The 134164-nt window shown below is 46.2% G+C and overlaps 2 protein-coding genes and 1 long non-coding RNA gene across 4 annotated transcripts; 2 read left to right on the plus strand and 1 right to left on the minus strand.

The window, feature by feature from the left end:
- Positions 1–57166: 57166 nt before the first annotated feature.
- On the plus strand, positions 57167–96735 carry lrrc75bb (leucine rich repeat containing 75Bb). The gene is made up of 4 exons (XM_048556465.2): positions 57167–57662; positions 77132–77260; positions 81952–82064; positions 92417–96735. The coding sequence occupies exons 1-4, from the start codon at positions 57363–57365 to the stop codon at positions 92955–92957; spliced, it is 1083 nt and encodes a 360-aa protein (XP_048412422.1). The 5' UTR covers positions 57167–57362; the 3' UTR covers positions 92958–96735.
- On the minus strand, positions 81795–104370 carry LOC125464230 (uncharacterized). The gene is made up of 5 exons (XR_009447289.1): positions 104312–104370; positions 92447–93211; positions 90393–90586; positions 86284–86479; positions 81795–84048 (listed from the first exon to the last, which is right to left on the minus strand). It is a non-coding gene; the product is annotated as an uncharacterized LOC125464230 (long non-coding RNA).
- Positions 104371–104554: 184 nt separating this feature from the next.
- On the plus strand, positions 104555–117215 carry smpd4 (sphingomyelin phosphodiesterase 4). Of its 2 annotated transcripts, XM_059654849.1 has the most exons (5): positions 104555–104734; positions 105736–105822; positions 108181–108323; positions 112880–112955; positions 117073–117215. In XM_059654849.1, exons 1-5 carry the CDS (start codon positions 104561–104563, stop codon positions 117190–117192), a joined length of 600 nt encoding a protein of 199 aa, XP_059510832.1. In that variant the 5' UTR covers positions 104555–104560; the 3' UTR covers positions 117193–117215. The 2 variants fall into 2 exon arrangements, with proteins under 2 accessions (XP_059510832.1, XP_059510833.1); XM_059654850.1 differs by lacking the exon at positions 112880–112955 and having other exon boundaries at positions 117073–117172.
- Positions 117216–134164: the final 16949 nt, after the last annotated feature.

The raw sequence follows: 134164 nt of genomic DNA on the forward strand, positions 1-134164 counted from the left end.
ATAGGGGGACCAGAACTGGACACAATATTCCAAGGGTGGTCTCACCAGGGCTTTGTAGAGCTGCAGCATAACCTCGCGGCTCTTAAACTCGATCCCCCTGATAATGAAAGCCAAAACACCATATGCTTTCTTAACAACCTTGTCCACTTGGGTGGCAACTTTGAGGGAGCTATGCACTTGAACACCAAGATCCCGCAGTTCCTCCACACTGCCGAGAATCCTGCCTTTAATCCTAAAATTTAGTTATAAAACTGGCTAGAAGGTAGGAGACAGATGCTGGTGGTGGAGGGATGCATTTCAGATTGGAGGCCTGTGACCAGCAGTGTCCCGCAAAGAATCGGTGCTGAGTCTACTGCTTTTAGTCATTTATATCAATGATTTAGGTGTGAACATAGGAGGTATTGTTAGTAAATTTGCAAATTACACCAAAATTGCTCGTGTAGGGTACAGCAAGGAAGGTTACCTCAGAGTAAAATGGGACCTTGATTAGATGTGCCAGTGGGCTGAGGATTGGCAGATGGAGTTTATTCTGGATAAATGTGAGGTGCTGCATTTTAGAAAGGCAAATCAGAGCAGGATTTATACACTTAATGGTAAGGTGCTGGGGAGTGCTGCTGAACAGACAGACCTTGGGGTGCAGGTTCATAGTTCCTTGAAAGTGAAATCACAGGTAGACAGGACAGTGAAGAAGGCATTTGGTACGCTTGCCTTGATCGGCCTGGTGCATTGACGATTGGAGTTGGGAGGTGTGTTGCAGCTGTACAGGACATTGGTTAGGCCACTTTTGGAATACTATGTTCAGTTCTGGTCTCTTTGCTGTAGGAAAGATGTCGTTAAACTTGAAAAGAGTTCAGAAAATACTTCCCTCCCCTCACTGTCCACTTCCCAAAGGGACCATTTTGTCTGGAACACCCTAATCTACTCTTCCTTCTTTCCCAATGACCCCGACAGCCCCATGGCACATTCCCTTGGAACTGGCGAATATGCAATATCTGCCCATTTATATCGTCCCTCCTCAGTTTTTAAGGGCTCCTTTTATCTGTTCAACTGCCCTTCTCTTTCTCTCTGTCTATCCCAACATATCTTTTACTCCTTATCCCCTATCTTCTGCATATAAACTGACATTTTCCTAGCCACTGTTAGTTCTGAGGAAGGGTCACCGGACCCGAAACGTTAACTCTCACTTCTGTTCACAGATGCCGGCAGACCTGCTGAGCTTTTCCAGTAACTTCTGTTTTTGTTCAGAAAAGATTTACAAGGATGTTGCCAGGGTTGGAGGGTTTGAGCTACAGGGAGAGGCTGAATAGTCTGGGGCTATTTTCCCTGGAGCAACAAAGGCTGAGAGGTGACCTTATAGAGGTTTATAAAATCATGAGGGACATGGGTAAGGTGAATAGTCAAGGTTTTTTTCTCCAGGGTAGGGGAGTCCAAAATTAGAGGGGCATAGGTTCAAGGTAAAGGGCAAAGATATAAGAGAGACCTGGAAGCAACTTTTTCACACAGAAGGTGGTGCATGTTTGGAATGTACTGTCAGAGGAAATGGTGGGGGCTGGTGCAATGACAACATTTAAAAGGTATCTGGATAGGTAAATGAATAGGAAGGGTTTGGAGGTGTGTGGGCCAAATGCTGGCAAATGGGATGGAGCTAGATTAACTTAGGATATCTGGTCAGCATGGATAAATTGGACCGAAGGGTCTGTTTCCATGAAGTACATCTCTATGGTTCTATAGAAGCATGCCCAAATGGACTTAGCAGTGAAGTTTAGTTTTCCAAACGGCCTGAACAAACTGGAACTGACTAATAAGTGTATCAAAAAATATCCTTTATCCGAAAACCATTTGACACAGGTACAAACACTAACAGGACTAAGAGAGACACTCTCTTAATATGGGCATGAAGTGCCAGGAAATGAACTTAATTCATTCAAATTGCCAATGATTTAAATAAGTCAGCAATTCTAGTCTAATGTGATTTTTTTCTTGGGAACCCTCAATTACATAAGAACATAAGAACTAGGAGCAGGAGTAGGCTGTTCGGCCCTTCAAGCCTGCTCCACCATTCAATAAGATCATGGCTGATCTTTTTGTGGACTCAGATCCACTTACCCGCGCTCTCACTGTATCCCTTAATTCCTTTATTGTTCAAAAAAAATCTACCTTAGCTTTAAAAACGTTTACAGAAGTAGCATCAACTACTTCACTGGGTAAGGAATTCCATAGATTAACAACCCTCTGGGTGAAGAAGTTCCTTCTCAATTCAGTCCTAAATCTGCTCCCTCTAATCTTGAGGCTATGCCCTCTTGTCCTGGTTTCATCTACCAATGGAAACATCCTCTCTACTTCTATATTATCTATTCCCTTAATAATTTTATGTGTTTCTATAAAATCCCCCCTCAATCTTCTGAATTCCAATGAATATAATCCCAATCTACTCAGTCTCTCCTCATAAACCAACCCCTTCAACTCTGGAATCAACTAGTGAACCTCCTCTGCACCCCCTCCAGTGCCAGTACATCCTTTCTCAAGTAAGGAGACCAAAACTGCACACAATACTCCAGGATAATAAAATGTGAGGCTGGATGAACAAAGCAGGCCAAGCAGCATCTCAGGAGCACAAAAGCTGACGTTTCGGGCCTAGACCCTTCATCAGAGAGGGGGATGGGATGAGGCTTCTGGAATAAATAGGGAGAGAGGGGGAGGCGGACCGAAGATGGAGAGAAAAGAAGAAAGATGGAGAGAGTATAGGTGGGGAGGTAGGGAGGGGATAGGTCAGTCCAGGGAAGACGGACAGGTCAAGGAGGTGGGATGAGGTTAGTAGGTAGATGGGGGTGCGGCTTGGGGTGGGAGGAAGGGATGGGTGAGAGGAAGAACAGGTTAGGGAGGCAGGGACAGGTTGGACTGGTTTTGGGATGCAGTGGGTGGAGGGGAGGAGCTGGGCTGGTTGTGTGCTGCAGTGGGGGGAGGGGACGAACTGGGCTGGTTTAGGGATGCAGTTGGGGAAGGGGAGATTTTGAAACTGGTGAAGTCCACATTGATACCATTAGGCTGCAGGGTTCCCAGGCGGAATATGAGTTGCTGTTCCTGAAACCTTCGGGTGGCATCATTGTGGCACTGCAGGAGGCCCATGATGGACATGTCATCTAAAGAATGGGAGGGGGAGTGGAAATGGTTTGCGACTGGGAGGTGCAGTTGTTTGTTGTGAACTGAGCGGAGGTGTTCTGCAAAGCGGTCTCCAAGCCTCCGCTTGGTTTCCCCAATGTAGAGGAAGCCACACCGGGTACAGTGGATGCAGTATACCACATTGGCAGATGTGCAGGTGAACCTCTGCTTAATGTGGAATGTCATCTTGGGGCCTGGGATAGGGGTCTCCTCCGACACTTCCGCCATCTACAATCCGACCCCACCACCCAAGACATTTTTCCATCCCCACCCCTGTCTGCTTTCCGGAGAGACCGTTCTCTCCGTGACTCCCTTGTTTGCTCCACACTGCCCTCTAACCCCACCACACCCGGCACCTTCCCCTGCAACCGCAGGAAATGCTACACTTGCCCCCACACCTCCTCCCTCACCCCTATCCCAGGCCCCAAGATGACATTCCACATTAAGCAGAGGTTCACCTGCACATCTGCCAATGTGGTATACTGCATCCACTGTACCCGGTGCGGCTTCCTCTACATTGGGGAAACCAAGCAGAGGCTTGGAGACCGCTTTGCAGAACACCTCCGCTCAGTTCACAACAAACAACTGCACCTCCCAGTCGCAAACCATTTCCACTCCCCCTCCCATTCTTTAGATGACATGTCCATCGTGGGCCTCCTGCAGTGCCACAATGATGCCACCCGAAGGTTGCAGGAACAGCAACTCATATTCCGCCTGGGAACCCTGCAGCCTAATGGTATCAATGTGGACTTAACCAGTTTTAAAATCTCCCCTTCCCCAACTGCATCCCTAAACCAGCCCAGTTCGTCCCCTCCCCCCACTGCAGCACACAACCAGCCCAGCTCCTCCCCTCCATCCACTGCATCCCAAAACCAGTCCAACCTGTCTCTGCCTCCCTAACCTGTTCTTCCTCTCACCCATCCCTTCCTCCCACCCCAAGCCGCACCCCCATCTACCTACTAACCTCATCCCACCTCCTTGACCTGTCCGTCTTCCCTGGACTCACCTATCCCCTCCCTACCTCCCCACCTATACTCTCTCCACCTATCTTCTTTTCTCTCCATCTTCGGTCCGCCTCCCCCTCTCTCCCTATTTATTCCAGAACCCTCATCCCATCCCCCTCTCTGATGAAGGGTCTAGGCCCGAAACGTCAGCTTTTGTGCTCCTGAGATGCTGCTTGGCCTGCTGTGTTCATCCAGCCTCACATTTTATTATCTTGGATTCTCCAGCATCTGCAGTTCCTATTATCTCTCTCCACAATACTCCAGGTTTGGCCTCACCAGCACCTTGCACAGCTGCAACATAAACTCCCTGCTTTTAAACTCAACCCTTTAGCAATGAAGAATAAGATTCCATTTGCCTTCCTAATTACTTGCTGTACCTGCAGACCAACCTTCTGTGATTCATGGACAAGGACACCCAGGTCCCTCTGCATATCAGCATGCTGCAACTTTTTACCATTCAAGTAATAATTCCTTTTACTATTACTCCTGCCAAAATGTATTACTTCACATTTATTTACATTGTATTCCACCAGCCAGACCTTCGCCCACCTTACTCAATGTATCCATGTTCCTCTGCAAAGTTTCACAGTCCTCTACACACTTTGCCGTACCACTCATGTTAGTGTCGTCTGCAAACGTTGACACCCTACACGTGGTCCCCAACTCCAAATCTTCTATATAAATTGTAAATAATTGCAGTCCCAACACCGATCCCTGAGGCACACCACTAGTCACTGATTGCCAGCCAGAATAGCACTCATTTACACCCATTCTTTGCTTCCTGTTAGTCAACCAATCCTCTATCCATGCTAACACTTTACCCCTAATGCCATGCATCCTTATCTTATGCACAGCCTCTTGTGCGGGACCTTGTCAAAGGCCTTTTGGAAATCTAGGTACACCACATCCACTGAGTCCCCATTGTCCACCTGGCTGGCAATGTCTTCATAGAATTCCAAAATATTTGTCAAGCATGACCTGCCCTTCATGAACCCTTGCTGCGCATGCCCAATGTGACAATTTCTATTGAGATGCCTTGCTATTTCTTCCTTGATAATAGACTCATGCATCTCCCCCACTACAGAGGTTAAGCTAACCAGTCTATAATTCCCCATCTTTTGTCTACCTCCTTTTTTAAACAGTGGTGTCACATTTTGCTGTTTTCCAATCTGCTGGGACTGCCCCAGAGTCCAGCGAATTTTGGAAAATTACTGCCAGTGAACCTGCTACTTCTCCCGCCATGTCTTTTAGTACCCTGGGATGCATTTCATCAGGGCCAGGAGACTTATCAATCCCTAGCTCCATTAGCTTGCCCAACACTACCTCTTCCGCAATAATGATTACAGAAACAAAGAAATGAAATATTACGCGGAACAGCAGTAACACACAGGAGAACAATCATTATTGCCAAAGAAAAATACTTGTAAGATAGAATATATAATCACATTAGAAAGTTATCACAAATAATATTGGCAATAAATTTTAATATCAGAAATAGACCAAAAGAACACAAAACTGGACATCCTGGAAAAATAATTCTTGCAGGTATTGAATAGCTTTAAAATTGAATAATAGGTCAGAAGCTGAACAAGTAAATATATTTCTGCACATAATTGGGAGTATAGAAGATTACGTAATTACTGGTCAAGAAGAACAAGAAGCAACTGACATTTGAAGTAGTACTGAAAATCTTTGACAATTAGTTCAACCTTAGAACTAATACATTTCTACAAAACAGCACAATATTACAAAAGAATACATCTCCCAAGGGAATCTGTAGATATTTTCATTAAATGATCTATGTTGAAAGGTAAGGCTGTGAAGTCACAATTTCTTGTAGGCATAATGGATCAGTCTTTGTCAGATTTATTTTATCTAAATAAGAAGCGACACAACAGAAAGCCATTTAGATGGCGAATGAAGCAGAGGCCCAGAAACAACAGAGGGTACTCCTAAAAGCAGAGGTCCAAATTTGGCATGATAATCTTCAGAGTCTATTTAATGCTCAAGATACCAAACGGCAAACAATCGTAAGCAAATTCAATAGGTAGGGCAGATTCCAGGCAATGAAGAGAGCAAAGAAACCTCAGAGGCATGAACAGTGCCAATGTGTTAAAACTCAATACTTTCATTCTAAGATAACAGTTATCAGAGACTCATAGAATCCCTACAGTGTGGAAACAGGCCCTTTGTCCCAACAAGTCCATACTGACCCTCAGAGCATTACATCCAGACCCATCCCCCTATGACACCCTTTATCTAGGCATCCCTGAGCACTACGGGCAATTTAGCATGGCCAATCCACCTAGCCTGCACATATGCTGCAGAAAATTGTCTAAAAGAACAGGGCCATGGAAAAAAAATCAAATAACAATCCACACAAAAAGTTAGATGGAGCAGTCTCCAGTGGAAGTCAAACCGAAAGATTTTCTTGGGGAAATCAGTGACCCAGACCAAATATTTTAATAAATTGATGTTTATGTCAATTGGTATCTCATGAATTTTAAATTAGAAACAGGAGTGAGTGTCATAAAACTATTAGATAGTGAGTCTTGGTTGGTAAAACTGTCTATAGCCATCATAACTTCAACTACATAGTCAGAGAGCATTTCACTTAACATCAAAACATATTCTAGAAGCAACTCTCTAACATAAAGAACACTAAATACTTGAAAACCTTTGCAATTAGAAATTCCCAAGCCTGACTAGAGGCTGTGCATTGCATTCCACCAGCTTTGAAAAATGGAAGAGGTTAAGTAAGCTAAAGAGGCTTTTTGGAAAGGAATATCCCAGTTTGTTGAGAGGTTTAGGAAGGTTACAAATAGAATACAGAATTACACCAAAGCAAGATTAACAAAACATATGCCTTTATGCATTCTGGAAAATACCGCTTCTCTCACGGAGTTGAGAACCAACATGCAGAAATTATAATAATGAGTATCATTTCCCTCATCACGAAAAAATGGGTTACTCTCCCCAAGTGTAACTATGCTATTTATTCTATTCCTGGTCCAATTTTCTATGTCTCAATATCCATGTTTGATGAAAGTCTGGTTAAACTATCCAAAAGCAAAATTTTCATATAAATATCAAAGTCTGTTGAGTTCTATTGGACAAGCAATCCAGACTGTTGACCACATGTATAACTCCATTTAGAAGGTTTTGCTTTCACAAGTTACCATTTCAAATTTTAATGACCTGTCTCGTAGATTTTGGAACAAATGATGTCAAATGTTTTGTAAGGTGTTCACAGCCTTGAACCAAATGAATGACATACTGATCCATGGAGCAAGCTAAAAACAAGATAATCCTAGAATGCATGTATTATTAAAACACATACAAGTTGAGTACCTCATCTTAAAGACAAGTTTGATTTCTCCAAAGGTTCCATTTATAGAGTCATAGAGTCATACAGCATGGAAACACACCGTTTTGTTCAACCAGTCCACACCACCCATCTTCCGAAACTAAACTAGATGCACCTGCCTGCACTTGGCCCATATCCCTCCAAACCTTTCCTATTCATGAACTTACCCAAATCTCTTTTAAACATTGTAACTGTAACCCGCATCCACACCTTCTCTGCCAGTTATTACTCACTCTAGTGACTGTGTAGAAAAGTTTCCCCTCAAGTCCTTTTTAAATCTTTCTCCTCTCACTTTAAAAATATGCCTCCTAATTTTGAGCTTCTCCACCCCGAGGAAAAGACTTTTATTATTCACCTTATCCATGCCCTTCGTGATTTTAATCAACTTCAGTAAGGTCACCCTCAACCTCCTATACTCCAACGATAAAAGTCCCAGTCTATTTTTATATCTCAAAGCCTCCAAGCCTGGCAACATCCTGGCAAATCTATTCTGAACTCTCTCCAATTTAGTAATATCCTTCCTGTAACAGGGCGACCAGAACTGTACACAGTATTCCAGAAGCGGCTTCACCAACATTGTATACAACATTAACATGATGTCCCAACCTGTATACTTGTACAGCTGAGCAATGAAGGCAAGCCTGCCAAACACCTTCTTAATCACCCTGTCTACATGTGACACAAACTTCAAAGAATTATGTACCAGAACCCCTAGTCTCTGTCCTACTGCACAACCGAAGACCATACCATTAATTATATAATTCCTGTCCGTTTTTGCATCACTGAAATGCAATGCCTCACATTTGTCCCAAATTAAACTCCATCTGCCATTCCTCAACCCACTGACCCAAGATCTCTTTGTAATCTCAGATAACCTTCCTCACTGTCCACTATACCATCAATTTTAGTGTAATCTGCAAATTTACTAATCATGCCTCCTTCATTCTCATCCAAGTCATTTATGTAAATACCAGACATTGCAGATCCCTATGGAATACTGCCGTTGACAGACTAAAAGCAAACAGCCCTCCACTCTTTTAAACAAAAGAGGTGTAAACAGAAAGAAAACCAAGACCCTGTCCCACGGTGACACTGCCCAAAATTAGACACCCTCAGGACAGGGACAGCACCGGGTGAAACACAGAGCAAGACTCACTGTGTTCCTTCAAAACAGAAAATAAAGCTGCCTTGACTTTAACAAAAATTAAGACCCTACAACTCTGGGGAAAAACAAAAAAAGCAAACAAAAACAAAAATGACTCTCCCTTGACTCCGTCCTCACCAACCTCTTCTGGGCAGGGACCACAAGGGGCCAAAATAAAAATAAACAAGGAAAGTCGAAGAAAACGCATAAAACAAACAAACAGACAACTAAATAAATCCCCTGTGCTCCACCCCCATAGCACACTCCTGCGAGAGAGACAACAATGGTTTAAAATCCAGAGGAAATTTTCCTGCTCATTCCAACTAAAGATAAAATTCCCCTCACATCAAGCACATCTGTGACAAGGACAGTACGAGGTTAAAATACGTGCCCCCTTGGCTCTTCCAAGAGGTCCAAAATCAGAACTAGAGGACAATAACACAGCCTTCTTCTTGGGGCAACAAACTGAAAACAAAAACAAACTCGAAAGGCAAAATGGTCGGGGTCAGTTTCGTCTGGAAGCCCACCGCATGCCTAAGCCTCCTCGAGTATGTCCGAGGTTTTGGGGGCTGAGTGCCTTGTCCATCAGGTCCCAGATCGCTCGGAGATGGACAGACGCTCTTTCAGTCAACTGTGTCGGCGTTATCCAGTCGGCACTGCTGCCACCTGTACTGCTGACAGAGACATGAGTCTCGTCTGTGACCCTCACCACAGCCTCAAGGAGGGGGATCCCCTCCCCTTCCTTCTCCAGCCGGTCCGGAGCCAGCAAAACGAGTCCCGGAAGCATTTGCCCTCCAGCAGCGGGTCGTTAAAGTGCCAGGAATGCTGAACTGGGAACGGGACAAGCTGAGCAAACGAAACCGAGAGAGTCCCATGAGGCCTCGCTTACCAGTCCAGTCACTTCAGGAGACCCAGAGATAATGGGAACTGCAGATGCTGGAGAATTCCAAGATAATAAAATGTGAGGCTGGATGAACACAGCAGGCCAAGCAGCATTCATCCAGCCTCACATTTTATTACTTCAGGAGACCCAGCCAGCCACCCAACCCATGACCCAGAATCATTCCCTCAGGCCCAGAGCACTGACAACAACAGGCCACAGTCACAAAGTGATAATAAGGAGATGACCCAGGCTCTGAACAGTTCCGGGCCCTAGACTCCAAAATACAATCACTGACTGCAAGTGTTTAGGCCCCAAGCAATTAATGTCCAGGCCTGAATCCTCACCCACCCCAACCGAAGTTATAGTCCAGGCTCCAGGAACACTCCCAGGCACTGGCTGAACACAAGTGCAGGCCACCACACTTCTCAGGGCAGCGGCAACAGCAGGTCCCAGCTCAAGTTCTTCCAAGCAAATAGGCAGCACCCAGGTTGCAGGCCCCAGGCCGCAAACAGCAGCAGCAGCTTGTCCCCAGCACAGCAAGTGTTATTACAGCAGTTTTCAACCCACTGAGGAGAAGTGCAGGCCACCAGGCTTCCGAAGGCAGCTGCAGTAGCAACAAATAATCCCAGGTTTGAGGGCCTCTGGGCTGGCAGGCTGCGACACCCGAGACTTTAGGCTTCAACCAGCTCCAGCTGCTCTCAGGTGCAGTAAGCATTGCCACTTCAGCTTCCAATTCCAGTTACAGCAGCAGGATGCAGACTCCCAATACAGGGAAAACCACCGTTCATCACCACGTGCTGTCTGACCTCAAAGCCAACGTTTGTACCCAAGTGGCAACTCACTCTGAATCCCACGTGGTCACTTTGCAAATTTGGTGGCAAGTGGTAGACTATCAATATGTAATAGATGATCCTCAGAAAATGTAGGTCTTTTTGGAATTTTCCTCATCACAATCAGATCAAGATCTTCAAAAATTCCTGGGTTGGGTGAAGCAGTTATTACAGGCTTTGCCTAACTTTATAGGTGTTACAGCCTTTAAGGCAACACCTTAAGCATCCCTTCCTCCCACCCCAAGCCGCAACCCCAGCTACCTACTAACCTCATCCCACCTCCTTGACCTGTCCGTCTTCCCTGGACTGACCTATCCCCTCCCTACCTCCCCACCTATACTCTCTCCACCTATCTTCTTTACTCTCCATCTTCGGTCCGCCTCCCCCTCTCTCCCTATTTATTCCAGTTCCCTCTCCCCATCCCCCTCTCTGATGAAGGGTCTAGGCCAGAAACGTCAGCTTTTGTGCTCCTGAGATGCTGCTGGGCCTGCTGTGTTCATCCAGCCTCACATTTTATTATCTTGGAATTCTCCAGCATCTGCAGTTCCCATTATCTCTGATACTATTTTAACCTCACTGCGAAGCCTCTTCCAGGGATGCCTAACCTGAAGAAGTTACCCTCCTCCCTCCGGACCAACCTCAGGGAATCTCTCTCCCATTGCAACTCTCTTGTAATCTCTTCGGCCTTGAAACTGCTCGACCATGTCCTGAAGCAAACCAGGTACCACAGCCACATCACCTTCCTCAGCACCTGCCTACGGAACCAGATCATCCCCAAGGGACTACAGTCCACATTTCAGCCTTCCCAATTTGGCCCCAACCGTGACCACCTCTACACCCAGAATATTCAGACCCTTCAGAAACCCTCCGCTTCTTCCTGTCCCGCAGGCCCGACCAGTCCCCCTCCACCGACACTCTCATCCGCCTAGCTGAACTCGTCCTCACACTCAACAACTTCTCTTTTGACTCCTTGATTCCAGTTTTGCTCGGGCTCCTTGATGCCACACTCAGTCGACTGCAGCCTTGTTATCAAGGGCTGTCACTCTCACCTCACGCCTGGAATTCTGCTCTTTTGTCCATGTTTGAACCAAGGTTGTAATGAGGTCAGGAGCTGAGTGGTTCTGGCATAACCCAAACTGGGTGTCACTGAGCAGGTTATTGCTGAGGAGGTGCTGCTTGATAGCACTGTTGATGACACCTTCCATCACTTTACTGATGATCGAGGTTAGCCAATGGGGCGGTAATTGACCAGGTTGGATCAGTCCTACTTTTTTGAGTCCAGGACCTACCTGGGTGATTTTTCACCTTGCCAGATAGCTACCAGTGTTGTAACTGTACTGGAACAGCTTGGCTAGGGGAGTGGCAAGTTCTGGAGCCCAAGTCTTCAGTACTACTGCCGGGTTGTCAGGGCCCATTGCCTTTGCAGTATCTCCAAATGTTTCTTGATATCACAAATTGGCTGAAGACTGGTATCTGTAATGCTGGGGACCACTGGCAGAGGCTGAGGTGGATCATCCATTCAGCACTTCTGGCTGAAGACTGCTGTGAAAGCTTCAGCCTTATCTCTTGCACTGATGTGCTGGGCTCTTCCATCATTGAGGTTGGGGATATTTGTGGAGTCTCATTCTCCAGTGAGTTGTTTAATTATCCACCAGCATTCACAATTGGATGTGGCAGGACTGTACAACTTAGAGCTGATCCATTGGTTGAGGGATCACATAGCTCTGTCTATCACATACTGCTTTCACAGTGGTGTGCAAGTAGTCCTGTTTGGTGGCTTCATCAGGTTGATACCTCATCTTCAGGTACATGTTCTAGGCATGCCCTCCTGCAATCTCCATTGAACCAGGGTTGATCCCCTGGCTTGATGGTAATGTTTGACTGGAGGATATGCTGCGCCAAGAAGTTACAGATTGTGCTGGAGTACAGTTCTGCAGCTGTTGATGGCCCACAGCGCCTCATGGATGCCCAGACTTGTGTTGCTTGATCTGTGCAAAGCCTGTCCCATTTAGAACAGTGATAGTGCTACACAACACGATGGAGGTTGTCCTCGACAACGACTGTGTAATGGTCACTCTTACCTATACTGTCATGCATCTACAGCTGGCAGATTTGTAAGGATGAGGTCAAGTATGTTTTTCCCCCTTGTTGGTTCCCTCACCACCTGCCACAGACCCAGTCAAGCAGCTGTGCCCTTTAGGACCTGACCAACTAGAATAGTATTATTGCTGCCGAGCCACTGTCAGTGGTGGACATTGAAATCCCCCTCCCAGAGTATATTTTGTGTCCTCCACCCCCAACTCCCATCAGTGCTTCCCCTAAGTGTTGTTCAATATGGAGGTGTGCTGATTCATCAGCTGAGAGAAGACAGTATGTGGTAGCAGAAGGTTTCCTTCCACACATTTAACCTGAAGCCGTGAGACTTCATGAGGTCTGGAGTCAGTGTTGAAGACTCCCAGAGCTACTCCCTCCCTGCTGTATACCACTGTGCTACCACTTCTGCTTCTGCCGGTGGGACAGGACATATCCAGGGATGGTGATGGTGGTGTTTGCGACATTGTCTATAAGGCATGATTCTGTGACTATGTCTGGCTGTTGCTTGAATAGTCTGTGAGACAGCTCTTCCAAGTTTGGCATTAGCCGCCAGATGTCAGTAAAAAGGATTTTTCCGCTGTTGTCTAGGAATGCCAGGTGATCCATCCTGGAGTTTTATTTCTTTGTAGCGATTGGTACAACTGAATGGCTTGCTAGGCCATTTCAGAGAACAAATGGGCGTCAACCACATTGTTGTTGGTCTGGTGCCACATGTAGACCAGACCAGGTGGGGATGGCAGTTTCATAGAACACAGAACATAGAACGGTACAGCACATTACAGGCCCTTCGGCCCACGATGTTGTAGCGAACTTTTACCCTAAACTTCAGGTCTGTCTAACTTACATCGCTACCTTATACTATCATCCATTCCTAAAGGATGTTAATAAAACCAGATGGGCTTTTCCAACAATTGCTGATGGATTCACAGTCATCAGTAGATTCTTAATTCTATATTTTCTTAAATTGAATTCAAATTCTACCATCTGCCATGGCTGGATTCAAACCTGGGTCCCCGGAATATTAGCTCATTGTTGGATTAATAGTCTGTCAATAATACCACAAGGTCATCACATCCCCTAATTGGCAAATGGGCATGAAACAGCAGGATAAGGGGTTCTTTTTCAGGTTGGCAATCTGTGACCAGTGGCGTTCCATAGGGATCAGTACTGGGACTGCAACTGTTTGCAAAATATGCCTAAGGGCTGCCCTGACAATATGTCAGCGACTTGGATGAAGGAAGTGAATGTACTGAAGACAAATTTGCAGAAAACACAAAAACAAGTGGAAAAGCAGGCTGTGGCAAGGGCACAGAGAGTTTACAGAGAGATGGTGATATGTGGAATAAGTGGGCAAAAAATTGATAAATGGATGATGATGTGAAAAAATGTGAAATTGTTCATTTTGGAAGGTAGAACAAAAGAACAAAGTGTTATTTAGATGGAGAGTGGAGGAATCTGCAACCTCTTGGGGAGATTGTACAGGAAACACATAAAACTAGCACACAGGTATAGCGGGTAATCAGGAAGGATAATGGGATGTTGGTCCTTATTTCAAGGAGGTTGGAGTATGACCGTAGAGAAGTCTTACTGCAACTGTGACAAGGTGCTGGTGAGACCACATCTGGAGTACCATGAGCAGTTTTGGTCCCCTTATTTTAGGGAAGATTATTTCATCAGAGGTAGTTTGGAGAAAGTTCACGAGGATGATCGCTGCTATGGAGGGAATTATCTCATGAGCAAAGGCAGAACATGTTGGGAATCTACTCATTGTGTTTGGAAGAGTGAGAGGCACTCTCATTGAAACGTATAGGATTCTTAAAGGACTTGACAGGGTAAATGCTGAGAGGATGTTTCCGATCACGGCAGAGTCTAGCACCAGGGGGCACTGTCACAGAATTAAGGGATGCCAGGTTAAGCTTGAGTCGAGGATGAATTTCTTCTCTCAGAGAGTTGGAGTCTTTGGAATTCCTTGCCACTGGGAGTTGTAAGGAAAAATTTCTTGTGCATTTAAAGGCTGAAATAGATAGATTCTTGGTCAGTCGGGAAATCGAGAATTATGGGGAAGTGGACGTGAGGAATGTCAGATTAACTGTGATCCTGCCGAAAGGTGGAACAGCTTCGAGGGGCTGAATGGCCTATTACTGTTCCTATTTGTTACAGTCTTACTGTGGTCTTAATTTACTTGTGAAAGTTGTGTGCATTAATTAGATAAAGCTCCAGAATCAGTGTTCAGTCAGATGGATCTTCTAGCAACCTGATCCCACGGGACATGGATTATTCAATAAACTGCGTGGATCCTGGAAACAGGAATTCCTCATTAGGAATCTTCATTGGCTTCACTGGCAATGCTCAGGAAGTGAACTGATGATGAGTAGATCAGTCTGGGGAGGGAGGCAGGCTGGGCCTCATCAGAAATGGGGAGCTTGGAAGTGGCAGGTGGGGATGGGGGGCGGCAGAGTTAGTTCGGTCGTGGGCTGAGGTGTGTCGGGGGGTGGGGGCGCTGAGAGTTTGGAGACTACTGACCGTGTGTGGATGGAGGGTTAGGGTAGGTTCTGTGGAGGTCCGATGGTGAGCTATCAATGATAAATCTGGTGAATTTCTCAGGATTTGTTTCAGGGGCTGGGGAGGTCAGAAAGCTGGAGTTGAGATTTGAATCTCTGGTGGAGAGCTGGGTGAAGGCTTGGGGAGATGGTGATGAGGGAAAGACTGTGTGGGGGGGGTGTGGTTTGGGGGCTGGATATGAAGCTGTGTATAGGGTTTTATTGGGGGGGGCTGCTGGATACAGACTGACACTTGGTATCAGTAAGTGTGTTGGCACTTACCTCCTATACCCATTCACCTTAAGAAGTCTGACTAACAGCCGTTAAATTTCAAAACCCGAGTGACAATGAAGCATTCGTCTCATTATCATATTTAAAGTTCCACCTTGCTGGATTAGATTCTTGACACATGAATCTTCTGACCTCAATTTAAGTTAGAGATTTGCTCGAGGTCATTTTGACTTTAGTCACCTTGGTCCAGTGATAATTTTAAAGTTTAATTCGTTTTGATTGTCTGATGTGGTGATATTCTCGTGTGGCAGCTGGGAATTGAACCCAGGTCTTCTGGCACTGTGTGAGGACACCAGCACTAAAGGGGCATGACATAACACGGTGTAGAGCAGGATGAACACAGCAAGCCAAGCAGCATCAGAGGAGCAGGAAAGCTGTCATTTTGGGCCTAGACCCTTCTTCAGAAAGGGGGGAGGGGAAAGGGATTCTTACATAAATAGGGAGAGAGGGGGAGGCAGATAGAAGATGGATAGAGGAGAAGATAGGTGGGGAGGAGACAGACAGGTCAAAGAGGCAGGGATGGAGCCTGTAAAGGTGAGTGTAGGTGGGGAGGTACGGAGGGGATAGGTCAGTCCAGGGAGAACAGACAGGTCAAGGGGGCGGGATGAGGTTATTAGGTAGGAGATGGGGGTGCAGCTTGAGGTGGGAGAAGGGGAGAGGTGAGAGAAAGAACAGATTAGGGAGGTGGGGACAAGCTGGGTGAGAGAAAGAACAGATTAGGGAGGTGGGGACAAGCTGGGCTGGTTTTGGGATGCGGTTGGGGGAGGGGGTATTTTAAAGCTTGTGAAATCCACATTGATACCATTAGGTCACAGGGTTCACAAGCGGAATATGAGTTGCTGTTCCTGCAACCTTTGGGTGACATTGTTGTGGCACTGCAGGGGGCCCAGGATGGACATGTTGTCTGAGGAATGGGAGGGGGAGTTAAAATGATTCATGACTGGGAGGTGCAGTTGTTTAGTGCACACCGAGCGTAGGTTTCTGCAAAGCGGTCTCCAAGCCTCCGCTTGGTTTCCCCAATGTAGAGGAGGCTACAACGGGAACAACGGATACAGTATACCACATTGGCAGGTGAACATCTGCTTGATGTGGAAAGTCTTCTTGGGGCCTGGGATAGGGGTGAGGGAGGAGGTGTGGGGGCAGGTGTAGCACTTCCTGCAGTTGCAGGGAAAAGTGCTGGGTGCGGTGGGGTTGGAGGGCAGTGTGGAGTGGACAAGGGAGTCACGGAGAGAGTGGTCCCTCTGGAACGCAGATAAAGGTGGGAAGGGAAAAATGTCTTTGGGAGTGGGGTCGAATTGCAGATGGCGGAAGTATCGGAGGATGATGCCTTGGATCCGGAGGTTCGTGGGGTGGTACATGAGGATGAGGTGTTTCTTTTTTGGTTGTTATTGCGGGGGCGGGGTGTGAGGGATGAGTTACGGGAAATAGGGGAGACACGGTCGAGGGCGTTCTCGACCACTGAGTGGGAGAAGTTGCGGTCCTTGAAAAATTAGGACATCTGAGATGTACGGGAGTGGACTGCTTCATCCTGGGAGCAGATGCGGTAGAGGTGAAGGAATTGGGAATAGGGGATGGCATTTTTGCAGGAAAGTGGGTGGGAGGAGGTGTATTCTAGATAACTGTGGGAGTCGGTGGACTTGAAGTGGATATTGGTTTCTAGGTGGTTGCCAGAGATGGAGACAGAGAGGTCCAGGAAGGAGAGAGAGCTATCAGAGATGGTCCAGAAGAGCTTAAGGTTGGGTTGGAAAGTGTTGGTGAAGTGGATGAACTGTTCGAGCTCTTCATGGGAGCATGAGGCAGCGCCAATACTGACATCAATATAACGGAGGAAGAGGTAGGGTTTAGGGCCAGTGTAGGTACGGAAGAGGGACTGTTCCATGTAACCTACAAAGAGGTCCCTTCCCCTCCCCCATTTCTGAAGAAGGGTCTAGGCCTGAAATGTCAGCTTTTCTGGTCCTCTGATGCTTCTTGGCCTGTTGTGTTCATCCAGCTCTACACTTTGTTATCTCAGATTCTCCAGCATCTGCAGTTCCTACTGTCACTAAAGGGACAGCTTTTGTTTTCAAAACAAACCACTGCAGTTGCCCAGGCCATCTTACACTTCATTTGGAGCTCGAAGGGACTGAGTCCAAAGGGACATTACGTATCAATAACTGGAAAATAGGAGAGCAAAAACATACCAGTCTGGCTGCATCAAGCTGTGTGAAGACCCTCGGTACGCACACATCAAATGTCACTACTTTCTGAGGTTCTATCTCTCCAAGCATCATGAAGGATGGCACTGGCCTCGTTGTCGTGGAATGCTCCAAGCAGTTGGACCGTCCAGTACCACCTGTCCTTCATGGAAAAATTTGTGACGTCTGACCACAGGTCCATCAGGAGGAAGTGGTCAGCATGTAGCGTCCTCGAGATCCTTCAGGGAAAGGAGAGGGCAGATGTTGTCGAGTAGTTCCTTGTGCAGACTGCCAAAGTCATTCAGCAGAATGCCTCCTCACCAGATCTCTCCAACAAGCACCGGGTCATTACCTGTGAGATCCTTCATGTGTGCCTGGCCTGTCTGCGCCACTGCACGCTGCCCTCGAAGTAGCTGCAGAGGGGATGAGACTGTCACACATCTCCTTCTGGAATGTGCCTAAGCAAAGGAAGTCTGGAGAGGAATGCAGTGGTTTTTGACAGAGTTCATCCCAAGTAGCTCAGTGATGGTAGATAAGAGATAATGGGAACTGCAGCTGCTGGAGAATCCGAGGCCCGAAACATCAGCTTTTGTGCTCCTAACATGCTGCTTGGCCTGCTGTGTTCATCCAGCTCCACACTTTGTTAACTCAGTGATGGTGCTCTCCATGGTCTGTTGCCTGAGACACACACCAAAACAAACATCAACTGCACCTGGAGGACCATCAATGCAGTGAAAAATGCACTTTGATCTGCCCAAAACCTGCTGGTCTTCCAGTTGAAACAGTTGACCTCGATTGAGTGTTGCAGACTGGCACATTCTGAAGGCCAGGACTACGTGCTGAGGGACGCACTAAAGCTTGGGGCAGCTGCTGCCAAGGCACAATGGGGAGAGACCACAGTGTCAGGTCCTTCTGCCAAAGCATAACAGAGGTCAGTCCAGTAATTGGACTCTCCCAAATGCTCAGCTAAATGCCAAGAATTTAATTGTAAATATAGAGAATATATAGAGAAAGCTGAACTCCAATATTTCCTTGCTTCTCTGTAAGTAATGAGAGTATAAATCCAAATGGCTTCATTAACTGGGTTTGCACGTAAAGTTTTCCTTCCATGAATAAAGTATATTCTGAAATTAAAACTAAATCTCAGATGGGGGAAGGCACAAGGGTGGATTTCAGTCAGAGCCATACCAGGCTGTTCAATCCATCAAGCCCATGCCAAACATAATCTCAAACTAAACTAGTCCTACCTACCTGCTCCTAGCTGTATCCCTCCAAACCTTTCCCCATCACGTATTTATCTGAGTGTCTTTTAAACATTGTCATGGTGCCCACATTCACCACTTACTCAGCAAGTTCATTCCACCTGGGAACCGTTCTATGTAAAAAAAAATTGTCCCTCGTGTCTTTTTTAAATTACTCCCCTCTCACCTTAAAAATGTGCCCCCTCATCTTGAAATCCCCTACCCTAGGGAAAAGACACGTACTATCAACCCTATTTATATACCTCATGATTTTATAAACTTCTAATAGGTCACCTCTCAATCTCCTAACGCTGCAGTGAAAAATGTCCCAGCATATCCAGCCTGTCTTTATTGCTCAAAGCTTCCATACCTGGCAACTTCCTGGTAAATCCCTTCAGAACCCTCTCCAGTCTAACAATATCCTTCCAATAACTGGGTGATCAGAACTGGACATGATACTCCAGAAGATGCTTCACCAGTGTTCTGTACAACCTCAACATAACGTCCCAACTCCCATACTCAAAGGGTTGAGTAATGAAGGCAAGCGTGCGAAATGCCTTTTCAATGACCCTGTCAATGAATTATGTATCTGAACCCCTAGGTCCCTCTGTTCTACAACATTACCCAAGGCCTTACCATTAATTGTATAAGACCTACTCTTGTTTGTTTTAACAAAATGCAATACCTCACATTCATCCAGATTTAACTCCATCTGCCATTTTTCAGCCCACTGACGCATTTCATCAAGATCTCTCTGTAACCTTAGAAAACCTTCTTCACTGTCTACCATGCCATGTCTATGGAGGTGAGGTTGAGTGTAGGTGCTTTGAAAATAGCGCCCAAGAATGATGTGTCTGTTTTCTGGTGCCTGCAAGATGCCCTAAAATTGTTAAAATGAGGATGTCTCCTCATTTCCAGTGAAATAGCTGATAAGCTGCTTCAATAAGTGTGCAAAGGGCTAGAGGAAGTTCTCATTTTTGACGTCAGGAAGAGTGAATAGTCTGAGGCCTGTAAGTGCACAACGGCTGGGAAGTCCGCGGCATTCTATTGGCGCTGCTGATTTAAGTTTGTGAAAATGAGAAATTTTAACCTTGCTGTTTACTTGGTTGTTGGCAATTTGCCAGGTAGGTCAAGATAATAACTGAGCGATAGCAAAAACTGCAGATTCTGGAGTCGGAGTCAATACAGTGTGGAGCTGGAGGAACACAGCAGGTCAGGCAGCATCACAGGAGCAGGAGAGTCGATGTTTCGGGTTTACACCCATTATCAGGAGTCCTGGCAAAACTTTCCTGCTGTTCTGATGCTGCCAGACCTGCTGTGTTCCTCCAGCTCCACACTGTATTGGCCAAGATAATAACTATGTTTTGGAGAGGCGTTAGTACCATACTTGCTCTCCTGCCTGAAGCAATGATTTATCACAGACCGTGTCAGATATAACTGCCTCTGTTTTGCACCTGGAGTTCTTTTAAGTGTGAGGCTGTTGACTTGCTCGCTGAGGTGGCTTGGTTTTGTTCAGATGTCTCATCGCTGTGCTAGGTGACTTATCAGTGGAGCCTCCGATGAAGCGATGTTATACTACTTCGCTTGGAATTTATACTGTCTGGTCCGTTATGGTGAGTAGTGTCATTTCTGGTTTTGATCTGTATGGGTTTGTATATGGGGCCCAATTCTGTGTGTTTATTGATTGAAGTATGGGTGGAGAACCATGCTTCTAGGAATTCCCGTGTGTGTCTATGTTTGATTAGATTCCCTACAGTGTGGAAACAGGCCCTTCGGCCCAACAAGTCCACACCGCCTCTTGGATTATCCTGCCCAGACCCATCCCCCTATAACCCACACACCCCTGAACACTACGAGCAATTTAGCATGGCCAATCCACCTAGCCTGCACGTCTTTGGACTGTAGGAGGAAACCGGAGCACCCGGAGGAAACCCATGCAGACTCGGGGAGAATGTGCAAACTCCGCACAGACAGTTACCCGAGGCTGGAATCAAACCCGGATCCCTGGCGCTGTGAGGCTGCAGTACTAACCACTGAGCCACCGTGGCACCCTTGGGCTTGGCTTGGGCTAATATGCTTACTTTCTCTCAGTTGGATTGATGGCCTTCATTGTCTGAGTTTACTGATATTAAGAAGAGTTTGTCATGCCATTTTGCTGCTAGCTAATGTTCCTGTATTCTGATGGCTAGTACCCCTCCTGTCTGTTCGATTTGTGTCTGTCCATTTGTGGCAGTCATTGCACGGTAATCTGTAAACCACGTTCATTCTGCACGTTATGGGAATGGGATCTTTAATCTATGTGAGTGCTTGTTGTAGATTGGCTGTGGGCTTGTAGGCCACCATGATTCCTAGCAGTCTTAGGAACCTTGTTGTCAGTTCCAATATGTGCCTGATGTAGAGCAGTGTAGTCAGTGTGTTCGGGTGTACTGTGTCCTCCTGTTATCTGTGTAGTAGGTATCTGCGGATGAAGTTGCAGGGATGGTTAGGGTTAGTGTTAGGGTTACGTTTATTGTTAGGGTTAGGTATTGGATTAAGTTTAGGGTTATAGTGTGGTTGCCATGTAGGGTTAGGTTTGGGATTAGGTTAATGTTGCAGTTAAAATTAGGGTTACAATGTGTCTGCCTCATAAAGTAAGGTTTAGGTTTAGGGTTAGGCATAGTGATAGGGTTACAGAGTGTTTGCTTCTTATAGTTAATGTTAGGATTAGGGTTAGTGTTAGGGGTTGGTTTGTTTAAGATTAGGATTACAGTGTGTTTGCTGTGTAGTGTTAGTGTTCAGGTTTGGGTTAGCAGTAATATTTGGGTTAGGATGAAGGTTACAGTGTATTTGCTGGTTATGCATAGGGTTAGAGTTACAGTGTAAGATAACAAAGTGAGGGGCTGGATGAACACAGCAGGCCAAGCAGCATTTTAGGAGCACAAAAGCTGACGTTTCGGGCCTAGACCCTTCATCAGAAAAGGGGGATGGGGAGAGGGTTCTGAAATAAATAGGGAGAGAGGGGGAGGCGGATTGAAGATGGATAGAGGAGAAGATAGGTGGAGAAGAGAGTGTGGGTGGGGAGGCAGGGAGGGGATAGGTCAGTCTGGGGAGGACGGACAGGTCAAGGGGGTGGGATGAGGTTAGTAGGTAGGAAATGGAGCTGCAGCTTGAGGTGGGAGGAGGGGATAGGTGAGAGGAAGAACAGGTTAAGCAGGCGGGGATGAGCTGGGCTGGTTTTGGGATGCAGTGGGAGGAGGGGAGATTTTGAAGCTGGTGAAATCCACATTGATACCATTGAGCTGCAGGGTCCAGTGAGTTACAGTGTGTTTGCTGTGACAGGTTAGGTTGGGTTTCATTTTAGGGGTTAGTTTAGGGTTAGGGTGGGGTTTAGGGTTAAAGTTAATGCTGCAGTGTCTTAGCTGCATTAGGGTTAAGATTAGGTTTAGAGTTAAGGTTAGTATTAGGGTTAGGATTAGTGAGAGGGTTTAGGTTATGGTTACAGTGTATTTGCTATGTAGGGCTAAGTTTGGCATGAGGTTAGGGTTATGGTTAGCGCTAGGGTTATAGTGTGTCTGCTGCATAGTGTTGTATTTAGATTTAGGGTTAGGCATAGGGTTAGGGTTACAGTGTGTTTGCTGCTTACAACAATGGTGAGGGTTAGTGGTAGGGTTAGCATTAGTGTTAGGTTTAGGTATAGGAGTTAAGATTAGCATTACAGTGTGGTTACCATGTAGGGTTAGGTTTAGGATTAAGTTAGTGTTGTGGTAAGAGTCAGGGCTACAGTGTATCTGCTGCATGGCGTTATGTTTCTGTATATGGCTAGGCATAGGGACAGGGTTACAGAGTGTTTGTTTAACTGTTAGTGTTAGGGTCAGGGTTAGAGTTATTGTTAGTGGTTGGTTTGGTTAGATTTAGGATTATAGTGTGTTTGCTGTGTAGGGTTAGTGTTCAAGTTTGTCTTATCAGTGACATTACAGTTAGGGTGAGGAGGACAGTGTATTTGCTGCGTACAACTAGAGTTCAGATCATCTTCTGGGTTAAGGATAGGGATTGTTATGGTTAGGGTCAAGGTGTCAGTGTCTTTATGCATTAGGGTTAGGGTTAGCATTGAGATTACTTTTAGAGTTTGAGTTACTGTGTGTCTGCTGAGTAGGTTTTTGTTTAGTGTTAGAGTTAAGGATAGGGTTACAGTGTGTTTGCCACATGGATTTAGGCTTGGGATTAGGTTGGGTTAGGTTTAATGTTGGAGTTATGGTTAGCCATATGGTTGCAGTCAGAGTTAGGTTACAGTCTGTCTGCTTGCACAGTGTTAGATTTAGGTAAGTGTCAGGATCAGGGAGTGGTTTACGGTAAATGTCAGGGTTAAGGAGTGGTTTAGGTTAAATGTCAGAGTTAGAGCGTGGTTTAGGGTAAGTGTCAGGGTTAGGGAGTGGTTTAGGGTAAGTGTCAGGGTTAGGAAGTGGTTTACGGTAAATGTCAGGGTTAAGGAGTGATTTAGATTAAATGTCAGAGTTAGAGCGTGGTTTACGGTAAGTGTCAGGGTTAGGGAGTGGTTTAGGGTAAGTGTCAGGGTTAGGGAGTGGTTTAGGTTAAATGTCAGAGTTAGAGCATGGCTTACGGTAAGTGTCAGGGTTAGGGAGTGGTTTAGGGTAAGTGTTAGGGTTAGGGAGTGGTTTAGGGCAATTGTCAGGATCAGGGAGTGGTTTAGGGTAAGTATCAGGATCAGGGAGTGGTTTAGGGTAAATGTCAGGGTTAGAGAGTGGTTTAGGTTAAATGTCAGAGTTAGAGCGTGGTTTAGGGTAAGTGTCAGGGTTAGGGAGTGATTTAGGGTAATTGTCAGGATCAGGGAGTGGTTTAGGGTAAGTGTCAGGGTTAGAGAGTGGTTTAGGGTAATTGTCAGGATCAGGGAGTGGTTTAGGGTAAGTGTCAGAGTTGGGGTGTGGTTTACGGTTACACTGCTAAAGGTGAGGATTAGGTTTAGGGTTTGGGTTTAGGAAAGTGTATGGCTTACCCTTTGCTTACTGCATACAATTAGAGTTAGGATTAATGTTCTGTGTTGGTTTTGGGATAAATTTAGGCATGAGGTAGGGTTAGAGTTAGCATTACCGTGTCTTTGCTGCTTAAGGTTAGAATTAGAGTTAGACTTTTATTTAGAGTTAGGTTTAGGGCTGGTGTTTGTGTTAAGGATAGGGTAAGTTTAGGGTTAGGTTTGGAGTAGTGCTAGGTTTAGGATTTGGTTTATGGTTAGGTTTAGAATTACGGTTATGGGTTAAGGTTAGGGTTACAGTGTGTTTGCCTTGTGGGAGTTGGTTTGGGATTAGATTAGCGTTGCGTTGAGGGTTAGGGCTACTGTGTGTCTGCTGCATAGTGTTAGGTTTAAGTGTAGGGTTAGGTATACAGTGCTGTAGTGTGTGAGTCATGTACGTGTGAGAGTTAGGGTTAGAGTTAGAGATATGGCAATGGGTAGGGTGAGGGTTAGTGTGAGGTTAGGTTCAAAGCTAGTGCAAAAGACAGTGTTTGTGTTAAGATCAGGTTTACGATTAGGATTTGGAATGGGCAAGGTAAGGGTTATGTGTTGGTCAAGAGCTCGGGTTTGCGTTAGGGAAATGCAAAGGCCAATATTAGTATTAGATTTAGTCTTAGGGTTAGGATTAGGATATGGTAGGATTAGGGTTATGTATACTTCAAGGTCTAACGATACAGATAGGGTTAGGGTTAGTGTTAAGGTTAGGGTTAGGGTTAGGGTTAGTGACAGTATTGGGGTTAGGATTAGAGTTAGGGTTAGGATTAGGATTAGGGTTAAATTTAGAGTTAGGGTTAAATTTAGTGTTAGAGTTAGGGTTAAGGTTAGGTTTAGGGTTAGAGTTAGGGTTAAGGTTAGATTAGGGTTAGGCTTAGGTTTGGGTAAAGGTTTAGGGAAGGGTTAGGGTTAAGGTTAGGGTTAGAGTTAGGGTTAGTGACAGTATTGGGTTTAGGATTAAAGTTGGGGTTAGGATTAGGGTTAGGTTTAGAGTTTGGGTTAAATTTAGTGTTAGAGTTAGGGTTAAGGTTAGGTTTAGGGTTAGAGTTGGGGTTAAGGTTAGGATTAGGGTTAGGTTTAGGTTTGGGTAAAGGTTTAGGGAAGGGTTAGAGTTAAGGTTTAAGTTAAGGGTTAGGGTTAGGGTGGGGACTGAGTCTAGTGTTAGGGTTAGGGTTAGGGCTGTGGTTAGGGTTACAATTTGTGTTAATGTTTGGATGAGGGTGAAGGTTCTGGTTAAAACTTGGATTAGGGTTTGGGCTAATGCTGATTCTCACATTCGGGTAGGGTATATGTTAGTTTATGCAAGGACAAGTGTAGGGGTTGGGTTAGAATTAGGGTTATGGTTAAAATTAGGGTTTCAGTATGTTTGCCATTTTGGGGAAATTTTGGGATTAGGCTAGGATTTCGGTTTGAGTTAGAGTTACAGTAAGTCTGCAGCTTACTGTTGGGCTTAGGCATAGGGTTAGAGTTCTAGTGTTTTTCTTGTGTCAGGTAGGGTTCGGTTTGAGTCGTGGTTAGCGTTAGTGTTAGGGTTAGGTTTAGGGTTAGGGCTATGGTTAGGGTTGCCATTTGATTTTAATCTTGGGACTCAGGAGAAGTTTAGTGTTAGGGCTTAAATTAGGTTTAGGGTTTGAGCTGAGTGTAGAGTTAGGGTAGGGTGTATATTAGTTTATGGAAGGGCAAGTGTTAGGGCTATTGTTAGGGTTATGGTTAGAGTGAGGGTTAGGTTAGGGCTTGAGTTAGGGTGAGGAATGAGTCTAGGGTTAGGGGTAAGGTGAGGATTATACGTAGACCTAGCATGAAGCTAGAGCTCAAGTTTAGGGTGAGGGTTATTTTTTGGGATTGGTTTAGGTTCAGGGGTTATGATCGGGGTTGCAGTTAGGCAAGGGTTTGAGTTAGGGAGAGGAGTGGGTCTATGGTTAGGGGTGAGGCGAGGATTATATGTAGGCCTAGAATGAGGCTTGAGCTGAAGGTTAAAGTTAGGGTTAGTATTCATGATGGGTCTAGGTTTAGGGTTCAGGGTTAGGGTTAGGGAACATTAAGGGCTAAGGTTGGGGTTGGGGTAACTGGAGGGTTTGGGTTGGGGTTGGGGTTGGAGTAAGTGTTAGTGTTAAATTTAGGATTAGCATTAGGGTTAGGGATATTCAAGGTCAAGGACAGGTTTACGGATAAAGTTGGTATTCGTGTTAGGGTTCTGGCTAGGGCGCGGGTTAGGGCTAGGTCCAGGATTAGGTTTAGTGCTCGCACTGGGTCTAGGTTTAGGGTTTGGGGTTAGGATTAGGGTTAGGGAGTAGGTTCAAGTTAGGGTTACATTGTGTTTGCTATGCAGGTTTGGGATTAGGTTATGTTTGCAGTTAGAGTTAGGGTTACAGTGTGTCTGCAGCATAGTGTGAAGTTTAAGGTTAGCGTTAGGCATAAGGTCAGGGTTTCAGTGTGTTTGCTCCATATGGTTAGTGTTAAGGTTAGGGTTAGGGTTAAGATTGGTGTTAGGTGTTGGTTTTGGGTTAGGGTTAGGATTACAATGTGTTTGTTGTGTAGGGTTAGGGTTATAGTTAGGACTAGGATTATGGTTAGGGTTAAGGTTATAGTTAGGGTTAGGGTCTGTTTTGTGGTTAGGTTAGGGTTAGGGCTAGTGTTAGGGTTAGAGCTAGAGTTAGGGTCTTGGTTGGGGTTTGGTGTATGGATAAAGGTAAGACTACAGTGAGTTTGCTGCTTCGCATTAAAGTTAGCTTCAGCGTTTAGGTTAGTGTTGGGTTTGTGTTAAGGGTAGGTTTAGGTTTAGGGAGAGGGGTAAGGTTTGTGTTACAGTGTGTTTGCCATGTAGGGATAAGTTTGGGACTAGGTTAGGGTTCCGTTTTGAGTTAGGGTTGCAGTGCATCTGCTGCATACTGTTAGATTTCGGGTTACAGTTAGGCACTGAGTTAGAGTTACAGTGTGTTTGATCCATTAGGCTATGGTTGGCTCTAGTTTTGGAGTTAGCTTAGCATTAAGATGAAGCTTAGAGCTATGGTTAAGATTAATGTCGCAGTATCGTTGCTGCATTACGCTAAGTTTAGGGTTAGGGTTAAGGTTAGGGTTAGAATTAAGGAGACGTTTAAGGTTAGGGTTACTGTGTGTTTGCCATGTTTGGCATGAGGTTACTAAGGATTACAGTGTGTCTGTTGCTTTGTATTAAATTTAGGGTTAGGGTTAAATTAGGGATAGGTTTAGTGTTAGGGCTCGGGACAGGGCTAGGGGTAGGATAATAGTTATGGTTAGGGGTAGGATTAGGATTAGGGTTAGGGTTAGGGTAAATATCAGGGTTACGATAAATATCAGGTTTAGGGTTAATGTTCGAGTTAGAGTTAGGGTTAGGATTACCATAAATATCAGGGTTTAGGGTTACAGTTAGAGTTACAGTTACGGTTAGGGTTAGGCTCAGGGTTAGGGTTATGGTTCGGGTTAAAGTTAGCGTGGATATCAGGATTAGGGTTGCAGTTAGAGTTAGGTTTAGGGTTAGGGTTGGGGTTAATGTTAGGTTTAGGGTTAAGGTTAGTGTTGGGGTTAGCATAAACATCAGGGTTAAAGTTAAAGTTAGAGCTATAGTTAGGGTTAGGGTTAGGATTGCCATTACCTTTAGGGTTGTGGTTAGATTTTGGGTTAGGTTTACTTTTTGTAAAAGGGCTCAAACTAGGCTTAGGGTTACACCAGAGTTTGATTTAGGGTTAAGGTGAGTGTTAGGGTTAGAGTTAGGGTTAGGGTTAAGGTTCGGGTTAGGGTTAGTGACAGGTGAAGTGTTTGGGTTAGGGTTAGGTTTGGGGTAGCATTACATTTAGGGTTAGGGTTAGGGTTAGAGTTAGTGACAGGTGAAGTGTTTGGGTTAGGGTTAGGTTTGGTGTAGCATTACGTTTAGGGTTAGAGTTAGAGTTAGGTTTAGGCTTAACATTACAACGTGGGATAAGTTTGCTTTGGGTTATGGTTAGGGTAAGCATCAGAGTTTATGTCAGCGTTAGGGATAGTGTTAGGGTTTGGGTAAGGTTTAGAATTACAGTTAGAATTAGGGTTATGGGTTCCTGTCAGAATTAGGGTAAGGATTAGGTTTATGGTTAAATTTAGCATCAGGACTCTGATTATGCTTATGTATTAGCACGGGTCTAAGGCTAGGGTTGACAATTGATTTAGAGTTGGGCTTAGGGTTGGGGTATTGTTAGGGTTAGGGTTAGTGTTAGAGTTAGGGTTCGGGTTAAGTAAGGGAAGGGCTACGGTTAGGTTTATAATTAGAGTTAGGGTTTAGGTTAGTGTTGGCATTGGGGCTCTGTCTAGGTTTAGGGTTAGGCCAGAGCTAGGTTTTGGTGTAGTTTTAGGGTAAGGGTTGAGTTAGGGTTAGGAATAACGTTAGGGCTATGTTTAGGGTTAGGATTAGTATTATGTTTAAGGTTAGGACTATAGGTAATGTTTGGGTTCGGGTAAGTGTTAGAGAAAGTGTTAGCACTAGGCCTCAGCCTAGGGTTTGGGTTAGGGCCAGAGATAGGGTTACTCATAGTTTTAGGATTAGGGTTAGCGTTAGGGTTGGGTTAAGGTTATGATTACGGTTAGCATATGGGTCAGGATTAGGGTTACAGTTGCAGATAAAGTTAGGGTTAGCGTTAGAGTTAGCATTAAGACTTGGGCTAGGGTTAGGGTTAGGGCCAGAGTGAGGGGAATGATTAGTATTAGCGTTAGAGTTAGGGTTAGTGTAACAGTTTGTGCCTGGGTTCGGCTAAGTGTTAGGGTTAGTGTTAGTTTTGGGGCTCAACCTGGGTTCGGATGACGCCTATGGAAGGGGTAGTGTAATGGGTAGTATTAGCATTAGTGTTAGGGTTGGGGTTAGTGTTCAAGTGAGAATTTGATTTATAGTTAGGGTTGGTAGAGCAATAGGGTTAGGCTTAGAGTTATTGTTAAGTTTTGTGTTAGGATTCGGATTACTGTTAGCGTTAGGGTAGGGTTAGCTTTACTGTTTGGGTAAATGTATGGGCTAACGTTATGTTTAAGATTAGAGAGAGAGTTAAGGTTAGCATTGTGGTTGCAATTAGGGATAAGTTTCAGTTGGGTTATGGTAAGAGTAAGGGTCACAGTTTGTGTCGAGGTTAGAGTTAGCATTAGGTTAAGGGTAACGCTGAGGATTACAGTTAGAATTAGGGCTAGGGTTAGGGTCTGTGTTAACATTAGGGCTGGGGCTAGGGTTAGGGTTATGCCAGATCTGGGTTTACTTATCATTTTAGTGTTAGGCTTAGGCTTAAGGTTAAGAATAAGTTTAGGGCCAGGGTTAGGGTTAGGAAGGGGATAGGGTTAGTATGAGGTTTAGGGCCTGGTTTTGGGTTAGGGTAAGCGTTAGGTATAGTGTTAGCATTAGGGCTCGGGCTAGAGTTAGGGTTAGGGCCAGAGCTGGGATTATTCATAGTTTTCGGTTTAGGGTTAGGGTTAAGATCAGGGTTACGGTTAAGATTATGTTAGGATTAAGATTAGGGTTAGTGTTAGAATCAGGGTTTTAGGTTCAGGGATATGTTTAGAGTTACTGTTATGGTTAGGGTTAGTGTAAGTGTCAGGGTTAGGATTACAGTTAGAGTTCGAGTTGGAGTTTGGGATGGGGCTAGAGCTAAGTTTGTGGTTAGGGTTAAGGTTAGAGCCAGAGCTAGGGTTGCAGCTAATATTAGCGTTAGGGTTAGGGTTAAGTCTAACTTAGGTTTCAGGTCAGCATTAGGGTTAGGGTTAGAGTTAGGTTTTTGGTTAGGGTAGTGTTTCCTGTTCGGGTTAGTTAGAGTTCGGGTTAGGGTTAGGGTTAGGTTTTAACTTAGGGTTAGCATATGGATGGGTTTAGAGTTACGGATTGTTTTAGGCTTAGGTTTAGGGTTAGGGGAAGAGTTTGTGTTCATGTTAGGGTTGGTGTATCAGCAGGGTTACCGTTAGAATTAGTTTTAGGGTTAGGCTTATCAAAGTGATTTGGATGCATTAGGGTATGGGTTAGGGTTAGGATTAGTTTGAATTAACGCTAGTATTAACGTTGGAGTTAGATTAGGCTTAGGATTACAGATATGTTTAGCGTTAGGATTCAGATTATAGTTAGGTATTAGGATGAGTTTAAGGCTAGGGTTAATGTTAGGTTTAAGATTAAGGTTAGGATAGGCTCAGCTTTGGGGTAGTTTTAGGATTAGGGTTAGGGTTAGGATTAGGGTTAGGGTTAGGAAAGGTCTTAAGTTACAATTAGGATAAGGGTTAGTGTTAGGGTTAAGGTTATGATTAAGTTTAGCATTATGATTCAGTTTATGGTTAGGTATTAGCGTGGGTTTAAGGCTAGTGTATTTTAGGGTTAGGGTTAGGGTTGAGGTTATTGTTAGGGTTAGGGTTACGGTTAAGTTTAGCATTATAATTCACTTTCTGGGTAGATATGGGGGGTGGTTTAAGTTCTAGCATTAATGTTAGGTTCAGGGTTAGGGTTGGCCTTAGTGTTAGGGTTAGGGTTAGGCTTAGCTTTAAATTTAGGGTCATGTTTGTGGTTAGTTTTAGGGTTAGGGTTATGGTGAGAGCTATAGTAAGAGTTTGGGTTAGGGTTAGACTTTGCGTAATCTTAGGGTTAGGGTTAAAGTTAGAGTTCGGTTAGGGTTAGGGTTAGGGTTAGGGTTAGGGTTAGGGTTAGGGTTAGGGTTACAGTTAGAATCAGGATTATGGTTACTGTTAGGGTTAGTGTTAGGATTACATTTGAATTTAGCTTCAGAACTCAGATTATGCTTAGGTATTAGGACGGGTCTATGGAGAGGGCTAGCATTAGGTTTGGGTTAGGCTGAAGGTTAGATGTAAGGTTACGGTTCAGGTTAGCGTAGGGGTCAAGGTTTGGGTTTACAGTTAGAGATAGATTTAGGGTTAGGGTTAGCATTTGCGTTAGCATTAGGACTTAGGCTTAGGTAAGGCTTAGGACATGAGCTAAGGTTAGAGTTAGGGTTAAGGTTAGGGTTAGGGTTAGCATTAGGTTTAGGGTTAGGGTTAAGGGTAGGTTTAGGGTTAGGGTTGGAGTTTGGGTTAGGGAAGTGTTAGCATTAGGCCTCAGGCTAGAGTTAGGGTTAGGGTTAGGTTTAACTTTAGTGCAAGGATTCAGATTATGTTTAGGTATTAGGCTATGGTTACACTAACCCAATCTAAACTAACCCAATCCCTTACCCTAACTTTAACACTACACCTAAATCTAACCCTAGTGCTAGCTCTAACCTGAGAACCATCACAATACCAAATCGTAATCTGAATCGTAATGCTAAAGTTAGCCCTAAACCTAACCCTAACCCTAACCCTAAAATAGCCCTAGTGTGTCCCTATCCTTAAAGCTAGCCTCACCTCGAATGCTTGTCCTACCCTAACATTTACCCTAATCCAAAACCTAAATCTAACTATTAACCCTAAATCTAATTTTAATCCTAGTGCTTTCCTAAACCTAACCCTAGCTCTAACTCTAACCCCAAACTTGAACCTAATCCAAACTGTAACCTTTTTCGTAATCCTATATCTAACTCTATCCCTAACCCTACTCTGGAACATAATGCAAAAACTAACCCTAACCCAATCTCTGACGCTAACCCTAACCTTAAACCTAATGTTAACCAGAATCCTAGCCTTTAGCTAAGCCTAACAATAACCCTAACCGTAACCTTAATCCAAACCCTACCTCTTAACCCTGACCCTATGTCTATCCCTAAGCCTAACCCTAAAATTAACTGTAACCCTCCGTGTAACCATAGCCTAATACCTAACCATAGTCTGAATCCTAACACTAAAGTTAAACCTAACCCTAGACTGAGGTCTAACGCGAACACTAACCATAACACTTCCCTAATCCAAACTCCAACCCTAACTCTAAACCTAATGCTAGCCATCTCCATAGACTCTTCCTAATACGTAATGTTAGCATTAGGGTTTGAGCTAACATTAGGGCTCGGCGTAGGGTTAGGTTTAGTGTTAGAGTTGGGATTAGGTTTGATTGTAAGGTTAGGCTTGGGATAACGATTAGGGTCAAAGTCAGTGTTAGATTTAGGGTTGGCATCGCATTAGGGTTAGGTTTAGGGTTAGAGTAAAAGTTAGGGTTAGGGTTATGGTTATGATTAGTAATAAGTTTAGATTGGGTTAGCATTAGGGTAATAGTTAGGTTAGTGTCAGAGTTAGTGTTGGCGTTAGGGTTAGGGTTAGAGTTAGGGTTAGCTTTAGGGTTTGGTTTATGGTAAAGCTTAGCATTATGATTCAGGTTATGGTTAGGTATTAGGGTGGGTTTAAGGCTAGGGTTATTGTTATATTCAGGGATAGGGTTAGGGTTAATGTTTGGGTAAAAGTTTGGGTTCGGGTTGGGGCAGGGTTAGAGATAGGTTTAGGATTTTTATTATGATTAGGGATAAATTTGGGATGGGCAAATGTTAGGGTAACGGCCAGGACAAGTGCCAGGGTTAGGGACATTGTTAGGGTTAGGGTAATGGTAAGGCTTAGGGTTACAGTTAGAATTAGGGTTATGGTTAGTGTTACAGTTAGGGTTAATATTAGGATTGCAGTTAAATTTAGCTGCAGAGCTCAGATTATGCTTAGGTATTAGGACGGATCTAGGGCTAGGGTTCACATTAAGTTTAGGGTCAGGCTCAAGGTTAGATGTAAGCTTAGGGTTCAGGTTAGCGTACGGGTCACGGTTTGGGTTACAGTTAGAGATAGATTTAAGGTTAGGGTTAGGGATAGCGTTAGCGTTAGGACATGGGCTAGGGTGAGACTTAGGGCCTAAACTAGGATTAGTGTTAGGGTTTAGGTTAGGGTTAGGGGTAGGTTTAGGGTTACAGTTAGAGTTATGGTTAGATTAGTTTTAAGGTTAGGGTTACAGTTTGGGTTCAGGAAGTGTTATGTTTAGCGTTAACATTAGGACTGGGGCTAGGGTTAGGATTCGGCCCAGAGCTAGTGGAGGCATAGTTTTACGGTTAGGGTTAGGATTAGGGTTGAGGTTAGGTTTATCTTTCGCGTTAGGATTCAGACTACGGTTAGGTATGAGGCCAGGGTTACACATAGGGTTAGAGTTAATTTTAGGGTTAAGCTCAGGGATAGAGGTATGGTTTGGGTTAAGGTTACGGTTAGGGTTAGTGTTAGGCTTAGCTGAAGGCTAGAATTAGTGTTAACATTAGGTTTAGGGTTAGGGTTAGGGATTTGGTTAGGGTTAGTTTTAGCATTATGCCCCAGAGTAGGGATCGGGTTACGCCAGAGCAAGGTTTAGGTATTGCTTTAGGGTTAGGGTTGGGTTTAGGATTAAGGAAAAGATTATGGTTAGGGTTGTGTTCAGGGTTGGGGTTAGGGTTAGGGTTAGGGTTAGATTTAGGCAAGCACTAGGATTAAGATTAGGTTTAGGGTTACAGTTTGATTTAGGTTTAATGTTAGGGTAGGATTAGCATTCAGGCTCAGGCTAGGGTGAAGTTCAGGGCTAGTGCTTAGACTATTCACACTTTTAGGGTTAGTGTTAGGGTTAGCGTTAAGGTTTAGGATTAACTTTAGCATTATAATTTAGGTATTATGATGGCTGTAAGGCTAGGGCTAGGACTAGGGTTAGGGTTAGGTGTAGCATTAAGTTTAGGGTAAGGGATTGGGTTAGGGTTAGTGTTAGGGTAAGAGTTTGTGTTGGGTTTAGGGTTGGTGTAGCATTAGGGTTGGTGTTAGGTTTAGGTTTAAAGGTTGTGTTAGGATTAGGGTTAGTCTCTGGATTAGGATTAGGATTAGAATTAGGATTCGTATTAGTTTATATTCAGGGGTAGGGTTAGATTAAGAGTCAGTGTTAGGGTTTGGGTTGGTGTTATCCTCGGGTTAGAGTTAGAGTGAGAGTTAGGGTTAAGGTTATGGTCATAATTGGGATACGTTCAAGATGGGTTAAGGTTAGTGTCGAGCTTAGGGATGGGTCAAGGTTAGGTTTAGGGTCAGGGTTAGTGTTGGAGTTAGGGTTAGGGTGTATATGTTTCACATTAGAATTCAAATTATGGTTAACAATTAGGATGGGTCTCAGGCTATGGTTAGTGTTAGGTTTATGGTTAAGGCTAGGTTCAGGGTCCACGGTAAGATTAGAGTCAAGATTTACGTTTAGGATTCAGATTAGCTTTAGAGTTGGGGTAGGGTTAGGGTTTGTATTACAGTAAGTATCAGGGCTAGGGTTAGCATTAGGGTTAGGGTAAGGGTTAAGGTTAGAGTTAAGATTAGTGTTGGAGTTAAGATTAGGGTTACATTTGTGCTTAGCTTTGGGATTCAGATTATGGTTATGTATTATGATGGGTCAAAGGCTAGGGTTAGGTTTACGATTATGATTAGATTTAGGGTTAGGCTCAGCGGTAGTGGTAGGGTTAGGTTTCGGGTTAGGGTTAGGGTTAGTAGAGGGCTAGGGTTAGGATTAGGTTTAGGGTTAGGGTTAGGGTTAAGATAAGTGTTAGGGTTAGTGTTAGCATTAGGGCTTGGCTATGATTAGTTAACCTTAGCGATAGCGTTAGGGTTGGAGTTATGGCCGTGATTTGGATAGGTTTGGGATGGGTTAGGGTTACTGTTAGGGTTGGACTATGGCTAAGGTTAATTTCGGGCCCAAAGTAGGGTTAGGCATACTTTTAGGTTTAGGGTTAGGGACAGGGATATGGTTAAGTAAGGTTTAAGGTCAGGGCTAAGGTTAGGTTAAGGGAAGAGCTTGGATTAGGTTTAGGATTAGTGTTAGGGTTAGGGTAGCAATTTGAGTTTCCGTTTGGGTTAGGGTAAATGTTAGTGTTAGTGTTAGCATTGGGGCTAGGGTTGGGGTTAGAGTAGGGTTAGGGTTATGGTTATGATTAGTGATAGTTTGGGTTGGGTCAGCATTAGGGTTAGGGTTATGGTTAATAGCTGAGTTAGTGTTAGCATTAGTGTTAGGATTAGGGTTACAGCTGAGCTCAGCATTATGATGCAGATTATGCTTAGGTATTAGGATGGGTCTAATGCTAGGGTCAGGCCTAGGTTTAGGATTAAGGTCAGGGTTAGACTTGCGATGGGGTTAGGAGTAGCGTTAGAATTAGGGTTAGGGTTGGGGTTAGGGTAATGAGTAGTGTTAGGGAAGGGCTAGGGTTACAGTTAGTATTAGGTTTAGGATTAGGGTTAGGGTTAGTGTTAAGGTAAGAGTTTGTTTTATGGTTATGGGTGGTGAAGCATTAGGGTTGGGATATAGTTAGGATTAGGTTTGTGGTTATGATTAATGTTAACTTGGTTTGGGTTAGCATTAGGGTAAAGGTTAGGATTAGTGTCAGAGTTAGGGTTAGAATAGGGTTATGGTTAACTTTAGCATTATGATTCAAAATATGTTTAGGTACAACTGGGTGTCTAAAGCTAGGGTGAGTGTTAGGTTTAGCGTTAGGGTTAAGGTTAGGTTTAGGGTTAGAGTTAGAGTTAGGCACAGGGTTAGGGGTAGTGTTAGGTTTAGGGTTAGGGTTAGGCTCAGGGTGAGGGGCTGTATTTGGATAAGGGTTAGATTTAGGGTTGGGTTAGGGTTAGGATAAGGTTTAGGCAAGGACTAGGATTAGGGTTAGTATTAGGTTTAGGATTAGAATTGGGAGTAGGTTTAGGGAAGGGCTAGGGTTAGGGTTAGTATTAGGTTTCTGGTTATGGTTATGGTTAGTATTTGGGTAAGAGTTTGGTTAATGGTTTTGGTTGGGGTAGCGTTAGGGTTAGGGTTAGGGTCAGAAGTAGGCTTAGGGAAGAGCTACAGTTAGGGATAGTATTAGGTGAGGGTTAGGGTTAGGATTAGTGCTAGGGAAAGATTTTGGGTTAGGGTCAGAGTTGGCGTAGTATCCGGGTTACTGTTAGAGCTAGCCTTAGTGTTAGGGTTATCGTCACAGTTGGAGATATTATTGGGTTGGGTTATGGCTAGGGTAAGGTTTAGTGTCACGTTGAGGCTTAGGTAAAGGGTAACGTTTAGGATTACAGAAGGAATTAGGGTTATGGTTAGTGTAAGAGTTAGGGTTAGGGTTAGGATTATGGTTAAATTTAGCATTAGGTCTCAGATTATGCTTCGGCACTATGATGGGTCTATTGCTAGGATTAGGGTTAGGTTTAGGTTAGGGTTAGGTCTAAGGTTAAGGTTAGGGTGACGGTTACGGTTAGTATCAGGGTTAGGGTTAGGGTTGGGGTAGTGTTAGGGTTATGGTTACGAATGGGGAGAAGTTTGGGCTGAGTTAGTGTTAGGGTAAGGGTTAGGATTAGGGTTAAGTTTAATGTTAGGGTTTGGTTTGGTGTTATGGTTACAGAACGGCTAAGTTTAGGGTTACTATTATCTTTTGGGTTAGGGTGAGGATTTGGGTTTGGTTAAGCGTCAGGGTTAATGTTAGCATTAGGGCTCCGACTAGGGTTAGAATCAGTGCCAGAACTAGTGTTAGGCAGACTTTTAGAGTTCGGGTTAGTGATAGGGTTAGGGTTGGTATTATGATCACGATTTGGATTTTGAGATGGTTGAGAGTTAGGGTAAGAATTTGGGTTATTGTCATTGTTAGCCTTAGCATTACGGTTAGGGTTTAATGCTAGGATTACAATTAGAGCTAGAGTTAGGGTTTCAGATATGTTTAATGTTAGGATTCAGATTATGTTAAGGTAGTAGGATGGATCTAAGGCTAAGGTTGAGGTCAGGTTTAGGATTAAGGTTGGTTTCGTGTTGGGGTTAGGTTTAGGATGAAGGGTTGCATTAGGATTAGGCTCTGGGTTAGGGTTAGAATGAGGATTAGTGTTAGTTTATGTTCAGGGTTAGGGTTAAGGTTAGATGAAGAGTCAGTGTTATGGTCTAGGTTGGTGTAGCGTTAGCGTTAGGGTTAAAAAGTGAGAGTTAGGATTAGGGTTATGGTCTTAATTGGGATACGTTTGGAATGGGTTCAGGTTAGTGTCAGGGTTAGGGTTAGGGTTAGTGTCAGGGTTAGGGTTTGGGTTAGGGCTACTGTTGGAGTTAGGTTTAGGGTTAAGAATATGTTTCATGTTAGGATTTAGATTATGGTTAGCTGTTAGGATGGGTCAAGGTTAGGTTTGGTTTACAATTAAGTTTAGGTTTAGGGTTAGGGTTAGGCTCAGGGTTAGGGATAGGGTTAGGATTAAAGTTAGGGCTAGCTTGTGGTTTAGGGTTAAGGGTAGGGTTATGGTTAGTGTTAGGGTTAGGGTGAGGATTTGGGTTAATGCTGGGTCTAGGGTTAGGCAAAGGTTGAGGATTATATGTATGCCTTGAATGAAGTTTAGGGTTAGAAATAGAGTTTGGGATAGGGTAAGGTTTAGGGACATGCCAGGGCAATGGTTAGGTTGAGGGTTAGGGTTAGTGTTGTGATTACTTTAGGTTTAGAATTAGAGTTTGGGTTACCGTTGGTTTAATATATTGGTTGGTGTTATGGCTAGTGTTATGGTTAGGGTTAGGGCCACAGTGTGTTTGCTGCACAGGCTGTGGGCACATTGAGTAGAAGGGTTAGGGTTACTCTGTATTTGCTGTGATAGGTTCACCAATTTGCTTCAGGATAGGATTGCATTGTGTTTACTGCATAGGATTTGGGTTAGGATTATGTTTAAGGTGTATTTAGTGTGTTTACATTACAGGGTTAGTGTAAGCATTTCGATTAGGGTTACAGTCATAAGTACAGTATGTTTGCTGCATAGGGTTGGGATGAGTGTTAGCATTACAGTTACAGTGTGCTTGCGACATTGATTTGGGATTAGGGTTAGCATTACAGTTACAGTGTGCTTGCTGCGTAGTTTTGGGATTAGGGTTAGCATTACAGGTACAGTGTGCTTGCTGCATAGGGTTGGGATTAGGGTTAGCATTACAGGTACAGTGTGCTTGCTGCAAAGGGTTGGGATTAGGGTTAGCATTACAGTTACAGTGTGCATGCTGCTTTGATTTGGGATTAGGGTTAGCATCACAGTTACAGCGTGCTTGCTGAAGTGGTTTGGGATTAGGGTTAGCATTACAGTGAAAGTGTGTTTACTGCATTGGTTTGGGATTAGGGTTAGCATTACAGTTACAGCGTGCTTGCTGCGTAGGGTTGGGATTAGGGTGAGCATTACAGTTTCAGTGTGCTTGCTGCATTGGTTTGGGATTAGGGTTAGCGTTACAGTTACAGTGTGCTTGCTGCATTAGTTTGGGAATAGGGTTAGCATTACAGTTACAGTGTGCTTGTTGCATTAGTTTGGGAATTGGGTTAGCATTACAGTTACAGCGTGCTTGCTGCATAGGGTTGGGATTAGGGTTAGCATTACAGGTACAGTGTGATTGCTGCGTAGTTTTGGGATTATGGTTAGCATTACAATTACAGTGTGCTTGCTGCATAGGGTTGGGATTAGGGTTAGCATTACAGTGACAGTGTGCTTGCTGCATTGGTTTGGGATTAGGGTTAGCATTACAGTTACAGTGTGCTTGCTGCATAGGGTTTGGGATTAGGGTTAGCATTACAGTTACAGTGTGCTTGCTGCATAGGGTTTGGGATTAGGGTTAGCATTACAGTTACAGTGTGCTTGCTGCATTGGTTTGGGATTAGGGTGAGCATTACAGTTACAGCGTGCTTGCTGCATTGGTTTGGGATTAGGGTTAGCATTACAGTTACAGTGTGCTTGCTGCATAGGGTTTGGGATTAGGGTTAGCATTACAGTTACAGTATGCTTGCCGCATTGGTTTGGGATTGGGTTTAGCATTACAGTTACAGCGTGCTTGCTACATTGATTTGGGATTAGGGTTAGCATTACAGTTACAGTGTCCTTGCTACATTGGTTTGGGATTAGGGTTAGCATTACAGTTACAGTGTGCTTGCTGCATTGGTTTGGGATTAGGTTTAGCATTACAGTTACGGCGTGCTTGCTACATTGATTTGGGATTAGGGTGAGCATTACAGTTACAGCGTGCTTGCTGCATAGGGTTTGGGATTAGGGTTAGCATTACAGTTACAGTGTGCTTGTCGCAATGGTTTGGGATTAGGGTTAGCATTACAGTTACAGTGTGCGTGCTGCATAGGGTTTGGGATTCGGGTTAGCATTACAGTTACAGCGTGCTTGCTGCATAGGGTTTGGGATTAGGGTTAGCATTACAGTTACAGTGTGCTTGCTACATTGATTTGGGACTAGGGTTAGCATTACAGTTACAGCGTGCTATCTGAAATGGTTTGGGATTAGGGTTAGCATGACAGTTACAGCGTGCTTGCTGCGTAGAGTTGGGATTAGGGTTAGCATTACAGTTACAGTGTGCTTGCTGCGTAGTTTTGGGATTAGGGTTAGCATTACAGTTACAGTGTGCTTGCTAAATTGATTTGTGATTAGGTTTAGCATTACAGTTACAGTGTGCTTGCTGCGTAGTTTTGGGATTAGGGTTAGCATTGCAATTACAGTGTGCGTGCTGCATTCATTTGTGATTAGGGTTAGCATTACAGTTACAGCGTGCTTGCTGCATAGGGTTGGGATTAGGGTTAGCATTACAGGTACAGTGTGCTTGCTGCGTAGTTTTGGGATTAGGGTTAGCATTGCAATTACAGTGTGCGTGCTGCATTCATTTGGGATTAGGGTTAGCATTACAGTTACAGCGTGCTTGCTGCATAGGGTTGGGATTAGGGTTAGCATTACAGGTCCAGTGTGCTTGCTGCATTGGTTTGGGATTAGGGTTAGCATTACAGTTACAGCGTGCTTGCTGCATAGGGTTGGGATTAGGGTTAGCATTACAGGTACAGTGTGCTTGCTGCGTAGTTTTGGGATTAGGGTTAGCATTGCAATTACAGTGTGCGTGCTGCATTCATTTGGGATTAGGGTTAGCATTACAGTTACAGTGTGCGTGCTGCATAGGGTTTGGGATTCGGGTTAGCATTACAGTTACAGCGTGCTTGCTGCACAGGGTTTGGGATTAGGGTTAGCATTACAGTTACAGTGTGCTTGCTACATTGATTTGGGACTAGGGTTAGCATTACAGTTACAGCGTGCTATCTGAAATGGTTTGGGATTAGGGTTAGCATGACAGTTACAGCGTGCTTGCTGCGTAGAGTTGGGATTAGGGTTAGCATTACAGTTACAGTGTGCTTGCTGCGTAGTTTTGGGATTAGGGTTAGCATTACAGTTACAGTGTGCTTGCTAAATTGATTTGTGATTAGGTTTAGCATTACAGTTACAGTGTGCTTGCTGCGTAGTTTTGGGATTAGGGTTAGCATTGCAATTACAGTGTGCGTGCTGCATTCATTTGTGATTAGGGTTAGCATTACAGTTACAGTGTGCTTGCTGCATAGGGTTGGGATTAGGGTTAGCATTACAGGTACAGTGTGCTTGCTGCGTAGTTTTGGGATTAGGGTTAGCATTGCAATTACAGTGTGCGTGCTGCATTCATTTGGGATTAGGGTTAGCATTACAGTTACAGCGTGCTTGCTGCATAGGGTTGGGATTAGGGTTAGCATTACAGGTCCAGTGTGCTTGCTGCATTGGTTTGGGATTAGGGTTAGTATTACAGTTACCGTGTGCTTGTTGCCTTGGTTTGGGATTCGGGTTAGCATTACAGTTACAGCATGCTTTATGCATAGGGTTTGGGATTAGGCTTAGCATTACAGTTACAGTGTGCTTGCTGCATTGGTTTGGGATTAGGGTTAGCATTACAGTTACAGTGTGCTTGCGTAGGGTTTGGGATTAGGGTTAGCATTACAGTTACAGTGTGCTTGTTGTATTGGTTTGGGATTAGCGTGAGCATTACAGTTACAGCGTGCTTGCTGCATAGGGTTTTGGATTAGGTTTAGCATGACAGTTACAGCCTGCTTGCTGCATTGGTTTGGGATTAGGATTAGCAATACAGTTACAGCGTGTTTGCTGCATTGGTTTGGGATTAGGTTTAGCATGACAGTTACAGCCTGCTTGCTGCATAGGGTTTGGGATTAGGGTTAGCGTTAAAGTTACAGTGTGCTTGCTGCAGTGGTTTGAGATTAGGGTTAGCATTACAGTTACAGTGTGCTTGCTGCATTGGTTTGGGATTAGCGTGAGCATTACAGTTACAGCGTGCTTGCCGCATAGGGTTTTGGATTAGGGTTAGCATGACAGTTACAGCGTGCTTGCTGCATTGGTTTGGGATTAGGATTAGCAATACAGTTACAGCGTGCTTGCTGCATTGGTTTGGGATTAGGTTTAGCATGACAGTTACAGCCTGCTTGCTGCATAGGGTTTGGGATTAGGGTTAGCTTTACAGTTACAGTGTGCTTGCTGCAGTGGTTTGGGATTGGGGTTCGCATTACAGTTACAGCGTGCTTCCTGAAGTGGTTTGGGATTAGGGTTAGCTTTACAGTTACAGTGTGCTTGCTGCAGTGGTTTGGGATTGGGGTTCGCATTACAGTTACAGCGTGCTTGCTCCATTGGTTTGGAATTAGGGTTAGCATTACAGTTACAGTGTGCTTGCTGCATTGGTTTGGGATTAGTGTTAGCATTACTGTTACAGTGTCCTTGCTACATTGGTTTGGGATTAGGTTTAGCATTACAGTTACAGCGTGCTTGCTACATTGATTTGGGATTAGGGTGAGCGTTGCAGTTACAGCGTGCTTGCTGCATTGGTTTGGGATTAGGGTTAGCATTACAGTTACAGTGTGCGTGCTGCATAGGGTTTGGGATTAGGGTTAGCATTACAGTTACAGCGTGCTTGCTGCATAGGGTTTGGGATTAGGGTTAGCATTACAGTTACAGTGTGCTTGCTACATTGCTTTGGGATTCGGGTTAGCATTACAGTTACAGCGTGCTAGCTGCGATGGTTTGGGATTAGGGTTAGCATGACAGTTACAGCGTGCTTGCTGTGTAGAGTTGGGATTAGGGTTAGCATTACAGTTACAGTGTGCTTGCTGCGTAGTTTTGGGATTAGGGTTTGCATTACAGTTACAGTGTGCTTGCTAAATTGATTTGTGATTAGGTTTAGCATTACAGTTACGGCGTGCTTGCTGCATTGGTTTGGGATTAGGGTTAGCATTACAGTTACAGTGTGCTTGCTGCATTGGTTTGGGATTAGGGTTTTCATTACAGTTACAGTGTGCTTGTTGCATTGGTTTGCGATCAGGGTTAGCATTACAGTTACAGTGTGCTTGCTGCATTGGTTTGGGATTAGGGTTAACATTACAGTTACAGTGTGCTTGTTGCATTGGTTTGGGATTAGGGTGAGCATTACAGTTACAGCGTGCTTGTTGCATTGGTTTAGGATTAGGGTTAGCATTACAGTTACAGCGTGATTCCTGAAGTGGTTTGGGATTAGGGTTAGCATTAAAGTTACAGTGTGCTTGCTGCATTGGTTTGGGATTAGGTTTTTCATTACAGTTACAGCGTGCTTGCTGCATTGGTTTGGGATTAGGGTTAGCATTACAGTTACAGTGTGCTTGCTGCATTGGTTTGGGATTAGGGTTTTCATTACAGTTACAGTGTGCTTGCTGCATTGGTTTGGGATTAGGGTGAGCATTACAGTTACAGCATGCTTGCCGCATTGGTTTGGGATTAGAGTTAGCATTACAGTTACAGTGTGTTTGCTGCATAGGGTTTGGGATTAGGGTTAGCATTACAGTTACAGTGTGCCTGCCACATTGGTTTGGGATTAGGGTTGGCATTGCAGCTACAGTGTGCTTGCTGCATTCGTTTGGGATTAGGGTTGGCTTTACAGTTACAGTGTGCTTGCTGCGTAGGGTTTGGGATTAGGGTTAGCATTACAGTTACAGTGTGCTTGCTGCGTAGGGTTTGGGATTAGGGTTAGCATTACAGTTACAGTGTGCTTGCTGCGTAGGGTTTGGGATTAGGGTTAGCATTACAGTTACAGTGTGCTTGCTGCATAGGGTTTGGGATTAGGGTTAGCATTACAGTTACAGTGTGCTTGCTGTGTAGGGTTTGGGATTAGGGTTAGCATTACAGTTACAGTGTGCTTGCTGTGTAGGGTTTGAGATTAGGGTTAGCATTACAGTTACAGTGTGCTTGCTGCGTAGGGTTTGGGATTAGGGTTAGCATTACAGTTACAGTGTGCTTGCTGCATAGGGTTTGGGATTAGGGTTAGCATTACAGTTACAGTGTGCTTGCTGCATAGGGTTTGGGATTAGGGTTAGCATTACAGTTACAGTGTGGTTGCTGTGTAGGGTTTGAGATTAGGGTTAGCATTACAGTTACATTGTGCTTGCTGCGTAGGCTGGTGTCGCACCAAATACACGGGGGATTAACAGACTGATGGGATTAGGTTTAGGTTCAGGGTTAGAGTTAGGGTGAGGGTTAGGTTTAGGTTTAGCGTTGGAGTTAGAATTAGTATTAGGGTTAGGATTAGCTTTAAATTTTGGGTTAGGGTTAGGGTTAGGGCTTGGGTTGGTGTGGGCGTATGGTTAGGGATAGTGTAGTTAAGGTTATGATAAGGGCTAGTGTTAGGATATGGGTAGGCGTAGGTTAGGGTTAGGTTTATGATTAGAGTAATGGTTAGGGTTAGGTTCAGGGGTCTGTTTCCATGCTATACATCTCTATGATTCTGACTGTAACTCTACACAGTAAACACAGTGTTATCCTAACCTGAACAGTAACTCTAATGTTAACGCTTACCTCTAAACCTAACCCTAACCCTCATCCTCTCCCAAACCCTAACCATAACCCAACCTTAAACCTAAGACTAACTCCAATCTGTCCCTAACCGTAATTCTAATCCTAACCCTCACCCTACGCGGCAAACACTCTGTAACCATCAAGGTAATCCTCACACTATCCCAACCCCCAACATATCCCTAATCCTAAACCTAACACTAACTTTACCCTAACCCAAACACTAACCTTAAACCTAACCCAATCATAACCTTCACCCTAATCCTTCACATCTTCTTTCGGTACAGAGCATTGCAAATGTGACTCATTGTTCATATGAAGGAAAGAAGTTTAAACCTGTTGATGTCCTTACTGTCATATTTGATCCTGAGATAAACTGCTGACAACATATCCATGTGATCACCAAGACTGTATATTTTCAAAACCATTACCTGACTCCATTCCTGATTCAACATTTCTGCTGCTGTACCCTCAAGCCTTTATTATCTCAGGGCTTCAACCTTCAGGCCTAGTCCTCTCCATTCCTCCACAAATTTGTGACTACCCAAAATGTTCCATTCCCCAGTGACCTCTGTACTCACTGCATTTTACTTGCACTCAGTCCAGCGACACTACAGTTTTACATTCCCATTATTTTCAGATCCCACCGCAGCCTCACCTTTCCCTATCTCTGCAATCTCCTCACAGCAAGCAACCAAAACAGAAATGGGTCTCTCTAATGGGTCCACACTTTAAGGCCAATAACTCCTGGTGATTGTGCTTTCAGCTGCCAAGGCATCAAACTGTGCACATCCTTTCCTCAACCTCTCTGCTTCACCTTGCTCCTTTAAGGCTGTCTGCACAACCAAACTCTTTCAGCAAACCTCTGGCTACCTCCCTAAATATTGTTTAATGTGGCTTGATGCCAACTGTTGATCTTTAATGAAGCTCCCTGGGACAATTGATTGGCTTAAAGACATCACAGAAGCACAACATCTGGATGAGACAACCTGTTAAATCATTTTTGTGGGATACAGAAACAGGACTGGTTGACAAAGCAAGTAATAAACTACACAGGGTCGTGAGTTTGATAAATAGATGCACTCAGTTTAAAAGCCAGATCATAATGCTAAACATATGTAAAATAACTGTCAGAACCAGCAGCAGTGTTATTGAGTCATTTAGTTATTTAGTGTGGAAACAGGCCCCTTGGTCCAACTCGTCCATGCCAACCAAATATCCCAATTTGATCTAGCTGCACTTGCCAGCATTCAGCCCATATCCCTCTAAACCCTTCCTATTCGTACACCATCCAGATGCCTTTTAAATGTCGTAATTATACCAGCCACCACCACTTCCACCAGCAGCTCATTCCATACATGCACCACCCTCTGAGTGAAAAAGTTACCTCTCTGGTCCCTGTTAAGTCTTTTCCTTGTTACCTTAAAATATTAGTGTCCTATCTTAAATGTCCTCTGGTTTTCGACTCCCCTACCCAGGGGAAAAGACCTTGGCTGTTCCCCCTATCCATGCCCCTCATGATTTTACAAATCTCTATGAGGTCATCCCACAGTCTCTAACACACCAGGGAAAAAAGCCCCAGTCTATTCAGCCTCTCCCTCTCACTCAAATCCTCCAGCCCCGGCAACATCCTTGTAAATCTTTTCTGAACCTTTTCAAGTTTAAAAACATACCCAAATGTTAATATCGCATCAGAAATAGTAACTTTGGAAGGGGTGTGGTGTTAACTGAGTGACAGTATATAAGAGTTTGAAAGAGTTACTGTTAAGGGCTGCCATGAGCACCACTCAATAATGTCATTTTAACTTGTGGGTGAATTACTGAGGTTCCTGTCAAGGAATGAGACCTATATAACATTTCACTGCAGCAGCAAGTGTGTGAACTCTTGAAGAGAGAATGCAGAGAGGAATACATCACAGAATTGTGCTTCATGGATAGAGGCTATTTAGCCCATCAAATTTGTGTAGCTCTTTCAAAGGGCAATCCAATTAGTCCTTACTCTTTCCCTATATGCAAATGTATCTCCTTCAAATACATTGGGGCCTGAATTTTGGAACAATAGGCAGCTAGGAAAGGGTGGAGGAGTGGCTCTGTTAATTAAAGATAATATTAACACAATAAAGAGGAATTCAGGAAACCAGGAATTAGTCTGTGTAGAGATGAGGAATGAAAAAGGCACCTGTTGGAGGATATCCTAACAAGGTATCAAGGGAGAATTAATGGGAACTTTGACAAAAGACTACAGCAATTATTAAGGCAGAGTATAACCTACATGTGAATTGGAAAAATCAGATGTGAGCATATCTAGTGGAGCAATTGTTTTCGGGACAATTTCTTAGACCAGCATATTATGGCATAGGAGTGTAGGCTATAATCATTGTAAATTAATAAAGTAAATTGTTGGGATTGTGGCTTGACAAGTCCCCAGGTCCTGATGGATTTCGTTCTTCGATCTTAAAAGAAATCAGTTATGAAATAATTGATGCATTGGTTTTAGTTTTCCAAGGCTTACCCAAGATCAGGGAAGGTTCCTTGAGGTTGGAAAATAGCTAATGCTACTCCTTTATTCAAAGAAGGAATGAAGCAGGAATCAGGAAGCTATAGGCCACTCAGCTTAACATCTGTCGTAGGGAAAATGTTGGAAGCTATTATTAAAGACATTATGTCAGGGCACTTAGAGAAGCTGGAGCTAATTAGGCAGAGTCAACGTGGTTTTGTCAAGGAGAAATCGTGTTTAACAAAGTTTTGGGAGTTCTTTGAAAATGTAACTTGTGTTACGGTTAAGAGGAGCCAGTAGAAAATTTTAGATTTCCTGAAGGCATGTGATAATGTGCCAAATCAAAGGTTAATGCAGAAAATAAAAGCTCATGATGTTGGGGGTAATACATTGGCCTGGATAGAAGATGTCTGTCACGAGTAGTGTATCACAGGGGTCAGTGCTGTAGCCTCAACTCTTTACAATTTATAGAAATAATTCAGATGAAGGTAGCGAAGATGTAGCAGCTAAATTAGCTGGTGACACAAAGATAGGTCAGAAAGTGGGTTGTGAAGATGAGGTAAAGAGCCTACAAAGGAAAGGGAGGAAATTTGCTAAGGCTATTCTGGTGGGTTTAAACTAATTCAGCAGGGGGATGGGCACCAAAATTGTAGTTCGACTATAGAAAAGGTTGAGGGTAGGGTGGTCCGAACTAAAGTTTCAGGGAAGCAAGATGGCACCGGCCAGCAAGAAGTTGGTTTGAAGTGTGTCTACTTCAATGCCAGGAGCGTCCGGAATAAGGTGGGTGAACTTGCAGCATGGGTTAGTACCTGGGACTTCAATGTTTTGGCCATTTCGGAGACATGGATAGAGCAGGGACAGGAATGGTTGTTGCAGGTTCCAGGATTTACATGGTTCAGTAAGAACAGTGAAGATGGTAAAAGGGGTGGAGATGTGGCATTTCTTGGTCAAGGACAGTATTACAGTTGCAGAAGGGATGTTTGGGGACTCATCAACTGAGGTAGTATGGGCTGAGGTTAGAAACAGGAAAGGAGAGGTCACCCTGTTGGGAGTTTTCTATAGGCCTCCGAATAGTTCCAGAGATGTAGAGGAAAGGATAGCAAAGATGATTCTCGATAGGAGTGAGAGAGACAGGGTAGTTGTCATGGGGGACTTCAACTTTCCAAATATTGACTGGGAACACTATAGTTCGAGTACTATAGATGGGTCAGCTTTTGTCCAGTGAGTGCAGGAGGGCTTCCTGACACAGTATGTAGATAGGCCAACAAGGGGCGAAGCCACATTAGATTTGGTACTGGGTAATGATCCTGGCCAGGTTTTAGATTTGGAAGTAGGTGAGCACTTTGGTGATAGCGATCACAATTCTGTTATGTTTACTTTAGTGATGGAAAGGGATAGGTGTATACCACTGGGAAAGAGTTATAGCTGGGGGAAAGGCAATTATGATTAGATTAGGCAAGATTTAGGGAGCATAGGATGGGGAAGGAAACTGCAGGGGATGGGCACAGTAGAAATGTGGAGCTTATTCAATGAAAAGCTCCTGTGTGTCCTAGATAAGTATGTACCTGTCAGGCAGGGAGGAAGCTGTAGAGTGCGGGAGCCGTGGTTTACTAAGGAGGTGGAATCTCTGGTTAAGAGGAAGAAGAAGGCTTATGTTAGGATGAGATGTGAAGGCTCAGTTAGGGCACTTGAGGGCTACGAGGTAGCCAGGAAAGACCTAAAGAGAGAGCTCAGAAGAGGCAGGAGGAGACATGAGAAGTTGTTGGCGGATAGGATCAGGGTAAACCCTAAGGCTTTCTATGGGTATTTAAGGAATAAAAGAATGACAAAAGTAAGATTAGGCCCAATCAAGGATAGTAGTGGTACGTTGTGTGTGGAGTCAGATGAGATAGGGGAAGCGCTAAATGAATATTTTTCAACAGTATTCACTCTAGAAAACGACAATGTTGTCGAGGAGAATACTGAGATACAGGCTACTAGACTAGGTGGGATTGAGGTTCACAAGGAAGAGGTATTAGAAATCCTACAGAGGGTGAAGATAGATAAGTCCCCTGGGCCGGATGGGATTTATCCTCGGATCCTCTGGGAAGCCAGGGAGGAGATTGCTGAGCCTTTGGCATTGATCTTTAACTCGTCATTGTGTACAGGAATAGTGCCAGATGACAGGAGGATAGCAAATGTGGTTCCCCTGTTCAAGAGGTGGAGTAGAGACAACCCTGGTAATTATAGACCAGTGAGCCTTACCTCAGTTGTTGGTACAGTGTTGGAAAAGGTTATAAGGGATAGGATTTATAATCATCTAGAAAAGAATAAATTGATTAGGGATAGTCAGCACAGTTTTGTGAAGGGAAGGTCGTGCCTCACAAACGTTATTGAGTTCTTTGAGAAGGTGACCAAACAGGTAGATGAGAGTAAACCGGTTGATGTGGTGTATATGGATTTCAGCAAGGTGGTCGATAAGGTTCCTCACAATAGGCTATTATACAAAATGCGGAGGAATGGAATTGTGGGAGATATAGCAGTTTGGATCGGAAATTGGCTTGCTGAAAGAAGACAGAGGGTGGTAGTTGATGGGAAATGTTCATCCTGGAGACCAGTTACGAATGGTGTACCGCAAGGGTCGGTGTTGGGTCCACTGCTGTTAGTCATTTTTATAAATGACCTGGATGAGGGTGTAGAAGGATCGGTTAGTAAATTTGCAGACGACACTAAGGTCAGTGGAGTTGTGGGTAGTGACGAAGGATGCTGTAGGTTACAGAGAGACATAGATAAGCTGCAGACCTGGGCTGAGAGGTGGCAAATGGAGTTTAATGCAGACAAGTGTGAGGTGATGCACTTTGGTAGGAGTAACCAGAAGGCAAAGTACAGGGCTAACGGTAAGATTCTTAGTAGTGTAGATAAGCAGAGAGATCTCTGTGTCCATGTACACAGATCCTTGAGAGTTGCCACCCAAGTTGACAGGGCTGTTAAGAAGGCATACAGTGTTTTAGCTTTTATTAATAGAGGGATCGAGTTCCGGAACCAAGAGGTAATGGTGAAGCTGTACAAAACTCTGGTGCGGCCGCACTTGGAGTATTGTGTACAGTTCTGGTCACCACATTATAAGAAGGATGTGGAAGCTTTGAAAAGGGTGCAGAGGAGATTTACTAGGATGTTGCCTGGTATGGAGGGAAGGTCTTACGAGGAAAGGCTGAGGGACTTGAGGCTGTTTTCGTTAGAGAGAAGAAGGTTGAGAGGTGACTTAATTGAAACATATAAAATAATCAGAGGGTTAGATAGGGTGGATAGGGAGAGCCTTTTTCCTAGGATGGTGATGGCGAGCACGAGGGGGCATAGCTTGAAATTGAGGAGTGAAAGATATAGGACAGATGTCAGGGGTAGTTTCTTTACTCAGAGAGTAGTAAGGGAATGGAACGCTTTGCCTGCAACGGTAGTAGATTCGCCAACTTTAGGTACATTTAAGTCGTTATTTGATAAGCATATGGACGTACATGGAATAGTGTAGGTTAGATGGGCTTGAGATCGGTGTGACAGGTCGGCACAACATCGAGGGCCAAAGGGCCTGTCCTGTGCTGTAATGTTCTATGTTCTAGACAGGTCAGGTGAGTGGGCAAAAGTGTGGCAAATGGTGTATATAATGGGAAAAAGTGAAATTGTCCATTTTCTCAGAAAGAATAAAAGAGAAGCATATTGAATCATAGAACTCCCCCATAATGTGAAAACAGGCCATTCGGCCCAACAAGTTATCACAGAGAATGGTCCAACATGTCCACATAGACCCCCCAAACAGCGTCCCAACCAGACCCATCTCGCTACCCGATCCCTGCATTTCCCATGGCTAACACACCTAACCTACACATCTCTTGATATTATAGGCAATTCAGCATGGCCAATCCACCTAAGCTGTGCATCTTCGGACTGTGGGAGGAAACCAGAGCACCCGGCAGAAACACACGCAAACACAGGGAGAATGTGCAAACTCCCACAGACAATCACCCAAGGCCAAAATCGAATCTGGGTCCCTGGTGCTGTGAGGCAGAAGGGCTATTCTCTGAGCCACCGTGCCACCCAATATTAGCAAAATGGTGAGAGGTTGCAGCATCTGAGATGTAGTGACATCTGGGTATCCTAGTGCATGAATCATGTATGGTGAGGATTCAGCTACAGCAAATAATCAGGAAAACTAACGGAACATTGTGCTTTATTGTGAGGGGAATTGAAGGTCAGAGGTTATGCTTCAGATATGCCGGGCATTGGTGACACTACATCAATCACCATACTCACAGAAGGACGTTAATGTGTTGGAAGCAGTTCAGAGATGGCTTATTAGATTAATATCTGAAATGAGTGGATTGCCTTCTGAGGAAAGGTTAGACAGGCTAGGCCTGTATCCTCTGGGGTTTACAACAGTCAGAGGTGACTTAATTGAAAGTATAAGATCCTGAAGGGACTTGACAAGGTGGGGGCTGCAAGGATGTTTCTTCCTGCCGCACAATCGAGAACTAAGGGTCATAGTTTAAAAAAATTAAAGGTGCGCTCACTCAAAGCAGGGATGAGAAGACTTTTTTTCCTCTCAGGTAGTTGAGAGTTTTTGGAATTCCCTTCCTCAAAAGACAGAGAATACAGTATCTTTAAGTATTTTTAAGGCAGAGGTAGATAGATTCTTGATTTCGAAGGGGTGAACGATTATCAGACATGTGCAGGAATGTAGAGTTGAAGGTGAAGTAAGATCAGCCATGATCTTATTGAATGGAGCAGGCTCGAAGGGAGTGGGCTCCTGTTCCTTGTGTGCATGCTTGTATGTAACTGTTACCTAGAAAGGCACAGATTGATCAGGGAGTATAAGCGTGTACTTGTTAAGAGAAGGGCCTGTCTTACTAACTTAAGCTGTTTTTAAGGAAGTAACAAGGAAGATCAATAGGGAAAGTGCAGCGGATGTGGTTTTACATGGATTGTGGAAAGGCATTTGAGAAGGTTCCACGTGGTAGACTGGTCAGACAAAGTAAAGCATAGGAAAAATGGCAAATGGAATTCAAACTGGAGAAGTGTGAGGTTTTACATTTGGTGAGGGCCATCAAAGCAAGTAAATACATATTAAACAGGGGGCTAATGAGAACATAGAACAGTACAGCACAGGAGCAGGCCCTTTGGCCTATCATATCTGTGCTGACCATGATTCCATTCAAAACTAATCCCATCTGCCTTCTCATGGTCTGTATCCCTCTATTCCCTGCCTGCTCATGTACCTGTTTGAGTGCCTGTTAAACACTGTTATCGTGCCTGCTTCTACCACCGCCTTGGTAGCATGTTTCAGGCACCTACCACCCTCTGTGTAAAACACTTGCCCATCTCACTTTAAACCTATGCCTCCTTGTATTTGACATTTCTACCCTGGGAAAAAGACTCCAACTATCTACCCCAGCTGTGTCACTCAAAATTTCACATCTCAGTCATAGCTACTGTATCATTCTTAGTTTGTGTACCGTAATCATGTATGTACTATACGTGCTTCCTCTGTCTTTCAGTCTCACTCGCTAAGTATCTGCCTCTCAATCCCAGATCTGAATTTGCCCTCAGGTTCCTTGTAGTGATTGGAACCAGTTGGATCTTATTAACTGTGAGATCCTTGATCGGGTTGTTAACCAGGTCCAATCAGGGAGCCCTGACTAACAGATATAAACAGGGGAATCAGACAGTCTGGCTCTGAGCTGGCAGGTCACATCCCATGTAGCACCAGATGTAAATAAGGAGTGACTTGGTGACAGAATATAGGTCTCTGTGCAGTTGTTTCATTCCTATTCCCCATCATCTATTTAAACCCTTCCCAACTGTATTCCCTGCAAGGGAAGCACAGTGGCTCAGTGGTGAGCACTGCTGTGTCACAGCGACAACGACCCAGTCTCAAGACGTGGAGTTTGTACATTCTCCCCATGACTGTCTGGGTTTCCTCTGGGTGCTCCGGTTTCCTACCACAGTCCAAAGATGTGCAGGTTAGGGTGGATTGGCCAAAAGGGTTGGGGGTTTGGTATGGGTGGGATGTTCTTCCAAGCGTTGATGTGGACTCAGTGGGCTGAATGACTTGCTGCCACAATGTTGGGATTCTATGATATTCATATACCCTGTTCAGGTGTTGATTGTCCAACTTGTATAGATCCCACATTGCCCAGAACCATTTTCAAAGTCCCAGAAATCTGACACCCACCCTCCTGCACCAGCTTTCTAGTGATGTGTTCAATCACTCAATTCTCCTACTTCTATGCTCATGAATACTTGAGACTCAGAATATTCTTAGACTGCTGTATTGGAGGTTCTGCCTTTCAAATCTCCCACCCAGCTCCCTGAAATCTGCTTCCAGAAGCTCACCCCCATTTCCACCTAAGTTATTGGTACCAGCGTGGACCATGGACCAGTCTTGATCACCCACCACAGGGCAGCACAGTTGCTTAGTGGTTAGCTCTGTTGCAGGGACCTGAGCATGATTCTACTCTCAGGTGACTGTCTGAGTGGAGCTTGTACATTGTTCCCTGGGTTTCCTCTGGGTGCTCGTCACACAGTCCAAGGATGTGCAGGTTGGGTGGATTGACTGTGCTAAATGAGGAGTTCCAGAGGTTAAGGTAAGGTGTCGGTTTGGGTGGGATGCTCCTTGGAGGTCAGTGCAGACTTGATGGGCTGAAAGGCCTTTTTCTGTACCATAAAGTAAGTACAAATGGGGGGCAGAGTTGTTTTAAGTTGACAAGGAAAGGAGTTTAGCAGAAAAGAGGGTTGATGAACAATGGCAGATACTATGAACATTGTTTATGGCTCACAACAAAGACATAACCCAGTGAGGAATATGGACCCTAGGAAGGGGATAAACTGACCATGGTCAACCAGAGCAGATAAGGATAGCATTAGATCCAAAGAAGAATCATACAACTGAGCAAAGATTAATAGTAAACCAGATATTGGAAAAGATCTAAGAAACAGCAAAAGATGCCAAACAAAGAGACCTAGGGTATGGGTTTTATAGTTCCTTAAAAGTAGAGATGCAGATAGGCAGGAAAGTGAAGAAAGTATTTGATACGTTTGCATTCATTGGTTAGTGCATTGAGGGTAGGAGTTAGGAGGTCATGTTGCAGCTGTACAGGACAATGATTAGGCCAGTTTTGGAATACTGTGTTCAGTTCTGGTCTCCCTGCTATAGTAAAAATGTTGTTAAACTGAAAAGGGTTCAGAAAGATCTACAAGGATGTTGCCTAGGTTTGAGCTACAGGGGGAGGCTGAGTAGGCTGGGTCTATTTTCCCTGCAGCATCACAGTCTGGGGACAGTGCTGGGGGTGGGTGGGGGGGAGTGACCTTGCTGAGGATTATAAAGTTGTGTTGGACATGTATAGGGTGGATAGTCAAGGCCTTTCTCCCAGAGTAAGGGAATCCAAACCTAGAGGGCATTAGTTTAAGGTGGGAGGAGAAAAGATTTAAAAGGGACCTAAAGGGCAACCTTTTCACACAGAGGGTGGTGTGTATAAGGAATGAACTGCCAGAGGAAGTAGAGGAGACTGGTACAGTTACAACATTTAAAAGGCATTTGGATGGGTACATGAGTAGGAGGGTTTAGAGGGATATGGGCCAAGTGCTGGCAAATGGGACTAGATTAATTTTGGATATCTGGTCAGCATGGACAAGTTGAACTGAAGAGTCTGTTTCCATACTGTACAACTCTGACCAAAACAAAAGGGAGATGTTAAACTTTCGAGAGTAAGTTTGTAAGTGATATCAAGAAAGTCAGCAAGAAGCTTCTTTAAATGTATAAAAAGAGAGACATCCAAGTTAATGTAGGCCCTGTAGAAATTGAGTCTGGGGAAATTAAAATGAGGACGAAGGAAACAGCAGAGGAGTTGAATAAACAGTTTTCACTACAGATTGCACAATAGATTGCGAAGCAAGTTAATGGAGCTAAAGACCAATAAGTTCTCTGGACCTAATGGAGTGCATCTATTAGTGGGAAAATCTTACAGTCCTTCATAAACGATGCAATAGCAAAGCATTTAGAAACACAAGAAAGATCAAGCCCACAGTCTGTGTTGCTTCATGAAGGGAAAATCATGCCTGACAAATTCATTAAAATTCTTGGAAAGCTGACAAGCGTGATAGATAAAAGAAAAGCAATGGATGTAATATATAGATTTTCAGAAGGCATTTGATAAGGTACCACATATTAGGTTACGTCGTAAGACAAGAAGCCACGTTGTTGGAGGAAGTATTAGGATAGAGGATTGGCTAACAAACAGAAGGTAGACAGTTGGAGGAGGGTGACCATTTTCAGGAATGGTGACCTGTGACCTGTGATGCACCATACAGATTGGTGGTGAGACCACAATTACAAGCAGTAACTTACATACGTCTGACCTATGAATGTAGGCACTTACAAATGAGATCCTATACAGGAGCGTATGAATATTTATTTTAAAGGTCTCACATATAAATGTTTATTCATACTTATAAACAGCTGTTTTATATTGTCCTGTATTGCGTTCCAACTTGCGTACAAATCGACTGAGGAATATACCCAGTAATAGAACATGTTCACGACCTGGCAACTGTCCATATTTACAATATATATTAGTGAGGTGGTTAAAAAAAGTGAATTTACTGTAGCCAACTTTGCTGAAACACAAAAATGGGTGGGAAGATAGGTGGTGAGGCTATCACAAAGTAAATGCAGAGAAATATGGACAGTTAATCGAGTAGCTAAAACTTGGCAGATGGAATATAATGTGAAAAAATGTGAGGTTATGCACTTTGGCAGGAAGAATAGAGGAGATGAATATGATTTAAATGAAGAAAGACTGCAGAATGCTACAGAATATAGGGATTTGGGAGTCCAAGTGCATGAATCACAAAAAGCCAACATCCAAGTTCAGCAAGTAATAGGGAAAGCAAATGGAATGTTAGCCTTTTTATCTAGGGGAATGGAGCATAAAAATACACAAGTCTTGCTGAAACAATACAAGGCACTTGTCAGGGCAAGATACAATACTATGAACAGTTGGGAGCCCTTATCTCAAGAAAGATGTTACTGACATTGGACACAGTCCAGAGAAGGTTCACTCATCTGATCCCAGGAATGGAATGTCTGTCTTATGGGCAGAAGTTCAGTTGGTTGAAGCTGGCAGCTCCATTGGAGAAGGAAACAGTTATTGTTTTAAATCCAGTTACTCTTCTTCAGAACAGTCCGTGTTCTCATGAAGGGTCACTGGACTTGAAATGTTAACTCTGCTTTCTCTTCACAAGTGCTGTCAAACCCGCTGAGTTTTACCAGCGATATTTTTCCTTCAGATCTTCAGCATCTGCAGTTCTTCATTTTATTTGTGTTGATTAGACCTGTAGTCACTGGAATTGAAAAGAATGAGGGGTGACTTTATTGAAATATTCAAGATTCTTGGGAGAACATGGTGGGAGATGAGGAAAGGTTGTTTTCCCTTGCGGGAGAGTCTAGGACTGGGGGAATAATCTCAGATTAGGGGGTTGACCATTTAATGCAGATAGGAGAAGGAATTTCTTCTCTCAAAGGGTAATGAATCTGTGGAATCCGTTACCATCGAGGGTTGTTGAGGCTGGTCTGTTATGTCTATTCGAAGCGGAGGTAGATTTTTTAATGTGGAAGGGAATCCCGGGTTATGGGAAAAAGGTAGAAACATAGAGTTGAAGATTGTCAGATCAGCCACAATCTCATTGATGGTGGATCAGACTCGATGGGAAGAATGGTCTGCAGCTGCCCCTACACCTTATGGTTTGCAAAATAGTAATGAGAGAGACTGCACAGGGGCAAAGGGAGAGAGAGAGACTGCACAGAGGCAAAGGGAGAGAGAGAGAGACTGCACAGGGGCAAAGGGAGAGAGAGAGAGACTGCACAGGGGCAAAGGGAGAGAGAGAGACTCCACAGGGGCAAAGGGAGAGAGAGAGACTCCACAGGGGCAAAGGGAGAGAGAGAGAGACTGCACAGGGGCAAAGGGAGAGAGAGACTCCACAGGGGCAAAGGGAGAGAGAGAGACTGCACAGGGGCAAAGGGAGAGAGAGAGAGACTGCACAGGGGCAAAGGGAGAGAGAGAGACTGTACAGGGGCAAAGAGAAAGTGAGAGAGAGACTGCACAGGGGCAAAGGGAGAGAGAGAGACTCCACAGGAGCAAAGGGAGAGAGAGAGAGACTGCACAGGGGCAAAGGGAGAGAGAGAGACTGTACAGGGGCAAAGAGAAAGTGAGAGAGAGACTGTACAGGGGCAAAGGGAGAGAGAGAGACTCCACAGGGGCAAAGAGAGAGAGAGAGAGAGAGACTGCACAGGGGCAAAGGGAGGGAGAGAGAGAGAGACTGCACAGGGGCAAAGGGAGAGAGAGAGACTCCACAGGGGCAAAGGGAGAGAGAGAGAGACTGCACAGGGGCAAAGGGAGAGAGAGAGAGACTGCACAGGGGCAAAGGGAGAGAGAGAGAGACTGCACAGGGGCAAAGGGAGAGAGAGAGAGACTGCACAGGGGCAAAGGGAGAGAGAGAGACTCCACAGGGGCAAAGGGAGAGAGAGAGACTCCACAGGGGCAAAGGGAGAGAGAGAGAGAGACTGCACAGGGGCAAAGGGAGAGAGAGACTCCACAGGGGCAAAGGGAGAGAGAGAGACTGCACAGGGGCAAAGGGAGAGAGAGAGAGACTGCACAGGGGCAAAGGGAGAGAGAGAGACTGTACAGGGGCAAAGAGAAAGTGAGAGAGAGACTGCACAGGGGCAAAGGGAGAGAGAGAGACTCCACAGGAGCAAAGGGAGAGAGAGAGAGACTGCACAGGGGCAAAGGGAGAGAGAGAGACTGTACAGGGGCAAAGAGAAAGTGAGAGAGAGACTGTACAGGGGCAAAGGGAGAGAGAGAGACTCCACAGGGGCAAAGAGAGAGAGAGACTGCACAGGGGCAAAGGGAGGGAGAGAGAGAGAGACTGCACAGGGGCAAAGGGAGAGAGAGACTGCACAGGGGCAAAGGGAGAGAGAGAGACTCCACAGGGGCAAAGGGAGAGAGAGAGACTCCACAGGGGCAAAGGGAGAGAGAGAGAGACTGCACAGGAGCAAAGGGAGAGAGAGAGAGACTGCACAGGGGCAAAGGGAGAGAGAGACTGCACAGGGGCAAAGGGAGAGAGAGAGACTGCACAGGGGCAAAGGGAGAGAGAGACTGCACAGGGGCAAAGGGAGAGAGAGAGACTGCACAGGAGCAAAGGGAGAGAGAGAGAGACTGCACAGGGGCAAAGGGAGAGAGAGAGACTCCACAGGGGCAAAGAGGGAGAGAGAGAGAGACTGCACAGGGGCAAAGGGAGAGAGAGACTGCACAGGGGCAAAGGGAGAGAGAGACTGCACAGGGGCAAAGGGGGAGAGAGACTGCACAGGGGCAAAGGGGGAGAGAGAAATAGAGACTCCACCTCAGTAAGGAGAGAGTCTGCACAGGAGCAGTGAGATACAGGGGGAGGCTCTGGGAAGGTGTTGCTGTTGGACCCTGGGACCGGGCTGACTTTAACACGGGCATGACAGAAGCGTGCGGCAGCTCTGAAATCCACAGGCTGGGCTTATCCTGCGTTTTCCCAACGCCGTCGCCAGTGGGAAAATGGGCTCGAAATTAACGCGAGGAGGAGGAAGAAGCGGTGCTGGCGGCGGTCTGGGTCCGCAGGACGAGCGCCCCAGGTCGGCATCGCTGCAGGAATTCCGCTCGGAGCTGGCTGCGGGCACAGGGCGGCGGGCGGAGCTGGCGGTCCCCTCGCTCATCCTCAAACCTGAGAGGCTGCTGCCTCAGAAAGCGGCACCGGCTCCGTACGTTCGCAGGGTCGGATGGATCAGGGAAATCCAGGCGCTGCTCCGGGAACAGAGAGCCGAGCAGGCGGCCGGGCTGGTCAGACTGCTCCGCAAGGTGAGCGACAGCGCCAATACACACACACGCGGATAGCAGAGACACAATGGGCCGAATGTTTAATCCCCTTTCATAGTATTAACTATTCTTCAAATCATATATTCCAACCAGACGTTTTAAAAATTAATTTAAAATAATGACACCTCTATAATTATTACTAATATAATATACTAACACACTATAATTATTCCCTGTAATTAGCTAATTTGAACAAAAGCGTTATTGTTGGAGAAGATTTGTGTTTCAGTGATGATCCGGGGATAGATACGAGACAATCAGACTCAGGTGCCCTGAAGAGGACGGAGAGTATGTCTGGCCACATCCTAGGTATTCCCTATCTCCCACTCACTATCTACGGGGCTTCCCGCCAACTCAGCTTTGATGCTGGCCCACGTTCTCCCAGCTCCTGCATGCATGTGCGAACTGCATATCTTCCCAATAATTCACTGAAATGGCAGAAGTGGGGAAACAGCGGAGTGTTCTTTTATGTACATACTCCTGTGCTGACAGCTAACTAATTCAGACTAATTTCATCTCTGAAAGGTTGGACTACAGTAAATCTCTCTTCAAGCCAAAGCAAAACACTGCGCTATCAATTTTTTTGTTCCAAGCAATTTAATTTGAAACAAATCCAGAACGCTGCACGTCTCGTCTCTTAACATAGACGTGATATTTAATTTAGTTTCTGAACTGGATTTTTTCTGTTGAAACGTAAATCTTAAATTATATTCCAAGTGTTATTGCAGATTTCTTTAACCAACTATAATTGTAAATCCTATTTAAATATTCCCAATCTGGTTGCAGATTTTACTCTACATTGCTGGTTATTATAAAAGCACTCTAAATCTTACTGCAACATTTGAAATTCTCACTGTAAATGTTCCAAATGTCACTGCTATGATCTAAATTTGATGTGAACATATTTCATAATAATGTCTTGTCAGAAAAATGTAAAGTACACTGCTTTTAAAAACCCCACTCAGATTATAACTCACTGAAATATTACACTTCTTAGGCTGGAGAGTTGATGGAGGCAGATACAATAGCAATATTTAAGAGATGTTTAGACAGGCACGTGACAGGTAGGGAATGGAGGGATTCAGATTAATTTAGAATGGCAGAGATAGTAAGAACTGCCAATGGTAGAGTCAGAGAGTGTGAAGTTGGAGGAACATGGCACGGCAGGCAACATCAGAAGAGCAGGAAAGCTGATATTTTGGATCAGCACCCTGGGTTAGTTTAGAATGGCATCATGGTTGGTACAGACATCGTGGGCCGAAGAGCCTGTTCCTGCATTGCACAGCTCTGTGTTCTTTGTGGATGTTTTGGGGAAGGCATAAAACAAATTTACTAGCATGGCACAGGAGCTGAGAGTTATATTTTTAAAACCGAAAGAACTTTAGATGCTGTAAATCGGGAACAAAAATAAATTTGCTTCAGAACTGAGGAAGGATCTTCGGACCCAAAACGTTAACTCTGTTTTTTCCTTCACAGATGCTGCCAGACCTACTGAGCTTTTCCAGCAAATTTATTTTTGTTCAAAAATTAATTTTTTATCAGCCTTTTCTCTAGAATTGAGACAGAGGACTGACCTGATCACTTTTAAGATTTGATGTTAAAAAGAACCTCAGCGCGTAGATGCTGATAAACCACTTGTAAGGAGAGTGCAGAGCTAATTGTTATAAATTTAAGATAAATTTAATGGGAAGGAGAAAAGTCTTGAAGAACGTTAGAAATCGGAGTTGGGGCACAGGTTACTGCATGGCTTAGAAAGGGTGGACACTGGGAAGTTGTTTCCGTTAGGCGGGGATGCCCGTGGGCACAGCCTTAGAATTAGACGGGGTAAATTTAAAATGGAAATGAGGATACATTTCTTCAGCCAGAGAGTGGTGGGCCTGTGGAATTCATTGCCACAGAGCACAGTGGAGGCCAGGACATTAAATGTTTTCAAGGCAATTTTCAATTCAATTCAATGTTTTCAATTCAATTCTTGAACTCACAAGGAATCAAAGGCTATGGGGAGAGTGCAGGGAAGTGGAGTTGAAATGCCCATCAACCATGATTAAATGGTGGAGTGGATCCAATGGGCTGAATGGCCTTACTTCCATTCCTATGTCTTATGGTCTTACGGGTAGGCATTTTGAACCTTTGAATCTGTTCCTTTATTCAACAAGACCATGACTGATCTACCCTAACACCATCTTTCACATCCCGATATCCCTTTATTTCTTAGTATCTAAAAATCAACCAACCTCTGCCTTTAATATACTCAATCACAACCGCAAATCTCTGAGACAGAGAGTCTCAAAAGTACACTACCCTCGACTGAAGAAATTTCTTCTGGCCTCAGCCCTAAATGGTTGATTCCTTATCCCAGACTGGTGAGCCCATGTTCTAGAGTCCCTGGGCAAGGAAAAACAACCCCCCCCGCCATTTCAGAAATTTACATCTTTCAACATTGTTTGGTCGACCTGCTTTAGGAAGGATACTATTAAATTGGAGAGGGTGCAGAAAAGATTTACAAGAATGTTACTGAAACTGGAGGATTTGAGTTATAAGAGAAGGCTGGTTAGGCTGGGACTTTTTTTTCACTGGAGTGCTGGAGGTTGAGAGGTGACCCTATAGATGTTTATAAAATCAGGAGGGCCAGAGATAAAATGAATACTCCCCTACAGTAGGGGAGTTCAAAACTAGAGGGTATATTTTTAAGGTGAAAAGAGAAAGATTTAAAAGGGACCTGAGGGGCAACGTTTTCACACAGAGGGTGGTTCATTATGTGGAATGAGTTGCCAGAGAAAGCAGTAAATGCAGGTACAATTACAACATTTAAAAGACATTTGGACAGGTAGATAACAAAGTGTGGAGCTGGATGAACACAGCAGGCCAAGCAGCATCTCGGGAGCACAAAAGCCGACGTTTCGGGCCTAGACCCTTCATCAGAGAGGGGGATGGGGTGAGGGTTCTGGAATAAATAGGGAGAGAGGGGGAGGCGGACCGAAGATGGAGAGAAAAGAGGATAGGTGGAGAGGAGAGTATAGGTGGGGAGGTAGGGAGGGGATAGGTCAGTCCGGGGAGGACGGACAGATCAAGGAGGTGGGATGAGGTTAGTAGGTAGGAAATGGAGCTGCGGCTTGAGGTGGCAGGAAGGAATAGGTGAGAGGAAGAACAGGTTAGGGCGGCGGACCACCCCACCAACCTCCGGATACAACGCAACATCCTCCGACACTTCCGCCATCTATAATCCGACCCCACCACCCAAGACATTTTTCCATCTCCACCCTTGTCTGCTTTCCGGAGAGATCACTCTCTCCGTGACTCCCTTGTTCGCTCCACACTCCCCTCCAACCCCACCACACCCGGCACCTTCCCCTGCAACCACAGGAAGTGCGACACTTGCCCCCACACATCCTCCCTCACCCCCATCCCAGGCCCTAAGATGATTTCCTATATCAAGCAGATGTTCACCTGCACATCTGTAAATGTGGTATACTGTATCCACCGTACCCGGTGTGGCCTCCTCTGCATTGGGGAAACTAAGCCGAGGCTTGGGGACTGCTTTGCAGAACACCTCCGCTCGGTTCGCAATAAACAACTGCACCTCCCAGTCGTGAACCATTTTAACTCCCCCTCCCATTCCTCAGACAACATGTCCATCATGGGCCTCCCGCAGTGCCACAATGATATCACCCGAAGGTTGCAGGAACAGCAACCCATATTCCGCTTGGGAACCCTGCAGCCCAATGGTATCAATGTGGACTTCACAAGCTTCAAAATCGCCCCTTCCCCCACTGCATCCCAAAACCAGCCCAGCCCGTCCCCTCCCCCCACTGCATCCCAAAACCAGCCCAGCTCGTCCCCACCTCCCTAACCTGTTCTTCCTCTCACCTATCCCCTCCTTCCACCTCAAGCCGCACCTCCATTTCTTACCTACTGACCTCATCCCGCCTCCTTGACCTGTCCATCCTCCCCGGACTGACCTATCCCCTCCCTACCTCCCCACCCATACTCTCCTCTCCACCTATCTTCTTTTCTCTCCATCTTCGATCCGCCTCCCCCTCTCTCCCTATTTATTCCAGAACCCTGTCCCCATCCCCCTCTCTGATGAAGGGTCTAGGCCTGAAACGTCAGCTTTTGTGCTCCTGAGATGCTGCTTGGCCTGCTCCACACTTTGTTATCTTGGATTCTCCAGCATCTGCAGTTCCCATTATCTCTGACATGAATAGGTAGAGTTTGGAGAGATATGGGCCCAGTGCAGGCAAATGGGATTACTTTTGTTTGGGAAACTTGATTGGCGTGGATGAGTTGAACCAAAGTGTCTGTTTCCATGCTGTTTGACTCTGTGACTCCTCCTGTCTGTTTTCTGTCCATTAACCAATTCTTCATCGAAGCTAAAATATCACATTCAATTCCATGAGTCTTAATAATAATAATCTCTTGTGCAGAATTTAATTGACTGCTTTTTGAAAATCCAGACACAATGTATCCATTAGTTCCTTCATAGGAATCCTAGTAGATGCATATTCAAAAGATAATGGTTTAGTCAAACACAATTTCCCTTCATGGATTTGTGTTAACTCTGCACAATTATAATGATCTTTTAAGTGATGTGCGACTGCATGGTTAGTAATGGAGTCTACTGTTTCACCTAGTGCTGATGTCAGGCTAACTTGCCTCACTGACTCTCTACCTCATCTTTTAAACAGTGGAGGTTATATTTGGTGTCTTCCAATTCCTGAGGCTATTCCAGAGTTTAAGCAATTTGGGAAGGTGAAACCAAGGCATTCACTAACTGCTACTCAAGGCAATTTATCTACACTTAGTCCCATTAATTCTCCTGCCCTCTTTCTAATACAGATTTCTTTAACTCTCATTCTCAAAACCTCTGATATTTTTTGTGACTTCTGCTGTGAAGACAGTTATAAAGCATTTGTTTAAAATCTTTGATAAAATGTGAGGCTGGATGAACACAGCAGGCCAAGCAGCATCTCAGGAGCACAAAAGCTGACGTTTCGGGCCTAGACCCTTCATCAGAGAGGGGGATGGGGAGAGGGAACTGGAATAAATAGGGAGAGAGGGGGAGGCGGACCGAAGATGGAGAGAAAAGAAGATAGGTGGAGAGGGTGTAGGTGGGGAGGTGGGGAGGGGATAGGTCAGTCCAGGGAAGACGGACAGGTCAAGGAGGTGGGATGAGGTTAGTAGGTAGCTGGGGGTGCGGCTGGGGGTGGGAGGAAGGGATGGGTGAGAGGAAGAACCGGTTAGGGAGGCAGAGACAGGTTGGACTGGTTTTGGGATGCAGTGGGTGGGGGGGAAGAGCTGGGCTGGTTGTGTGGTGCAGTGGGGGGAGGGGATGAACTGGGCTGGTTTAGGGATGCAGTGGGGGAAGGGGAGATTTTGAAACTGGTGAAGTCCACATTGATACCATATGGCTGCAGGGGGATTTCGCTCCACACTGCCCTCCAACCCCACCACACCCGGCACCTTCCCCTGCAACCGCAGGAAATGCTACACTTGTCCCCACACCTCCTCCCTCACCCCCATCCCAGGCCCCAAGATGACATTCCACATTAAGCAGAGGTTCACCTGCACATCTGCCAATGTGGTATACTGCATCCACTGTACCCGGTGCGGCTTTCTCTACATTGGGGAAACCAAGCGGAGGCTTGGGGACCGCTTTGCAGAACACCTCCGCTCAGTTCGCAACAAACAACTGCACCTCCCAGTCGCAAACCATTTCCACTCCCCCTCCCATTCTCTTGATGACATGTCCATCATGGGCCTCCTGCACTGCCACAATGATGCCACCCGAAGGTTGCAGGAACAGCAACTCATATTCCGCCTGGGAACCCTGCAGCCATATGGTATCAATGTGGACTTCACCAGTTTCAAAATCTCCCCTTCCCCCACTGCATCCCTAAACCAGCCCAGTTCATCCCCTCCCCCCACTGCACCACACAACCAGCCCAGCTCTTCCCCCCCACCCACTGCATCCCAAAACCAGTCCAACCTGTCTCTGCCTCCCTAACCGGTTCTTCCTCTCACCCATCCCTTCCTCCCACCCCCAGCCGCACCCCCAGCTACCTACTAACCTCATCCCACCTCCTTGACCTGTCCGTCTTCCCTGGACTGACCTATCCCCTCCCCACCTCCCCACCTACACCCTCTCCACCTATCTTCTTTTCTCTCCATCTTCGGTCCGCCTCCCCCTCTCTCCCTATTTATTCCAGTTCCCTCTCCCCATCCCCCTCTCTGATGAAGGGTCTAGGCCCGAAACGTCAGCTTTTGTGCTCCTGAGATGCTGCTTGGCCTGCTGTGTTCATCCAGCCTCACATTTTATCATCTTGGAATCTCCAGCATCTGCAGTTCCCATTATCTCTGTTTAAAATCTTTGTCTGTTCCTTGCTCAGAATTATAATTTCTCCTTTGTCTGTAATTGGATAACTTTGACTTCAGTAAATTCCTGGCAACATTATGTGGTATACTGTATCCGCTGTTCCTTGGGGACCGTTTTGCAGAACACCTCCGCTCGGTTCGCACTAAACAACTGCACCTCCCAGTCGCAACCACTTCAACTCCCCCTCCCATTCCGCAGACGACATGTCCATCCTGGGCCTCCTGCAGTGCCACAATGATGCCACCCGTAGGTTGCAGGAACGGCAACTCATATTCCGCTTGGGAACCCTGCAGCCCAATGGTATCAATGTGGACGTCACAAACTTCAAAATCTCCCCTCCCCCCACTGCATCCCAAAACCAGCCCAGGTCGTCCTCGCCTCCCTAACCTGTCCTTCCTCCCACCTACCCCGTCCTCCCACCTCAAGCCCCACCCCCATCTCCTATCTACCAGCCTCGTCATGCCCCCTTGACCTGTCTGTCCTCCCTGGACTGACCTATTCCCTCCCTAGCTCCCCACCTACACTCACCTTTACTAGCTCCATCCCTGCTTCTTTGACCAGTCTATCTCCTCTCACCCTATCTTCTCCTCTATCCATCTTCTATCTGCCTCCCCCTCTCTCCTTATTTATTTTAGAACTCCCTTCCCCTCCCCTATTTCTGAAGAAGGGTCTAGGTCTGAAACGTCAGCCTTCCTGCTCCTATTATGCTGCTTGGCCTGCTGTGTTCATCCAGCTCTACACCTTATTATCCCAGATTCTCCAGCATCTGCAGTTCCTACTGTCGCTGAAACATTATGAACCTGTTGTTTGATCAAACGCTATTATTTAATTCTCTTTTTAGCCTCTGTTGGGACGTTTTCCAGGCATTTTTTTTGGAAAATATATTTGTTGCGAATTATGAATCAATTTTTAAAATAGTAGCCAAACTTTTGGTACAAAACAAAATCAGAAAGTACTTGGAAAACTCCGGTCTGGGAGTGTTTGTGGAGAGAGAAACAGAGTTAATGTTGTGTGTCAAATGACTTCGTCAGAACAGAAGAGCTCCCCAGGCTTATAGAGACATGGAGTCATAAGCATCCATACCAACCAAGTTTCCCAAATTAAACAAACTAGTCCCATTTGCCTCCTTTTGGCCCATATCCCTCCAAACCCTACCGATTCATGTACCAGTCCAAATGTCTTCTACATGTTATAACTCTACCTGCATCTACTACTACTACTGGCAGTTCCTTCAACATACAAACCACACTCTGTGAGAAACTATTGCCCCTCCGGTCCCTTTTAAATCTTTTTCCTCTGACTTTAAAATATGCCCTCTAGATTTCAGCTCCCCTACCCTAGGGAAAAGACCTTTGCTATTCACTTTTACTATGCCCTTCATGATTTTTCTTCAATTCGCATCCAAATCTTGCTGAGTGCTTTCAGCACTTTCTATTCTTATTTCATCTTTTAATGTAGTTTCCCATCTATCTTAGCCAACTCAGTCCTCATATCTGTGAAGTTTGTAGGCTTTATTTAGGTTTAAAAGATGTCTAGGCTGTAAGTCAAAAACCCTGGTTTCAGATTTAGCTAAATCATTTTCAAACACAATATTGAGTTCCATCAAATTGTGATCGCTCTCAATATCTCTTTAATGTAATTCTTTTGTATTGCTAAATATTAGATCCAAAATACTCTGTTCTCTAGATGGATCATTAACATACTGATTGGAAGAAAATCATGTTTCATACTTTGCACAAAATCTGGATATAGATTAAAGACCCCAGTGACTACAGTGCTAATCTCAAACAAAAGCAGAAATCGCTAGAGAAACTCAGCAGGTCTGGCAGCTTTGGTGGAGAGAAAAGAGAGTTGTACTTAGAGCCCTGTTCTGAAGAAGAGTCAGAGTACACAGATGCTGCCAGACCTGCTGAGTTTCTCCAGCAATTTTTGCTTTTATTTCAGAACTCCACCATCTGCAGTTCTTTGTTTTATTTTATTGTATTAACCTTATTGCTTCTGGACTGAGAATGAATCCCAAGCCCAACCCCAACTCTATCAGTCCTACAGGAAGTATTTGAAGTTAATGTATATCTGTTTAAAAACACATTATATAAATACGAGGAAGAAAAGAATAGAAAGACATGTTGATGAGGTTAGATAAAGAGTGCTGAGAAGATGCTTGTGGGTTGCGAGATTAAAGGCATGTTTCTACATTATAAATAGTATGTAAATGGGTAAAACTACGTAAAATATTCAGCTCTCGCTAAAAACAATTTATGTTAATCAAAATAAATTGAAATCAAATGAAGAATTTCTGAATGTCATAGTTAAATTGTACACGTAGACACTTCTGAATGAGAAGTGATTTGTGGTTAAAAATATGCATAATATATAACACGTTTATTGAAAGTTATTATCAAATGCAACAGTTCTTAGCCACTAATAATAGGTTGGTTTTGGTTACCTTGCTATGTAATCTCACTATAAATACTGAGCAGAAGCAATGTCTTCCTGTGCAAAATTATAGGATGTCAAGTATCAGGTAGTTGCTGATGCTGTGCTCAAAAAAACACACAGAAGCTTTTATGACCTCAGCAATTGTCGAAGCTCACTAGAACCAATTAAATACGTTTTGAAATGTAGTTGCTATTGGAATGTGGGAAACACAGCAGCCAAACATGAGCACAGCAAGATCCCACAGAGCAGCAACAAGATAATTTACCAGATGACCTGTTTTACTAGCACCAGTTAGGGCTGTGAGCTGTAGGATCAGTGCTGAGTCCACTGTTTTTTGTTGTTTATATAAATGATTTGGCTGTGAATTTAGGAGGTATGTTTAGTAAGTTTCCAGATGATACTGAAATTAGAGTGAACAGTGAAGAAGAATGATGCCGGGACTGAATGATTTGAGCTACAGGGAGGGGCTGAATAGGCTGGGGCTATTTTCCCTGGAGTGTTGGAGGCTGAGGGGTGACCTTTTAGAGGTTTATTAAATCATGAGGGGCATGGATAGGGTGAACAGCCAAGGTCTTTTCTCCCCACAAGGTAGGGGAGTCCAAAACCAGGGGCATACGTTTAAGGTGAGAGGGGAATAATTTAAAAGGGACCTCAGGAGCAGCTTTTTCACACAGTGAGCGGTGCGTGTATGGAATGAGCTGCCAGAGGAAGTGGTGGAGGCTGGTACAATTACAACATTTATAAGGCACCTGGATGGGTATACGAATAGGACGGATTTAGAGGGATATAGGCCAAACGCAGGCAAATGGGGCTAATTTAGTTTGGGAAACTTGGACGTGTTGAACCGAAGGGTCTGTTTATGTGCTGTGTGACTCTATGGCTCTTTACCCCAGTAACCTCCTCTAGTCATTCCAACTCCAGGAGATCACTCTGTTCCTCCAATTCCAGTCTTCCTAACTTTAACCACATTTACAGCTCTGCTTTCACCTGCCTAGGTTCAAGGATTGGAATTCATTTTTTTAACCTTTCCTCCCCTCTGCTTCTGTCTCATGCTCTCTGTCTGTCTGTATCTCTCTCTCTCTCTGTATTTATGTCTTTCTTGCCCTTTCTTTCTCTGTCTATCCACCTTTCAAAATGCACCTTCAAACCTACACCTTTTACCATCTGTTAACCATCTAATATGTAACATGGTGTCAAATGCTTACTGCTAAAACACTGTAACCTGTTCTGTCTGAAAAATTTGGGAAATTTCAGGATTTTGGGATTTTCTAAATTATAGGATAACATTAGAATGCCTAACCCCAAGTATATGAATCCAAAAAATATCATTACGTAATTATTAAGCTGAAACATTGGGGTAATAAAACATTATAGAACAGTAAGAGAAACGATTTATTTTTCCAAATATTGTACCTACCATGTTTTCAATCCCAGGGTACTTGGCTAAAATTATGCCAATGAAGATCCACTCAAAACATTACTAAACATTGAAATCTCCCACCCAGAGCACATTTTGCATCCTTGCTATCGTCAGTGCTTCCTCTAAGTATTGTTCAACATGGAAAAATATGGATTCATCAGCTGAGGGGAGCGGTACATGATAATCAGGAGGAGGTTTCCTTGTCCATGTTTAACCTGAAACCATGAGACTTCATGGGGGCTGAAGTCAATGTTGAGGACTCCTAGAGCAACATCCTCCTGACTGTATACCACTGTGCTTCCACTGCTGCTGGGTCTGTCTTGTCACTGGGACAAAACACTTCCAGAGATGGTGATGGTGGGTTTTTTTTTAATTCATTAACGGGATGAGGGCATTGCTGGCCAGGCAGCATTTATCGCCCATCCATAATTGCCCCGAAGGCAGTTAAGAGTCAACCACATTGCTGTCGGTCTGGAGTCACATGTAGGCCAGACCAGGTAAGGATGGCAGTTTCCTTCCCTAAAGGACATCAGTGAACCAGATGAGATTTACCCCGACAATCAACAATGGATTTATGGTCATTATTAGATTCTTAATTCAGGATTTCTTTATTGGATACAAATTACACTGTCTGCTGTGGCGATATTCGAACCTGGGTCGACAGAACATTAACTGGGTCTCTGAATTAACAGTCCAGTGATAATACCATTTGGCCACCACCTCCCCTTTCTTTTCATAACTCAAAGCAAAAGTGGGATACTATGGTCCTCACATTATTGTTATGAGAAGCTAGGTTTGCTCATTTTGTCTGGAAAGTATGATTCTGTGAGTGTGACAATGTCAGGCTGTTGCTTGAATAGTCTGTGAGACAGCTGTCCCAATTCAGGCACTCGCCCCCAGATTTTAGTTGGGACGTCTTCACGAGATCAACAAGGCTGAGTGTGACTTTTTTTTCTGTCTAGTTGATATCCAATTGTCCTTGTGATTTCATTTCTTTGAGATGTTTTAGCATTTTTGACACAACTGAGTGACTTGCTAGACAATTTCAGAGGGCAGTTTAGAGTCAACCACTTTGCTATAGGTCTGGAGTTGTATGTCGGTCAGACTGAGTAAGGATGGCAGATTTCCTTCCCTGAAGGACATTTGTGAACTGGATTTATTTTTCCCAGCATTTGACAATGGTTTCATGGCCATCATTGGACTTTTAAATTAAATAATTTTTAAAAATGTATTTCAAATTCCACCTTCTGCCGTGATGAGATTCTCAGCTGGGTCCCCAAAGTATTAGGGGCTTAGAGTACAACAGCAAGGAAATCATGTCTCGTTAACTTGAGTTTTTTGAAGAAGTAACAAAGAAGATTGATGAAGGCAGAGTAGTATATGTTGTCTCTACAGACTTCTGTGTTGAACTTATCTAAAATACAGAGTCAGCCTCAGCTGGAGTATTGGACACTGTTCTTTGACACTGTAGGATGTGATCATTTCACAAAGGCTTTGGAAAAGATTCACAAGAACGAGGACTGCAGGGATGAAGAACTGTAATGATGTTGAAGAAGTCGGAGCAATTTTAAGTGGAGAAGATAAGTTGAGAGGAGATTTGATCAAGGTTTTCAAAATAACGAGGGGTGTGGAAGAGAGAAACTGTTCTCTTGTTGGTATAAGGATCCAGGCTGACTTAAGGCAATTGGCAAAAAGAAGTGAGGGAGAACTTGTTTTACACAGTCAGTGATTAGGAGATATCCAAGGGTACATTGGTGATAGATTCAAGTGTAGCTTTTAAAAGAGAATTGGATCGTTATTTGAAGAAAATTATGTTTACAAGGCTATAAAGAAAAATAGTTGAGTTGACCTTGCAGAGAGAGCTACTCAACACTGCTTCCTGTGCCAAAACCATTGTGATGATTCTACCATTCCTGAGAGTTAGAAAATATTAGGTACAGGCTTGGGTTATGCCATCCATTAAGATTTATAGTCAATTTTTCATAACAAGCTATTTACTGACCATCTCATCTCTTAACATTTGTTTCTCTTATTAGGACTGCATATTTTTATGTTGTTTGAAATACAAAATGCAAAATAAAAGATCAGAACCTGCTGTCATCATCTGTCTTTGGTTTGAAAGGGGAAAAAAAAACTGTCCAGAAACAGCTTTCAGATTGATTTTAAGAATAGAATTGCTACGGTGTGGAATCAGGCCATTCGGCCCATCGAGTCTACACTAAACCTCCAAAGAGCATCCCACCCAGACCCATTCCGCTGCCTATCTTTGCATTTCTCATGGCTAACACACCTAACTTGCACATCTGTGGACACTACGGGCAATTTAGCATCGCCAATCCACCTAACCGGCACACCATCGGACTGTGGGAGGAAACCGGAGCACCCGGCGCAGACCCACACAGACATGGGGAGAATATGCAGACCGCGTACAGATAGTCACCAAAGGGCGGAATCAAACCCGGGTCCCTGGCACTGTGAAACAGCAGTGGTAACCACTGTGCCACAATTTAAGTAGCAGTTCGTCACAGAGCTGAGAGGGGAGAGGGAATAGTGGGGCTCTCAGACTTCCAGTAGCCTTTCTTTCCTCTCTGTTACTGAAACATAAATGATACTTAAAGACATTGCAAAGTGAACACCTTCTAACTCAAGCCAAGACCTAAGTCCAACAGACTGGCTACAAAATTAAGACGTGTCATTGTCAACAACAACGTGGTATCACCAAAAAGCGAGAGCAGTAAGAAAGTCACCTAATTGTGCCCTTTTTGCTTTGGACACTTGATCCGCAGTTTATTCCTTTTAGTCTATACTTTCCAACCATGATATTCCTGCAAACCAATTGTAATCTATTGCAAGATGGCGTCAGAGTAAGAACTCCTGCTGGAGCTCCACTGCTCCACCCACTCTTTTTCTTTTTTTCTCTCTTTTAAAGTTAAAGTTTTGAAAAAAACTTACCAGGAGGTGAATAGAGGAGACCGAGCACTGTCACTGGTGAATGCCAGACACAAGTCGTAGGTCAACAAAGTGTGGAGCTGGATGAATACAGTGGGCCAAGCAGCATCTTAGGAGCACAAAAACTGACATTTCGGGCCTAGACCCTTCATCAGAAAAGCTGATGAAGTGTCTAGGCCCAAAATGTCAGCTTTTCTCCTCCTAAGATGCTGCTTGGCCCACTGTATTCATCCAGCTCCACACTTTGTTATCTCAGATTCTCCAGCATCTGCAGTTCCCATTATCTCTGATTCAAGTCCTAGGACAGGCTGGTGTGGGGTGGTCAGTCATAACCAGGCCAGGCCAGAGCAGGGGCAGCGAGTCCTGGAGTGGAAGTCAGTGGGGTGAGGAGGGTGGGAAGTTCCAGAGCTGTGGCCAGCATGGGGCAGGGATTCCCACAATGGAGGACAATGTGGGGTATCTAGTCCTGGAGCGGAGCAAGGCCCTTGCGACCAGGAGGTGAGGCCTCGAGGTTTGAAGCCCAGCGTGGCCTTCAGACTTGGCATGGGTGGTCTGAAGGCTCAGTGCTGGCATGGACTTGGTTAAAAAGTCTAAAATTCGAGCACTTTAAAGAAAACTTCTATATTCCTATGCTGAACTCTTAGTTATGGTTCTTTCAAGTCTGTAACACATACTTTAGTATTCTGTACCTAGGTAGCCTGTACAAAACTTTTCACTGCACTCCAGTCCATGTGACAATAAAGGCCAATTCAATTCAATTAATCTGTCTTGTCTGCCCGTTTGTGGATGATTGTATAAGTTTGGATTTAAAGGAGGACTAGTTTAAGTTTGAATTTCCTAATTAATAAGCCATTTTGGCCACTTGTCAAATGATAAGCTGCTATAAAAACTTAGTACTCATGTTGTTATTTATGAATGAACCAGGTGTGAGTTTCTTTTTATCTTGGGTAAAGGCTACATTTGGACATTAACTATCTTAGGGATTAAATTAGTCACAGTTCATACTTTGATGACACGAGGAATAGTTTGGCGGGAATTCCAGAGCGCTCTTCTCATCAGAGTCATAACACTCCTCTTGCTCTCTCTCTTTCTGCCTCACACTCTCGCTTCCTCAGTCTTTCTCCCACCCTATGTCTCTCTCTATTACTCTCTCTCTCTCCATCACTGTCTCTCTGTCCCTCCAAAACACTGTTCCAACAGTCTCAAATCTTACAACCCTCTATCTCTCCTTCTCCCTTAATTCTCTTTCCAGTCATTCTCTCCTCATCCTACTGCCCTCACACTCTCCAGACTCCTTTATCTCTCTTTTGTCCTGAGCCCACCCCCAGCTTTCCTACTTCTTTTCAACTTGCTCCCTAATGCTTGTATCTCACTCTCTCTTTCTCCCCATCCCCATTATCTTTTGCCTCTCTGTCCTTCCAAACTTCTTGTCTTCTTTCTTTCGCTTTCTACCTCTTATTCTCTCTCTCTCTCTCCTTCTCATATTATCTGTCTCTCACTGTTTCTGTCTAAATCTCTCTCATGTCACTGTCTCTGTGTGTATCTCTCTTTGTCTTTCTCGGTTTCTGTCTCTCTGTCCATCTCTGTCTCTCTCTCTCTTCCTGTCTCTGTCTCCCTCCGTGTTTCTTTCTCATTGTCTCTCACTCTCTGTTTCTCTGTCTGACTGTCTGTCAGTCTCTCCCACTCTCTCTCTCTCTGTCTCTCCCCAGTGTCTGTCAATACTGTCAATTTTTTTTTCTCACCAACTGTGTTGAATGAGCTTCGTAGACTGGTGATCTCTCTTCTCAGAATGATGAACAATGGGAACCCAGTGTGACATTCAAATCCTGGCTCTACTGCCATCAGGAGATCTGCAGTAGGGTGTTTTTTTCTTTTCCCATGCATTTGTAATTCTCAGTCAGGATGACAGTTCGCAAGAATTTCTGAGGAATCCCTACAATCTGAGTTTGAGCAGGGCCAGACATCTATCCAAGGTGTGCACAGCTGGAGACTTTAAGGTTTAGTCTGAAATGCAGATAAACCCACACTCTCTCGATCACTACTCAGCCCCTAATGTTAACTATTTTCAGTAGAGTATCCAGCTTTGTTTAAAGGCAGAAGCCAATATTCCACATGATGCGAAAACAAGAAATATTAGAAATACTAATTACGTAGATAATGAGAAGAGGATAAATCTGAAACACACTGTCAGAACTGCTCTGTTCCAACTTTCAATCTGTAGTGATCTCTGATGAGGTGTCAGACCAGACAAGAATCACACTGGACTTGAAGCTTTTAACTCTGTTCCTCTCTCCACAGATGCTGCCAGACCTGCGGAGTTTCTTCAGCAGTTTTTCTGTGTTTGTTTCAGATCTCCAGCATCTGTTGTGTTTTGCTTGTCTTGCAAATGAATCTCATCAGCAATCCATGAAGTCGCCACAAGGGCTTTCTTTGTGAAACAAAGTCAAGTTTCAAATTCTCAAGCTTCCTGTGTCGAAGAGTGTGGCAAAAAAGCTGAGAGTTGAGCACAGTGAAATCGAACATATTACAAATGAACAAGAATTAGACCAGTCTAGCTAGTGGAAGGAGATTATTGAACAAAAAGCCTGGCTATTAATGGTCACGCAATATCATCAAGCCTGGCAGACTATGAAAGAAACAATTACAAAGAATTTGTTTGATTAATTTATTGTTGTCACATGTGTTCTATATATTCTCTATGCATGCAATAGAGGCAGATTGTTCCATACAGAGTGCATCCGGATAGCAGAACAGCACAGAATACAGTGTTACAACCACAGTAAGGGAAATATCAGAATTAACATTTGAGCAGTCTGTTCAAAAGTCTGATAACAGCTGATAAAGTAATCATATTTGTATATCTTTGGCCCAATGGAAGAGACTGGAAGACAGTAAACCTGGAGTGAGAAGGGTTTTTGATTATGTTGGTTTCTTTCTGAGGCAGTGGGAAGTATGGATGGAGTCAGTGCATGGGAGGCTGGTTTGTGTCATGGACTGGGCTATGTTCACAACTCTATGAAATAGAGCCGTCAATGGGCTCTAAGTCTGTGACATTCATGTCACGTGTTTGAGTGTCTCTTCCTACCTCAATAGTTTGAGATTTCTTGGATATTGTGGCTACTTTACTGGCTGTAAACAGAAAACCTGAAGCTTCATTTCTAATTAAGGTCTTCTTCAGCTCTTGGCCCTTTGTTGTGTCAATTGTATAAGAACAAAGAGATACCTTAAATAAGGGAGACAGTCTGTTTTGATGAAATATTCAAAACTAAAGATTACTGTGAATGTTTAGCTGCAGAAAATATTCTGCTACAATCAACAAGTGAAGGTCTTATATTTACGAAAGAAACTGGAGGAAGATAGAGAATACAAATCTTTACTTCAGTGTGCAAAAGAGTCCTAATCTGTTTAATAATTGTCTACATGAATCATAAGGGTGCTCCAAGGAATTTCTACCAGAATGCAATTGAAACACTGCAGGATCTGCTTTGAGTTAATGGAATGTTGGTCCCTATTTCAAGGGGTTTGGAGTGTGAAAGTAGGGAATCCTCACTGCAAATGTACAAGGTGCTGGTGAGACCACATCTGAGTGCTGTGAGCGGTTTTGGTCCCCGTATTTAAGAAAAGGATCTCATTTCACTGGAGGCAGTTCAGAGCAGATTCACTAGGATGATCCCTGGTACAGAGGAATCATCTGATGAGCAAAGATTAAACAGGTTGGGACTCTACTCACTGGAGTTTAGAAGAAAGAGGGTGTTCCCATGTCTTAACTTAAGGTTGTCAGCAACTCAGACAATATTTCCATGCCATTCATTCCAACTGTATTCATTAGAACTGTATGTATTAAGTTTTGGAATCAAAGGGACATACAGCTCAGAAAAAAAGCCCTTTGGCACAACTCTGAATTTTTGATTTCTGCATTTCGGAAATTCCTTGTTGAACGATACCTTGACTCATACCAAAAACAACACTTAGTCATTCACTGTGCAATGTGAAGGAAAATTCGCTATCAGCTCCCATCCTCATCTAGAATTTTGTTTTCTTAATAAATCTGTTAAAATAATGAGTCTCCTCACACCAGTCCTCCAGTCTCTGTGTCAATGCAGAACTTCCACTTTGTGACAGAAAGGGAGCTGGAAATGATTGTTCCCGCAAGCAATTGTTCAGTCAGCACCGTGGTTAGCACTGCTGCCTCACAGCGCCCAGGACCTGGGTTCGATTCCACCCTTGGGCAACTGCTGTGTGGACTCTACACATTCTCACTGTGTCTGTGTAGGTTTCCCCCCGGTGCTCTGGGATCCTCCCACAGTCCAAAGAGATGCAGCTTTGGTAGAGGGAAAGCAGCATCAGAGGAGCTGGAAGGCTGCCATTTTGGGCCTAAACGTCAGCCTTCCTGCTCCTCTGATGCTGCTTGGCCTGCTGTGTTCATCCAGCTCTACACTGTGTTATCTCTGATTCCCCAGCATCTGCAGTTCCTACTATTTCTGCAGGTTTGGTAGATTGGCCATGCCACATTGCCCCATAGCTCCATCCAGGGACATGCAGGCTAGGTGGATTAGCCATGGGAAACGCTAACTATCCATGGGATAGAGAAGGGGGGGTGGGATACTCTTCAGAGGGTCTATGTGGACTCAATGGGTCAAATGGCCTGACTCCACACTGTAGGAATTATATGATCCTAAATATTTGTTTAGGGCATCAATCATTTGTTTGAAAAGAGAAACCTTCCCAAAAGCTAAAGTCCTGATGTATTTTATCTATATGTGAGATTTGTGCACAATCCAATGATTTGAATACAAGCACACACTCAGGAATTTCGAGGGTAACATGTTTTAGTCATTTATAATCTGTCAAAATCTATGGCATATTCTTCTATGGACTAGTTGCCCATCTTCTTAAATTTCTCAAAGATCAACCAATCTCATAGGCTTCCAGCAAATGGTCTGTTTTTCTAAATCTTATCCATAAGTTGTAATGGATTCTGCAGTATATCTTGATATCCAAGCCACTAACATTTAGTTCTAAAAATACTTGATTTCTGATTTGACAAAGAGGAGTTTGTACTTTCTTTCCTATTCGTGAAGGGAAGTAACTGTATTTCTGCCTCATTCTTCCATTGCATAGACGTCTCAACTGTGGAACAGAAACTGGGGGCTAATCGCAGTTTGAGAGCCTGCAATCATACTTTGCTGTTTTGCCTCAGGGGCTTCTGGAAGCAGTACTTTTATCAAAAAGAAAATTCTTATGTATCTTCACACCCTTGGAGATCAAAACAAATCCTGTGCTACCATGATAGATTGCTGGTAATTGATTTACCCAAGCTGGAATTGAGGGATTCCTGTTTAGTCACACTCTATCATTAAATATAAATTCCAGACTGCTGTCTCTCTTTTCCTAAATATTTTTTAAATCAACCCAATTAGAAGACAGGTAGGACTTGAACCCATATCTCCTAGCTCAGAGATAGGAACAGTACCACTGTGCCTCAAGAGTACTCTCCCTTTCCTAACTAACTCCCCTTGTTTTGGAAATACTTCCCTAATAAGTGCATTCAGAGATGCTATCACAGTCCACAGAAGTAGGTGGGGCTTGAACCGGGGTCTCTTGGCTCAGAGATAAGGACATTACCACTGTGCCACAACAGTACTCCCCATATAGTGGACGAGAAGCCTACGATGATCTTCAGCTACTCTCTATTATCCCTGGAGCATGTCCTGGCTCATTCTTAAAGGGACTGTAATGGAGAACGTTGCCCAGGGTGTAGATATGTTTTCAGGTGTGTATTGATCCTTTGCCACATTGAGTTGTAATGTTTGTTTATTATTTGGCCCTAAAACAAATTTACATATTCAATAAATGGAGCAATTAGTCCATTAACATTGGTGCATAGGACAACATTTCAATGTCTTTAACATCATAAGAATCAAAGACTCTCTACTTGAATGTTCTCAAGTAAAATTTGTGGGCAAGTCAAATTTGAGACAGATTGCTAGAAGTTTGATCATAAAGGTGGTTTCTAATGAAGAATTATAGATCGAGCAATGGGTAAAGATGTAAGGCGTACAATGTAGGCCTTGGTTGTACACGAGGTCAGAATTAGATGGTAGTGAGTTGAATGATTTATTGATGCTTGCATTTTGCAGCGAAAATACAGTAAAACATACTGAAAAGCTTCAACTGTCCCCACGATCCAGGTCGAAATCAGCAGCAGTTGTGTGACTGGATTGGCAGATCTTGCAAGTTGCTAATTAGCTTTGTTTTCACTTCCTGCAGGATCTGGGCCTGGAAGGCTCCTCGCTGAATGATGTTCTCTATAAACACACAGCCTTCCCGAACCTGGTGGATCCTATATCCCATGACTTGTTAATGAGCCTGGCCCGTGACATCCAGTGCCCGAAGAAGGTGAGTGACAGGCCTACATGGTCTGGCCTAGATGTGACTCCAGACCCACAGCAATATGGTTGAGTCTTAAACTGCCCTCTGGGTAATTAGTGGTGGGCAATGAATGCTGCTCTAGCCAGCGACACCCATGTTCCTTGAATGAATGAAAAAACATTCTGTGAACCTTAGTTACAAGTCCAACCCAATGCTGCTAGCCCCAAGTTTTTAAAAGATAAAAAGTATGTGTTCTCAACAAATAAAGATGGCTGCCAAGAGCCCACATTGACATCCTGTGACATCAGTCAGACAAGCAGGACTTGTATTGCCAGTCTCTAGCCCTTCCCTCGTGTCCCTGAATGTTCCACCTCCAATGCATGCACAGACCAAATCCCTCTCCCCATACCAGCCTTCACCTCAGCAACTGCCCAAAACCAGAATGCCCAGTCTCATCCCACAGGGTTGAGTGAGCAGTACAGTTTGGATTATATACAGACCTCCCCATGTTCTGTGTGTATCTATACTTGGATTTCTCCATATCCTGTGGTCTATCACTGTACAAGGCACTAGTCAGACCTCTGCTGGTATACTGTGAACAGTTTTCTGGCCTTAGCTGAGGAATGGCATTAGAGACAGTCCAGTGAAGGTTCATTAGGTTAATTCCAGATATGGTGGGTTTGTCTCGAGGAGAGATTGAGTAGGTTGGGCTTGTACTCATTGGAAATTAGGAAAATGAGAGGCACTCATATTGAAATCCTGGGGAACTTGATAGGGTAGATGTGGAAATGTAACCCCTTGTGAGACAGTCCAGGACCAGCAGGCATAATCTCAGAATAAGTGTTGCACATTTAAGACAGAAATGAGCAGGAATGCCTTTGTGTCATCCTCACCTCTTACTTTCCCTCTTATTTTGTTCTCATTTGTAAACTTCACTATCATACATTCATTTTCCTCTTCCAATTATTGTTATGTATTGTAATTGTGGCCCGAGCACAGATCCCCGTGGTATTCCACTCGTCAGAGGTTGCTACCCTGAAAATGCATTATCCCCCAACTCCCCAACTTATCTATTTGTTGGCCAGTCCTTTATCCATGCACATATACTACCTCCAACATCATGGGCTCTTATTAAGTATTACCTCTGGGCCAGGTCTGAGCATTAATGTACTCTGAAGGTCACAGTTGAAGAACTATCCCTAGTCACCTCTGCATTGTATTGCAGGTAAAAGGATTCTCACACTCTGAGTACTAGACTTCAGTTAGCTACAGAGCCAAACAGTTAGAAATGCTTGAATTGACTCAGGGTCAAAAGAAATCAGAATGATAGAATCTCAACCCAAGCTGCAAAACTAAAAGTCTTTGAATCAACCTGTTCAACTACCAACATCAAAGGCACAAGTAACCTCCCCTGAAATGGCCACAATGTTTGACTACCTGTTCTTCATGAGCAATTCAGAGACTGACTCATTTTTTTGTAACTTTTTGATTCATTGGGAATCACATTTTCTTCTTAATGTGTGTGTTGAGTTACTAATTGTTCTCGCATTCAGTAATTAATAAACTCTGTCTTTGTTAACTCAAGAAAACATGCTTAAATTGCTCCTTTGATCATTTTATGTCAGGGAGGAAGGTATTGCCTGGAAAGGAAAGGGATTTTAAAAAAAAATTAATCTTGTTCTGACCAGAGGGGCGTGGGGGTGGAGTAGGTGTGGGTGAATAAAAAAGAGGAGGCTGTTCACTCCTCCTCACTTGGGAGTTGACTGATTTGAGGTATCCTGTCTGAAATCGTAACTAATTGGAGAACCTCACCCAAGGTCTGGGTGAAACACACGCTCTCATTTCTCTATCGCCAGTGTCTCCTGTAGCCCCAGATTGAGTTAGATTTCCAGCCGTGTTGTGTTTGGGATGTTTTTACCAGATTAAATGGACTTTGTTACAGTTTAAGTTTGGTCTGAGGTAGCTCCTCAGGATCCATTGTACTGAGCCACAAGATGAATTTACCATGTTGATGGCCCTATACAGAGCAGTACTGCTGTCCCACCAGTTTATTAACACTCTCTCCATGGCCTCCTTACTCCTTGGAATCAGCAAAGGCCAAGCAACTACTTTTTCCGCTCCAGATTTCAGTGCTATAACTATAGAGACTGTGATACCAGCTCAGATTATTAGTAAAAACTAATTGCTACAATTTCATTCCAGAATAAAACATTTTGAGACACACATTACATTGAACAATATTTAACATGACTGACCAGAACCTTCATTTCTTCATCCACTGACTAAAACCCTCCCTCCATCATCCAGTAACCGATCACTGCCTCGTTCACACATTCCATGTGAAAGGTTTTGGCAGTGGGTATCATAGAAATCACAGAATCCCTGTGGAGTGGAAACAGGCCCTTCAGCCCAACAAGTCCACACCAATCCTCAGAGCACCCACCCAAACCCATCCCCCGACAACCCACCTAATCTACACATCTTGGAACATTATGGGCAATTTAGCTTGGCCAATCCACCTAGTATTTGGACTGTGGAAGGAAACTGGAGCACCCGAAGGAAACCCAAGCAAACACAGAGAGAATGTGCAAACTCCACACAGGCAGTCATCTGAGAGTGAAATTGAACCCAGGTCCCTGGCACTATGAAGCAGCAGTACTAACCACTGTGCCACTTTACTGATGATTGAGAATCGACTGATCTGAGGGGAAACTGTGGCTGCGGTGATAGATATGGAATTGCACACTAGAGGAATAATACTGGTTTTACACAGTGGCGGTCCTACAGATCAGGGCACAGGCCAACATATTTCCTGATATAGGCAAAGACAAAGTATCCGGATCAAGTAAACATGAGAGGAGGTAAAGTTCACAGGTAATTTAAAATCATGGAAGTAAGTGAATCCGGGCTGGGGGCAATGCTTGTATGTGGGAAAACTGTGGTAAATATTACTCTATATTGTCATGACAAAAACCTTGTGCTCAGTATTACTTTTTAATGCTTGGAGACAAACACTGGACTTTTAACCAAAAACAAGTACACTGTCCGTAACTAAGATCGACAGAACTATGGAGAACAGAATGTATGGTGGCAAATTGCCATGGGATTTGAGTCTATCAACAGATGACATTGCAGAACAGTGATGAATACCTGACTGTCACACAATGAGGAGTTATCTAGACCTGTCAGTGGAGTTTAACTCATGCACGGTCGTGTTGAAGTTATATGGTATAGTGTTCTGGCCTGTCTGCAGTCTTCTCTTCAATCTAATCACCAAGGCATCAGATAAATATTCACTCAAGGGAAAGTTGCAAACACACAGCCTGATTGACATCAAGGGGAGACGTATGAGAAAGATGTAAGATAGTGGTCGGGGTGGGAGAGACAGTGTTTTTAATGCATTGGAGACAAACACTGGAGTTTTAACCAAAAAAAGCCCCCTGCTCGAAGGCATATGAGCCAGATATACAAGCAAACTCTAATTTAACCTCTTTTTAGTATTGGTATACTGCTGGAGCTATTTGTACTGCATTCCCCCCCCCCGCCCCCAAGGCCAACAAACCCTTTCCAAGGTGCAGCGCTCACAACTGAGTGCAATGCTAGAGCCTGACTATACAAATGTAACATCATTTTATATTCCAGTTGCTTCAAGGTAAAGGTCAATGTGCCATCAACATGTCATACGTACAGGTATTGAATATGAATTAGGAACAAAAGGAGGCCATTCAGCCCATCAAGCCTGCTCTGCTATTTTATAAATGAGCTTCTAATTCTTGTAGAGCCCATACGACCTTTGATTCCCTTAAGGCAATCAAGAATCTATTCAACTTGGGCTTTAACATATTGAATGACCCCACCTCCATGATAATAAATATTAGTACATTTTAGATTAGTACCTATTAGATTTTAATGATTGGTTACCTCTTTTTCTTTACAATGATAAGAGACATTGTATTTTTATGGGTGGGCTGCACTGTAAACGGGTCAGACCTCTACAGGAAGAATGTTTATTAAATTGGAATGGGTGCAGAAAAGATTTACAAGGATGTCAGTGGCACTGGAGAGTTTGAGTCATGAAGGGAGTCTGGATAGGTTGGGACATTTTTCCCTGCAGCGTAGGAGGTTGAGGGGTAACCTTATTGAGGTTTGGAAAATCACGAAGGTCATTGATAATGTGAATAGCCAAGGTCTTTTCCCTAGGGTGTGGTGTACAAGACTAGAGGGGTTATTTTTAAGGTGACAGGGGAAAGATTTAAAGGGGACTGTGGGGGCAACTTTTCACAGAGGGTGGCTGTATGTGGAATGAACAGGCAGAGCAAGTGGTGGATGGAGGTACAGTTACAACATTTAAAAGACATTCAAACAGGTTCATGATAGAGGTAGTAGGAACTACAGATGCTGGAGAATCTGAGACAACAAGGTGTAGAGCTGATGAAGATGGCAGGCCAAGTAGCATCAGAGGAGCAGGAAAGCTGACATTTCGGGCCTAGACCCTTCACGTAAGCGTCTAGGCCCGAAATGTCAGCCTTCCTGCTCCTCTGATGCTGCTTGGCCTGCTGTGTTCATCCTAGGTACATGGATAGGAAAGGTTTACAGGGATATGGGCTAAATGCAGGTAAATGAGACTAGTTTAGTTGGGAAACTTGGTCAGCCTGGTCGAGTTGAACTTAAGGGTCTGATTCCGTGCTATCTGACTCTATGACTTACTTTTGTTCGAGGAACTGGAACCCCTGAAATCCTCTGAGAAGCTTTGTCGACAGCTCATCTACCATCTGACCCCACACTCTAAGTGGCACAGGCAGACTGTGCCCAGGCAGAAGTCACAAGCCTGGTAAGTACCCACCCTGTCTGGGTTACTAAATGATGCTTGTGTTCAAGATATTTGATGATGATAATTCTCTCTCTCTCTGCCTCACAGCTGCTGAGCTTCCCTTCACTGGAAACGTTCCTCATTAAATTCAAAAGGGTTAAAATTAAGAAAGCAAGGTTTTAAACAGTATTAAAATATTATTGCCCTTGAAAAGCAAGAGATCAGTCCAATCCAAGATGAGGAAGTGAAGTTGATGTGAATCCATTGCATCAGTGTTTATATTATCTCCCATAGCTATAGAATCCGGGTGGGAATATTGTGGTATTGAAGAATCCTATATACATTTGTAGCACTAATTGTTATGTACGCATTGCTTTCCTCATGCAAACAAGCAGCTGGCAAATGTTGATCTGTTAAATTACAACAGAGAGCAGCAGGTTTTCAATGGAGTGTCATGCTCTAAGTGATCCAGATTAAGATGGAGTCTCAGACCTTTCTACCCCTCAGGTCGCATGCTATGATGCAGTGATGATATTATGAGCATGTCTTTAAAAGCACACCGACCATGAGACATAACACGACAAACATTACAGATTCATAAAATCCGCACAGTATGGAAAGAGGCCATTCAGTCCTTTGGGTCTGCATCAATTGCCCAAAGAATATTCCACCCAGGCCTATCCCATCCCTGTAACCCTGCCTCCCCATGGTTAATCCACATAGCCTGCACATCCCTGGACACTATGGGGCAATTTAACATTGCTAATTCACCCTAACCTTTGCACATCTTTGGACTGCGGGAGGAAACCCACGCTGACACGGGGAGAATGTGCAGACTCCACACCGACAATCACCCGAGGCTGGAATCAAATCGGGTCCCTGGAGCTGTGAGGCAGCAGTGCTAACCACTCTGCCACCCTAAATGGCAAATGTTGAGAAAGTTGCACCTGTTTAGCTGAGAAAAGAAGTTCTCTTGAACATGGTCTGACTGAAGTGGTGAGAAATACAAGAGAAATTGATAAAACTGTAGCAGTGCAATAATTACTTGTGCTGCAGGATTCAGATCAGGGGAAAGTTTGAATGAATAAGAATGGACAGTCACTGCTGGGTAGTGCTTGGTAATTTGTATTTTAATTAGTGACGCATGTGATTCAGTGAGGTTTATGAAGAAAGTAAGAAGTGACAGTTGTTTACGCAAACAGTAATGAAAAGCGAAATCTGGGCCAAATCAGTAATGACCATTTTTCCATGAAACTGTATCCTGTTGCCTCAGGTGTAGGTTGCAAGCATAAAGCCATAATGACCGATGGTGTAATCACACACATATCTAAGCCTAGAAATACTGGCACAATTATAGTTTATCACACTGTACCAGCAACACACAGGCTGGAAACCACAGTGGGAGTGAATCTCAAAACAGATGTCACAAATATCATGTTAAAAAAGGAATAATTTTGTGTTGACAGAATGATGATGTCAATGCTCATTCCCACAAAGCCAGTGTCCCTGCTTTCCACATCCATAGTTTCATAGGCCCACTGCCATAGAACTGGTTTCTCTTGCTCCCAAAGTATTGGTGTACCGTTCCCACGGTGACAATGTCTTACACTCCACCAGCGTCAGTGTATGTGGCTCCCAAGGTATCAATGAATATTCTGTGCCCATAGTGCCAGTGTCCATTTCCCACAGTGCCAATGTCTCCCATTCCCTGGCACCAGTGTGGGTAGTCTCCACAGTAACAATGTCTCTCACTCCCACAGTGCCATTGTCACCAATTTCTGACAGTGCCAGTCTCTCAGATTCCTCAATGCCAGTCTCACAGTGCTGGTCCTGCAGTCTCACAGTGCCTGTGACCCAATCTCTTGTTGCTAGGTTCCATTCCCTCCCTTGCTTGTTAACACATATTTCCGAAATGGGCAGGGGGTCTCCAGTGCATGGTCAAACAATGGCCCATTGAGTAGGAATCTTGGATCTTCTGATTTCTGAAGCTAGCAGGGACTCTGGGCTGCAAGGTACAAATAGGAAATCAGGTTGTGTTAGTTTAAAAATGTGATGAGTGTACATCAGCAGCTTACTGTCCAGACATCAATGCACATTGTGGTTTATAATTGGTGTTGTCAGGACATGCAGTGAAAGCAGACAGAGTGCAAGGGTTCAGCTCAAAGCCTGGTTCCATACAGCTCATTATGCTGCTGTTGCCATGGTGAATAACGGAAGATGAGGAGTCTGTGATCACAAAGGGAGTAAGTACTGTCAGTGCTGTGGTTATACGTAGAAAAATTGGGCTCTTGTCTCTATTATCTGACCAGCAGCAAACCGCCTGTGGAGACTGCTGAAAATCAGGAAGGATTAAGTCTCTACGGTCACGACGTGGGAAATTCATTCTCAGCTTATTCTGCATACTGAGATTGAAATTCGAAAAATTCACCCCCTTCCTACTCACTGAGCAGAGTTTATAACAGACCCAGCTGGGAGTGGTAGGGTAGCACCTCTTATTTCTGTCTCTTTATCTTCACGCTCTGATTCACTTTATTCCTGTCCAAACTAACACAGTGAATTACCAAAGTCTTATTACATTCCTGCCGAGGTTCATCTCCGTAACTATTGGTCAGGACAACATACCTGTACCATATTGGGACTGTGGATTTATTATTCACCTCACTAATATTAACTGGCAACTTTTTGGACAGTTAGGATGACACACTCACCCTGTTACACACACACCCTGACCCTGTTACACATACACTCACCCCCTTACACACACTGATCCCTTACACACACACTGATTCCTTACACACACACCCTGACCCCCTTACGCACATACTGACACCCTTACACAAACACTTTGACCCCTTACACACACACATGGCCACTACATACAGACACACTAATTCATTACACACCTACCCCTCTCTCACACACACATGGATACATACACACACACACCCCTGACTCACACACTGACCACTTAAACACTCTCACAGTGATTCCTCCACACTCACACACTGACTACCTTACACACTCACTGACCCCCTTACATACACACACTAACCTCCTAGCACACACTGTCCCCAATACATTCACTGTGCCCCCTTCTCACAAACACAGACACCCTTGCACAGACATACTGACTCCCTTGTGCACACACATTGACTGCTTTTACACATATGCCCTGAAACATTACACACACTCACACCCTGATTTCTTACACACTTTCTCACTGACCTCTTACACAACCACACGGACGACTTTACCCACACACTGACCCTTTACACTCACACTGACTGTCTGCACACATACACCCTTGACCCCATACAGACACACACACATCAACGTTCTTACACACGCACACACTGACACCTTGCATACACAGGCCCCGGCCCCTTACGCTCACACTGACCTCCTCACCTACTCTCACACTGTCCCCCCACTTCCACAAACACACTGCCCCCTTACACACACACACACACACTTCCCCCCCTTACACACATACACTGCCCCCCCTTACATACATACACACACACACACACACACACACTGCCTGTCTTACACTCACACCTTGACCCCCTTAAACATTTACACACTCAGTCCCTGACACACTGACCCCCTTATTCTTTTACACTGGTGAATTTTTGCAGGGCACCTTGTAGATAGTACACACTGCTATTACTTAGAATTGGTGGTGAAGGTAGTGGATGCTTGTGTATGCGGTGCCAATTAAGCAGATTGCTTTGTCCTGAATAGTATCAAGCTTCTTAAGTGTTGTTGGAGCTGTACCCATCCAGGTAAGTGGGGAGTATTCCATTGCACACCTGATTTATGAATAGATGATGGACAGGCTTTGGGGAGTCAGGAGGTGACTTACTTGCCATTTCTAGCGTCTGTTGTTGTAGCCACTGTGTTTATGTGGCAAGTCCAGTTAAGTTTCTGGTCAATGGTAATCCCCACAGGATGTTGATAGTGGTGGATTCAGTGATGGTATCACCAGTGAATATCAAGGGGCAGTGGTTAGATTGTCTCTTATTGGTGTTGGTCATAGCCTGGCATTTGTGTGGCATAAATGTTACTTGCCACTTGTCAGCCCAAGCCTGGGCATTGTCCAGATCTTATTGCATTTGAACAGGGACTGCTTCAGTATCTGACGAATTGTGAATGGTACTGAATATTGCCCAATCAGCAGTGAACATCCTCACTTCTGATCCTATGATAGAGAGAAGGTGATTGAGCCTCGGATACTAACCTGAGGAACTCCTGCAGTGATGTCCTGAGGCTGAGATGACTGACCTCCAACAAACATGGCTGTCTTCCTATGTGCCATGACTCCAACTGGAGGCTCATTTGCCCCCGGTACCCATTGATTCCAGTTTTGCTCAGGCTCCTGGGTTTCCTAGAGTAATATATCATTGGAGCCAACCAGAGAGCAGGTTATCTTGGAACTGTTAAGGGGTAATGAGGCAGGTTTAGTAAATGACCTCTCGAGTATAAGATCGTGCGGAAGTAGTGATCATAACATGAAATAATGTAATATTCAGTTGTGAGAGTGAGAAACTTGGGTCAGAAACAACCATGTTTCCCTTAAAAAAAGGAAATTACAATAGAATTAGGATGGAATTAGCTAAAGTGAACTGGGTGGATAGATAAGCAGAAATGACAGTCAGCAAACAGTAGCAGACATTTAAGGAGGCAATTCATGACTCTTGTAAAATACATCCCAGCAAGGAGGGAAGATTCTAAGAGAGGGATAAACCAACATGGCTAACCAAGGAAGTTAAGGAGAATATTCAAATTGTAAGAAAAACACATAAGGGAGCAAAAGTCAGTGAAGATTGAGATAAATTCAGAATCTTGCAAAGGAGGACTTTGGAATAACTGGAATCAATTGTTAAGGAAATAATCTAATCAAGCAGAGTCAGCATAGCTTCTTGAAAGGGAAATTGTCTCTGATTAATTTATTAGTTTTTCAAGGAAGTCTGAGCCAGACTGGAATATTAGGAAACCAGTAAATGTATTGTATTTAAACTTCTTGAAGGTGTTCAATAAGGTACCTCGCAAAAGATTAAGTCATAAGATAATAGTGTACGGTGTTAGAGGTAGTATATTAGCGTAGATAGATAATTGTTTCATGGGCAGGAAACAGCAAGTGGGGTTAAGGAGTTCTTTTTCATATTAGCAACTTGTAACCAATGGGTTCCACAGAGTTGGATGCTGAGACCACGTGTTTAGAATATGTATTAATGACTTGGAGGAAGAAAGTGAATGTACTGTAGTCAAATTTTCAGACAACACTAAAATAAGTAGAAAGGCAAGTTGTGAGATGGATACAAACAGTTTACAGAAAGAGATTCATAATTTAAATAGGTGGGAAAAATGTTGGCAAATAGATTGTAATGTGGGAAAATGTAAAGTTGTTCATTACGGACAGGAGAATAAAAGAACAGTATTATTTAAATGGAGAAAAACTGCGGAGGGTTGTAACATTAAAGTCTTTTGAGGGTACTTGTACATGAAATACAGAAAGCTAGAACACAGGCACAGCAGGTATTGGGAAGGCTAATGGAATGTTGGCACTTATTTCATGGGGTTTAGAGTATAAATGTAGGGAATCATCAAATCCCTACCATCATAGAATCCCTACAGCATGGAAGCAGGCAATTCAGTCCATCGGGTCCATACTGCCCCTCCAAACAGCATCCCACTCAGATCCAATCCCCTAGCCCCTACCTGTAACACAGCATTTCTCATGGCTAACCCACGTAGCCAACACATCCCTGAATGCTATGAGCAATTTAGCGAACCTGCACATCTTTGGACGTCTTACTACAACTGTACAAGGTGCTGGTGAGATGATATCTGGAGCCCTGTTAGGGCTGCCCATGGCTGAAGTAGAATAAAATGGTTCTCAGTTGACGTAGCAATTAATCTAGTTACCTTGGATTTACTCCTTCTATGGTGGCAGTGAATTTCTCTCAATCATAATTTACAGATCATGGAAGCTGTTGTTTCAGCTAAAATTTTTCCTCAGCCATTTTATGAGTGAGAGAAATTCACTGCCTTCATAGAAGGAGTAAATCCAAGGTAACTAGATTAAGGTGATATTTAGATTAATTTAACTGTTGGTGTGGAATGACCATATGAATCCCTCAACCCCCAGGTCCACTTCAAATATCAAAGGGTTTTACACCTTGGGCAGGCCAGGAACTCCTCCACTGAATAAAAGGAAACATGCAGTTTAAATACAGTTACTCAGCCCAACTCAGCTGTGTAACATCTAACTACATCCTGGGGCTGTTAACAGCATATGAATGTGTCATCAGACCCTTGCCTCCTACACATTGGCATTCTTCAAAACTACCTTATCTAACTGTCTCTACACAAGCAGCTACATCTGCTTTTGTTCCACAGGGCCCGATGTATACATTTCATAAGACTCTTCATGTTTAATCTTAATCTAGTCACCTTATAGTTTAACTTCAAATAGCATTCTATGGAAACAGGCTATTCGGCTCAACAAGTCCACACTGCCCCCTCAAAGAATATCTTACCCCTATGCCTGTATTTCCCATGTCTTATCTATACATCCTTGGACATTATGGGTGACTTAGCATGCCCAAGGACTGTGGGAGGAAACTGGAGCACCTGGAGGAAACCCACGCAGACACAGGGAGAGCATGTAAACTCCACACATACAGCCACCTCAGGGTGGAATCAAACGTGGGTCCCTGGCACTGCGAGGCTGCAATGCTAACCACTGTGCCACCGTAAGCTGTTTCAGCTTATATTCTTCCTGAGCCACCTTAAATCAACTGAAAACCATGTTCAGCCATTTTATGCTGCTTAAGCCATGGACATCTCTAACAGTCACCCTTTTAACCGGGCCTGCTCAATTTATTTCAGCCAGTATAATGTGCCTCTCATGTTGGTATGTCCTGCCATTGTCAGCACTTTCTGTAACATACATTACCTTCAAGACCAACGGGCCATCGTTCCCCATGTCAGAGCCAATACCAGTTGTATTCTTACTAATATACATGTTATTCTGATCCAGGGATGTATATTAACATTCATCAACCAATCCCACACCCTTTTCCACCATTTCTGTTCCTGAAATTCCTGTTCTCTATCTCCTTCAAGAATGTCTAGTTTCTTTTTTTCACTTGGTTGTAAGACTTGACAGTCTGCCCTATCCTTTGTCTGACTAGCAGTTTGGATTGGAAATTGGCTTGCTGAAAGAAGTCAGAGGGTGGTAGTTGATGGGAAATGTTCATCCTGGAGACCAGTTACTAGTGGTGTACTGCAGGGGTCGGTGTTGGGTCCACTGCTGTTTGTCATTTTTATAAATGACCTGGATGAGGGCGTAGAAGGATGGGTTAGTAAATTTGCAGATGACACTAAGGTCGGTGGAGTTGTGGATAGTGACAAAGTATGTTGTAGGTTGCAGAGAGACATACATAAGCTGCAGAGCTGGGCTGAGAGGTGGCAAATGGAATTTAATGCAGACAAGTGTGAGGTGATGCACTTTGGTAGGAGTAACCAGAAGGCAATGTACAGGGCTAATGGTAAGATTCTCAGTAGTGTACATGAGCAGAGAGATCTCGGTGTCCACGTACACAGATCCTTGAAAGTTGCCACCCAGGTTGACAGGGCTGTTAAGAAGGCATACAGTGTTTTAGCTTTTATTAATAGAGGGATCGAGTTCCGGAACCATGAGGTAATGGTGAAGCTGTACAAAACTCTGATGTGGCTGCACTTGGAGTATTGTGTACAGTTCTGGTCACTGCATTATAAGAAGGATGTGGAAGCTTTGGAAAGGGTGCAGAGGAGATTTACTAGGATGTTGCCTGGTATGGAGGGAAGGTCTTACGAGGAAAGGCTGAGGGACTTGAGGCTGTTTTCATTAGAGAGAAGAAGGTTGAGAGGTGACTTAATTGAAACATATAAAATAATCAGAGGGTTAGATAGGGTGGATAGGGAGAGCCTTTTTCCTAGGATGGTGACGGTGAGCACAAGGGGGCATAGCTTGAAATTGAGGGGTGAAAGATATAGGACAGATGTCAGAGGTAGTTTCTTTACTCAGAGAGTAGTAAGGGAATGGAACGCTTTGCCTGCAACGGTAGCAGATTCGCCAACTTTAGGTACATTTAAGTCGTCATTGGACAAGCATATGGACGTACATGGAATAGTGTAGGTTAGATAGGCTTGAGATCGGTATGACACGTCGGCACAACATCGAGGGCCGAAGGGCCTGTACTGTGCTGTAATGTTCTATATGTTCCCCCAATTACTGACTGAAGTGTGGGATGGGGGCCGCTTCCACTTTCTGCTAGTCTGTGGGGTGGTTGTGTCAGATACCTTGAGCACTTCCAGCTCTTGTTGTTGAATGTACATCTTCCAAGGCAGAGCACGCTCCAGGACCCAGTGGCGGCACCAGTAGTTTTAGAGTCAGAAGTGGCAGCCGTAGCAGCAGGAGGCTGGAGGCAGTAACGTCAGCGCTTCAAGCACTCAGCTCCTCCTGGATACGCCAAGCTATGGTTTGGTCTCGGTACCTGCACAGAGATAGGACTTAAATAAGTCTTTAATATTTGGACATTTCTCATTGTTTTTGGCTTTGCTTCATTTATTCTGCTTTTTTTAATCCTGGTTTTGTCATCAAGTATCCAACCAAGATGGCACTGAAGAATGGCAATGTTCATTCCAGCTGTGGCATTGTATCGGGCATTTCATGCCTGGCCACCAGGCTGATGGCCCTGATGGAGCACTTAAGAAGAAGGACTGGAAAGTGGACTCTGTTTACTTCTTCATTTTCCCACGTTTATATACTGTGTTTTGGTTTATTTTTCTGTGTTTTAAGGTGGCGCCAGAGAGCGGCAATACTATACAATACTTGTCACTGTATTTTGTTGCAAGATAGATGTGACAATAAATAAATCAAATCAAAATATAGTAACTGCCAGATGAGGGGTGAAGCAGAAAATGGATGTGTGTTTGGAGCTTCTGATTCTGTAGCTGATATACAGTACTGTCCCTTCCGACATCCGCACCACCCATATCCCAATTGACCAAAGTGTTGGGGGTAGGGATAATTTCTAGGACATGCCCTTCCATGCGGTTGAATCCGAATGAATTGCAGGAATAGGCCTTAGGGGCTGAACAGCCTACTTCTGTTCCTATTTCTTATGGTTTTAATATGAATGCTGCACATACTGATTAGCATATCAATATAGCCTCACCATAAGGGATTCCTGCTTTTTTATTCATTCGACCCACTGATGTCCTGATAGTTGATGGATGAACTACAATTGCTTTCTTGGTGAGTGTGTGCAGGTCAAGGTGGAACTAAACCATAACTTTAGGAGGAGTATTTTGTCCTTTTTTAATCATTAAAAGAGATTGGAAAGAGGTACCAAATAGTTGTCTCTTCCAAGCCAGTAAACAGCTTGTGAGGCTCTGTTTTGTTTTAAGATAGAATAATAGATGCAGTATAAATGGGTGGAGTCAGGCTCCAACAGATCCAGGGCTTTAGTTTAGCCTTCAGTAGTTGTTGAGGTTTTGAAGCTGCAGCACATTTCTCACTTTGACAGCAAAACACTCGACTTCGCTCTCTCTGCCAGAATTTTCTCTCGGTGTTCTTTTCTCATGGACTAGAGAAACATTACATTTGAGACCATCTATTTTACTGAATTTGCCTTTGCCAATGGTGTGTTTATTGGATGTTACTATATTGAATTAGTTTTGTTCAGTAATTAGATAATCTATAATTCTGTTTTTTTTTCAATAGAGTTAGTTATACCAATTTTTCTTTTTGTTTGTATTTTAACTGGGTGTAATAATGAAGTGTGTTTTGCTTAAAGCCAAGGAGCAAGACCAATCCTAGAATCTCTACAGTGTGGAAGCAGACCATTCAGCCTATTAAGTCCACACTGACCTACCCCCCCTACCCTATCCCTGTAACCCTGCATTTCCTATGGCTAGTGCACCTAACCTGCACATCCCTGGACACTGGGCAATTTAGCAAGGCCAATCCATGTAGTCTGTACATCTTTGGACTGCGGTGAAAACTGGAATACCCGGAGGAAACCCATGCAAGAGACAGGGAGAATGTGCAAACTCCACACAGTCACTTGTGTTGCGATGGAATCAAACATGGGTTCCTGGTGCTGTGAGGTAGATCCACTGTGCTACCCACAATCAAGTTACTTCTGGAACACAATCCTTACAATTGCCTTTAAACAAGATAAAATTTAGTGTCTAGGCTATCACCTTGATATATTTGAAGGGGGTTTGGTCTGATCAATGACAAGAGTTAGAAATAGAAATAACAGGTACGTAACAAACAACATTGATTCAAATAATTTACTGTTTATTTTTCCCCTTAGTGTAAAAGCTGCATTGCAGAAAAATCTCACCAATGACTCCCTGGATCTATCAGGAATGCCACTTTCTTCCAGGGACATTCACCGTGTGGCATACTACTTGCAGCTGAACAGAGACCATCTGACGTCCATCGATTTGAGCTTCACTGAGTTGGCAGATGATGGCCTGCAGCTTCTGTTGCCCTTGCTGGCAGCACTTCCGAAACTAACCAACCTGGCGCTGAATGGGAACAGACTGACCCGGCTCGTTGTCAATGAAATGACTGAGATGATGAAGGAGCCAAACAAGTATCCGGCACTGTCCTGGATTGACCTGGGGAACAACGCAGACATCTGCTCCATGCCCCAGCCTCTCCTGGTGGGGCTACGTCGGCGCTGCAGCCTGCAGGGGGCACTGCCCACCATCCAGGAGTACATAGAAGGACAGCCCAGTGACCAAGAGATGGAGGCAGAGGATGTGATCACCCACTCAGAGGAGGATGAAGATGGTCACTGGCCCACGGTGCAGAGGGAAACTGGTCCACAGGGCTACTGTCAGAGGTGATTTTGTGTCAGTGAGAGGTTTAAGTTTGTGTCCAGTAAACACAGGTTCTAAAATGAGTTTGGGCTTCAGCCAGTTGTTATACCCTGAGGCCAAATGCATTGCCATTTATTTGAAAGCCTATTCCGTCAAAGTATGTTTATAAATTCCGTAAATTGTCCAAGAGTGAATTTTATATCTCATGAACTTCAGCTTGGGTACGATTGGACAGTGAAGCTGATGAAACTTCTTCCTACATTGGCTGGTCACATCAACTCCTTTAAGAAAAGAAACAGATATTGACTTTTGCACAAAAATCTTACAGGCTCTCAGAAAGGAAGATGTAATGTCAATGTGGCCTGGTACATCACAACAAGAATTTAAACAGCAAGCCACTTATCAACTGTCCAATGTGTTTGTGTTTTGGTCATTACAATAATAATGACGTTGAATATTAACTGAATGTGTTGTGTCGTGTAGACCTATCACATGGCTGGAGAAACATCTCCCATGTAGAATTTTCAAGCACTGTAGAATTCACAAAGATTCACTGTGAAATGAAAAAAAAACCATCAGATGTGAATCTGTCGTGTGCGCGTTGTGTCTGCGTGTCTGTGTAATTATGCGTGCACGTGTTGTGTGTGCATGTGTATTGCATGTGTGGGTGTATTTATCTTTCGCCTTCCCTTTATCTTGCTCCTGTTTAAATGTTATATGTTGGTAATAACTTCCAAATTCTAGTGAGGAGTCTGATGTCTTAAATGCCTTGATCACTGTACAGAGATTGAATCTTTCCAGACATTTCTTTTTCTCGTTTCAGATTTCCAGCAACTGCAGCCAGTTAGTTTTTCCATACATGTAGACTGACTTGTGTGTTTTGCCAACTGTACACTGTAATACACATATCCATAATGTTCACTTCAGTTATAAAGACAAACAGCTCTGTAACATGCCCCCCAGTTGCTCACATGTAGGCAGCTAAGATTCAACCTCACAAACATCTCTCCAAATTACCTTGGGCAATAGCCCGTTCATTTGTTTTACCATTTTCAAGTTTGGCTTAGTTCTGCAATTCATTTTGTTTTAAGAATCATAGAATCCCTACAGCGTAGATAGAAGCCATTTGGCCCACTGAATCTTCACTAACCTTCTGAAGAACATCCCGCTCAGACCCAGCAGTTCCCCCCATCAACCCCCACCCCCCGAGACCCAACCTATCACCGTAACCTCTCATTCTCTTTTTTACCTTGGCCAATATATGTAACCTGCATATCTTTGGACTTTGAGAGGAAACTGGAGGCCCTGTAGGAATCCCATGAAGACAGGCAGACAACAAGCAAACTCCATACATACAGTCACACTCATACACCATGGAAACAGACCCAACAGTCCAATCAATCCACGGCGACCATAATCCCAAACTAAAGTAGTCCCACCTGCCTGTGCTTGGCCCACGTGGCTCTAAGCATTTCTTATTCATGTACTTATCTAAATGTCTTTTAAATGTTGTAACTGTACCTGCCATCCACCACTTCCTCCAGAAGTTCATTCCACATTCGAACCATTCTGTATTTAAAAAAAATTATCCACCACATCTTTTTTTAAATCTTTCTCTTCTTACCCTAAAAATGTGCCCCCTAGTTTTGAACTCCCCTACCCTGGGGAAAAAGACACCTGCTTTTCACCTTATCTATAACCCTCATGATTTTATAAACCTTTATACAGTCGCCCCTCAACATCCTATGCTCCAGTGTAAAAAGTCCCAGCCTATCCTGTTTCTCCCTATAATTGAAACTTGGCAAATCTTTACATTTGGACCTGGGATCCTGGTGCTGTCAGGCAGCAATGCTAACCATTGAGCCACCATGTCACCCCTAAACTGTTTCAGTTTGTAAGTTCGGGGGTCAACTCCACCAGCCTTTGGAGCAATAAGATTGTTGCTAAACTATGGCCTAACTCCAAAACCTGCCTTGGGCCTATATCCCTTGATTCCATTTCTTAATTTAAAAAAAACTATCTCAGATTAACATTTAACAGTTGAACCGGCATTGACTGTCATTTGAGGAAGAGATTTCTAAAATCTTCACTACTGTTTGCATGTCGAGTGCTTTCTAACATCTCTCCTGAATAACCTGACGCTAATTCTTAGACTATCCCCTGGTTCTAAGATCTTCAACCAGTGGAACATAGTTTATCTACCTGTCTTTCCCAGTTAATATCCTGAAGACCTTAGTTAGATCACCCTTAACCTTCTAAATTCTGGAGAATAAAGGCCTCGTTTTGGCTCATCTCTCCTCCTAATAACCCCTGAAGTCTAGGTATCATCCTTTAAAACCTGTGTTGAACACCCTCCAGGGTCAAAACATCTTTCCTAAGATGTGGTGCCCAGATCTGATCACAGTACTCCAAGTGGGGTTTAACTATGGTTTTGTAATAACTGCAGCATAATGTCTGCATCCTTATATTTCAGCTCTTTAGATATGAAGGCCAGCATTCCATTAGTCTTCTTGACTATTTTCTATTTGTGGCATCTTAAAGAGCTGTGCACCTGAACCCCTAATCTCATTGGACATCCATTCTATTTAACTTTGTGCCTTCTTAAAAAAATACCCTGACCGATGCTTTTTCAGTTCTAAATGGATAACCTCACGGTTGCTTATATTAAAATCCATCTGCTACAGCTTTGCCAATTCACCTGATCTACCAATATCTTGTTGTAATTTTATGCTGTTGTCATCAGTCTTTACAATGTTGCCCAATTTTGTGTCATCAGCAAATTTGGATATTTGGCTTTATATGTCATTATCCAAGTCATTAATGAATATTGTGAATAAATGAGACCCCAACACATTCTTGTGGGACATCACCAGGCATGTTCAGCCAGTTTGTGTACTTACCCATTATTCCAACTCTCTATTTCCTGTCACTCAATCAATTTCCTATCCATTGTCTGCAATTTGCCCTCAATGCTGTGGGCTTCCACCTTAGTTAACAGTTCCCTGTGTGGAAATTTATCAAAAGCCTTCTGGAAGTCCATATAAACAACATTCATTGACTTACGTCTGTCCACTACCTTTGACACCTCTTCAAAACCTTCTTCTTAGTATCCTAGAATCCCTACAGTGTGGAAACAAGCCCTTCAGTTCAACAAGTCCACACTGACCCTGGTAGCATCCTACCCAGACCTATACCCCTATAACCCACCTCAACTACACATCTTTTGACTGTGGGAGAAAACTGGAGCACCTGGAGGAAACCCACACAGACACAGGGAGAATGTGCAAACTCCACACAGATAGTCGCCCAAGGCTGGAATCAAACCTGGGTCCCTGGTGCTGTGAGGTGACAGTGCTAACCACTGATCCACTGCGACTTGATGAGGTTTGTCAGGCATGATCCACCCTTCATGAATCCACACTGAGTCTCCCTAGCTAACTGAAATTTTTCGAGGTGATCAGTTACCCTGTCCTTTATTACAGACTCAAACAATATCCCCACCATCAGATCTTTCCGATGTTACTAGCATTTTCAGGAGGATTATCTCGCTGTCATTGCTTGCTGCACCACTGGTCATCCATTTTCAGCCTAGTGCCACTCTTATGCACATTGCCATGTCAGTGAGATCTTTGGGTATACTATAAAGCAAACTTTACCACAGATCAACTAAAGAGAGAGATCATTTCATGCTGTAATATTACTTGGACCCTTTTGGGAACTTGGCCTGGTATAAGCAGATCTAGTGATACAATAATATCATGTGTAATTGTGTTTGTACGTCCTTCAATAAATGATTTGGATATGACCATTTCTGCCAATTATTTGGAGTTGGAAGTAAATGAGCAATATTAATGGACATCAGAAATTGGGGTTTAAGACTACTGAGGACTTTAATAGGGAAAAGTTGTGGGAGGTACAGATTATTGAAAAGTGTAAATAGTGAACAGTTATTAGAGTGAGGCCATATGTCTCTTGCAAGTCATCTGATAATGCCCCTTACCGGGTACTCTAAATCAAGTGAAGCCGCCAGATGGAGACAGCACCTGAGGAGAAACATCAACGTACAGCCCGTTGGATGCAGAAGTATCAAATTTCTGTATATTCTGACACTCAGTTTGGGTTCCACCGGGGCCACTCAGCTCCTGACCAGCTTACAACTTTTGTACAAACATGGACAAAACAGCTGAATTCCAGAGGTTTTTTAAAATACATTCACGGGATGTAAGCGTTGCTGCCTGGCCATTATTTAATGTCCATCCCTATTTGCCCTTGAGAAAGTAATGGTGAGCTGCATTCGTCAGCTGCTGCAGTCCACATGCAGTAGGTTGACAACAATGCCACGAAGGAGGGAATTCCAACATTTTGACCCAACGACAGTGAAAGAACAGAGATATTTTCCAAGTCAGTACGGTGAGTGGTGAGTGACATTGCCTCCATGAAAAGGTCAGAAGTGGGGATGTTCACTGATGATTGCACAATGTTCAGCTCCAATTGCAACTCCTCAGATACTGAAGTAGTCCTTGTTCAAATACGACGAGACCTGGACCATACTCAGACTTGGGTTGACAAGTGACAGGTAACATTTGCACCGCACAAATGCCTGGTAATAAACGTCTCCAATGAGAGACCAATCTAACCACTACCCCTTGACATCAATGGTGTTACAATCACTGTACCCCTCTACTAACAATATCCTTGGAGTTATTATTAACCAGAAATTCCATTGGACTTGCCACATAAAACATGTGGCAGGTCAGAGGCTTAGATTACTGCAGTGAGTAACTCACTTCCTGATTCCCCAAAGCCTATCTACCATCTACAATGCACAAGTCAGTGATGTGATGGAATAGTCTCCACTTGCCTGGATGGGTGATGCTCCAACAACACTCAAGAAGCTTAACAGCTTTCAGGACAAAGCAGCCTGCTGGATTGGCACTACACACAAACATCCTTTCTGTCCTCAGAGGTAATAGGAACTGCAGATGCTGGAGAATCCGAGATAACAAGGTGTAGAGCTGGATGAATACAGCAGGCCGAGCAGCATCATAGGAGCAGGAAGGCTAGGCCCGAAACGTTAGCCTTCCCGCTCCTATGATGCTGCTTGGCCTGCTGAGTTCATCCAGCTCTACACCTTGTTATCTTCTTTCTGTCCTCCACTGACGCTCAGTAGTAGCAGTGAGGCTGCAGTTCCAAAAAGCAGCAAACCCAACCTGTGTACTACCTACAAGATGCGCTACAGAAATTTTCCAAAGATCCTTAGGCAGCACTTAAACATAATCACTTCCATCTGAAAGAACATGGGCAGCAGATACATGGGAAACACCATTACCATCAAGTTCTCCTCCAAGCCACACACAATCCTGACTTGAAAATCTTCTGAAAGTTTTGTCACAGTCATTGAGTCAAAATCCTAGAATTCCCTCCCTAAGGGCATTGAGAGTCAACCTACAGCAAATGGACTGCAGTGGTTCAAAAAGGCAACTTGGCTTGGGCAGTAAATGCTAGTTCAGCCATTGACACCAACATCCCACGAATGAACAAAAAGAAAACCTCACTGCCTGCATTGTAAAGGGCTATGTGGAATAGGTCTCCATCACTGCAGAGGCTGGGCACAAATTCCATCATCTCCTTCACCTCACAGACTGGGAACGCTGCATCTATGAATGTCAAAGTTAAGCTTCAAAACCATTGCACCCACTGAATTACTCACAAAATACTGTTCTGGTAAGTCAGAACTGGCTAATGTTCAGGGGTAACAAACAAGACCAGAAATTGTTGGAGAAACTCAGCCCTTCTGGCAACATCTGCGCAGAAGGCAGAGTTATAATGTTAAGTCCAGTGACCGTTCCGTGGATAAGCATATGGATGATGATGGGTTAGTGTAGGGGGATGGGCTTAAATTAGTTCGCTGTTCGGTGCAACATTGAGGGCCGAAGGTCTTGTTCTGCGCTGTATTCTTCTATGTTCAGTACTTGTTCAGAGCAGATTCCTCTCACTTAATCCCTTCTTCATGGATCCTTTCATTTTAGCCTGAATACTTGGTCCTCTTACATGCCAACTTCAACACTCTTCCCTAATCTTTTGCCACTGGCCCAGCCTTGACTACCTTTTAAATAGAATGCTTTTCTTTGCCTCTCCTGCATCCTTTGGAGAGTCCTTTGAGGCACGGAATTGCCTCTTTCTAACTCACAATCTTAATTGCCCACCTACTCTCTCACTAACCTTCTTCTACAACAGGGGGTGAAGTCTTCCTAAACTTTTCACATCTCACTCAGCAATCTCACTATTTATGCAGTGGATCTTGCTACTGGCTCGGCACCTTCCCTCTCTGCAGAGCATCCGTTCACTTGTCAACAAGGCAATCCCCAAAGTGACAGCACAAAAGCATATACTAGTGCAAGATTATGCAGAGATTTAAAAAACATCTGTAATTCTGATACAACTGTGCAATCCACCTGCTAATTTGACAAATATTGACGATCTCGTCACTCTGTTGTCAGGAGGTCTGATATGTTCAATATTAAATTTGACTAATGCCTATCTGCAACTTGAATCATATGATGAGTCAAAATCGTATTTGCCTATTAATACCCACATTGGTCTATTTCACTTTCAAAGACTACCACTTGTTTTTATTTCAGCCTGTGGAGTTCTTCAGGAGTTAATGAATCATATTTTGCAAGTAATTCAGGGTGCAGTGTCTTAGGTCAATGTTTTCTTTAGTTCATCTCCAATAGGCAGACTCTCAATGATAGGCTTAGATGTTCCAATATTCTAAACAGCATGGAGTACAAAGTACAACAGTCAAATGTGAAATGTTCAAAATTTTGTCAAGTATTTGGGTCACAAATTAGACAAAGATGGACTACATTTCACCTAGAGTCAGGTTCAAGTTATAGGAAATAGACCACACACCCTCAGAATATCGCAGGAGTCAGATCTTATTTTGGTCCACTGAATTATTATGGTAAATTCTAACAAATTTGGCAAACAAATTTTCATCCTGACGAAGGGGGGATTCTGTTGTTTAGGTCAGATAAGTGCAACAAAGTGTTTAAGTTGTATGAAAGTAAACTGGAAGATGGTGTAAAGCTCATATGACAGTATGCTTGTACTTTTCAATAGTACAATGTTTGTACATTATGATGTGTCCAACAAGACTCAGCTAGCAGTTATAAAAATCTGCATTTCTCACACATATTTAGTCAACATATTTTCTAATGGAAAGGTCACTTCTGAGCAGAACAGGTAGTCCACCACAAATGGTGTCTGAAACCAGCTCAACTCAGTCAGAGAGACATGTCTGATGAAGAGGCACTTCAACTGAGGGTCAAATACAAAATCATACTTTGGGGGAAAAATGTCTCCTCGATCTCAGGCCAGAAAAGATCAAGGTCCTTTATCAAATGTTGGATACTTCCATCAAGAAAGGAGGAGTCTTGGGAATAATAAACCAGTGGATAAGTTAGGTTTGTAGATGAATAGGAAACAAGACATGTAAACAAGTTATATGGACAGCTTCTGCCTCTGACAGGAGTGAACTCCAGTGGGAGGCAACCATGTTTCAGATTCGGATCAATTCCTAGTGAAAGATTTGGAACCATCCCCTGCCCAAGTCTACAAATGTGAACTGAATGATATAATTGAAGCTAAGAACCTAACAGAAAACATAGGTTGCCGGTGCACACAATCTAGGGGTTGCATGCAGACAGGAAGCTGATACCTGCACGTAAAAGCACACCAGCACCTGGATAATAAAATGTGAGGCTGGATGAACACAGCAGGCCAAGCAGCATCTCAGGAGCACAAAAGCTGACGTTTCGGGCCTAGACCCTTCATCAGAGAGGGGGATGGGGGGAGGGAACTGGAATAAATAGGGAGAGAGGGGGAGGCGGACCGAAGATGGAGAGTAAAGAAGATAGGTGGAGAAGGTGTGGGTGGGGAGGTAGGGAGGGGATAGGTCAGTCCAGGGAAGACGGACAGGTCAAGGAGGTGGGATGAGGTTAGTAGGTAGCTGGGGGTGCGGCTTGGGGTGGGAGGAAGGGATGGGTGAGAGGAAGAACCGGTTAGGGAGGCAGAGACAGGTTGGACTGGTTTTGGGATGCAGTGGGTGGGGGGGAAGAGCTGGGCTGGTTGTGTGGTGCAGTGGGGGGAGGGGATGAACTGGGCTGGTTTAGGGATGCAGTGGGGGAAGGGGAGATTTTGAAACTGGTGAAGTCCACATTGATACCATATGGCTGCAGGGTTCCCAGGCGGAATATGAGTTGCTGTTCCTGCAACCTTCGGGTGGCATCATTGTGGCAGTGCAGGAGGCCCATGATGGACATGTCATCAAGAGAATGGGAGGGGGAGTGGAAATGGTTTGCGACTGGGAGGTGCAGTTGTTTGTTGCGAACTGAGCGGAGGTGTTCTGCAAAGCGGTCCCCAAGCCTCCGCTTGGTTTCCCCAATGTAGAGAAAGCCGCACCGGGTACAGTGGATGCAGTATACCACATTGGCAGATGTGCAGGTGAACCTCTGCTTAATGTGGAATGTCATCTTGGGGCCTGGGATGGGGGTGAGGGAGGAGGTGTGGGGACAAGTGTAGCATTTCCTGCGGTTGCAGGGGAAGGTGCCGGGTGTGGTGGGGTTGGAGGGCAGTGTGGAGCGAACAAGGGAGTCACGGAGAGAGTGGTCTCTCCGGAAAGCAGACAGGGGTGGGGATGGAAAAATGTCTTGGGTGGTGGGGTCGGATTGTAAATGGCGGAAGTGTCGGAGGATAATGCGTTGTATCCGGAGGTTGGTAGGGTGGTGTGTGAGAACGAGGGGGATCCTCTTGGGGCGGTTGTGGCGGGGGCGGGGTGTGAGGGATGTGTCGCGGGAAATGCGGGAGACGCGGTCAAGGGCGTTCTCAATCACCGTGGGGGGGAAGTTGCGGTCCTTAAAGAACTTGGACATCTGGGATGTGCGGGAGTGGAATGTCTTATCGTGGGAGCAGATGCGGCGGAGGCGGAGGAATTGGGAATAGGGGATGGAATTTTTGCAGGAGGGTGGGTGGGAGGAGGTGTATTCTAGGTAGCTGTGGGAGTCGGTGGGCTTGAAATGGACATCAGTTACAAGCTGGTTGCCTGAGATGGAGACTGAGAGGTCCAGGAAGGTGAGGGATGTGCTGGAGATGGCCCAGGTGAACTGAAGGTTGGGGTGGAAGGTGTTGGTGAAGTGGATGAACTGTTCGAGCTCCTCTGGGGAGCAAGAGGCGGCGCCGATACAGTCATCAATGTACCGGAGGAAGAGGTGGGGTTTGGGGCCTGTGTAGGTGCGGAAGATGGACTGTTCCACGTAACCTACAAAGAGGCAGGCATAGCTGGGGCCCATGCGGGTGCCCATGGCCACCCCCTTAGTCTGTAGGAAGTGGGAGGAGTCAAAAGAGAAGTTGTTGAGTGTGAGGACGAGTTCCGCTAGGCGGATGAGAGTGTCGGTGGAGGGGGCCTGGTCGGGCCTGCGGGACAGGAAGAAGCGGAGGGCCTTGAGGCCATCTCCATGCGGAATGCAGGTGTACAGGGACTGGACGTCCATGGTGAATATGAGGTGTTGGGGGCCAGGGAATTGGAAGTCCTGGAGGAGGTGGAGGGCGTGGGTGGTGTCACGGATATAGGTGGGGAGTTCCTGGACCAAAGGGGAGAAAATGGAGTCCAGATAGGTGGAGATGAGTTCGGTGGGGCAGGAGCAGGCTGAGACGATGGGTCGACCAGGGCAGGCAGGTTTGTGGATTTTGGGAAGGAGATAGAAACGGGCCGTGCGGGGTTGGGGAACAATGAGGTTGGAGGCTGTGGGTGGGAGGTCCCCTGAGGTGATGAGGTCATGAATGGTGTTGGAGATGATGGTTTGGTGCTCGGGTGTGGGGTCATGATCGAGGAGGCGGTAGGAGGTGGTGTCGGAGAGTTGGCGTCTGGCCTCGGCGATGTAGAGGTCAGTACGCCATACTACCACTGCGCCACCCTTGTCTGCGGGTTTGATGGTGAGGTTGGGGTTGGAGCGGAGGGAGCAGAGGGCTGCCCGTTCTGCGGGGGAGAGGTTGGAGTGGGTGAGAGGGGTGGAGAATGGTATCAATGTGGACTTCACCAGTTTCAAAATCTCCCCTTCCCCCACTGCATCCCTAAACCAGCCCAGTTCATCCCCTCCCCCCACTGCACCACACAACCAGCCCAGCTCTTCCCCCCCACCCACTGCATCCCAAAACCAGTCCAACCTGTCTCTGCCTCCCTAACCGGTTCTTCCTCTCACCCATCCCTTCCTCCCACCCCAAGCCGCACCCCCAGCTACCTACTAACCTCATCCCACCTCCTTGACCTGTCCGTCTTCCCTGGACTGACCTATCCCCTCCCTACCTCCCCACCCACACCTTCTCCACCTATCTTCTTTACTCTCCATCTTCGGTCCGCCTCCCCCTCTCTCCCTATTTATTCCAGTTCCCTCCCCCCATCCCCCTCTCTGATGAAGGGTCTAGGCCCGAAACGTCAGCTTTTGTGCTCCTGAGATGCTGCTTGGCCTGCTGTGTTCATCCAGCCTCACATTTTATTATCTTGGAATCTCCAGCATCTGCAGTTCCCATTATCTCCAGCACCTGCCCGTTTTCCTTTGGTGGGGGACTCAGCAATGCAGCAGAGAACCAGGGCATCCTTTTGTCCCAGAAGTCATCGACCATCTTTTTCTTTGCAATGTAGGGATTCTATGATTTCTGATAATTACTAGGATGAACCAACAGGTATACAGAGGAATCACTCTGAAAGGACGGATTGTGATCTCTGAAAATGAAGGCGGTGAGAACTTAAATGTGGCAGATTATGAGGAGGCTCAGCTGATAGTGTGGCTTAGCCAGCTAAAAATGCAAAACAAAAGCTTGTGTTTTCCTTCCTCAAATATTATAAACTCAAGTATGAAAAGCGTAAACATCAATGAGGATGCTGAATCTTACCCATAAAATACACCCACACTTGGCTTCCCTTGCCAGCTTTCACCTGCTTGCTCCTTAGGCTGACAAACCCATGTCTGCTATCACTGCACAGTTCAGCCGCCCAGCCGACAGTTCGTCCGATCAATTCGACAGCACTGACCTCGTCGCCAGCAAACATTGTCCAAAACCAACCATCAGCCATACACAGGGTAAGGCCACCTCATCTCAATGTGGTCTAAACCATTCCCACCTCGGTACCTTCACCGTCCTCCCAAATATCCGGGCCCTGCCCTTACTCTCCCAGCACAGGGAACACAGATGTGGTGGTGGTCCCAGACCAACAGCACTCCCTGATCCTCAGTTTACACCGACACCTACAGGACCAGCAGCCGCCATTCCCACCTGTGAGCATTAATTTACCCGCGTTTCTCACTTGGCGTCTCACTCACATCATTATACGGGTCTCATTCGCCAGGCACGTGCTTTACCCAACCAATCAGTGACTGGCTTAGCTCTAACCAATCGGCTGTGGGCTCCATCCGTCTAATCCAGTCAGCAGCCGAAGCCTATGTGGCCCAATCAACGGCGTGCAGCCGCCCGACTCTACCCAATCGGAAGCTGGGTCCGGCACCGGCCAATTATTAACGGGTTTCCTTTCAGCCTGTCCTCCAATTGGGTATCGCGGTGGGTGCCGCGTGATGCTGCTGACGCAGCTTGATGATGGCGTTCGGCGCGGCGGCTTGAAGCTGGCGAGTGACGCTGGAGCGTGGCGGGGGCTGTTAGGGCGGTTGTGTGGCCGCTTGCCGCAGCGGGGTCCCCTCTGCGGAGAAGGCATGGCGGCCCTGCCCTTGCAGCAGCCCAGCTATTTGCTGGTGAGTGCACCAGGCTCTACCGAAGGCCTTCCCCAGCTCAGGCTGTTCCTGGCCCTGGGTTTCATCTCTGACGGACCGCTGTGGGTGCTGGGAATGTGAAGTAAACACTCAGCAGGTTTAACACAGCCCCCCCCTCTCTGATGAAGGGTCTCGGCCTGAAACGTCAGCTTTTGTGCTCCTGAGATGCTGCTTGGCCTGTGTGTTCATCCAGCTCCACACTTTATTATCTTGGATTCTCCAGCATCTGCAGTTCCCATTAGCCCCTATGAAACAGCGCGGGCCAAGGAACGTCAGTACTGCATCTTACTGGAAAAGAGTGGGCTGGGGCTGGGGAATGAGGTCGGACCTACAGGCAGTAAAACAGGACACGGGCAGTTCTGTGGTGGACTGAAATGACTAAATGACAATAGCAGCGGTGGCATGAGTCGAAAGTAGATAGCAATGTGGCTCGATACTTGCCAAACTCTCCCTCTGAAACCCCCCCCCCCTCCCCTTTCAAAGCTTGGAAATTGTCTTAAATCCCACCCTGGAGAGCAGGTGATCGAAGAGAAGGTCTGTCAGGGCCGGCGGGAAATAAAGGCACACGGGTGGTTGTTGTTGCTCTGGAGCTTGTGACCCCAAAGATTTCAACCTGTAACCCCACTTGGGTTCCTGGCCCCCATTTTGGGAAGCCTTGGTATAAGAGATGGACTGGGTGCAGAGAAAGGAAGGTTGGCTATGTGATTCCCATTACTAACTCAGTTGCCTCAATTGTGAGCCGCCTTAGGTTCTCTACAATATCTGATTTTTGTTGTTATTTGACCCTGAACCTTTTTGGTTGATTGTAACTTCCAGGAATCGGTTTCCCTTCCTCTCTGATTCCTTTGAAGCATCACTGAACTGAACTTGCTCACTCTCAGATTTTTGCCTACGCTGCCTGGGAATGTTTGGGGTTTAGATCCTGTTCAGAAATAAAATATTTGTCCAGAAAATGAAAGAATGGAACTGTTTTCATTTTACAGGCTCTTCTTAAAGCGGATGGTACAAATAAGTCTCTCTTTCAGAGATGTCACGAATTGTCCAAGGTGATAGAAGATTATTCGCCCAAGGTATGAAGCTGCCGTGTTTGTCTGTCTTCTCTTTAGTGGCGATTCTTGACAATGTATACTATATTCCATCTCGGGCCATAAGTACGCATCCTTTGTGTGTGGGCAGACTTTATTTCTGATCCTGTCTGTGTGTAAGGATGCAGCAAGGCATGACCACAGTGCTTTGGGTGAACTTAGAATGAGCAGTTACACATTTAGATAAATTACTTAGGGCATTGTGAATCTTTGGAATTCTCTCATTGAGAGATGTGGACACTTAATTGTGAGCTTGTTTAATGTGATTTTTACAATTGTGGGAATATGAACAATTGGAGAATCTTTCAAGGAAATGGAATTGAGGTCAAAAGTCTGCCAGGATTTTGTGACAAACTTGAGGGGCTAAATGGCCTCCTATTCATAGTCATACAGCATGGAACCAGACACTTCAGTGCCACCGGCCCATGCCATAATCTCAAACTGAACTGGTCTCAACTGTCTGTGCTTAGCATGTACCCTCCAGACATTTCTTGTTCATGTACTTTTCCAAATATCTTTAAAATGTTGTAATTGTACCAGCATCCACTCCTCTCTGAAGGTTCATTCCACACATGAACTACTATTTTTAAAAAAAGTTATCCCCATGTCTCTTTCAAAATTTTCTCCCCTCCTTAAAGATATAGAACATAGAAAAGTACAGCACAGTACCCTAATCCAAAAACAAAATAACCTACATACCCCCTCAATTCACTGTTGTCCATGTGCATGTCCAGCAGTCACTTAAATGTCACTAATGGCTCTGCTTCCACAACTTCCACTGGCAAAGTATTCCATGCGCGCTCAACTCTCTGGGTGAAGAACCTCCCTCTGACATCGCTATACCTTCCTCCCTAACATCTTAACACTGACCCCTCATGGCAGTCAATCCTGCCATGGGGAAAAGTCTCTGGTTATCGACTCTATCCATGCCTTGTATGTTCCCTAGTCTTGAATTTTCCTACCTAGGGGTAAAGACACCTGCCATTCACCTTATCTATACCTGTCACAGTTTTATAAACCTCCATAAGGTCACCTCTCAATCTCCTACTCTCCAGTTAAAATAGTCCCATCCTATCGTCCCCTCTCATAACTCAAACCCTCCATTCCTGGCAAACCTCTTGAGACCCCTCCAGCTTAATAATATCCTTCCTATAACAGGGTGACCAGAACTGGACACTACTTGAGAAGAGGCCTCACTGACATCCTGTACAATCTCAACATGATGACCCAACTCCTACACTTAGTGGTCTGAGCAATGACCACCCTGTCTACCTGTGATGCAGCTTTCACAAAATTATCTGTCAGAACGCTTAGATCTCTGTTCCAAAGCCCTACTTCAACAAGTTCTACCCTTGTTTGTTTTAACAAAATGCAATACCTTGCATTTATCCAAGTTAAACTCCTTCTGTCAACTTTCAGTCCATTGACCCAATTTATCAAAATCTGTTTCTAATCTTTGATAATCATCTTCACTGTCAACTGTACCATCAACTTTGGTGTAACTCGGAAACTAACAAACCATGCCTTCAGAGATAATGGGAACTGCAGATGCTGGAGATTCCAAGATAATAAAATGTGAGGCTGGATGAACACAGCAGGCCAAGCAGCATCTCAGGAGCACAAAAGCTGACGTTTCGGGCCTAGACCCTTCATCAGAGAGGGGGATGGGGGTAGGGAACTGGAATAAATAGGGAGAGAGGGGGAGGCGGACCGAAGATGGAGAGTAAAGAAGATAGGTGGAGAGAGAGTGTAGGTGGGGAGGTAGGGAGGGGATAGGTCAGTCCAGGGAAGACGGACAGGTCAAGGAGGTGGGATGAGGTTAGGTAGCTGGGGGTGCGGCTTGGGGTGGGAGGAAGGGATGGGTGAGAGGAAGAACCGGTTAGGGAGGCAGAGACAGGTTGGACTGGTTTTGGGATGCAGTGGGTGGGGGGGAAGAGCTGGGCTGGTTGTGTGGTGCAGTGGGGGGAGGGGATGAACTGGGCTGGTTTAGGGATGCAGTAGGGGAAGGGGAGATTTTGAAACTGGTGAAGTCCACATTGATTCCATATGGCTGCAGAGTTCCCAGGTGGAATATGAGTTGCTGTTCCTGCAACCTTCGGGTGGCATCATTGTGGCAGTGCAGGAGGCCCCTGATGGACATGTCATCAAGAGAATGGGAGGGGGAGTGGAAATGGTTTGCGACTGGGAGGTGCAGTTGTGCACATGCCTTCAATGTTTTCATAAAGCTCTTGTGCATTTTCATCATCAGAGAGCCATTTTACTTTACTGGTGTGTCTTTAACCTTTTTATCAGTATTTAATTATGTATCTGCTTTCTTTTTTATTCTTGTTTTGCTGTTTCTAGGAACTCCATTTGATTTTCCCCTGGCTAATGGAGAGTGTGTTTGGCAACCAGGATGGGAGTGTTCCTGGTTGGAGCTTACGGTATTTGCAGAGTCGTTTGAATCCAAGTGAATACGCTGCTGTGGTTGATTTTTTAGATCCCAGGTATGATAATTGTTTCCTTTTTCAATGTGGAAGGGTGGAACTGAAGACTGACTCCAAGGTTAAAGTAGTTAATCTTCCCTGCATGCTTAACTACTTACAAACTTGACCTAGGAGTATGAGTGGAAGGGGAGTCAGAGTATCAGTGATAGGGAGACTAGCCATAATCTCAGTGGCCTTTTGTTTTTAGAACCTGTTCTTGGGATGTAGGTCAGCACTTAATGCCCTTCCCTGGATTGCCTTTGAGAAGATGATGGTGTGCTACCTTCTCAAAAGAAAAACACTTGTCTCCTCAAACCTGCTCTAACCTTCAATAAGATCATGGCTGATCTGAGTGTGTCCATTTTTCTTCCTAACCCTGATAACATCTGGCTCCCTTGCTAGTCAAGAATTATCTATCTCTGCCATCAAAAATTCAGTGACAAACATTATTTTCCAGTCCAGATTAGGAGACTCCTGACTTTTAAACTGTGTATAAATAAAGTCCAATAGAAGCTCAACAGATCTGGTCGCATCTGTGGAGAAAATAGATGCAATAGCTTCTGTCCAGTATGACTTCTTTGGAATCATTCTTAAAAAGTCATATCAGACTTGAAACACTAACTGCTTCTCTCTTCACTGATGTTACTGGATTAAGTCAATCTGATATCCACCAGGGAATTGAAGTTTCAGAATTGCAGTACCTGCACTTTCAGACACTCCTTTTGAGAGAGGTCTTGTAGAGATGTAAACCTTTATTCATTTGTGACTTTTATCTGATAACTTGATTTGCTATAGACATTATCATAAGCTTTAACCAAGACTATTTCCGTAAGCTTCACTGGTAATACTCCCAGATCGGCTAAAGCTGATCCGGTGAGAGATTAAGCTCCCTTTCAGAAAACTGATGCCCCATCAACTATCCTGTGGTGCTTCTGACTAACATGTAAGTACTTCGACAGTACACGTGTGGAGCCCCTAACAGTATTTTTTAAGCTCATTTTTTTGACATGGAATTTTTGCTTGATAAGACTTTCGTTTCATCTGTTGGGATTGGTGTTGTTGAGGGATGTTTGGGGAGGAAGTTAAACTCAAACTGAGGTGATCAAGAGCTTACAGATACCAGGCAATCTGAATCAACAAGAGAAATGGGCAAATTGGCCTAACTTGCTCCTAATTCACATGTTTGCATCACATTGAAAGGGGGTTCTTATGGTGCATTGTAGGTTCCTGTCTTTGGGCCAGCAGGCCCAGGTTAAAGTCCTATCTGCTCCAGAGGTGTGTTAATTGGAAAGAAAACAATAAAGTTATGGAGTGAATTTGAAAACACAGATGTAGCTTGCTGTGAATCTGGAATAGTGAGATGAGAGTTTATTTCTGCCTATCTAAAGGGATCTTGCAACACAGTAGTAGTGTCCTCACATCTGAGCCAGGAGGCCTGTATTCAAGTGTGTCATAACACCTCTAAACAAATTGATCAGAAAGTACCTAAAATGAGAGATGAAGGGTTCTTGTGACACATCAGTGGTGTCCTAACCTCTAGGCCAGAAGATTGATACTCCAGAAACGTGTCATAGCACTCCTGAACACATTGCCTAAAAATATCTACTTCAAATGGTGACGAGGGGAAAAAAAAACACAGTACCTAGAATTGGAACAGGGGAAAAAAAGGTAATCTTTTGAAACATACAAGACCCTAAGGAAAATTAACAGGCGAGAACCAATGCTGGGTCCACTACTGCTTGTCATTTTATATAAAATGACTTAGATGAGAATATAGAAGGCATCGTTGGTAAGTTCATGGATGACACTAAAATTAATGGTGTAGTGGACAGTGAAGAAGGTTATCTAAGATTACAAATAGATCTTGACCATTTAAGTCAAGGGCCTGAGGACTGTCAGATGGAGTTTAATTTGGATAAATGCAAAATATTGTATTTTGGTAAAACAAACAGGGGTAGGACTTGTACAATTAATGGTAGGGTGTAGTGATGGTTTAGAACATAGGAGTTCAGGTACATAATTCTTTGAAATTTGCATCACGGGTGTACAGGGTGGTTAAGAAGGTATTTAGTACAATTTCTTTCATTTCTCATACTTTTGAGTATAGGGGTTTGAATGTCATGTTGAGGTTCTGCAGGACATTGAGGCCTCTTCTGGAGTACTGAGTCTGTTTTGGTTGCCCTTTTCTCGGAAGGATTTTATCAAGCTGGGGACGGTTCGCTGAAGATTTACCGGGCTGTTGCCAGGAATGGAGGGTTTGAGTTATAAGGAGAGGCTGGACAGGCTGAGACTTTCTTCACTGGAGTATGAGGTTGAGAGGTGACCTCTTGAACTTCCTGAGGAAGAGGTGGATACAAGTACTGTTGTGTTTAAAAGACGTTTGGATAAGTACATGAATAAAAATGTTTGAAGTGATATGGGTATCGTGCAGTAGGTGGGACTACTTAGCTTGGGATTATGATTGGCACGGACTGGTTGGACCAAAGGGTCTGTTTCCGTGCTGAATTATTCTGATTCTGTGACTATTAGCATTTCTGATGAGCAGAAGTTGGAACCTTGTACATTATTTCTGGGAAGCACAATATCTCTAGATATCAGGTTTTTTGATTTTGTGACCGAACCCTGTTAAATATTTGGCTGGTTCAGTGCTTAGAATCGTAGAATGCCTATGGTGCAGATAGAGGCCATTCCGCCTATCAAGTCTGTACCGACCCTCTGAAGAGCATCCCACAATTGCCCACCTTATACCTGTATACCTTCAAGGCTAATCCACCTAGCTTGCACATCCCTTGACACTACAGGATGACTTTCCATCACTTTCCTGCTTAACCTACACACGTTTCAATTGTTGGAGGAAACCGGAGCATCTGGTGCAAACCCACGCAGACACAGGGAGAATGTGCAAACTCCACACATAGTCACCCAAGGCTGGAATTGAACCCAAGTCCCTGGTGCTGGGAGACAGCAGTGCTCACCACTGTGCTGCCCCACAGAAAAAGGCCATTTTGCCCATCGAGTCTGCACTGATTCTGTGAAGAACATTCCACCCACACAAACCTATCCTCGTAATCTGGATTTTACCATGGTCCAATCCACCCAGCCTGCATATCCCGGGATAATTTCGCATGGCCGGTCCAACTAACCTGCATATCTTTGGACTGCTGTGGACTTTAGACAAATGTATTGCTTCTGACTGTTCTGACCAATATTTACAGCTCTCCTCTATTTCTGGTCATTTATCTGGCTGCTTGTGAGAGTTGGTGCACTCACACTGGCTGCTAACAGTAACAACAACTGAAAAATATTAAGTAGATTGTGATATTGTTTGGGTTGACCTGTGACCGTGAAGGGTATTAGAAAGAAGGACTTGCTTGCTTTAATATCATTATAAAGAATTGGGCTAAGGATTGCCAAATGCAATTCAATATAGATAAATGTGAGGTGCTGCACTTCGTAAAGTCAAATCAGGGTAGAACTTATACAGTAAATGGTAAGGTTCTGAAGAATGTTGTGGAACAGAGGAGTACGAGTACGTAGGTGGTTGAAAGTGGCCTCACAGCTGGACAGGATGCTGGCCTCCATCAGTTGAGGTATTGAGTATAGGAGTTGGATGATTATGTAACAGTTGTATAGGTCATTGGTGAGGGTGCACTTGGAGTATTGCATGCAGTTTTGGTCACGCTGTTTATAGGAAAGACACAGTTAAACTGGAAAGTGTGCAAAGATGATTTACAAGGATGTTGCCAGGACTACTGGGTCTGAGTTATAGGGAGAGGTTGGCCAGGATAGGACTTTATTCCTTGGAACATGGGAGAATAAGGAGTGAGGAGATAATGGGAACTGCAGATGCTGGAGAATTCCAAGATAATAAAATGTGAGGCTGGATGAACACAGCAGGCCTAGCAGCATCTCAGGAGCACAAAAGCTGACGTTTCGGGCCTAGACCCTTCATCAGAGAGGGGGATGGGGGGAGGGAACTGGAATAAATAGGGAGAGAGGGGGAGGCGGACCGAAGATGGAGAGTAAAGAGTGACTTTTTTTTTGAGGTGTATAAAATCACGAGGCATAGATAGGATGAATGCATGCAGCTTTCCCAGGGGTAGGGAATTGAAAACGAGGGGGCTGCGGTTTAAGGTGAGAGGGGAAAGATTTAAGAAGGCTGTGAGGTGCACGGAATGGACTGCCAGAGATAGCGGTTGAGGCAGGTGGAATAGCAAAAGATTTTAAAAAAAAATTTGGACTGGTACATGGATAGAAAGGTTTTCAATGGATTTGGACCAACTGTGGGCAATTGCAACTAGCTGAGTGGACACCACAGTCAGCATGGACCAGTTTGGGCCAGAGGGCCTGTTTCCATTCTGTATTACTCTCTGATTTCTAACAACCACTGGATGTCCCTAGTGCTTTACAGCCATTCATGTACTTCTGAAGTGCGTTCACTGTAATTTTGGAAAAGCAGCAGCCAGTTTGCAAATAACAAGCTTCAAACTACATTATTGCAAGGTTTTTGTTAAAATCCACCGCTTCAATGACTTTTTAAACATTAATGAAAATTCCCTTTGTCTTGTGTTTAACAGTGGCCCAATGATGAAGTTAGTTTACAAACTTCAGGCTGAAGATTTTAAGTATGAATTCCCAGTCTCGTATCTTCCTGTGAGTATGGAACAGTGAATTGATTGCATTAACTTGTATTGTGTTCAGGGCAGATTGGCAGCATTAGTTTAACAAATGATGTTTCGTAACATTAAACCATTCAGTAACCACATCCATGACTATGATGATCATTTAAAAAGTAAGAATATACAGCTAGTGCCCTTGTGCAGGCTAGTAGTCCCAGGTTGTACAAAGTAATCAGTTACTACAGCCAAAAGAATACTTTTTCCGGTTAGGGAGTTAACAGCTCACCACCTGATCAGTCATACAACATGGAAACAGACCCTTTTGCCCAACTAGTCCACACGGACCATGTTCCCAAACCAAATTAGCCCCACTTGCCTGCATTGGACCCATATCCCTCTAAACCTTTTTTAATCCATGCACTTGTCCAAATGTCTTCTAAACACTTGTAACTGTACCTGCATCTCCCAGTTCTTCTGGCAGTTTAGTCCACACACGAATCACTCACTGTGTGAAAAGAGAAAATGGGAACTCCAGATGCTGGAGAATCTGAGATAAGAGTGGAGAGCTGGATGAACACAGCAGGTCAGCAGCATCTTAGGAGCACAAAAGCTGACGTTTCGGGCCTGGTCTCTTCCTCAGAAAAAGGGAGGGGGAGAGGGTTCTGAAATAAATAGGGAGAGAGGGGAAGATGGATCGAAGACGGACAGAAGAGAAGACAGGTGGAGAGGAGACAGACAAGTTAAAGAGGCGGGGATGGAGCCAGTAAAGGTGAGTATAGGTTGGGAGGGGATAGGTCCGTTTGGGGAGGGCAGATAGGTCAAGGGAGCGGGATGAGGTTAGTAGGAAGGAAATGGGGATGTGGCTTGACGTGGGAGGAGGGGATGGGGAGAGGAAGAACAAGTTAGGAAGATGGGAACAAGCTGGGCTGGTTATGGGATGCGGTGGGGGGAGGGAGATTTTGAAGCTGGTGAAATCCACATTGGTACCATTGGGCTGCAGGTTTCCCAAGCGGAATAGGAGTTGCAGTTCCTGTAACCTTCGGGTGGCATCGTTGTGGCGCTGCAGGAGGCCCAGGATGGACATGTTGCCTAAGGAATAGTAGGGGGAGTTGAAATGGCTCGCGACTGGGAGGTACAGTTATTTATTGCAGAACACCTCCGTTCGGTTTGCAAAGTGGTCCCCGAGCCTCTGCTTGGTTTCTCCAATGTAGAGGCGGCCTCAACAGGAACAGCAGATGCAGTATACAACATCGACAGATGTGCAGGTGAGCATCTGCTTGATGTGGAATGTCATCTTGGGGCCTGGGATGGGGGTGCGGAAGAAAGTATGGGGGCAGGTGAAACACTTGCTTCGGTTACAGGGGAAAGTGCTGGGTGTGGTGGGGTTGGAGGGGAGTGTGGAGCAGACAAGGGAGTCATGGAGAGAGTGGTCCCTCTGGAAGGCAGACAAGGGTGGGGAGGGAAAAATGGCATAAGTGGCGGAGGATTTTGCATTAGATCCAGAGGTTGGTGGGGTGGTAGATGAGGACGAGGGGCATTCTCTTTTGGTGGTTATTGCAGAGACGGGGTGTGAGGGATGAGTTGTGGGAAATGCGGGAGACACGGTCGAGGGCGTTCTTGACCACGGCGGGGGGTGTGTGTGTGTGTGTGTGTTGTGGTCCTTGACAAATGAGGACAGCCGAGATGCACGGGAGTAGAATGCCTCATCCTGGGAGCAGATGTGGTGGAGGCAAAGGAATTGGGAATAGGGGATGGCATTTTTGGGGGAAGGTGGGTGAGGAGGTGTATCCTCTGTAGCTGGGGGAGTCGGTTTATTTTCCCAGCACCCTCTCCGCCTTCGTCTTTTTCTGAGTCTAGGCCCTAAACGTCAGCTTTTGTGCTCCTAAGATGCTGCTTGGCCTGCTGTGTTCTTCCAGCTCCACACTTTGTTTTCTGTGTGAAAAAGAGTTGCCCCACATGTCCTTTTTAAATATTTCTTCTCTTTCCTTGTAAATTTGCCCCCTAGTTTGAATTCTTCTGGTTCCCCCTCACCCATCCTAGGAAAAAGGCCCTTGTCATTCATCTTATCTATGCCCTTCATGATTTTATAAACCTCAATAAGGTCACTCCTCAACCTCATGCTCCAGTGAAAAAAGTCTTAACCTTTCATTCTTCCTGGCAATATCCTGGTAAATCTTTTCGGAACCTTCTCCGGTTTATTAAAATATTTGATAACGTGCTGACCTAATCAAAAAGTAAAGCCAATTTTGGGTACTCTGTCTTTTCAGAAGCAGCATTGTTTATTTCTACTAATCTTTTCCCACTGCCAGTAATCATGAAAGAACTTGACCCTTTTTTGAACAGGAAGTACATGAATTAACTTTCAATTAAATGGAATTACCCAAGTATACCACTGAGCTCTTCAGTAGTTGGCAGAGGTGCTATCTGCCCCATCTCCTTAATGGGCCCTTTTATAGTTACTGTTCATGCATCGAGCTTTTCTAATCTGTCCAGAATGCCATCATCTCTTGTATCTGCGCTGTTCAGGACCAAGTACCTTCCTTTGGAACAGAAGCATCAACAACAATTATGCAAAAATACCACTCAAACTTGCCACGGTCTGAGAATCAGTTTTAAACCTGTCTTGTGCCGTCCTTGTAATTTCCCCATACACTCTTTAATGATCAGAAACAAAATCAGAAGTTACTGGAAAAGATGGCTCTCCAATACCACCTCCTATCTCCCCCAGACCGTGACCCCACCATTGAACATCAACCCATTATATCGACCACAGCCACTGACCTCATTTCATCTGGTGATGTCCCCTCCACTGTCTCAAAGCTGATATTTCCCCCAGTCCCGCACAGCTCACTTCTATCTCCTTCTGAATATCCACAGACAGGACTGCCTGGGTAGACCTGTTGTTTCTGTTCGCTCCTACCCTACACAACTGAGTTTTTTTCCCCCACCTTGACTTGGTCTTTTCTCCCCGGTCCAGTCCCTGCTCACTTACATCCGTGATTCTCTGCTTTATCGGTTTCAGAATATCCAGTTTGCAAGTTCCAGCTGCTGCCTGTCTTTACCGTGGATGTCGATTTCTCCACCAGATGGTCTCAGGGCTCTCTGCCTCTTCCTGGAGTAAAGGCCTGAACCATCCCCACCCACCACCATCCTACTCCGTTTGGCCGAGGTTGTCCTCATCCTGAACAACTTTTAAGTCCTCTCATTTTCTTCAAGTCAGAAAGGTGGCCATGGGTAGGCACGTGGGCTCCAGTTATGCCTGTCTCCATGGGAACATTCCTTGTTCCAGCCTTAATCCATCCACAACTCTTTCTTTGATATATCAATGATGTCATCGGTGCTACTTCCCTCTCTTGTCTGGGATTGCAAGTTAGTCAGTTTCACATCCAATTTCCACCCTGCCCTCACTTTCACATAATCTAGCTCTGACTCCTCCCTTCCCTTCTTTGACATCTGTTTCCATTTCTGGGAATAAAATGGCCACTAATGTACACCTATAAACCGAATGACTCCCCACAGCTACCTGGACTATACGTCCTCTTGCCCTGTTTCCTATAAAGACTCCATCCTATTTTCTCAGTTCCACCATCTCTGTCTCATATATTCCCATCAGGCCAACTTCAAAGAGGGAGACTCTGAAATGGTCACCACCTTCCTCAACGGAGAATTCCCCAGCACTGATGCCGACAGGGCCCTCACCGGGTCAGACTCAACTCCGGCACTTCCACCCTTACCCCTTCTTTTCCGTTCTGCTACAGCCATAGGGCTGCCCTATTGTCCTTGCCTGTTAACTTTGGTTTCTCTTTATAGATGCTGCCAACCTGCTGAGCTTTTACAGCAACTTCTTTTTGTATTTCTGATTTACAGCATCCGCGGTTCTTTCGGGTTTTTATTTAGTCCCTACTGATCATTCAAAATAAAAATCTTTTGCTATGACTGCTGCAGTTGTACATCCCATCATTTGCAGAGATCTTTTGTTGACTCTTGTGACCAATTTTGTCTTATGTCACACATCTGTTTAAGAAATGAATGTTTCTTGTACAGAAACTTGTGTAAAGAAAAAAGCATGTAAACTATGTGCAGCTTGACACTAGATTCCAGAGAAACTCAATGCTATCTAATACTGGTCTGTTGATGTTTTTATAATCCAGAGTCCTGTGAAGGCTTCAATCCAAGACGGTGTTCTACCTGACTTTCCACTGTATCATAACAAGCTGCAGTTTCCTCTCTCAGGACTGACCAACCTCAGCCTCTCACTCAGTATCCTTTGACTCAAGTATATGTGGAGCTGAAACCTCTGCTTTATCTGGGCAATGTCGCTGCCAGTTCCTTCTCTTGTAGTTTGCCTGAGTGTATTAATTGGGTTGATTTTTGAGATAATCTGAATAATTAGTTTCGGGCCATTTTAGTTGTGTTATCTCAGTCGAGGGCCTGGTTAGAATGTCTGGAAATATTAACTGATGTTGCTATACCTGACATTTGAATCTTTTGATTCACTGCTAAAAGTCCCAGCTCATGTCATCATCGTACTTGCTCTGAGCTGTCACACTAACCAGAATAGATGCACCTCACCATGAGTGGTTTCAGATCCCAGAGGATGTTTGGATGGTAATAAAGACAGTACAGTGCCCCAGGCTGGATCCCTAACTGTACTTAGTACAATGATCTGTACTCAGATACTGTAAGGGTGGAAAACGCTACCACAAATCTGAAATTGGTTATACACAACTACCAGGATTCTTGCATCTGTCTAGTGACTTGAAAACCCTGGAGTATTTTGGTCGAGCTGTTGCGATACTGGACAAAACACCTAGACGTCATGAGTTCAACTCCTGTCATGGTGTATGAAACCTAGTAACTTGTCAGCTCTAACCAGAAACATTGACCATGAAAATAGACAGATTGCCACTTATAACCATATTTCATTCAAAGATAGCATGCCAATTGTCTCTGCTGGCTCTAACCTGCACGTACTGTCAGTTCTGCATTCCGGAAGCTACCGGTGGGCCTTCTGCAAAAGGTACCCTCAAAGAAGAATGATTAAAGCGAATTGGATCTCTCATTCCTGATACCCTATTAGTAAATCTCTTCAACAGTCTCTGTTTTAACATGCTACAAAGCACAGAATTGAGCGCAGTACTCTGGCTAAGACCTGACCAATGATATATAGCAATCATAAGCTATGGAATAGTAGACCATGATAACACAGTGTGGAGCTGGATGAACACAGCAGGCCAAGCAGCATCTCAGGAGCACAAAAGCTGACGTTTTGGGCCTAGACCCTTCATCAGAGAGGGGGATGGGGTGAGGGTTCTGGAATAAATAGGGAGAGAGGGGGAGGCGGACCGAAGATGGAGAGAAAAGAAGATTGGTGGAGAGGAGAGTATAGGTAGGGAGGGGATAGGTCAGTCCAGGGAAGATGGACAGGCCAAGGAGGTGGGATGAGGTGGTAGGTAGGAAATGGAGGTGCGGCTTGAGGTGGAAGGAAGGGATGGGTGAGAGGAAGAACAGGTTAGGGAAGCAGAGACAGGCCGGAAGGGGAGATTTTGAAGCTTGTGAAGTCCACATTGATACCATTGGGCTGCAGGGTTCCCAAGCGGAATATGAGTTGCTGGTCCTGCAACCTTCGGGTGGCATCATTCCCCTTCGCTCTCGCTCGCTCTCTCTCTGTCTCGCTCTCGCTCGCTCTCTCTCTCTCTCGCTCGCTCTCTCTCTGTCTCGCTCTCGCTCGCTCTCTCTCTGTCTCGCTCTCGCTCGCTCGCTCTCTGTCTCGCTCTCGCTCGCTCGCTCTCTGTCTCGCTCTCGCTCGCTCGCTCTCTGTCTCGCTCTCGCTCGCTCGCTCTCTGTCTCGCTCTCGCTCGCTCGCTCTCTGTCTCGCTCTCGCTCGCTCTCTCTCTCTCTCGCTCGCTCTCTCTCTGTCTCGCTCTCGCTCGCTCTCTCTCTGTCTCGCTCTCGCTCGCTCGCTCTCTGTCTCGCTCTCGCTCGCTCTCTCTCTGTCTCGCTCTCGCTCGCTCTCTCTCTGTCTCGCTCTCGCTCGCTCGCTCTCTGTCTCGCTCTCGCTCGCTCGCTGTCTGTCTCGCTCTCGCTCGCTCGCTCTCTGTCTCGCTCTCGCTCGCTCGCTCTCTGTCTCGCTCTCGCTCGCTCGCTCTCTGTCTCGCTCTCGCTCGCTCGCTCTCTGTCTCGCTCTCGCTCGCTCGCTCTCTGTCTCGCTCTCGCTCGCTCGCTCTCTGTCTCGCTCTCGCTCGCTCGCTCTCTGTCTCGCTCTCGCTCGCTCGCTCTCTGTCTCGCTCTCGCTCGCTCGCTCTCTGTCTCGCTCTCGCTCGCTCTCTGTCTCGCTCTCGCTCGCTCGCTCTCTGTCTCGCTCTCGCTCGCTCGCTCTCTGTCTCGCTCTCGCTCGCTCGCTCTGTGTCTCGCTCTCGCTCGCTCGCTCTCTGTCTCGCTCTCGCTCTCTGTCTCGCTCTCGCTCGCTCGCTCTCTGTCTCGCTCTCGCTCGCTCGCTCTCTGTCTCGCTCTCGCTCGCTCGCTCTCTGTCTCGCTCTCGCTCGCTCGCTCTCTGTCTCGCTCTCGCTCGCTCGCTCTCTGTCTCGCTCTCGCTCGCTCGCTCTCTGTCTCGCTCTCGCTCGCTCGCTCTCTGTCTCGCTCTCGCTCGCTCGCTCTCTGTCTCGCTCTCGCTCGCTCGCTCTCTGTCTCGCTCTCGCTCGCTCTCTGTCTCGCTCTCGCTCGCTCGCTCTCTGTCTCGCTCTCGCTCGCTCGCTCTCTGTCTCGCTCTCTGTCTCGCTCTCTGTCTCGCTCTCTGTCTCGCTCTCTGTCTCGCTCTCTGTCTCGCTCTCTGTCTCGCTCTCTGTCTCGCTCTCTGTCTCGCTCTCTGTCTCGCTCTCTGTCTCGCTCTCTGTCTCGCTCTCTGTCTCGCTCTCTGTCTCGCTCTCTGTCTCGCTCTCTGTCTCGCTCTCTGTCTCGCTCTCTGTCTCGCTCTCTGTCTCGCTCTCTGTCTCGCTCTCTGTCTCGCTCTCTGTCTCGCTCTCTGTCTCGCTCTCTGTCTCGCTCTCTGTCTCGCTCTCTGTCTCGCTCTCTGTCTCGCTCTCTGTCTCGCTCTCTGTCTCGCTCTCTGTCTCGCTCTCTGTCTCGCTCTCTGTCTCGCTCTCTGTCTCGCTCTCTGTCTCGCTCTCTGTCTCGCTCTCTGTCTCGCTCTCTGTCTCGCTCTCTGTCTCGCTCTCTGTCTCGCTCTCTGTCTCGCTCTCTGTCTCGCTCTCTGTCTCGCTCTCTGTCTCGCTCTCTGTCTCGCTCTCTGTCTCGCTCTCTGTCTCGCTCTCTGTCTCGCTCTCTGTCTCGCTCTCTGTCTCGCTCTCTGTCTCGCTCTCTGTCTCGCTCTCTGTCTCGCTCTCTGTCTCGCTCTCTGTCTCGCTCTCTGTCTCGCTCTCTGTCTCGCTCTCTGTCTCGCTCTCTGTCTCGCTCTCTGTCTCGCTCTCTGTCTCGCTCTCTGTCTCGCTCTCTGTCTCGCTCTCTGTCTCGCTCTCTGTCTCGCTCTCTGTCTCGCTCTCTGTCTCGCTCTCTGTCTCGCTCTCTGTCTCGCTCTCTGTCTCGCTCTCTGTCTCGCTCTCTGTCTCGCTCTCTGTCTCGCTCTCTGTCTCGCTCTCTGTCTCGCTCTCTGTCTCGCTCTCTGTCTCGCTCTCTGTCTCGCTCTCTGTCTCGCTCTCTGTCTCGCTCTCTGTCTCGCTCTCTGTCTCGCTCTCTGTCTCGCTCTCTGTCTCGCTCTCTGTCTCGCTCTCTGTCTCGCTCTCTGTCTCGCTCTCTGTCTCGCTCTCTGTCTCGCTCTCTGTCTCGCTCTCTGTCTCGCTCTCTGTCTCGCTCTCTGTCTCGCTCTCTGTCTCGCTCTCTGTCTCGCTCTCTGTCTCGCTCTCTGTCTCGCTCTCTGTCTCGCTCTCTGTCTCGCTCTCTGTCTCGCTCTCTGTCTCGCTCTCTGTCTCGCTCTCTGTCTCGCTCTCTGTCTCGCTCTCTGTCTCGCTCTCTGTCTCGCTCTCTGTCTCGCTCTCTGTCTCGCTCTCTGTCTCGCTCTCTGTCTCGCTCTCTGTCTCGCTCTCTGTCTCGCTCTCTGTCTCGCTCTCTGTCTCGCTCTCTGTCTCGCTCTCTGTCTCGCTCTCTGTCTCGCTCTCTGTCTCGCTCTCTGTCTCGCTCTCTGTCTCGCTCTCTGTCTCGCTCTCTGTCTCGCTCTCTGTCTCGCTCTCTGTCTCGCTCTCTGTCTCGCTCTCTGTCTCGCTCTCTGTCTCGCTCTCTGTCTCGCTCTCTGTCTCGCTCTCTGTCTCGCTCTCTGTCTCGCTCTCTGTCTCGCTCTCTGTCTCGCTCTCTGTCTCGCTCTCTGTCTCGCTCTCTGTCTCGCTCTCTGTCTCGCTCTCTGTCTCGCTCTCTGTCTCGCTCTCTGTCTCGCTCTCTGTCTCGCTCTCTGTCTCGCTCTCTGTCTCGCTCTCTGTCTCGCTCTCTGTCTCGCTCTCTGTCTCGCTCTCTGTCTCGCTCTCTGTCTCGCTCTCTGTCTCGCTCTCTGTCTCGCTCTCTGTCTCGCTCTCTGTCTCGCTCTCTGTCTCGCTCTCTGTCTCGCTCTCTGTCTCGCTCTCTGTCTCGCTCTCTGTCTCGCTCTCTGTCTCGCTCTCTGTCTCGCTCTCTGTCTCGCTCTCTGTCTCGCTCTCTGTCTCGCTCTCTGTCTCGCTCTCTGTCTCGCTCTCTGTCTCGCTCTCTGTCTCGCTCTCTGTCTCGCTCTCTGTCTCGCTCTCTGTCTCGCTCTCTGTCTCGCTCTCTGTCTCGCTCTCTGTCTCGCTCTCTGTCTCGCTCTCTGTCTCGCTCTCTGTCTCGCTCTCTGTCTCGCTCTCTGTCTCGCTCTCTGTCTCGCTCTCTGTCTCGCTCTCTGTCTCGCTCTCTGTCTCGCTCTCTGTCTCGCTCTCTGTCTCGCTCTCTGTCTCGCTCTCTGTCTCGCTCTCTGTCTCGCTCTCTGTCTCGCTCTCTGTCTCGCTCTCTGTCTCGCTCTCTGTCTCGCTCTCTGTCTCGCTCTCTGTCTCGCTCTCTGTCTCGCTCTCTGTCTCGCTCTCTGTCTCGCTCTCTGTCTCGCTCTCTGTCTCGCTCTCTGTCTCGCTCTCTGTCTCGCTCTCTGTCTCGCTCTCTGTCTCGCTCTCTGTCTCGCTCTCTGTCTCGCTCTCTGTCTCGCTCTCTGTCTCGCTCTCTGTCTCGCTCTCTGTCTCGCTCTCTGTCTCGCTCTCTGTCTCGCTCTCTGTCTCGCTCTCTGTCTCGCTCTCTGTCTCGCTCTCTGTCTCGCTCTCTGTCTCGCTCTCTGTCTCGCTCTCTGTCTCGCTCTCTGTCTCGCTCTCTGTCTCGCTCTCTGTCTCGCTCTCTGTCTCGCTCTCTGTCTCGCTCTCTGTCTCGCTCTCTGTCTCGCTCTCTGTCTCGCTCTCTGTCTCGCTCTCTGTCTCGCTCTCTGTCTCGCTCTCTGTCTCGCTCTCTGTCTCGCTCTCTGTCTCGCTCTCTGTCTCGCTCTCTGTCTCGCTCTCTGTCTCGCTCTCTGTCTCGCTCTCTGTCTCGCTCTCTGTCTCGCTCTCTGTCTCGCTCTCTGTCTCGCTCTCTGTCTCGCTCTCTGTCTCGCTCTCTGTCTCGCTCTCTGTCTCGCTCTCTGTCTCGCTCTCTGTCTCGCTCTCTGTCTCGCTCTCTGTCTCGCTCTCTGTCTCGCTCTCTGTCTCGCTCTCTGTCTCGCTCTCTGTCTCGCTCTCTGTCTCGCTCTCTGTCTCGCTCTCTGTCTCGCTCTCTGTCTCGCTCTCTGTCTCGCTCTCTGTCTCGCTCTCTGTCTCGCTCTCTGTCTCGCTCTCTGTCTCGCTCTCTGTCTCGCTCTCTGTCTCGCTCTCTGTCTCGCTCTCTGTCTCGCTCTCTGTCTCGCTCTCTGTCTCGCTCTCTGTCTCGCTCTCTGTCTCGCTCTCTGTCTCGCTCTCTGTCTCGCTCTCTGTCTCGCTCTCTGTCTCGCTCTCTGTCTCGCTCTCTGTCTCGCTCTCTGTCTCGCTCTCTGTCTCGCTCTCTGTCTCGCTCTCTGTCTCGCTCTCTGTCTCGCTCTCTGTCTCGCTCTCTGTCTCGCTCTCTGTCTCGCTCTCTGTCTCGCTCTCTGTCTCGCTCTCTGTCTCGCTCTCTGTCTCGCTCTCTGTCTCGCTCTCTGTCTCGCTCTCTGTCTCGCTCTCTGTCTCGCTCTCTGTCTCGCTCTCTGTCTCGCTCTCTGTCTCGCTCTCTGTCTCGCTCTCTGTCTCGCTCTCTGTCTCGCTCTCTGTCTCGCTCTCTGTCTCGCTCTCTGTCTCGCTCTCTGTCTCGCTCTCTGTCTCGCTCTCTGTCTCGCTCTCTGTCTCGCTCTCTGTCTCGCTCTCTGTCTCGCTCTCTGTCTCGCTCTCTGTCTCGCTCTCTGTCTCGCTCTCTGTCTCGCTCTCTGTCTCGCTCTCTGTCTCGCTCTCTGTCTCGCTCTCTGTCTCGCTCTCTGTCTCGCTCTCTGTCTCGCTCTCTGTCTCGCTCTCTGTCTCGCTCTCTGTCTCGCTCTCTGTCTCGCTCTCTGTCTCGCTCTCTGTCTCGCTCTCTGTCTCGCTCTCTGTCTCGCTCTCTGTCTCGCTCTCTGTCTCGCTCTCTGTCTCGCTCTCTGTCTCGCTCTCTGTCTCGCTCTCTGTCTCGCTCTCTGTCTCGCTCTCTGTCTCGCTCTCTGTCTCGCTCTCTGTCTCGCTCTCTGTCTCGCTCTCTGTCTCGCTCTCTGTCTCGCTCTCTGTCTCGCTCTCTGTCTCGCTCTCTGTCTCGCTCTCTGTCTCGCTCTCTGTCTCGCTCTCTGTCTCGCTCTCTGTCTCGCTCTCTGTCTCGCTCTCTGTCTCGCTCTCTGTCTCGCTCTCTGTCTCGCTCTCTGTCTCGCTCTCTGTCTCGCTCTCTGTCTCGCTCTCTGTCTCGCTCTCTGTCTCGCTCTCTGTCTCGCTCTCTGTCTCGCTCTCTGTCTCGCTCTCTGTCTCGCTCTCTGTCTCGCTCTCTGTCTCGCTCTCTGTCTCGCTCTCTGTCTCGCTCTCTGTCTCGCTCTCTGTCTCGCTCTCTGTCTCGCTCTCTGTCTCGCTCTCTGTCTCGCTCTCTGTCTCGCTCTCTGTCTCGCTCTCTGTCTCGCTCTCTGTCTCGCTCTCTGTCTCGCTCTCTGTCTCGCTCTCTGTCTCGCTCTCTGTCTCGCTCTCTGTCTCGCTCTCTGTCTCGCTCTCTGTCTCGCTCTCTGTCTCGCTCTCTGTCTCGCTCTCTGTCTCGCTCTCTGTCTCGCTCTCTGTCTCGCTCTCTGTCTCGCTCTCTGTCTCGCTCTCTGTCTCGCTCTCTGTCTCGCTCTCTGTCTCGCTCTCTGTCTCGCTCTCTGTCTCGCTCTCTGTCTCGCTCTCTGTCTCGCTCTCTGTCTCGCTCTCTGTCTCGCTCTCTGTCTCGCTCTCTGTCTCGCTCTCTGTCTCGCTCTCTGTCTCGCTCTCTGTCTCGCTCTCTGTCTCGCTCTCTGTCTCGCTCTCTGTCTCGCTCTCTGTCTCGCTCTCTGTCTCGCTCTCTGTCTCGCTCTCTGTCTCGCTCTCTGTCTCGCTCTCTGTCTCGCTCTCTGTCTCGCTCTCTGTCTCGCTCTCTGTCTCGCTCTCTGTCTCGCTCTCTGTCTCGCTCTCTGTCTCGCTCTCTGTCTCGCTCTCTGTCTCGCTCTCTGTCTCGCTCTCTGTCTCGCTCTCTGTCTCGCTCTCTGTCTCGCTCTCTGTCTCGCTCTCTGTCTCGCTCTCTGTCTCGCTCTCTGTCTCGCTCTCTGTCTCGCTCTCTGTCTCGCTCTCTGTCTCGCTCTCTGTCTCGCTCTCTGTCTCGCTCTCTGTCTCGCTCTCTGTCTCGCTCTCTGTCTCGCTCTCTGTCTCGCTCTCTGTCTCGCTCTCTGTCTCGCTCTCTGTCTCGCTCTCTGTCTCGCTCTCTGTCTCGCTCTCTGTCTCGCTCTCTGTCTCGCTCTCTGTCTCGCTCTCTGTCTCGCTCTCTGTCTCGCTCTCTGTCTCGCTCTCTGTCTCGCTCTCTGTCTCGCTCTCTGTCTCGCTCTCTGTCTCGCTCTCTGTCTCGCTCTCTGTCTCGCTCTCTGTCTCGCTCTCTGTCTCGCTCTCTGTCTCGCTCTCTGTCTCGCTCTCTGTCTCGCTCTCTGTCTCGCTCTCTGTCTCGCTCTCTGTCTCGCTCTCTGTCTCGCTCTCTGTCTCGCTCTCTGTCTCGCTCTCTGTCTCGCTCTCTGTCTCGCTCTCTGTCTCGCTCTCTGTCTCGCTCTCTGTCTCGCTCTCTGTCTCGCTCTCTGTCTCGCTCTCTGTCTCGCTCTCTGTCTCGCTCTCTGTCTCGCTCTCTGTCTCGCTCTCTGTCTCGCTCTCTGTCTCGCTCTCTGTCTCGCTCTCTGTCTCGCTCTCTGTCTCGCTCTCTGTCTCGCTCTCTGTCTCGCTCTCTGTCTCGCTCTCTGTCTCGCTCTCTGTCTCGCTCTCTGTCTCGCTCTCTGTCTCGCTCTCTGTCTCGCTCTCTGTCTCGCTCTCTGTCTCGCTCTCTGTCTCGCTCTCTGTCTCGCTCTCTGTCTCGCTCTCTGTCTCGCTCTCTGTCTCGCTCTCTGTCTCGCTCTCTGTCTCGCTCTCTGTCTCGCTCTCTGTCTCGCTCTCTGTCTCGCTCTCTGTCTCGCTCTCTGTCTCGCTCTCTGTCTCGCTCTCTGTCTCGCTCTCTGTCTCGCTCTCTGTCTCGCTCTCTGTCTCGCTCTCTGTCTCGCTCTCTGTCTCGCTCTCTGTCTCGCTCTCTGTCTCGCTCTCTGTCTCGCTCTCTGTCTCGCTCTCTGTCTCGCTCTCTGTCTCGCTCTCTGTCTCGCTCTCTGTCTCGCTCTCTGTCTCGCTCTCTGTCTCGCTCTCTGTCTCGCTCTCTGTCTCGCTCTCTGTCTCGCTCTCTGTCTCGCTCTCTGTCTCGCTCTCTGTCTCGCTCTCTGTCTCGCTCTCTGTCTCGCTCTCTGTCTCGCTCTCTGTCTCGCTCTCTGTCTCGCTCTCTGTCTCGCTCTCTGTCTCGCTCTCTGTCTCGCTCTCTGTCTCGCTCTCTGTCTCGCTCTCTGTCTCGCTCTCTGTCTCGCTCTCTGTCTCGCTCTCTGTCTCGCTCTCTGTCTCGCTCTCTGTCTCGCTCTCTGTCTCGCTCTCTGTCTCGCTCTCTGTCTCGCTCTCTGTCTCGCTCTCTGTCTCGCTCTCTGTCTCGCTCTCTGTCTCGCTCTCTGTCTCGCTCTCTGTCTCGCTCTCTGTCTCGCTCTCTGTCTCGCTCTCTGTCTCGCTCTCTGTCTCGCTCTCTGTCTCGCTCTCTGTCTCGCTCTCTGTCTCGCTCTCTGTCTCGCTCTCTGTCTCGCTCTCTGTCTCGCTCTCTGTCTCGCTCTCTGTCTCGCTCTCTGTCTCGCTCTCTGTCTCGCTCTCTGTCTCGCTCTCTGTCTCGCTCTCTGTCTCGCTCTCTGTCTCGCTCTCTGTCTCGCTCTCTGTCTCGCTCTCTGTCTCGCTCTCTGTCTCGCTCTCTGTCTCGCTCTCTGTCTCGCTCTCTGTCTCGCTCTCTGTCTCGCTCTCTGTCTCGCTCTCTGTCTCGCTCTCTGTCTCGCTCTCTGTCTCGCTCTCTGTCTCGCTCTCTGTCTCGCTCTCTGTCTCGCTCTCTGTCTCGCTCTCTGTCTCGCTCTCTGTCTCGCTCTCTGTCTCGCTCTCTGTCTCGCTCTCTGTCTCGCTCTCTGTCTCGCTCTCTGTCTCGCTCTCTGTCTCGCTCTCTGTCTCGCTCTCTGTCTCGCTCTCTGTCTCGCTCTCTGTCTCGCTCTCTGTCTCGCTCTCTGTCTCGCTCTCTGTCTCGCTCTCTGTCTCGCTCTCTGTCTCGCTCTCTGTCTCGCTCTCTGTCTCGCTCTCTGTCTCGCTCTCTGTCTCGCTCTCTGTCTCGCTCTCTGTCTCGCTCTCTGTCTCGCTCTCTGTCTCGCTCTCTGTCTCGCTCTCTGTCTCGCTCTCTGTCTCGCTCTCTGTCTCGCTCTCTGTCTCGCTCTCTGTCTCGCTCTCTGTCTCGCTCTCTGTCTCGCTCTCTGTCTCGCTCTCTGTCTCGCTCTCTGTCTCGCTCTCTGTCTCGCTCTCTGTCTCGCTCTCTGTCTCGCTCTCTGTCTCGCTCTCTGTCTCGCTCTCTGTCTCGCTCTCTGTCTCGCTCTCTGTCTCGCTCTCTGTCTCGCTCTCTGTCTCGCTCTCTGTCTCGCTCTCTGTCTCGCTCTCTGTCTCGCTCTCTGTCTCGCTCTCTGTCTCGCTCTCTGTCTCGCTCTCTGTCTCGCTCTCTGTCTCGCTCTCTGTCTCGCTCTCTGTCTCGCTCTCTGTCTCGCTCTCTGTCTCGCTCTCTGTCTCGCTCTCTGTCTCGCTCTCTGTCTCGCTCTCTGTCTCGCTCTCTGTCTCGCTCTCTGTCTCGCTCTCTGTCTCGCTCTCTGTCTCGCTCTCTGTCTCGCTCTCTGTCTCGCTCTCTGTCTCGCTCTCTGTCTCGCTCTCTGTCTCGCTCTCTGTCTCGCTCTCTGTCTCGCTCTCTGTCTCGCTCTCTGTCTCGCTCTCTGTCTCGCTCTCTGTCTCGCTCTCTGTCTCGCTCTCTGTCTCGCTCTCTGTCTCGCTCTCTGTCTCGCTCTCTGTCTCGCTCTCTGTCTCGCTCTCTGTCTCGCTCTCTGTCTCGCTCTCTGTCTCGCTCTCTGTCTCGCTCTCTGTCTCGCTCTCTGTCTCGCTCTCTGTCTCGCTCTCTGTCTCGCTCTCTGTCTCGCTCTCTGTCTCGCTCTCTGTCTCGCTCTCTGTCTCGCTCTCTGTCTCGCTCTCTGTCTCGCTCTCTGTCTCGCTCTCTGTCTCGCTCTCTGTCTCGCTCTCTGTCTCGCTCTCTGTCTCGCTCTCTGTCTCGCTCTCTGTCTCGCTCTCTGTCTCGCTCTCTGTCTCGCTCTCTGTCTCGCTCTCTGTCTCGCTCTCTGTCTCGCTCTCTGTCTCGCTCTCTGTCTCGCTCTCTGTCTCGCTCTCTGTCTCGCTCTCTGTCTCGCTCTCTGTCTCGCTCTCTGTCTCGCTCTCTGTCTCGCTCTCTGTCTCGCTCTCTGTCTCGCTCTCTGTCTCGCTCTCTGTCTCGCTCTCTGTCTCGCTCTCTGTCTCGCTCTCTGTCTCGCTCTCTGTCTCGCTCTCTGTCTCGCTCTCTGTCTCGCTCTCTGTCTCGCTCTCTGTCTCGCTCTCTGTCTCGCTCTCTGTCTCGCTCTCTGTCTCGCTCTCTGTCTCGCTCTCTGTCTCGCTCTCTGTCTCGCTCTCTGTCTCGCTCTCTGTCTCGCTCTCTGTCTCGCTCTCTGTCTCGCTCTCTGTCTCGCTCTCTGTCTCGCTCTCTGTCTCGCTCTCTGTCTCGCTCTCTGTCTCGCTCTCTGTCTCGCTCTCTGTCTCGCTCTCTGTCTCGCTCTCTGTCTCGCTCTCTGTCTCGCTCTCTGTCTCGCTCTCTGTCTCGCTCTCTGTCTCGCTCTCTGTCTCGCTCTCTGTCTCGCTCTCTGTCTCGCTCTCTGTCTCGCTCTCTGTCTCGCTCTCTGTCTCGCTCTCTGTCTCGCTCTCTGTCTCGCTCTCTGTCTCGCTCTCTGTCTCGCTCTCTGTCTCGCTCTCTGTCTCGCTCTCTGTCTCGCTCTCTGTCTCGCTCTCTGTCTCGCTCTCTGTCTCGCTCTCTGTCTCGCTCTCTGTCTCGCTCTCTGTCTCGCTCTCTGTCTCGCTCTCTGTCTCGCTCTCTGTCTCGCTCTCTGTCTCGCTCTCTGTCTCGCTCTCTGTCTCGCTCTCTGTCTCGCTCTCTGTCTCGCTCTCTGTCTCGCTCTCTGTCTCGCTCTCTGTCTCGCTCTCTGTCTCGCTCTCTGTCTCGCTCTCTGTCTCGCTCTCTGTCTCGCTCTCTGTCTCGCTCTCTGTCTCGCTCTCTGTCTCGCTCTCTGTCTCGCTCTCTGTCTCGCTCTCTGTCTCGCTCTCTGTCTCGCTCTCTGTCTCGCTCTCTGTCTCGCTCTCTGTCTCGCTCTCTGTCTCGCTCTCTGTCTCGCTCTCTGTCTCGCTCTCTGTCTCGCTCTCTGTCTCGCTCTCTGTCTCGCTCTCTGTCTCGCTCTCTGTCTCGCTCTCTGTCTCGCTCTCTGTCTCGCTCTCTGTCTCGCTCTCTGTCTCGCTCTCTGTCTCGCTCTCTGTCTCGCTCTCTGTCTCGCTCTCTGTCTCGCTCTCTGTCTCGCTCTCTGTCTCGCTCTCTGTCTCGCTCTCTGTCTCGCTCTCTGTCTCGCTCTCTGTCTCGCTCTCTGTCTCGCTCTCTGTCTCGCTCTCTGTCTCGCTCTCTGTCTCGCTCTCTGTCTCGCTCTCTGTCTCGCTCTCTGTCTCGCTCTCTGTCTCGCTCTCTGTCTCGCTCTCTGTCTCGCTCTCTGTCTCGCTCTCTGTCTCGCTCTCTGTCTCGCTCTCTGTCTCGCTCTCTGTCTCGCTCTCTGTCTCGCTCTCTGTCTCGCTCTCTGTCTCGCTCTCTGTCTCGCTCTCTGTCTCGCTCTCTGTCTCGCTCTCTGTCTCGCTCTCTGTCTCGCTCTCTGTCTCGCTCTCTGTCTCGCTCTCTGTCTCGCTCTCTGTCTCGCTCTCTGTCTCGCTCTCTGTCTCGCTCTCTGTCTCGCTCTCTGTCTCGCTCTCTGTCTCGCTCTCTGTCTCGCTCTCTGTCTCGCTCTCTGTCTCGCTCTCTGTCTCGCTCTCTGTCTCGCTCTCTGTCTCGCTCTCTGTCTCGCTCTCTGTCTCGCTCTCTGTCTCGCTCTCTGTCTCGCTCTCTGTCTCGCTCTCTGTCTCGCTCTCTGTCTCGCTCTCTGTCTCGCTCTCTGTCTCGCTCTCTGTCTCGCTCTCTGTCTCGCTCTCTGTCTCGCTCTCTGTCTCGCTCTCTGTCTCGCTCTCTGTCTCGCTCTCTGTCTCGCTCTCTGTCTCGCTCTCTGTCTCGCTCTCTGTCTCGCTCTCTGTCTCGCTCTCTGTCTCGCTCTCTGTCTCGCTCTCTGTCTCGCTCTCTGTCTCGCTCTCTGTCTCGCTCTCTGTCTCGCTCTCTGTCTCGCTCTCTGTCTCGCTCTCTGTCTCGCTCTCTGTCTCGCTCTCTGTCTCGCTCTCTGTCTCGCTCTCTGTCTCGCTCTCTGTCTCGCTCTCTGTCTCGCTCTCTGTCTCGCTCTCTGTCTCGCTCTCTGTCTCGCTCTCTGTCTCGCTCTCTGTCTCGCTCTCTGTCTCGCTCTCTGTCTCGCTCTCTGTCTCGCTCTCTGTCTCGCTCTCTGTCTCGCTCTCTGTCTCGCTCTCTGTCTCGCTCTCTGTCTCGCTCTCTGTCTCGCTCTCTGTCTCGCTCTCTGTCTCGCTCTCTGTCTCGCTCTCTGTCTCGCTCTCTGTCTCGCTCTCTGTCTCGCTCTCTGTCTCGCTCTCTGTCTCGCTCTCTGTCTCGCTCTCTGTCTCGCTCTCTGTCTCGCTCTCTGTCTCGCTCTCTGTCTCGCTCTCTGTCTCGCTCTCTGTCTCGCTCTCTGTCTCGCTCTCTGTCTCGCTCTCTGTCTCGCTCTCTGTCTCGCTCTCTGTCTCGCTCTCTGTCTCGCTCTCTGTCTCGCTCTCTGTCTCGCTCTCTGTCTCGCTCTCTGTCTCGCTCTCTGTCTCGCTCTCTGTCTCGCTCTCTGTCTCGCTCTCTGTCTCGCTCTCTGTCTCGCTCTCTGTCTCGCTCTCTGTCTCGCTCTCTGTCTCGCTCTCTGTCTCGCTCTCTGTCTCGCTCTCTGTCTCGCTCTCTGTCTCGCTCTCTGTCTCGCTCTCTGTCTCGCTCTCTGTCTCGCTCTCTGTCTCGCTCTCTGTCTCGCTCTCTGTCTCGCTCTCTGTCTCGCTCTCTGTCTCGCTCTCTGTCTCGCTCTCTGTCTCGCTCTCTGTCTCGCTCTCTGTCTCGCTCTCTGTCTCGCTCTCTGTCTCGCTCTCTGTCTCGCTCTCTGTCTCGCTCTCTGTCTCGCTCTCTGTCTCGCTCTCTGTCTCGCTCTCTGTCTCGCTCTCTGTCTCGCTCTCTGTCTCGCTCTCTGTCTCGCTCTCTGTCTCGCTCTCTGTCTCGCTCTCTGTCTCGCTCTCTGTCTCGCTCTCTGTCTCGCTCTCTGTCTCGCTCTCTGTCTCGCTCTCTGTCTCGCTCTCTGTCTCGCTCTCTGTCTCGCTCTCTGTCTCGCTCTCTGTCTCGCTCTCTGTCTCGCTCTCTGTCTCGCTCTCTGTCTCGCTCTCTGTCTCGCTCTCTGTCTCGCTCTCTGTCTCGCTCTCTGTCTCGCTCTCTGTCTCGCTCTCTGTCTCGCTCTCTGTCTCGCTCTCTGTCTCGCTCTCTGTCTCGCTCTCTGTCTCGCTCTCTGTCTCGCTCTCTGTCTCGCTCTCTGTCTCGCTCTCTGTCTCGCTCTCTGTCTCGCTCTCTGTCTCGCTCTCTGTCTCGCTCTCTGTCTCGCTCTCTGTCTCGCTCTCTGTCTCGCTCTCTGTCTCGCTCTCTGTCTCGCTCTCTGTCTCGCTCTCTGTCTCGCTCTCTGTCTCGCTCTCTGTCTCGCTCTCTGTCTCGCTCTCTGTCTCGCTCTCTGTCTCGCTCTCTGTCTCGCTCTCTGTCTCGCTCTCTGTCTCGCTCTCTGTCTCGCTCTCTGTCTCGCTCTCTGTCTCGCTCTCTGTCTCGCTCTCTGTCTCGCTCTCTGTCTCGCTCTCTGTCTCGCTCTCTGTCTCGCTCTCTGTCTCGCTCTCTGTCTCGCTCTCTGTCTCGCTCTCTGTCTCGCTCTCTGTCTCGCTCTCTGTCTCGCTCTCTGTCTCGCTCTCTGTCTCGCTCTCTGTCTCGCTCTCTGTCTCGCTCTCTGTCTCGCTCTCTGTCTCGCTCTCTGTCTCGCTCTCTGTCTCGCTCTCTGTCTCGCTCTCTGTCTCGCTCTCTGTCTCGCTCTCTGTCTCGCTCTCTGTCTCGCTCTCTGTCTCGCTCTCTGTCTCGCTCTCTGTCTCGCTCTCTGTCTCGCTCTCTGTCTCGCTCTCTGTCTCGCTCTCTGTCTCGCTCTCTGTCTCGCTCTCTGTCTCGCTCTCTGTCTCGCTCTCTGTCTCGCTCTCTGTCTCGCTCTCTGTCTCGCTCTCTGTCTCGCTCTCTGTCTCGCTCTCTGTCTCGCTCTCTGTCTCGCTCTCTGTCTCGCTCTCTGTCTCGCTCTCTGTCTCGCTCTCTGTCTCGCTCTCTGTCTCGCTCTCTGTCTCGCTCTCTGTCTCGCTCTCTGTCTCGCTCTCTGTCTCGCTCTCTGTCTCGCTCTCTGTCTCGCTCTCTGTCTCGCTCTCTGTCTCGCTCTCTGTCTCGCTCTCTGTCTCGCTCTCTGTCTCGCTCTCTGTCTCGCTCTCTGTCTCGCTCTCTGTCTCGCTCTCTGTCTCGCTCTCTGTCTCGCTCTCTGTCTCGCTCTCTGTCTCGCTCTCTGTCTCGCTCTCTGTCTCGCTCTCTGTCTCGCTCTCTGTCTCGCTCTCTGTCTCGCTCTCTGTCTCGCTCTCTGTCTCGCTCTCTGTCTCGCTCTCTGTCTCGCTCTCTGTCTCGCTCTCTGTCTCGCTCTCTGTCTCGCTCTCTGTCTCGCTCTCTGTCTCGCTCTCTGTCTCGCTCTCTGTCTCGCTCTCTGTCTCGCTCTCTGTCTCGCTCTCTGTCTCGCTCTCTGTCTCGCTCTCTGTCTCGCTCTCTGTCTCGCTCTCTGTCTCGCTCTCTGTCTCGCTCTCTGTCTCGCTCTCTGTCTCGCTCTCTGTCTCGCTCTCTGTCTCGCTCTCTGTCTCGCTCTCTGTCTCGCTCTCTGTCTCGCTCTCTGTCTCGCTCTCTGTCTCGCTCTCTGTCTCGCTCTCTGTCTCGCTCTCTGTCTCGCTCTCTGTCTCGCTCTCTGTCTCGCTCTCTGTCTCGCTCTCTGTCTCGCTCTCTGTCTCGCTCTCTGTCTCGCTCTCTGTCTCGCTCTCTGTCTCGCTCTCTGTCTCGCTCTCTGTCTCGCTCTCTGTCTCGCTCTCTGTCTCGCTCTCTGTCTCGCTCTCTGTCTCGCTCTCTGTCTCGCTCTCTGTCTCGCTCTCTGTCTCGCTCTCTGTCTCGCTCTCTGTCTCGCTCTCTGTCTCGCTCTCTGTCTCGCTCTCTGTCTCGCTCTCTGTCTCGCTCTCTGTCTCGCTCTCTGTCTCGCTCTCTGTCTCGCTCTCTGTCTCGCTCTCTGTCTCGCTCTCTGTCTCGCTCTCTGTCTCGCTCTCTGTCTCGCTCTCTGTCTCGCTCTCTGTCTCGCTCTCTGTCTCGCTCTCTGTCTCGCTCTCTGTCTCGCTCTCTGTCTCGCTCTCTGTCTCGCTCTCTGTCTCGCTCTCTGTCTCGCTCTCTGTCTCGCTCTCTGTCTCGCTCTCTGTCTCGCTCTCTGTCTCGCTCTCTGTCTCGCTCTCTGTCTCGCTCTCTGTCTCGCTCTCTGTCTCGCTCTCTGTCTCGCTCTCTGTCTCGCTCTCTGTCTCGCTCTCTGTCTCGCTCTCTGTCTCGCTCTCTGTCTCGCTCTCTGTCTCGCTCTCTGTCTCGCTCTCTGTCTCGCTCTCTGTCTCGCTCTCTGTCTCGCTCTCTGTCTCGCTCTCTGTCTCGCTCTCTGTCTCGCTCTCTGTCTCGCTCTCTGTCTCGCTCTCTGTCTCGCTCTCTGTCTCGCTCTCTGTCTCGCTCTCTGTCTCGCTCTCTGTCTCGCTCTCTGTCTCGCTCTCTGTCTCGCTCTCTGTCTCGCTCTCTGTCTCGCTCTCTGTCTCGCTCTCTGTCTCGCTCTCTGTCTCGCTCTCTGTCTCGCTCTCTGTCTCGCTCTCTGTCTCGCTCTCTGTCTCGCTCTCTGTCTCGCTCTCTGTCTCGCTCTCTGTCTCGCTCTCTGTCTCGCTCTCTGTCTCGCTCTCTGTCTCGCTCTCTGTCTCGCTCTCTGTCTCGCTCTCTGTCTCGCTCTCTGTCTCGCTCTCTGTCTCGCTCTCTGTCTCGCTCTCTGTCTCGCTCTCTGTCTCGCTCTCTGTCTCGCTCTCTGTCTCGCTCTCTGTCTCGCTCTCTGTCTCGCTCTCTGTCTCGCTCTCTGTCTCGCTCTCTGTCTCGCTCTCTGTCTCGCTCTCTGTCTCGCTCTCTGTCTCGCTCTCTGTCTCGCTCTCTGTCTCGCTCTCTGTCTCGCTCTCTGTCTCGCTCTCTGTCTCGCTCTCTGTCTCGCTCTCTGTCTCGCTCTCTGTCTCGCTCTCTGTCTCGCTCTCTGTCTCGCTCTCTGTCTCGCTCTCT

This window comes from Stegostoma tigrinum, chromosome 26 (assembly GCF_030684315.1).
Source record: "Stegostoma tigrinum isolate sSteTig4 chromosome 26, sSteTig4.hap1, whole genome shotgun sequence".
Taxonomy (NCBI): Eukaryota; Metazoa; Chordata; class Chondrichthyes; order Orectolobiformes; family Stegostomatidae; genus Stegostoma; species Stegostoma tigrinum.

What these genes read in the sequence shown, in the direction of transcription:
- smpd4 (XM_059654849.1), top strand. Translation starts at nt 104,561, where the DNA reads ATGCTGCTGACGCAGCTTGATGATGGCGTTCGGCGCGGCGGCTTGAAG. An exon ending in AGCAGCCCAGCTATTTGCTG is followed by an intron (nt 104,735 to 105,735) that starts GTGAGTGCACCA and finishes TTCATTTTACAG; the next exon opens with GCTCTTCTTAAAGCGGATGG. An exon ending in TCCCAGTCTCGTATCTTCCT is followed by an intron (nt 112,956 to 117,072) that starts GTGAGTATGGAA and finishes TTTATAATCCAG; the next exon opens with AGTCCTGTGAAGGCTTCAAT.
- lrrc75bb (XM_048556465.2), top strand. Translation starts at nt 57,363, where the DNA reads ATGGGCTCGAAATTAACGCGAGGAGGAGGAAGAAGCGGTGCTGGCGGC. An exon ending in TGGTCAGACTGCTCCGCAAG is followed by an intron (nt 57,663 to 77,131) that starts GTGAGCGACAGC and finishes CACTTCCTGCAG; the next exon opens with GATCTGGGCCTGGAAGGCTC. An exon ending in AGGCAGAAGTCACAAGCCTG is followed by an intron (nt 82,065 to 92,416) that starts GTAAGTACCCAC and finishes TTTTCCCCTTAG; the next exon opens with TGTAAAAGCTGCATTGCAGA.